Source organism: Peromyscus californicus, unplaced genomic scaffold (assembly GCF_007827085.1).
Source record: "Peromyscus californicus insignis strain IS unplaced genomic scaffold, ASM782708v3 Scaffold_15__1_contigs__length_86483966, whole genome shotgun sequence".
NCBI lineage: Eukaryota > Metazoa > Chordata > Mammalia > Rodentia > Cricetidae > Peromyscus > Peromyscus californicus.
The window spans coordinates 43,977,122-44,121,300 of record NW_026294447.1 but is presented as its reverse complement, the minus strand read 5'-3'; the positions used below and the strand labels follow the sequence as shown (position 1 = coordinate 44,121,300).

Below are 144,179 nucleotides of genomic sequence, written 5' to 3'. Positions count from 1 at the left end.
CAGTTTGAAACCAATATAAGTCTCTGTGTTTATTTGATCGGGTTTAAGCGGCTTGGGACTGGCGGGTGTCAGAGATTTGTCCTGACTGTGGGCCAGGCAGGAAAACTCTAGCTACAGAGGTCATCTGGTGGACTTACTTTACCTTAAAGAAAAATAGACGTTTAGATACTTGCTGAACTTACTGTTTTTGTCTCAGGAAAGATGCTCTGATACACGAGTCTGTTTTCTGTCTGGCTAAACTATTGTGCAATTATAGAGTATAAAGGATGCAGCCTCATTTCAGTCAATAGGCATCCATCCAGATGCACCCTCAGATTGTGTCAGTTTTCTCATTCCCCTCACGACTTCACACCACCTCTTTGGGACTGGAACCCCACTGGATCTGGACTGGAACAAAGGGTTACATGAAAGAAAAGGGAGACAGGCATTGTATAGATTGATGTTCAGCTAGCCAAACCACTCTACTCAAGCAAAATTTGATCTTCTACAGGGATTGTAACAGTTCATGTAGCTTCATATTACTTCTATATTCTTAACTCATATCCAGTACTTCGTCATAATACTAATAATGACATCTCTTAACTGGAATCATCGATAATTCCTTTGAGGAACAAGATATTGTTCTTTGTCTGGGGAAAGCTGTTCACACAGATGATGCTATGAGCAATAGGGACACAGGACAATAGGACGAAGAAGCAGTAGATAGAGAGGTGACCCCATGAATCTTTTAAGCTGAAGTAAAGACTCACAGAAAGAAGAGTACCTGTGGGATAGCAGGAGGGAATCATGTATAAGCATATGATGCTCCATGGGAAACTTGTGTCCAGGGGCACTTGTGACTCTGTGGTCTGTGTCCTTCAGTCTCTCATTTTGTCTATGGCAGAGATGAGCTAATGAGTGGTCAGGAACCAGTGAAGAGGGTGTATTCAAATGATGATACCTGACTGATGACCTAACTTACTGCAAGCTGGGAATGAACACCATGGAAGAGTAAAAAGCCTACAAAGAATTTTCCGGTCAGAACGCATCCCCGGATTTCAAAGCTCAGAAGAAAACTTGCTGTTTTTGCTATCAGATCTTTTCTCTTTCATGTGCAGAAATGGTAGAGGAACCTACCAGGTTGAAAGTAGAGGAACCTCATCAGGTGCTGAGAAAAATGAATATACGCAAATATTTTAAGCTTCAAGTTACCTAAGTTACATTTTTGACAAAGTTAAACATGTACCATATCCCTAGAATGTAAATGAAGAAGACATCATAAAAGAAATCCAAATAAATGAAACAGAAATGCTGAAAATTATTCATTTCACAAATAAAGTGACTGGCTTACAGGTATTTATTTTGGTATAATTTTCATGTTTTAACACTTAAAAATCAGAATTTTTAGGTGATATGCTTTTAATTTGTTTCATAAATATTTTAATTAATTTGTTGTAGTAATGCTTGCTTTTATTTTAAAGAACAATATATGGTAAAAGTCAAAGTTTTAATGTTCCTTTTCGTTGGTCCTAAAATTTGAAAATAATGAGAAAAGTGTCAAGGCATTCATGGTAGATCAACTAGAATAAAAATAGGAAAAATTATGTTAGTAATAATTATATTTAAGTGAAAATTTGGACATTTACCTGCTAATTGTAGCAATCTTGAAATTGGGTATGTTTAATGGCTTATTTACTGCAGATAAAGAAAAAAATAAAGTAGAATACTAGAAAATTTCCATAATAGAGAGTGAGAATGTTAATGAAGGAAAATAGAAGAGTACAAAAATATTGGGGAACCAATAAGTAAGTTCAATGTGTGCAAATGATGACCAGAGCTCAAGGGGAGAGGAAGAGTGGAATAATACCGGGGAGTGATAATAATCAGTGAGAACTAGGAAGGATTAGCTGTCAGACTGAAGGAGGACCATGACTCCCATGTGGCAACATAAAAAGAAAATTACATGAGGTACAGTGCACAAAACTACTAAAAATCAAACCTACACAGAAACACACAAAAAGCACCCTGAGAAAATAAAATGATGTGCTACAAGGATCAGGTAGACTCTCAGCTTAAGTCCACATTGAATTCATACCAACTTGGAAGAAACACCACATTAATAACCTATTCATTTCAATGATAAAATCTGGAAATAAATATGAAAGACTTTGCTCACTGTCAAACCAAATGACAATTAGAAACTAGCAGACCCACCTTAAAGGCATTGCTGTGGAGGTTCTTGACAAGAAAGGGTGATACCTTTAAAAGGATGGTAGAGACAGAAAGATAAAAAAGCAAGAGATTTGCCAACATTCCTGATGTACAATAAAAAGGATACATATTTACAATTTTTGGCCTTTTTTTTTGAGCAAGGGTTTCTCTGTATAGACCTGCTGTCCTGCTGGAACTTGCTCTGAAGATCAGACTGGCCTTGAACTCATAGAGATCTGCCTGCCTCTGTCTCTGCCTCCTGAGTTCAGGGTTCTAAAGGCCTGCACCACTGAAACCTAGCTACACATGGTGAAATTTTAAATAAACATTGCTATATCGCAACACATAGCAAATACAAAAAATAATAAAATATACAGTGTGTGGTATTGTCTTCTAGAATGCTTCCAATGTTCAAAAAATAGTAAGAAATAGTTCTCTTTGTTAAGAATCATAATAGAAATATAAATAATAATAGAAATATAAAACTAAAAGATAATATGTGTGGTGAACTCAGTCGTCACTAAATTCATGATGCTCATATATATTCAGGAATATAAATTTAATGCAAAAAAAGAGAAGAAAGAGAATGAGAATATGAAAAATTTAGAAATAAAAGAAATCAAAACATAGATATAATCAAGTGTATCAGTTGGGTCATTTATTTACTTAAGATGCTTCAAAGCTTGGCATGAGAAAAAAAATCCCAGTTGTTAATAAACAAAAATACCCCCATTGATATACTGTTTATAAGACATGCACTTTACACAGATTACAGGAATATTTAGAGTAAATGGAAAAACACATAGCACACTAAAAATGTTACTATGGTTATGTTAATATCAACAAAGAATGTATATTGTATCATAAAAGCATTAGTAGCTTGTAAAGAACATTTAATGATCCTTTAAAAAGATGATCTTCCAAGAATGCTTATGATTTAAATATACTTAGATATGAAAATGGCCTCAAAATGATTAAAGCAAATATCTGTAAGGCCGACAAAGCAACTTAACAGAAAAGAGATAAGATGGGAATCATTGGTTCCAGCTGTGATTTTCTATGACGGGCTCCATTTGCTGTACTGAGATGCTTCTTGAATGAGGTATGGTAGCCACACTTACACAGAAACACAAAGAAGTGAACACATAGGATGTTTGTCTTTCTGGACCTAAGTAACTTCATTTAAAATATTTTTTCTAATTCCATCCATTTACTTTTCATGTTTTTCATGATTTTATTTTTATTTAAAGTTGACTACTCTTCATATCTATCTATCTATCTATCTATCTATCTATCTCTCACATTTCCATTAGCCATTCATCTGTTGAAACATATTTCAGTTTTAGCTGTTTGCATTTTCTGACTATTGTGAATAGGGCAGCTGTGAACATGAATGAGGAAGTATCTGTGGAATATGAGATCATATTGGGCATATGCCAAGGAGTCATATAGCTAGGTCACAGGACAGATTTATTTTTAATTATTTGAGTATTCTCCATTCTGATGTTCTGAGTGGCTAAACCAGTTTGCCCTCCCACAAATGGTTAATGAAGATTCCTCTTTCTCTATATCCTAGCCAGCATTTTTTTGTCAATTATTTTGCTGGGTAAACCATTGTGGTGAGAATGAGATGAAATTCCAGAGCTGTTTTACTTTGCATTTCCCTAAGGATGATGAACACTTTTTTTTTTTAAGATATTTCAGCCATTTGCATTTCTTCCAACAAGAACTCTCTATTTAGGTTCCTAGCCCATTTTTTAGTTTGGTCCTTTGTTTTCTTTTTTCTTTGTTGAGGACTTTATACATTCTGAATATTGACCCTCTGTCTGATGTATGACTGTCAAATATTCTCTCCCAGTCTCTGAAGTTTTCTTCACTTTCTTCATTGTTTCCTTACCTTTCCAAAAGCTTTTTAATTTTATGAAATCTTGATTGTCAATTGTTGGCCTTAATTCCTTTGTGAATGGAGTTCTGTCCAGAAAGACCTTTCCTAGATCTATATCTTGTAGGTTACTGCTTATGTTTTCTTCTATCACTTTTACTGTTTCCAGCTTTAGTCTCTGATTCACTTGGGTCTAATTTTTATCCAGGCTGGTAGATATGGGTCTACTGTCATTCTTCTGCGTGTGGACCATTTGTCAGTTTGTTAGTGTATTTTTTTGACATTTTGTCAAAAATCAGATGATTGTAGCTATGAGTACTCATGTTTCAGTCATCTATTTTATTTCACTGGTTTCCATGTCTATTTTTCATGGCTGTATCCTATTGGTTTTTATTATTTTAGCTCTATAATGTAGTTTGAAATCTGGAATACTAATCCCTCCAGTGTTTTTTTTTTCTCAAGATTGCTTTGGTTACCCAAGGATACAATGCAGATATCAACTGGCTGTGGGGAGACCAAGCACAATGGATGCATTGACATCACAATTTCTGCATCTATGACTCAGGAAACAGAGTAGGAGAGGGAGGAGCAAAATGATTTCAATTGTCTGATATCAAGAAGTCTGCTGTGAAACATTTTCTCCTAGAAATACGATAGCTGTCAATAGGCATGATAACTTGGAAAAGAAAAGTTGTGTGGCATCCCACCCCTAGCCAAATACAGGTAACTAAAGACTTCTGAGAAAAGTAGAATTAGCTTCTTTTTTTTGAATGAGTGCCCTCTTTTGTAGATGATACCAATAAAATGCACTCAAAAGGCCATATTTTTATAAGATTGTCCATATATTCTGTTACATATGTACATATATAGCAATAATATTCAATGAAAAGTAGACTATCAGCTAGAGAGTGGAGGGCATGAGATAGCCGCAAGGTAGAGTAGCTGGGAAAGGCTGGAGGTAGCACAGAGAGAGGCAAAGTAATATAATTCTACTTTAATTAAAGACCTGCTTCTAAAAAGATGATAATCATTGTGAGAAATCATCCAGCACAGGAAGGAAAAAAAGTCTTTAGGAAGAAGGAAAAGCACAATAAATAATTAGGATATTTGACTTGATGGGCATTTACATACAGCTGTCATATGCAAACTCAACAAAATTAGAATGAATATTCTTTTCAAATACAAATGGAGCATTCATTAGTGTTGATTATCTGTTTGGCTGTGAGGCATGTTGATGTAAGTTTCTCATAGCTGGCTAGTCTATATCAGCTTCAGAGACTGCCTGACCCAACTGGTGTCTTCTTTTCAGTACTGAGAGTTCCTTCTATGCAGTTGTTTTCTCTAAGTTGAAGCAAACCCCTTATAGTGGGAAAATGGGAAACACAAATTTCCCAATAAAGTTACAAGAGTCATGAACATCCCACCCTCATGTTATATAAGCAGGGATCATTTACAGAAATAGAAGAAACTCCTCTGTGCATCTATCTACTCAATGTCCATGGCAGTTCTGTGGTAGGCTCTGTGAGCTGTGATTATTGCTATTTTGTTTTATTTTTATGTATTTATTTTAGATTCTTTTATTTGATGATACAGCTCCTGTAAGGAACCCCAATAAACTCATCATTTCACCAAGGGAGACTTGTGTGCATTTGTTTCTTTGGTCAATGGATGTTCCCTAACAAGAGTAAAAGACATTTGTTCACATCACCCCTGGAAATATAATCTATTTTTTTATTTTGATCATTTGCTGCTCTTAATATTCTTTCTTTATTCTGTACGTTTAGTTGTTTAACTATTATGTGGCGAGGGGACTTTTTTTGGGGGTCTAGTCTTAACTTAGGTATGTTTAAAGTAACATTGACAATACAACATATAAAATTAATTCTAGCTATCCCCAAACAGTAAATAATGTTTGTAACCCATCTTGAACTCTTACTTGCTGTCTTTAGGATTCTTTAATGTAGTGTTGAATGTTCATACCACAGCAAAACCATCTGGAATGTTAGCTGAAAGTAAAGATTTCTGGAGTTACTCAACATTGTTGAGTTTTTCAAAGTTAGGTGAAAAGAACTAACCATCCATAATAAGTATCTAAGGTATTCTTTTATTTTGAAATTTTTTTAAAAAAAATGTAATTAGTAAAATATATTATTTTCAAAATAACAATACCATTATTAAGTATAATAATGTATCACTTTCTCATTTTATGTGCTACTAAGGGTAAACATTGAAGGTCTTTTCATCATCAATTTTGTGCAGTGTATTTACTACTCTCGTTGTTATTGAAGACAGATGATTATTTTGCCTATGTTTTTTTCACTACCCCTGTAAATTAAATTATTCAACAATATTCTCTATGAACACATCTACTATATACTACATTAATATATCATAATACATATCACAAAGGAACCATTACATGTACATGTGTGACTTATGCACAATACCTTATTACCAATAAATCTATCTAATTATTTTTCATGGAAACATAATATTCTATACCATGAACACACATCTTTAGTCATCTCTCTTTTTACATATTGGTTTCCATTGTTTGGTATGTTTTTTAAAAAATACATTAATTAGTTAATTAATTAATTAATTTTGCATTCCTACCACAGTTTCTCCTCTCTCCTCTTCTCCTAGTCCCTCCCTCTATCCCCACTCTGTTCCCACCCTCAATTCATTCCTTCTCAGTTCCTGTTTAGGAAAGGGTAGGTATCAACAAAATATGGCATATCAAGTTGCAGTAAGACTAAACACTTCCCCATGCATTAATGCTGGGCAAGGCAACCCAGTATGAAGAACAGGATTCTAAAGGCCAGTAAAAAAGTCAAAGACAGCCCCTATTCCCACTGTTAGGAATCTCACAAGAGGATTGAGCTACACAACTATAACATATGCAGAGAGCCTAGGTCAGTCCCATGCAGGCTCCCTGGTTATTGGTTCAGTCTCTATGAGCCCAGGTTAGTTGATTCTGTGAGTTTTCTTGTGGTGTCCTTGATGCCTTTGGCTCCTACAATCCTTTCTCCCCCTCTTCTGCAGGATTCCTCAAACTCCACCTAAGAGTTGACTGTGGGTCTGCATCTGTTTCTATCAGTTGCCAGATGAAGTCTCTCTGATGACAATTGGGCTAGGCACCAATCTTCTGTTAAAAACCATGACCCCAGGAAATTTGAAGGAAAATGAATGGAACTAGAAAAATCATCCTGAGATAGGTAACCCAGACCAAGAAAGACAAACATGGTATGTACTCACTCATAAGTGTATATTAGCTGTAAAAATAAATGATAACTATGTACAGGCCACAGACCCAGAGAGACCAGGTAACAAGGAGGGTTTATGGGGGGTATGCCAGATCTCTCTGCATATGGCAAATTATTTTGAGGTCCAACCCCTCAATATCTCTCCTCCCAGGGTCTGGGAAGAATCTACAACCAGCTGATAAGTCTAATCTTAGAGACAGTGAATCAATCTACACACACCGTATTGTCTCGTTCATCAGCTTTATTCTTCTGACACCATAATTCTGCCTCATCCTCTCAGGGAACTGGTCTATATCTCCCCAAATCAGCAACACTCTTATGTTTGCAATACAATACAAGACTTGCAAGGTCCCGACCAGTGCCTTCCTAGTCAACTTCATTTGCAACCCAAAGGGGGAGTGAATCGAGGTGGAGTCAGATAAAGGCTGAAATAAATCAGAAAAAGAGTTTATGTGCTAGAAATATATTCTTATAAGTCGTTAGGTGAAATATTATGAGCCTATTGTAAATGCGCTCAAACTACAATCTTACAGGTGGTTAGGTAAAGAAGTCTATAAGTCACTAAAATAAAACTGCCTTATTTTTCTATGCCACCATTTCTGGCAGGCTGAAGGGAGGAATACTCCATAGCTAGGTAGCTTGTCACACAGCTTGAAGCACCTGGTATGAAGAAAACCTTTTTTTTTTTTCTAAGAAGTTGCTCTAGGGCTGTGAGAGGAGGGTAAATCTGAGCTTGATTTGCACAAGAAGCAAAGTTATGCACCTAGGAGGCAGGCACCTGGCCTAAAAGACAGGCTGTGTCTCCTTAAGGATGTTTTACCTTAATTCAGGGGCCTCAGGGGCCTAGTGGGTGGTCTGTCCGACTATTCTATCATCTCTATTATCACTTGTCCTTGGATATTTTGTTTGGAGCTGGTCCTATCTTTGGATGCTACCTAAAGGGGATATTTGCAGAAGGCAAATATCCAATTCAATGCTTTTTTTTTTTTTTTTTTTTTTTTTTTGGTTTTTCTAGACAGGGTTTCTCTGTGTAGCTTTGTGCCTTTTCCTGGAACTCACTTGGTAGCCCAGGCTGGCCTCGAACTCACAGAGATCTGCCTGCCTCTGCCTCCCGAGTGCTGGGATTAAAGGCATGTGCCACCACCACCCGGCAAATGCTAAAAAAAAGGAAGCAAGGAGCTTGGAGGCAGGAAGCCTTGTCTATGTGACCTTATCTAAGTACTTTAAATGTATAAGCCCAAGGAATGGTCCATACACATTGTTATAAGTTCTTGGGGAAATTATGAGAGCACAAGAAATTCATAGCAGGAAACAGCTGATATATTAAAAGCCGGATAACAACAAATACTCCTTGAATTTTAGCTTCCTCCAGAAGGATTCCTTGATCCTTCTAGGTATAGCTTTATCATATACAGCTGAATCTCTATTTCATATTCTGTGGCCCATAGCACATGGGGAAGGGAAGCAGAAGAGATTTTGTGAGTAGACTGAGGGTCGATGGGGATGGAAACATGAGTGATCAGGTTGGAAGGTGGCAACAGAGGGGGAGAGTACTGCAAGAGACTACTGGAAAGGGGGAACATTTCAGGGCCAGGTAAAAATGTGGAATCTCCCAGGAACCTACAAGGATGACCCCAGCTGAAACTTCTAACAATAGCGGTTACATAGCCTGAACTGGTCATCTCCTGTGACCAGACTAGTGTTTAACCTAATTTGTTAATCCTTATAAAGAAAGCAGCAGATTGGTTATTTATTTGTTTGTTTGTTTGTTTGTTTTTGTCTTCAGGAAATGTAAAAATGGAACTTACCAAAAATGGCTAGATTGTCTGGCCATGGAACCCCAGGAACCCTCCTGTCTCTCTCTTTTTAACTGTGGGAGTACAATACTGGGCAACAATGCCCAGCCTTTTACATGTGGGTTCTGGGGAATGGCTTCAGTGTATCTTGTTTTTGCAATAAGCTCATTACTGACCAACTCATCTTCCTAGCCTCCTTCTTTGGCTTGGCTATATGACTCTATACTACCTGCTAGCTTATTTCTTCATAAACCCCTCTTACATCAGCTTTCTTTAATAATACCTCATAGAAAAATCAATTGAAGAAAATTTCTCCACACCCACATTTTAGCCTTTAGGTTAAAAGGAGGTTTTCTTCATTCTGGGACCAGGTGGTGGCAAACCACAGGAGAGAGAGCCTACTACATATCTATCTGTACATTTCCTAAGTAATTCTGCTGCCCTCCATTTTGTCACAGGTTGCTAATGTCTAAGTGCTAAATGCTGGTCGAAGAAAGGTTGAAAACAAGTTAACTATCTTGATCAAGTTCCACAATTGATGTTTCACTCCATTAGAAAAGGGAATATTGTGCTCATGTTTCAACACAGTGAATATGAATGTAATTTGTTGGCATTAATTTTGGCAAAGAGTTTTGCTACCCACTAATAAGGGAGTTAGGCAATGAGCAGAAAAAATAGGATGAACCAAGGATTGTCATTTTAAGGGACTTTGTGGTATTACAAAGTGAGTTATAAATTACTTCTCAGAGAATGGAGAAACAATTGTGCTATTAATTGAGCCTCAAATCCTCACCTCAGCTATGAGAAATACACAAGCTTACTTTCTGTGCTCAGCAAGGCCATTCCAAATGCTGTGAAATTTTATGAAAATCTTATGAACCCTAGAATCAAAAGACAGTATCTGAGAAGGATCAAACTGTTGGAAAAGGATAAAAATCCCAGGAGCAATGAGAGGGATCCACCCCCATATCGCCTTTCCCTAGAAATCTGCTTCTATCTACTAAGAATGACTAGCTAAATCCTTGATCCAAAATCACCACTGTGGGAAAGTTTTCTCTGGGTAAGTTATCTTCCTTGCATTCCCATCTGTTTCCCTTCCCTTGGGACTCTAAGTCTGCTTTTCGGGGGTTATTCTGTAATGTTTGTTAGAAATATTTCTATCTTGGGAATATTTATGAGTATATCACTTTGAAAGGAAGATCAGATTAATATAAATTGATAGAGAGCTAACACCTGAGAATTTTCAAACATGTTTCACTTATCTCTGATTTATATGTATTAATGCATGTGTTGTTATTATGAATAATAATATTTAAGTATTCACTGTGTTTTATACATACAGTCTTCATTCCTAAGGATAATCATAAAAGATAAATAGAATATATTCATGTCATAATTCTGAAGCTCAGGTTTTATTTTATCTTGCATGACACACATGGCCAGAAGAGTGTCCTATTCAAGCATTGGTGGGGAAGACCATCCCAAGTTAGCTACTTTGTCTCAACTGTGTACATACACATGTCTGTATGGAAGAAGGCTACAGAACCATGAATCCAAATTCTATCATTTGGTTTATCTGGTTTATTTGCATGTGACTTTGGCAGACTGTTGTCAGATTCCTAATATAGTTTATTTACTTGCAAAGCTTATATAATAACAATACCTTCCTCATGGGGTTATTGTGAAGATCAATTTTTGAAATACATATGCTGCCTGGCATTTGGTGAAAGTTAGCATCATCATTCCCCCCCTAGTCTATTTGCATGAGAGAATCTCTCTTACTATTTGCTTGATGTACTCATCATATTGGTACTCTCCTTACTATCTTGATTGGAATAGAAGTAGGTTTTAGTGATTCACACTCTCTGACAAGTAGAAACCATAATATACATGACCAAAACTTATCCTACTGTTGCCCCATGAAGCACATTATTGGCAAAGAAACCCACTATCTCTAGAAGCCATCTCTGAATATATATATATAGCAAGAGCCACATTTTTCTCAAGTTTTTATCTTGATACACCCTATTAATTAAGACTTAATGTCCTTGAAGATTATACAATAGGCCAGACAGTGGCCTCAAAATCAAACAGCAACAAGGGGCAAATATTGGGAATTCAACATAACTTAGTCAGACAACTGGTGTGTCAGAGAGTCCACATCCCATGGACACTTCTGAGAAGTTCTATTTAATTCAAGGGACTAGAGAGTATAGGTTTTTCTCCAGAAATTGCAACATCTTCTTAGATTTATTTAAGAAACACTTATATAATTCTGTGGAATAATCCTTCTATACACTGTGAATATGTATTACTCTCATTGCTTAATAAAGATGCTGACTGGCCAATAGCTGAAGATGATAAGGTTAGGCAGGAGAGTCAAACTAAGAGTGCTGGGAGAAGAAGAAAGGAGTCTAAGGAGTCTTGAGCACAAGCAGGGAGAAGCAAGATAGACATGCCATACTGAGAAAGGGTACCAAGCCATGTGGCAAAGCATAGATATGATATATGGGTTAATCTACATGTAAGAGTTAGCTAGTAACAAGCCAGAGCTATTGGCCAAGCATTTATAATTAATATTAAGCCTCTGCGTGATTATATAAGAGTGACTGCAGAACAGAAAAACTTCACCTACATAATGATTCTTCTTGGGATTGTTCTAAGCCTTTATTAACATCCATTGACTTATTAAATCATCATAACAGTTATCTGTAATAACTCTTACTGTTATTTTCATTAAATAGATGATAATATGGAAAAGCAGAGTGCCAAGTCATTCACCTAAGAAGTTGTGATCTAGGATTCCAACACAAGACACACATATCACTAGCAGCCACAATGAAAACTGCCCTGAATACAATAGTGTACACACATCAGAACCTTAGAGGATCATTTTAAACAGCAAAAAATAAACAAACCAAATAGCCTTCTTTGAGATAATCCCTCAATCTCAGCAGATGACTGCATTGTTTTCATTTCTATATGAAGAAAAACCAAGGTTCATGATTCTGCACAAGAGCTTATAACAACTTAAGGAGAGGGCCTCACCATTCCTTTACTTGTTATAATGCCTTCCTCTGCTTTGTTAAAATTTGTATGTCTTACTTTAGCATCATGAGCATATGAAAAGGTCTTAGTGTGGAAATCAGTAAAGTATTTCATTTTGGTTTTAGAAAAAAAATAATGAATAAAGCTAACCTAATACCAAAACCGATTGCCTTTCCATTTCAACATGAAATTTTTTAAAGCTGTTCTCATTCCCTGAAAGGAACTCATTACCTACAAACTACCACTTTTCACATCCAGTGACCACTTAGGATTAAGAGATGTCTCTAGAGACAGACAATCATGTATTCCCCAGGGGAACTTTGTCTTAGGCTATATAATGCTTCTTGCAGATCCCAGGAAGAATCAAACAAACAGAAACACAAGAAGTATAATATATCTTTAAAAGCTGTGTTTGCAATATCCTATCTGTAGACTTAGAGACCATAGCTCTTTTTCGGTTTTATATTTTCTGCTCCTGACATATGAGGCTGACTCACTATGGCAGTCAGACAACTTAGGGCAATCTGAGGCTCAGCAATATTTCACACATCTCCCATTGGTTTCCCCCAAGAAGCTTTGCCTATTAATATGTCTGGCAGAGATCTGACTTAAGCACTCAGCAAGGCTGTAAAAGACACTCACACAGGGTGACAGGCATGGGAAGTGGCTGCTGGTGAAGGCGACTGACTTGGGTTGCCTGTGGAGAACAGCAGCCCTAGGGGAGTGATAAAAGTATTTTTTTTTAATCTAAGTTGGACATTCTTCAGGAATTTGCAATTTTTATAGCAGTGTTTCCAAAAAGACTTCAATAACTTTAGGTGTCATTTCGTCCCTGAAGTCTCATCTCAGGTCATGAAAAGATTAGGGCCAGTGGTGTGATATCTTGTCCCTATTTTATTCCAGATCGTCTTCTTTGGCACTTTATTAGAAGTAAACAGGTCTTAATTTCTTCTAGCAAAAAGGCAGACAAGCAAAGTGAACAGAAATTAATGAAAAATGAGGCATTTAGAAAAGAGCAAAGAAGGTTATATTGAAGGGTTCGGAGGGAAGAAATGGCAGCAAGAAATAATGTAATTATTTGTCTCCTAGAGAGAGAGAAAGAGGAGGGGGCGGGCCAAGGTTGTTTTCAATGATTATATCGCTGTTTCTACTCAGAGAAGCAAAATTTGAATCCCGATTCTGCTATGTGATTTTGTTCAATTCATATTTGCAACTATCTTTCGCACTTGACAGTTTCAAAACAGAGGTGGTTTTTCTTTGGAAGTAGTCACACACAAAAAGGAACAATGTGTGGAAAATACTTAGGAAGTGACTAGGTACATCAAACCACCGAGTCAATGCTTATTGCTAGTTATTAAATTACTATCATCAAGTTCTTATTCATGCTACTTGAATAGAGAGATTTTTCTCAGGAAAACCCTTCTAGGAATGAGATTATTTTATTCAGTAGGCTCCTGAAACTTGGGACTTTCCTGTCCAAAACGAAGCAATTTAAACTCCTGAAAGAAGAAAGAAAGGCAAAGTCATCTGGAAAGAAGAGAGAGAAGAATGAAAATAAAGTCCAGTGATTGGATGTGAAGAGTTAGAGAGGTCAGGAATGCAGAGAGGGGATTAGCAAGGTGACTGAAGGAGGAACATAAACGACAATTCCCAGGGTGGGAAGTTGAGATTAAATTCTAGCTTTAGCCAGGGGCTCTACAACCCTTTACTGCTGTGTTCATTTGTTTTAGGGAAAGGGACTCTAAGGCATTGTCTTAATTTCTTAAGGCTTAACTTGTTGCGGTTGGTGTAGTGATTAATATTAAGAGAAAAGGTAGAGCATTAAAAATGCCAGAAATAAGGATCTGTGTGAAGACAATAGAGGTTCTAGTCTGGAGGGAATCGGGCAATATTAGAAGAAAATACGTTGAGAAATTGTAGAGGGAAGGGTATCAGGAAACTTGAGTTTTGTCTCACCAGAATGAAAGACCGTGGTGGTGGTGGGCTTGAAGTCAGTGAGTATCAGAACTTTGGGTTGCCTTATCCACTGTTCTTTTTGCCTCTCATTTCAGTCAGAAACACGGGTTGAAAATGTTATGCTAACAGAGAGAGAGGTAAAATTGATGGGCTGTGAAGAGAACTGTGGGCTGGTCACACAACCATAATTTTCTCTTGCTGTCAATTTTTCCCCCATGAATTAAGTGATTTGACCTTGGACAAATTGCTTAAGCTCTTTGAATATAAATGTCTTTAGCCATAAAACCAGGGATGTCACACTTATCCATAAAAGGCATTTGTGGCATATTTAGCACACTTCAACAAGAATCTATGGGCATGCTATAAATTCATTTAACTAATATTTTTCATCCTGAAAACTAAGTTTGCTGCAGCAGAATTGGGCTGATACTGAGGGCTGTTTCTCTTTGTATGTGATCTACCCGTATGTAGATGTATCCAACCTTCCCATCAAACAATAAACACAGAACCAATGCAAAGAAAAAAGCCAAGAGGTCAGAGCCAAGAGCCAAAACCTTACCCTTCCTCCTGCAGTGGTCCTACCTCTCCGAACCAGAGCTACCCCTGTGTTAAAGTCTTTATATAGAGTTCCTGTCCTGCCTTCTCATTGGTTGTAAACCCAACCACATGACCGCCTCCTCACAGCCTGTCTGTATAGGCCTCTATTGGTGAAATTATTAAGGCCACTCCACGTAGATAAAAGGAGATTTATTTAATGGCGTAACTTACAAATTAAGGGATAGGTAGGTCGCGGAGTCTGGGGAAGGTGTATCGCAGTCCAGCGGTGTTCTCTGGAGCTCTGCTTGGTACACCTCTCTAGTCCAGGGTCCCGCCACAGAGAGAGCGAGAGCCCGCCGATCCAGATCTCAGGTCCCCAGGCGCCTCCTTTCGCCCTGCCTTGTAGGCGTGACAGTTGCCGAAGTCTCAATGGGGGTTGGAACTTCCAGATCAAAGCTGGAATGGCTACCCACTACATCTCCCCCTTTTTGTCTAAATAAGAAAGTTCTAACCTAATACAAGACTATATACAAAGGAATGGTTATCAAATATAGTCCAGGAATAATGAGGGATAATGACCTAGATAAGATGGAACTACAACCAATGCAAACAATATCAAGCAAGAAACACATACTAAAGTCCAGAGAAGTATAGAGCATAGGTAAATGGCATGTTACAAAGATCATTCCAAAAGGTGTCCTATCCTAAAGAACCTGAATCTAATACTTAATATGTTCTATCTACTAGGTTGTAACTATAACTGCTAGTCTTCAATCCCATCAAAGACCTGAGAAGGAATATAATGGTACCTGAGAAATGGTAGATGGATGCAAGCAACTTTCGGGAGATATTGGTGAAATTATTAAGGCCACTCCACGTAGATAAAAGGAGATTTATTTAATGGCGTAACTTACAAATTAAGGGATAGGTAGGTCGCGGAGTCTGGGGAAGGTGTATCGCAGTCCAGCGGTGTTCTCTGGAGCTCTGCTTGGTACACCTCTCTAGTCCAGGGTCCCGCCACAGAGAGAGCGAGAGCCCGCCGATCCAGATCTCAGGTCCCCAGGCGCCTCCTTTCGCCCTGCCTTGTAGGCGTGACAGTTGCCGAAGTCTCAATGGGGGTTGGAACTTCCAGATCAAAGCTGGAATGGCTACCCACTACAGGCCTCCAGGTTTTCCATGATTGGTATTAAGATTAAAGGCATGTGTATCCAATAATGGCTGTATCCCTGAACACACAGAGACTTACCCAGCTCTGCCTACTAAGTGCTGGAATTACAAGCGTACGCTACCACTGCCCTGCTTTCCTATGGCTTGCTAATAGCTCTGACCCCCGGGCAACTTTATTTATTAACATACAAATAACATTTTAATACAAATAAAATATCACCATATTTCCCCTTTTCTATTTTAATAAAAAGGAAAAAAAAGAAAAAGCTTATAACTAATATAAGAAAAACTATATACAAAAGGACAATAACTATATACAATATATACAAGTAATAAATACCTAAACAATGTCTAGTCCATTTGTATTTGACAAATTCAGAGAAAATAATTTCATTATCTATCCTATTTTTGTAAGTCCAAAATGTATCCTAATTAATCTTCAACTATAACTAACTAACCTTCAACTATAACTAACTAATCTTCAACTCCCTCAGAGACCCAAGAAGGAAATAATATTAGCTAACAAAAATAAAAACAGGAAGTGCACATAAGCAACCTCCAAAAAATTTGTGAGTTGACAGAAACAGACAGCTGTCTGGACAGTCACCTGAGGTTTCTCCGAAGTGCTGGGGCATCATCTTCAGCCTATAGGCCCAGCATATCCGACAGACTCATTTGTGAAGCAGGATGTACACAAGGTCAACAGTTCAACCTCACATTGAGTGAGAGTAGTCCATGTACCAGAAACACCTGAATTCCACCAGTGTCATGTCATGATTCAGGATTTCAAATTCTGGAAATTGCTGATGGTTTTCCAACTCAGCTGTCCATTCTTCCTGGCTGTGTATATATGGCTTCACCTCAGCATCCCATTCTTCTCCATATCCCTCCATCAAATGCCAGTCTACTATTGAGTGGCGTGAGCTTAGTTACTCTTCAAGAATAACTGTTTCAGCTGCTGTTCCATTGCACATCAAAGGCCTTACCCTTCCTCCTGCAGTGGTCCTACCTCTCCGAACCAGAGCTACCCCTGTGTTAAAGTCTTTATATAGAGTTCCTGTCCTGCCTTCTCATTGGTTGTAAACCCAACCACATGACCGCCTCCTCACAGCCTGTCTGTATAGGCCTCCAGGTTTTCCATGATTGGTATTAAGATTAAAGGCATGTGTATCCAATAATGGCTGTATCCCTGAACACACAGAGACTTACCCAGCTCTGCCTACTTGATATTTCATGTCAGCTTGTTTTTTCAGTTCCCCAATTTCTGAATAGTGCAGACTGGCACAATACTGTGCAATATGGCCAAATTGAAAAGGTCAATTAGATAGTGCATGTGTACTAACCATCACCAAGGAACCTACATTAAATAGGAGTTTTTCCACAAAGATAAAGCAAACAAATGCTTGCATTTGAGTGATGAAAATGCAATGACTAAATGATAAACATACACACACACACACACACAACACATAGATATTTCCTGCATGCACTCTTACACATACACATCTTTCATTATTCTGGAATTTTAAAATTAGATATACACTTTTTTAAAATTCATGTGTTAGTATCACTAAGTCTTTGAGTTTTCCCACTATGGCAAAGATGTCCAGTTCCTGGTTGATAGGAGGGATGAATCTTTCTTAACTGTTTGAATTTTATGAGCATTTTATATTCCCATTCAGTATTAAATTCTGAGTATCATCAATAGCATTCACCAGAAGCATAATGTCCTCAGCTGTCATTTTAAAGAATGAGAAATTTTGGTTTAAGCACATGATTTTATTATAATGAAAAGTCTTAAAATTTCAGAAAATGATTGAAGTAATTTTATTCCATAACAGCTACTGCATGCAAAGGAAGGATGTAGCACCAACAGTTTGAAGTTATCAATACATGTGTTTTAAAATTATATACCTACAGTTAATTAGCTACTGTATATTTAAAACACTGCCCGAGAATACTAGTTGAATCTTGCTTTTGTAATATTAATTATGAGTCATTGTGACTTTCAGTAACACTAAAATCTGAATGAATCAAGGGAAATTTGTCTCCCAGAACACCTTCTTTGGCTTTACCAGTAAACAGAAGATGTAACTATAGTGACTCTTTTTGTACATTAACCTCTTTTCTCCTATACAAATTATAAAATAAAGTTTTTGAGGAATAGTCTAAGGTCAGAATCTTTGGGTCTTAAACACCCCCCCTTCCCCACTGTCCATGTGTTAAAGGGTTAATCTCCAGTGTAACACTGATGAGGGATGGTAAGATTTTAGGAATGGTCCCTCATGGAGGATTCTAGCCTACTGGAGTTATGCCTTTGGATTGAATATTTGGGTGGTAGCCTTCCTTTTTCACTCTCTTTATGGCCTAGTTGCTCTGAAATAAGGAAGCTCCCTTACCCACCCATCATGGCCTACATCAACATAGACCAAATAGAAATGGTGTTGAGCAAGAAAGAAAGAAAGCTCTAAAGCTGTGAGCCAAAAAGAATACTGTTCACTTTGTGTATCATTAGATCAGTTATTTTTCTTTCAGCAACACACATCTAATCAGTGCAGAATTCCTTAGGACATGTTTGAAAGCTGAGATGTTCCAAAGATTCTATAAGAACTGGAAACATCAGGGGAATTTTTATCTGACAGAATACTAGTTTTCAACTGTGTAAGACTGGAGTGATTAAATGGAAATATTATTGGCTTTTGATCTTGGTTGCTATGTAGTTAGCATAGAATCTAATATGATACTCAGGCTCTATATGTGATATCACTAAAATGAAACAGTAATGACTATAAGATTTTTTTTATGGTGGGTCAACATATATAAATCTGTAAAAGAAATATCATGAGTAGATTTCAGACACCTCTTCGTAACTTCCAAATCTGGTCTCTGCTATGATTTTCATCAATGTCTTGTAGCAAATATAATCTTATTTAGGCTGAATCATTCTGTTTCTTGGCTGTATCACATGTAGAATTTTATGGCAATTACCAGTACACATAGTGAGCATGTCAAGACTGTAATATGGGTAACAAGCCCACTAAATACCTCCGTAGGTTTGAAATGACTTACACATGAATATAACCAATAAGGCTTTCCCAACATTTGAGATTTCTTAATATGCAAATGATGCCGAGGCTATCTGGGCGTCCTATACAAATGTTGTGGTTCTTCATATGTGTACGGCTATAATCCCTCAAAAAGGCAAGTGGGTGGGTAAAACATACCTCAGTCATCAGCTGAATTACTGTCTCTAAATATTTTAATTTTAGAACGCCTAACTCACTTTCTGTCACTGTAACAAAATGCCCGAGGTAATCAACTCGTGATGAGATATGATTTAGTTTTTGCTTGTGGTTGTGGAAATTTTGACCCATGACTATGTGGCTCCAGTGCATTGACCTGTGACAAGGCAGAAAAGCGCATCAGAGAACATTTGGAGAGTCAGTCTGCTCACTTCCTGGATGCTTGTCAACAAAAAAGAAAGATAAAGGGTTGATGTCTCCAAAACTCCTTCAATAAGATACTTTGCATGAACTAATTTCTTTACGCTAATCCCATCTTTTAAAGGTTATACCAAAGCACAATAACATCAAAGGATGGGAAACCACCTGTTTAACTCTTTTGGAAGACATTTTAGAGCCAAACCGTAAGAGGGAAGCTTAATGTGATTTTTCTTAAACATCTGAGGTAAACTTAACATGGTGACAAGATTAATCAATGCTATATACCAACTTTGAGCCAGCAGTCAAGTGAAACTAGACCTACAGAAAGTGTGGAAGGGACTCTGAAGAGGTCACACACCAATGAGTTTGTTCACAGAATGCAGTTTCTCACCCTGTTGAAGTTGCCATATGTCCCTGTCACATTTGGCTAAACTCCTCTACTTATTCAGTGTGAGCTACCAGGCTGAGGATCCCGAGCCCTCACACAAAGAACAAGGTACTTAAGCCAAGCTCTACCCTACCCTTCTACGAAACAAAGCAAAACAGGATGAAACAGAGAAAAAAGCCCGTAAACACTTCCTGGGGCTGGGCTGACACACGCAGCTCTAAGCGGAGCAAGCCAGATGAGTTGAGAAGCATATAAGCGCATCCACAAAGGCTCCAGCTACCGCGGAGGAGCTGACTGAGTGCTTGGATGACTCCAGAGCAATGGAGAGGATATGACTGTAAACAGGGCTGGGGAAGGGGCTGAGAGCCTGATTTCCAGGCTCACACCACAGAAGCAAGCTTCCCCCTAGGGCACAGATGGATGGGAATTGTAGATTCATGTTGAAAATCGAGTTCATGAAAACAAAATTAAAAAAAAAGAAAGAAAGAAAGAACGTTTGGAGGGTGTTTTGTCCTCGACTGTTGTAAGTGAACCAATGATAAAGCAACGGAGACTAGCAGATCGCCATTCTTAAGCCTTCACAACTCACTAGGTGACTTTAGTGACACTCCGGCATTAATTTTCACCGTTTTTGCAATTTTCTGCAAGCAGCTGTCAATGATAAAAGTCTTTAAAGTTTTGCATTTTTATTTTCCTCTGTTCTTATTCTTATCTTCTTTACTTATTTATTTTTCTAACAAAGAAGTTGAGAATGCTCCATGCAAAATGACCAAATTAACCCTTATCTCCCCAGTGCCGTGACTTTGCCTCTAAGACTGATTTTAGAGTTCATAATTCTATTCAGTGAATCATCTATGTGCTGCACTGTCTTATGCTGCGTAGTCTTACCTATAACCAGGAAAGATTATATACAGATTATTTCCTGGCCCTTGTATAAACAGCTTCTGCTTCCCTAAGTGAGAAAAATTCAAATGTATCATAATCCAAAAACATACTCTGCTTCTAATGTACATAATCTGTTTTAGATGTAACCAATCCTAAGATACTTGTGTTGGAACATAAGCACCCCCAGTTCTAAGTATCTGTGTCTGTAAGTACTAAAGCAGTGTACTACCTGCTTCCTGTGCCTGACCAGGCATGAAGAACAATGGTTACAAATTGGGAAAAATTTCCACTCTCAGAATATTTACTCATAAAACATAGTGAGCACATGCATTGCATGGTTGGAATAAAAGATAACGTCTTGTTGGAGGCATATCCTCATTCTGTAGATTTATACCTCAGTTTGGCCCATTACTCACTTTGTAGCCCAAGCTGGACTCAGGTTATCAGCTAACAGTCCTACTGCATTAACTTCATGAAATTATAGTTATAGGTGTGAGCAATTGAGTCCATTCAAAAGATTACATCCAAGCCCCAAAAAAGAAGAGGTGACAGAAGTAGATGTGGGCTTTGAAGTTGGAAACAATGCCAATTAGCTTGCAGCAAGACCTATTAGTTTGGTGATTACAGGCATATTTTTTTATATTTTATATCCATTTATTATGTATGTGTATCAGGGAGAGGCAGACACGTGTGCCACAACACTTGTCTGGAGGTCCGAAAATAACTTGCCAGAATAAATTCTCTCCTTCTCCCATTTGGGTCCCTCAGATGGAACTCAGATCTTCAGGCTTGGTGGCAAGGGCTTTAATCCACACAGGCTTCTTGTCAGCCCAGAAGCACATTCTTATATCATATGTAGTCAATTGACTTCTTAGCCTCACTGCCTTCAGTCCTCTGAGGAATGATACCATTGTTCATGTGTGTTCTTTATGGTTGTGAGCAAAGGTTACCGTAGGAAGGATGTGGGTGAAGACACTTGGGAATGCCTCATTGGGCACTCTGACAAGAACTGGGAATAAAGCCAGCTGCTCACCAGAAACTACCTGAAAAATGAGAGCGATAGAATATCACACAAACACACACATATACACACACACACAAATTCACAGAGCAAGATGTTTGGTGCTCTTTTCGAAATGTAAGATGTCAGGGAAGTTCTAGTCAAGATATAAATTCTGAGATCTGCTTTGAAGCATGAAAAAGAAGTGGCATAAGGCAGAAGGAAAAAAAACATACATATGGAGGAATAAAACAGGAGTAAATGGGAGATTTAGAGACATTGGATAAATCATCATTCACGACAGTAAAAAATGAGGAACAAATGGAGAGTTGTGACACAGTAAAACAATCTCAGTAAAGAACAGTTTATAGCCCAAAATGCAATCTGTATTTCTCATGTAGAAAATCAGCAAGCAAGCAAGCAAGCAAAGAAGGAAGGAAGGAAGGAAGGAAGGAAGGAAGGAAGGAAGGAAGGAAGGAAGGAAGGAAGGAAGGAGGGGAAAGGGGTGGGTAAAACAAGAATATGCTTTGTAACCTAATGTATAACTTTCCTATCAGTGTAGAGGATTGATGATGTTATCATCAGTAGGGTCAGATATGTACTGGCAGTATCATAAGGGAAACAATGAATGTTTAGCATAGTGTCTTCTCAGCTGGGGAAGACTCCCTACCCATTCATGCATAGGAAACATGTGTCAATGTCGGGAGACATTTTCTTCAATTAACAAATGGGAAGTATATACAACATCCAGAGGTGGGTAGGAAGCCTTGGATGTGCTTCAGGTTACATATGTGTGCCCTACTTTTAGTTATTTCATTCATCACGCGATGTTCTGTGTTATACCTTAAAAGCTTGAGCCAGGTGGTGCACGCCTTTATTCCCAGCACTCGGGAGGCAGAGGCAGGCTGATCTCTGTGAGTTCGAGGCCAGCCTGGTCTACAAAGTGAGTTCCAGGAAAGGTGAAAAGCTACACAGAGAAACCCTGTCTCGAAAAACCAAAAAAAAAAAAAAGCTAGTGATGACAAGTAACAGAATCCTCAACCAGAAAAACTAATGAGATCTATATTTACTCCATTCAAAATAACCTTGTTTCTAAGATCATCCAAGTAATTATGCTAAAAAAAGTTCAAGACCCTTTTCCGATTTTTAAACATTCTGTATGAAACACAACATTTCCTTGAAATTGTTCCATACATTCATCAGTCTTGATTCTGACTGACACAGTCTTTGCTCATAGTGATGTTTCAAATTTACACTCCCTAAGATTGTACCAGGTCAGATTCCACAGCATGGTGCTCTCTTGTGCTATAATATGTTTTGTAGCATCTCTGACTTCTACTTGTTATGGATACAGTGCCGTATTTTATTTTCTGTATTTTACAAAAAAACAAAACAAAACAAAACAAACCTAGGCACAGAGAAATATGTAAAATAATGCCTCGACTGTACTGAGGTGACAGTCGTCAAAACCTGTATTGTGAGAAATAGAAGACACAAGACAACTATTTCCCCCCTAAAATAGAGGGGAAAGAAGGGATGGGGCAAAGGAAATGGAGAAGGAGAGGGATCAAAAAAGATGAGAGAGAGAGGGGTTTGGAAATTATTGAAACAGAGAGCTGTGTGGAGGGGCTAAGTTTAATGTTCTATATACTTTTGTTTGTGATTACTTTTTATAACTGCACACTTTTAATACTTCTGGAGTAACTATACTTTACCCACTTCATTACTGGCCCAGTGTTAGAATAAAAGTAATAACGTTTAACTTCCCTAGACTAGGACAGGGTGCATGAAGAGGTCGCTATAGCAAGATTTTGCATCTGTAGCTGACAAAGAAAGAAAGGGCTATATGGACTTGTGTGTAATCCCTAGAGACACTGTATGGAGTTCTGAAAAGAAAGACCCACGTGCCTGTTCTTCCTCTCAGTTCTGGGGATAGGGGTGTGTGCTGACTGGCTTTCTATGTGAATTCTGGAGATTTAGAAGCTCATCCACGGAGCCTTCTCCCCATTCTCAGAATTCAGCAACTTTGAAGGGCTTCCAGAACTTTGATCTAATCAGACTGTAAGCCTCTGCTTCCTGTGGTGCTTACTGAAGTTTCCAGAAAGACTTTTTTTAATAATATTATTAAACATGATTATGAAGGTTAACTTGAAGAAAAAAAGAATTAACAGAACAGACTGCCAGGCTACTGCATCAGGGGTGACTGGAGCCAGTGTAGCCAAGGTTTTTAGCACTAAAGTGATGCAAATAAGCCTATCTTCATTTAACATAAGAAGTAATACTTAGTTCTAAGTATTTTCAGCCACTTATTTCCCATCATGCAAAATCACCTCCCACCAGTCCTAGCTATTTCATATCTTTGTTATCTAAAGTCAAATATTGACAGCTACAAATACTTGATTGTTACAAATGTGTCCACATTGCCCTGGAAATACAGTGCAGTTGGTAAGGAGTTTCCCTAGCATGAACAAAGATAAAAACAGATGTAGTGGCACATACTTGCAACCCTGGCTTTAGGAGGTGAAGCAGGAAGATCAGAAGTCTGAGTTCATCTTAAGCTAAACAGTCATTTTAAAGCCAGCCTTGCCTACATGAGATCACACAATTGTTCCCACACACAATATTTTTTTTTCTTGATAGATTGATGTATTCTTGAAATGATGGGAAAGATTAAACAGCTGATCATGTGCAGGTATTTGTACTTAAGAAATTACATTGCAATTTAGGAATGATACCAGGGCAAGATTGTTGTCTGGACAATGACTATGACTCAATACAGAGTCTCCTGTTACGAGCTGGATTATTCTCAGTCTCTCTGCCATATCTATTTTCAAAGGAAGGCATATGGATCAATAAATGTGATGAAAAAGTTTAAGGAAAGAAATCTCAATGTAACCTGTGAGCTGGTGAGAGAACTTGTCACTCTATGCTCACCCTCCCCTCTTAATATATTTAACCTCCAGGATATGTTATAGATTTCATGCTAAGTCTGCAGAAACTCAGTATGATTTCTGACCTTCAGTTTTCAATTATAGGGCATCATTGTCAACCAACCTGGTATGATTATGATACATTTTAAGAATTGTTCAAGATAGCTATGCATTTAGCAATGCAGCTGCAAAACTATAAAATTGACATGAAAGGTTAATGTTAATAATGGATTTGGATTTGTCTTCCTAGTGCAAGTCTTTTGAAAGCCATTGTAAATATAGTAAATATTTGTAGCATTGGGCTACATTTTATGCATTACCTTGAGAATGGGCTGCAGTTTAACATTTCTGAATCATTAAGTATATTCAGTACATCCTAAACAAATGACAACCTGTACTTTGCATATGTTTATGCCTCCCAAGACCCTAGAGCCTATTTAAACACACATTGAATACTAGATGACTCAACAGAGATGTCTTAAATTACCTCAGAATAATTGACCCATTCACAATACTAGACTGCTTCACATGGCATTGAAGCCTATGGTGTAGCAATCACCTTGTGTGATGGGACATCATGTACTCCGGGACAAATGGTTTACAAAACCCTCAAAGGTTAAGGCTTGTCAGTGTCTGAATATGCCTATTGTGTTTCAGTAATTGCCACTTAGTATTGGATTTAATGAGCGCTTAGGAATAAAGAATGTTTCTATATAGACATGGCTGTTATGCTAATTTTTACTATACCCTTCTCCCTCTTTCCAAATTGCATTTATAAACCTCCATTTTCTAATACAGAATGACTCTCACTCCCCTTCTATGCTTTCTGCATACATTCCCCAGTCTCAGTGGCCTCATTGAAAACAACTACAGTAAATTATAGGGTTCCTAGTTAACTAGCTTGTCCTGTTGAGATCTAAAGATGCAAATTCTATTGTAAATGCAGGATAAAATAGATGCCTGTCTTCCCTACATTTTAGGTTGCCCAATTTTCTTTACAAAGTACTGTTTCTGTGGAATTTTGTTAAGGTTTTCTAATTATGCGCCTCTTGGAGGGAACCTTAGTATACACATTGATTAACACCTTGGTCTATTCTCTCAAGGTTTAGCTAGAAAATGTACTCAGGGCTTGTCTAAAATGTTCACTGATGTTAGTAAAGTTGGAGAGTCTGTAGGGGCTACTTTCATGCCAATAAGTCCTTCAAATTCTAGAAACCTCTACAGGGAATACCAGTCAAAATATTCACTACTGACTTCTTATGGAAAAGGAAATGCCAAGCTCTGGACAAATTAGCCATCATTATGTTATTATCTATTTCTTTATTTCTATTGTAAGTTGGTCTTGAACAGTTCCACAAACTGGAAAACCCAGGATCCCAAATGAATTTTTTTTATTAATGTTTACAGTGATCTTTCTGTACAGGCAACATTTAGATATTAACTACTCCTTCTTAATTGTAAAAGAACATTGATTACCTTGCCACACACCATGTGTGTATATGTGTGTGACAGAAATTGAATGAAAGCAAAAAAATAAGCAAATCAAAATGCTAAAAATGAGTTTTTGTCATCCCAATCACCTTTTAAGTTTCTTAATGTCAGGTTAAACCCATTGTTTATTCTTTTTATCTAACTGGGACCAGCAGTCAAAGGCAAACTATGGATAAACTATTGTGAATGCTACAAAAGCTACAAGAGCAGTAGGCTCTGTGTGTAGAATAAACATTGAGGAAACTCTTCTAGACCCTGACCAAGGTCCTAGGTTGAAACTCTTTCCCTGTCTCCTTCACTGCCATTGCCAACTCAGTTGCCCTCTATCACTTGTATCTTGATAGCCAGGGCAAGGCAGTTTCTGAAGATAATATGGCCAAAAAAAAAAAAAAAAAAAAAAAAAAAATTCAGAAGGAAGAAACTACAGACTGACACAATACTCCCTGAATCTATATTAACTTCCAATTTTTCAAAAGCCTTTTTTAAACTCTAAGTATCCCCTCCCCATTTGGAAGAAACACCTTTCCCACAGAATGTCTGTCCTTGGCTGTTTGAAATAAATCACCCTGTTTGTTGAGGTCAGACCGCAGTTTCTTTTGTATCTCCTATCCCGTTAAGCTGCCCGAGAAATCTCACACTATGGACCACAGTTTTGAAGAATATAGAAGCACCAGGGTCATCTCAGGAAAAAGAAAAAAGAGTATTTCTGAATTACCATTTGGGAACCTGATCAAATCAATTCAAAACCTTATAGAGGCAATTTTGAAGAGTGTTCATAATTAACAACATAGTCAGCGGCTTCAATAGGAGCAGTTTATTCATTTTTAATAAACCAACACACAGCTACAGATAGTTCATTAGTTATAGGTTTTGTAAATTGAGAAAAAAATATATCCCTATCCAGGTTTTATTTTTTGTTGCAATTTGAAGTGACTTTCTGAATGACTTAAACAGGTAACCTAATCTGAACATTGTCAAACAAGAACTTAAAAACCAAGAAGCTCCCAAATAGCTCTAGTATGTACTCATAATTCCCCCCAAATTCTAGAATCTGAAGCATGAAAGCACTGTGCAGAACAGTCACCAGAAGTATGATATGACCTACCTTTGAGGTGTAATAACTCACTGAAACCTAAGAAAAATTGAATGTAAGTATAAGAAAAAATATTTAGAATACACAACCAGCCACTAGAGATAGAGAGATTAAGAAGGTATGATTGGCAGGTAACATAAAAAAGAAAAAAACTGATCAAGAGTATTTCAAAGAAGTAAAGAACAGTAAGATATCAATTTCAGATTAGTTTGCATCAGAAAATCATATTGTTGATTGGATTTATAAAATTACAAAGCCCCATAAAACCATTTCAATGGTCCTATAATGTAGTGTTTTCTCAACATGCTTTGCCTACCTACCACTTTTTGCATTCCATGCTGAGGAAGATTTTGTAAGGTAAATGGGACTTAAGGGGGTCAACACAAGACAAGTATTTTTTGCCTTTCAATTTGCAGTTGATTGTTAAAACAGAAAACACACTTCTCTATCCTTGACACAGTGAGACAGCAAAGCTTATAATGCCGCCACTTCATGAAAAGAACAACCAAAAACCCTGCTACTCCCCCTGTACCTGAACAGAGTATCAGACATGTCTCAGGCCTCAGTTTCCCTGACTCTTTGTGGGTGTGACTAGGACAGAATAGCGATACGACAGAGATCAGTGAAGCCAAGACTAGTGAAATAGTGAGTAGCATGGTAATCAATAGGTGGTTCACAAGGATTTCCAAACCAATGAGACCAGAATTCCGTGGACAACAGATCCAGTCAGAGGAGAACTGCCCTCTGTAGAAGCCTGACTCTCAATAAACTCAATAGAGGATTCCTCTGCTTCTAACCTTATAGTGGCCCAATGGTTTAGAACTTCCTCTTCTTTAACATGGCGTTTGTTTCAGACTTTAATGTTTCCAGTCAAAAATCACATTCCCAAATGCACTTTCAGTAACTCTTAGACTTTATTCTCTCATTTCTTTCAGATTTTCATTCCCGTGATGCCCTTTGCTTGGCACAGGGATTCTTCTCCAAACTACACACATTTCCCAGTACTTTCAAGTACAATTTATACTAAGTATCCACTATGGGGTATTTGAAAAAAAAATGAGCAGAATTCACCAGTTGGCCCACAAATACCTCAGTGGATATTTGCTTTTTTCCAACATCACTGGCTATTGAATTAGAACTAACATCACTCAGAAATGACCCCTTCTTAATGTTATTAAATTATTAGATTTCCTATTGGCACATACTCATGTTTACTTACTAGGATGGGTATGCTGCTTTGCTGGTCAGGGTCTGGGCCAGGTTTCCAGGTTCTTGGTCCCTACTGCAAAGCAATAAAAATAAAAACCTCATAAGATTTCCAAAAGAATCGAGATAACTTTTTTCTGAGTGAAGCAATAGTGAATCTTACAGAGCGATGCACTGTCAAGATTGGCAGTGGGCCACATGAAGGAGAATTCTTAAGGAGCCCCATTATTTTTTAAGGTTTCCTTTTATGGGGTTCAAGAAGAGGAGCATGGTTTCTAAGGGACATCGTTTAGGTATCTCTGTACTCCTATTTGTGGGTTAGGTTATGTATTCATTTTTCTTGCGGAGCATGTTCTGAACATGTAACTTTATATAATGTATCTGATTTTAATCATATGCATGATCTACTACATATAGATTTAAGATGGAAAAAGGGGAGATTAACCTAAAAGTTCACTTGAAAGACCTGGTTTTCCTTACTATCCATTCTAAACCAAACCAGTTCAGGCTGGATCAGCTCTCCTATTCTTGGTCACAGATTGGGAATAAACTTGAACAGAAACTGTCTAGATTTGTTACTGGGATGTAGAAACCTATACTATTGTTCAGAGTCGGGAGTTTGAGTGGCCCTATCCAGATAATTTATGGGAGTTCTGAGACTGTTAGGTCTGTACATGGGAAAGATTAGTGTGTGCTAGTGAAGAAACTAGGCTTCTAACTGCATTATTACAAGGCAGGGGGTATGGATAGCCAAAATCAAATGGGGTACCTGGCTCTACCCTCCATTGTACTGCTTCAGTTCTATTCTTATTTCCTTACAACAATCCTGTTCACTTCTGTCTTCCCACTATTGAACTTCCTTTACATCTTTATTGCCTTTTTTTCTTTTATTTTATGTACATTGGAGTGAAGCTGAGCTGCCATGTGGTTGCTGGGAATTGAACCTGGGTCCTCTGGAAGAGCAGCCAGTGCTTTGAACCAATGAGCCATCTCAACAAAGCTTTGAATTTCTTATAAGTAAACACACAAGTTAGAAAACATCCCAAATATTTTGTCTTGGACTCCTCAAATAAATTGAATTGCAAGAGAAGACTGGTATTAAGAATATTAAGAACTTTAAATTTACTTTGGATAGATAAAGGAAAGGGGGGTCTACAGGGAACTCATAGATCTCCTGGGGAAGGAGAAAATAAAATAGATTTTGCCAGTGGAGTGGGGACAGGTGGGGACAGGCAGAATCAGGTGAGGGACAGCTGTATTGAAAAGAGTGAGTGTGGTGAGAGACTACTGGAATTGCGAGGCATTTGGAAACCTAGTACAGTGGAAACTTCATGGACTCTATGAGGGTGATCCTAGTGAGGATTCCTAGTAATGGGTCATACTTAATCGCAACTGGCCATCTCTGCAGCCAGGCAAGGCTGCCAGTGGCAGGACTGGGTTGCATTCTGTTGAGCTGTTGGCCAAGGGAGTCTACAGCTGGTGGCTCTGTGCAAACTGACAGCCAGGCCCCATTATCAAGGACAACATCTCCACGGCTCTTGGAATGTGGAGAGGTTGAGCTGGTAACTGCATGGAGCCTTCATCCTCACATTCTAGTCTCTGGTGTGGAAAGGTATTCTACATGCTACCAAAAGAGAAATGTGGACCCACTCAGCCAAAAAAAACAAAAACAAAAACAAAAACAAAAAACAAAAACAAAAACAAAAAAAACACCTTTGACCAACAATCTGTCCTGCCTGCAAGATATGCTGGGGCAGTGGTGGCACAGAACTTATGGGAGTCTTATTTAACATGAGACACATTTCAAAAGAGGGAGTCCATGCTCTATACTGTTTGGACAGCCAGGAACCTGAGAGTGAATAGATACCCTAGGGACCTAGGGTAGAACCAAACATGACTGGCCTAAATATGTACATACACACACATAATGTATATATTTATGATTCCTAATAATATCCTGCTCTACTCCTAGATCAGTGCCTTGTCCAGTTGTCATTTGAGAGGCTTCCTCCAGCAGCAGGCAAGAGCAGGTGCAGAGACCCACAGCCAGACCCTATGTGGACAGAGGTTTCCATTGGGTCTCTTCCCTGTGAAGTCAGGAATCCCCCAGAAGAGAGGGTCAAAAGATTGTAGAAGTTAGAGGGATTGTTGAGCACCAGGAGAACACAACCTACTGAATCACCTACGCAGGGCACACATGGGCTCAGAGAGACTGAACTGGCTAACACTGGGCATGTGGGGATCTGCATCAGGTCCTTTGAATAGTTAGTTTGGTGTTTTTGTGGTTCTCCTAACTGTGGGAGCAGGCATGTCTCTGTTTTTTTTTGTTTTTTTTTTTTTTTTTTTTTTTTTTTTTTGCCTGCTTTTAGAACTCTTTTCCTCTTGTTGAGTTGCCTTGCCCCCAGCTTTGGTATGAGAGCTTTTGCCTTGTCTTACTGCATTTTGTTGGGTTTGGTTGTTGTTTCTTGGAGGCCTGATTTTTTTCTGATGGGAAACTGATAGGGAGAGGGGAGCTAAGAGAAAGGGGATCTGGGAGGAATGGAAGGAGGGGAAACTGGTCAGGATGTGTTGTTTGAGAGAAGAATCTATTTTCAATTTTAAAAAGTGCAATGGAATTGACAAGTCAATGGAATTATAATATATATATTATATATATGTATATATACACAAAGTAGAGAAAATCCATTAATGTTGTAGGCATGCAAGGCAACGCCTAATGAATGCTTAGAAGCTAGCCAAACCCCACAGCTTTTGATAATTAGGTCCATGAAAGCTAGAGCGTAATTCTCAGTTACATTAATACAATTGAATCAAGTTGTGTGGGGAACAGCTTGACTGTGGACAATGCAGCTAAATCAAGTCACACGGAAATAGATCTATTTTGCAGTAAAATACTTGTAACTGTCACTATAATCCTAATCAACCCAGATGAACACCTCAGTTTCACTTTTAGTCAACTTTTTCTTATGTAGATAACAAGAATCTTGATTTCTGCGGAGAATTCAAAGGAAACTAGATCACATCGCTGTATAGCAAGTTAAATAGCACACATTTTCTCAAAGTGTGCTGACATGGCGAGATGTAAGTATTTAAACTGGGTGTGAGAATAGAATCTGAATCTGTTGAGAGAGTGCTTCTATTCTTACTCATCAGGAAGTTTGGAATGTCTGTTTCTATATGTGAGCTGAGACCATATCTATCGTAATGATAATAGAATCACAAAGTGTGTTGGCCCATTGGAGTCCCTCTGTAATGACTTTAATTCTTTACTTTTTAATCTCTGGAGCTTTAAGAAATGTACATCATATTTTTCTTCATTTTATTATAAAATTTCTTACAACTAGTCAATGGTATTTATAGCATGAGTTAGGTGGAACCAAACAATAATTACTATGCTCTACCACAAAACAAATTTCATAATTATCAATGCAGTAAATAAATAAAAAAAACCACTTTTCTCCTGTATATTTTTCTGATAGAACCATTACAGTATTTTACATGTAAATGCATTCATCATCAATCCATGCATTAAGAAAATAAATTCATGCATTTATAAAGAATATCCAATGTGCAAATGTTAAGACATATGACCCTAGACCATATACAAAGCATATTTATTTCCTCATATGACTTTAAGCCCAAATGAAATGCAAACCAAGAGGTGCAAATGTTTTTAGCATTTATAGGCTATTTAGGGAACTCTTAAGTGCTTCAACACTGTGTGTTAGGTGCGGGGAGGTGACAAGGAAGAGTCATTGGTGACAACTCCCTTTCTTCTGAAGCTTTAGACTTACTTCAATCTCATAAAATCAAAATTTATCTTCTGTGATCAACACTTCAAACAATTGCAGTGTTAGAAGATTTATAATTTCTCATTGCCATCTATTGAAGAAAAATCTTCTTTCATGAAGGTTAAGTGATGCACTGATCTCACTCAGGAAAATGTTTGTAGATCCATCCATTTCACTAAAAAAATCAGAATTTCATTTTTCTTAACAGTTGAATAATATTACATTATGTACATATGGCACATTTTCTTTATTCCTTCATCAGTTGATGAACATCTAGGATGTTTCTAACTTCTGGCTATCATGAATAGAGAAGCAATGAACATGGTTGAGCAAGAAGACAAATGTCTTCCCCTTTTCCATATTCTTGAAAACATGTACTGTCATTTGTTATATTGATCTTGGGTGTTCTGACTGAAATTAGATGAAATCTCAAAGTTTTTTAAGCAATCCACCCTAAATGAGATGTCTTTATCAAGCCCCTTCCCTCAAGGCTCAGTGATCTATGTGAAAGAGGACTTGAGAAGGCAGAAAGATTCTAAGAGCCAGAAGTCAGGTATGACACCAAGGAAATAGTATCTTCCAGACACAACAGGTCTGATGTATGTGAAGTCATAGAGACTGTGATCACACACACAAGACCTACACAAGTTCAAACCAGATAAAATCTCAAGGAAAGTGGACACAAAGTCCCACCTCTAAACAGGAGAGTGTTTGCCATTGGTATCTACTGGGAAGAGAAAAATCAGTTTTCTCAAATCAAGTGTTACTGGCTATATCAACCACACTACAAGGCAGGCCCCATGCCCAGTAATACTTGGACAATACAAAACAGAATCCATGTTTTCTTATGTGCTTTCTGGTTTGTTTGTTTGTTTGGGTTTTTATGTTTGTTTGTTTTGTTTTGCTTTGGTATTTTTGTATTAATTTTTTGTTTATTTTGATTTTCTTTTTTAGAGACAAAGAAAGCAAGAGAGTGAGGTGGGAGATTGACAAAGAACTTGAAGTTTGTTGGTGAGAGGGATGGATGGAGACAATCTGGGAGGAGATGGGGCAGGGCAAAGAGTATGCCAAAAATATATCATACAAAAATAACATTTTTAAAAATTTGAATATATTTATGAGGTGACATTTGGCTTTATCTTTCACTAAATTATAGGTTGGGTATGAATTCAATCATGTGATTGTGATATTGTGCATTGTTATCTTAGAGTAGTGTTTGCTTCAGGAGTATGAGAAGATGGCTGAAAAAAGGATGGTTGGTAAGAAGAGAAGTATCAGCAAACTAGGCAAAAAAGGGACCAGAAGTTCTCTTTAGGATTTTGGGCTTTCTCTTAAATTCACACATTTACATGTTTACTCAGAATTGTTTGGGAATCAATATAATATTTTAAAGTAGTTCTCGCTGTAGCGTGGAATCAATAATTTCTTGAAGCAAAGCTAGAGTAGAGACAGGTTACTGCCATGGCACTATCAAAGGATACTCAGGCAGAGATTTGCAGAGGGGGAACTGAACACATCTCACCAATCTTAAGCAGAATTCTCATGAGGGACAGCTAAATCCAAGGCAAGCATGGCCACCATGCATCCATAACAGCTTCCTCCTTGAAACTTGACTGGAGTGATAAGGGAATGATGAAAGAACAGACACACAGATATATGTAGAGGAAAAACCAGTTTCAGTTGGGCCATGTGTACTCAGATGGAGTGACACTATCCATGCAAGGAACCAGGATATTCAGCAAACTTGTAAGGGAACTTCAGCAGATTTGTTGTGTACCACAGAGAGAGGAAGAGTTGGCTTGATTAGGTAGAATGTCTCTGTAGGGGATTAGTTTTAGGCAATCAGCATGTCAGATGAAGTTATGGTCTATTTCTGTACATTCTGTCAGCCTTATACATGGACCAGAGGGAGACTTTGACAATTTCTTGCCTGACCTAAGGAAGACTTCGACAATTTCCATGGTTTTGAGTCATTGGTCCTTATCGAAAACACACATTCACTCAGAACTTCATCTGCTTCTTACACATTCACTCTGGGATTCCTTCCCACCAAGAGTGGCCTATCACTCACAGGGACTGGATGTGAAGTATGGACTTTAGGGTCATGTTATTTAAGAATCTCAAAAGGCACGTTCAAGTTTCCTTGAATTATCAAATTCCAGCTGTTCTGCATCAGGTGCATCATCAATTAAGATGAGGAGATATGGAAAAAGGACAAGTATTCAAGTCCTTCCCCAAACTCTTTGTTTGTAAGGCATCTTGTCTTTCTGGTCCTCAGTGTTCTCATTTGAAATATGAGGACATCAAGCATTTTATGCTATGGAGGAATAATGATTTAATTCCGCAAGTCAATGCAAAATAATTTGACAATGGACAAAATAAAATAAGATGTAAGTTATTAATATTGTACATAATCTTGAAACTGTCTATCCCCAAACTATAAGAGAAAATACAACTTATTATATTGCTTTTGCACTAAAAAAGAAATACATTATCATCTCCTTTTCCACTATGTGACTTTGGAGGTTTCAATTCTAAGCCTTTTGTATAATGCTTTGAACCCTGTGGATGCTAAATAATTACTTCCAAATGACCTCTTTATTAAATGTTACTTTTAATCACCTTGCAGAATGAATTGAAAGTAGAATACAGTAGGACAAGCTTGATGAAGAATGGGTTTTTAAAATGTCTCCTAGTCAGCTAGATTACACTTGAATTTGTGAGCCATAAAAGCTTCATTTCTTTAGAGAGAAGCTAGTGCTCAATGAGCTTTTCTCTTTACAGTAAAAGTTTTGAAAAAAAAAAATCTTCTCAGAGAACAATAATTTTGTTCATGGGTTGACCTTTCTTTCGAAAACCTCTGGCTGGTAAATCTTCTGAGTTTTAGGGGAAAAATGAAGTCCGTTGAATAGCCCCTGCATTACCCTTTCAACCAAAAGAGAGGACAGAGATAATATGAAAAAGTGTTACATGAAATATCCCATATCCAAGGGCAGATCATTAAGAATCTGTCGGCACATAAGCATTTACTCTCACAATCCAGGAGAAGCATCCTTTCCATTTGCAGGGCTTTTTCTGGGTACTAGAAAATAGATTCTGACTGATGCTGCTGTTCCTAAGACTGTTTGGATGAGCTCAAGTTAGACACATGGCATGGTTTTCTTCCTGGAAAACTCAACTTGATCATCAATGAAGGAACAATGGTCTTCAATCTTTGACAAATAGCATACTTTCTTTTGTTATTCAAGGGAAACATGGAGTAATTAGTTAATTGTTCAGGTGCTTGTGGTGATATTTTATTTGTGCTTTAGTAAATCAAGTTTGCCTGGAGACCAGAGGAAAAAGGCCAGCCAGCCATTATAAGTAAACAAAGAAGTCAGGCAGGTGTAGCACACACCCTTTATCCTATCACTTAGCAGGCTGGATCTCTGTGTGTGCAAGGCCACACTGGAAACAGAGCCAGGTGTGGTGGCACACATCTTAATTCCAACACTAGTTAACCATGGAGGCCCGGAGGTCTGTACAGACAGACAGAAAGTGACAGAGCTGTGTAGGAAAAGGAAGTGATGTAGCTGGACAAAGAGCAAATCAGATGGCAGAATAGCAAGGCATATAGACATGGGAAGACAGGAAGTAACTCGCATTTGGAAGCTGCAGAGTTGGTGAGGTAAGGTTGGCTGGTGGTGTTCCCTATTTTCCTGATCTCTCTAAGGCTTTCATCCCTATATTTTGCTCTGTGTTTTTTATTTAATAAGACCATTTAGAAATTCATCTACAGGTGCTTGCTTTTCTTAGGTGCAAATTCTAGATAACTTTTAAACACCTAGGGGTCATATTTTCTAAGTTCAAATAGCTTTTGGATATCAGGCCTAGGAATCAACAGTTTTAAAATCTTTTGTCATTAACATTATGGCTTTGAAATTAGAAACTGATTACCCACCATCAATTAAACAAATAACAGGTAACAGATAAATTAGAAAAAGGATAAATCACCATCAATTAAACATTAAAGCTCAGTGACTCCATCTCTTCTCTCAGGTGAGGGGTAGATAGATCTATTTGTTGTATCAAAATACTTGTGTCTTGACAGGCTTAAAAAACAAAGTTCATAGAACATAAACTGGGCAAAGACAAAGTCCTCACCTGCCAGTTGTTTTCATCAACTTTAATAAAGGGTTGGAGTTAAAATGAGAAATGTTTTTAGAGTGACTTGCACTGAGACTGACCACAAAATTGCTAGTCCTCTTATGATCCATTATTTTGAGGTAATGACAACTACATAAAGTCTTCCTTAATCCAATAGAGTTGTAAAATTGCTGTATTCTAGTTAATGTAATTATCTCTGTACACTTAAATAATATCCTTTACTGGGTTGGAGAAATGACTCAGCCTTAAATATTTGAGGCTCTCAACTAAATATGATTAATTACCATTAATGTATACACAAATTCTACCAAACATAATCTTTATGTTTTTATAGTAAAAACTGCAGCATTCTGTAATGTCTTAGAGTCTGCATTAAAAATATTATACAAATTCCTGTATTCTCATAAAAATATATAGTATGAAGGCTCAAAGATTGTTCACTAATGTAATGATTCCTGTCTATTGCTAAATAAGAAATTGTCATAGGCTCAGTAGCCTACAACACTACTGTTCAGGTTTCTCATTGTTTCTGTATTCAAGGCTCAACTAGGATTTTTGTTGAAAGTTTATATGAATTTCCTTAGTTAGCTATAACAAAATAACAGACAAAATAGTCAAATATACAGAAAATTATGTTCACAGTTATGAAACTTAGAAATGGGGGACTAATGTGTTATAAATCCCAATTCTGTATAAGCTATTTTCCTCTCTTGTCAATGTATTTCTTTTCTTTGTATCTTTACAAGGTCCTTTCCTGTATAAATTCATCCCAAATGACTTCCCCTATTCTGCTTTTTTCTTTTTATAAACACAGCATTCAGACTTAATTTAATACAATGCTAATAATCTCATTTTAACTTAACAATTTATTTGAAGGACATATCCCCAAATATATTTACAACTTGAGAGTTAAGAAATTAACATGAACTTTGAGGAGACCCAATTCAGGCAATAAGAAACTCTCTTGTAACCAAAATAAAGGAGTAATAGCCCTATCACATGGGGGTTACTCTTCTAAGCTTGTTAGTTGTAGACAATGTCAGTTTGAACTGGGCAGAGATGTTAGGAAAGGAAATAATAAATATAAAGACATTTTATTGGTGAGTCCTCTTAGTTTTTATACTTGTTCAATGACAATCAAGCATTTGCAGATTGCTATTTATGGAATTCCTTGTGTGATACTCTGTTATGTGATTGCAGCATACTTTCAGACACAAATATCCAAGAGCATGATTCAAAATTGCCCTACCTCCCATCCCCACCTTTTCCAACCCCTTGCTATCTGTCTTGGTTCTGCTGCTGCCATGGGTCTCTGTTCCCAGTGGTGTTCTGTCCTGTTTGTTCAGTTAGCCTCATGTGCTGAGGCGGAGAGAAAAAAAAAAAAATCATTTCCTGTTTGCCATTCGAATTGGAAGTAGAACCTCCCTTGTACAAAGCAAACAAAAGACCTCCACCATTATTTTAGGAAGTGCCAATCTTTTCCTTGTTCTTGTGTGCCCTGGGCTCAGTTTCAAGTCAAATTGTCAAAAAGAAAAAAAAAAAAAGTCCTAATGAGAATGGAGGATGTGGTCCAGGAGCAGAGGCAAGGACTTGCCAAGGCAAAGGAAGGAGAGCTGGGGTAGAAGCAGCAGGCTGGTTCTTCTGGCTCAACAAGTTAATATGGGTTAAGAGTACTGAATACTGGGGACAGATGCTGGGTGGCAACCACTTATCATCCTGTTTGACAATTTGCTTAATGGTTCTTCCTACCATTTTCTTTGTCTATAAAATGAGAGTCATATTTATATATATATATATATATATATATATATATATATATGTATACACATATATATGTGTATATTTATATATATGTGTATATACATATATATGTATATATATATATCTCAAATAGACTTAATCTATGGCTTAATAGGTTACATTTGTACCTTTGTGTCACTCTTGCAATAGAGAATAACAAAGAACAAGCAAGTTAAGAAGTAAACAATTTGTGAGAATATTTACTGTTATTTTGGCTGAGTTGGGAAACTATAAGTTTTGGACAGAGGAGGTCTGTGAGATCTGACACACATTTGAAGTGAAAAAGTATTTGATTTCTGTTTCATTCTCAGCTGAATGTCCCTTGGGAAACAACCTTGAGGTTCAAATGCAACTTTTCATCGTTTATTTCGTTTTGTCGTTGCAGGTTTCGACATCTGAATGGCAAAACTCCTGCATTTTAAATATCCACAGGGACTTCAAAGGGCTAATTGATTCTGTACCACCTGTTATCTTGGTAGTAAATCGTGGAGGACCACACCCATTTCCTCTGTAACTACAACAAATGATTATTTCTTCCCACCCTGACCTGAGCTTTCCTCAGCCATATTACAGGATACATGTGTTTTCCCAGCTTATCTCACCGTGTTGTTTCAATGTCAGCTGAGATGAAATACATATGAGCTCACTGAAATTACTCAAAGTATAGAAACAAATGGCTGATAACCTACGAGGCTGGCTGGCCCTTTTTTTTTTTGTTTTGTTTTTTTTGTTTTTCGAGACAGGGTTTCTCTGTGTAGCTTTGCGCCTTTCCTGGGACTCACTTGGTAGCCCAGGCTGGCCTCGAACTCACAGAGATCCGCCTGGCTCTGCCTCCCGAGTGCTGGGATTAAAGGCGTGCGCCACCACCGCCCGGCTTGGCTGGCCCTTTTAAGTTTTAAAGTGTGGCCATCCCACTTTCATGTCACCGTTTGTAGTTAATAAAACTCCTAAGATCTATTATTTCATAGACATGAGGCGTCCATCATCAAAACACAAAGTCTGTTTGTACTAAAGTGCTGAGGAACATGGTTGTTTTCATCATAAGGGTCTCAGAAATGTGTGTCATGCTTCATTCTGTCTCAACCCATTCTGTCTCATTCAGGATGACTGTTTTTTTCCAAAACTAAAGTTTGTTGAAGTATTAATTTGTTCTTACCCACTTATGGCCATTCATTTTCCCCTCAATTTTTTGAGAAAAATTAGGATGATTTCCTGTTTGCTTACAAATGCTTCTTTCCACTACATGTACTTATACAATTGCTGTTACGCCAAGCATTATGACAAGTTATACTTTTGTTTTCTCTCACTTTGCAGGTTAATCTCAGAGTTGGAAGCTTAGATTTTGAGTACTGAAATTGTTGTCTCAGCACTGGGCAAGAAATACCTAGACAACTGCAGAGCTAACTTATCTAAAGCAAAAATAGTCACTTACGGAATACTCTAATAGTTACCAAAGCCTACAGTGGTAGACTAATCCAAACAAAACCATTGGCATTTACATAGGGTGTTTTGCAAATTTGGGAGTGAAGACTTGAGTTCCACCAAAGGCATGTTAATACTTGGCTGTACTGGAATACTATACAGGTAGATCCTGACATCTCCAGATTAAAGATAAGGAATAAGAGCACATGTAAGTCATGGTAATGTTCAGCTTGTGAAGCTAAAAATGTGTTTATATGCCTTTTTTTTTTTTTTTTTGGTTTTTCGAGACAGGGTTTCTCTGTGTAGCTTTGGAACCTGCCTAGAGCCTGTCCTAGAACTTACTCTGTAGTCGAGGCTGGACTCACTGCCTCTTGAGTGCTGCGATTAAAGGCCAACTGAGTGTTTATATGTTTTAACTAAGGAGTCTGTGCTTTTCATTTTCTTTTCGATGCAGTTTTGTTGCTATTGTTGTTGGTTGGTGTTTTCAGCCTGGATCATATGCATCAAGAACTGGACTGAATTTTCCCAAGAAAGTTGGCATATCTGGCATCTCTTTTGTCCACTTTCTGGTTTCTAATATTCTATGCTAATCGCATTTATTTCTTTTATTATAAAATATTTATTTATTTGTTATTTATCTCTCTTCAAGATGCAATGCATTTTTTGTGATAAGGAGCTTGGGGATTCTCAGTTGGGTGCTGCTCTCCTAGGCAATAGCAAGGAGAAGGGACTGATATTGAAGAATGACAGGTCATATCGTTGATTTTTAAATTTTATTTATTTATTTTATATCCCTGCCACAGTTTCCCATCCTTCCTCTCCTCCCAGTTCCTCCCTCCAGCCCGGCTCTGTTCCCACCTCCCAATCCACTCCTCCCTCCATTTCTGTTCAGGAAAGGGCAGGTCTTCCATGAGTATCAACAAAACATGGCATATCAAGTTGAAGTAAGATTGAGCACCTCCCAATATATTAACGCTGGGTAAAGTGACCTAGTATGAGGAGTAGGGTCCCAAACGCTAGTAAAAGAGTCCAAGACAGCCCCTGTTGCCACTGTTAGGAGTCCCGTAAGAGGACCTAAGTACACAATTGTAACATATATACAGAGTGTCTAGGTCAGTCTGAGTTCCTGGTTGTTGGTTCAGTCTCTGTGAGCTCCTATGAGCCCAGGTTCATTGATTCTGTGGGTTTTCTTATGGTGTCCTTGACCCCTCTTGCTCCCATAATCTGTTCTCCTTTTCTGCAGAATTTCCAAGCTCCACCTAATGTTTGGCTGTGGGTCTGCATTTATTTTCATCAGTTGCAGGATGAAGCATCTCTGATGATAATTGGGCTAGGCACCAATCTACGAGTATTGCAGAATACTGTTAGGCATCATTACATTCACATTTTTTTCCTTCAGTCATGCTTGATTCTAACCTAGGTCTGTGAGTCATCCAGCCTGTGGGTCCTGTCTTCCCCTTTGTACTACCCCAACCTTATATCTCATGTTCCCATCCCCACCTACTCTCAGTCCACTCATGAAATTTCTTCTTTCTCCTCTTTCCTTTTGAAACATAGGCATCACACACACACACACACACACACACACACACACACACACACACACACACACACACACACACTTGAACCTTCCTTGTTACCTAGTCTCCTTGGGTCTGTAGATTCTAATATAGTTATCCTTTATTTTACAGCTAATATCCACTTATGAGTGAGTACATACCATGTTTGTCTTTCTGGGTCTGGGTTACCTCACTCAGGATGACTTTTTCTAGTTCCATCCATCTGACTGCAAATTTCATGTCATTGTTTTTAGCAACTGAGTAATACTCCATTGTGTAAACACACCACATTTTCTTTTTCCATTCCTCAGTTGAGGAACATCTAGACTATTTCCAGGTTCTGGCTATTACAAAGAAAGCTTCTATGAACTTAGTTGAGCAAGTGTCCTTGTGGTATGATTGAGCATCCTTTGGGTATATACCTAAGAGTATTATCATTGGATCTTGAGGTAGATTGATTTCCAGTTTTCTGAGAAACCATCATATTGATTTCCAAATTGAGTGCACAAATTTGCATTCCCACCAGCAATGGAAGAGTGTTCTCCTTGCTCTACATCCTCTCCAATATAAGCTGTCATTAGTGTTTTTGATCTTAGCCATTCTGACAGGTGCAAGATGGAATCTCAAAATTGTTTTGATTTTCATTTTCTTGATGGCTATGGATGTTAAACATTTCTTTAAGTGTTTCTCGGCTATTTTGGATTACTCTGTTGAGAATTCTCTATTCAGCTCTGTAGCCCATTATTTTAATTGGATTATTTGGTTTGTTGATATCTACTTCTTGAGTTCTTTATATATTTTGGAAATCAGCCCTCTGTCAGATGTGTGGTTGGTAATTATCTTTTCCTATTCTGTAGGCTGCCATTTTGTCATATTGCAGTGTCCTTTGCCTTATAGAAACTTTTCAGTTTCATGAAGTTTTATTAAGTGTTGATCTTAGTGTCTGGGTTATTGGTATCCTATTCAGGAAGTTGTCTCCTGTGTCAATGTGTTCAAGGCTATTTCTCACTTTCTTTCCTATCAGGTTCAGTTTATCTGGATTTATGTTGAGGTCTTTGATTTACATCTTGGTTTTTTATTTAATTCCATTGATCTGCTTGTCTGTTTTTATGCCAATATCATGCTGTTTTTATTCCTATAGCTCTGTAGTAGATAGAGCTTGAGATCAGGGATAGTGATACTTCCAGAAGTTCTTTTATTTTAAGGATTGTTTTAAGTATTTTTTTTCTCATTTTTCCTTATGAAGTTGAGCATTATTCTTTCAAGGTCTTTAAATAATTGTGTTGGGATTTTAATGGGATTGCATTGAATCTGTAGAATGCTTTTAATAAGATTGCCATCTTTACTACATTAATCCTAATGATCTTTAAGCATGGGAGATCTTACCATCTTCTGATATCTTCTCTAATTTCTTTCTTCAAAGACTTGAAGTGCCTGTCATACAGGTCTTTCACTTGCTTGGTTAGAGTTATATCAGGATATTTTATATTAATTGGGGCTATTGTAAAGGGTGTTCATTCTCTGATTTCTTTCTCAGACTATTTACCATTTTTATATAGGAGGCCTATTTATTTATTTATTTATTTGTTTGTTTATTTATTTATTTATTTATTGTTATTCTTTTATCCAGTCACTTGACTAAAAGTGTTTATCAGCCGTATGAGTTCCCTGGTAGAGTTTTTGGGGTGCTTATATATACTGTCATATCCTCTTCAAAAAAAATAATACTTTAACTTCTTTTCCTATTTGTAACCCCTTGATCTCTTGTTGTTTTATTGTTCTAGCTAGAACTTTGAGAACTATATTGAATGCATATATAGAGAGAAGACAGCCTTGTCTTGTTCCTGATTTTAGTAGACTTTGAGTTTCACTCCATTTAATTTGTTATTGGCTATAGGCTTATTGTATATTGCCTTTGTTATGTTTAGGCATCTTCCTTGTATCTCTGATCTCCCCAATACTTTTATCATGAAGGGATACTGGATTTCATCAAAAACTTTTTCAGCATCTAATGGAATGACCCTGTGTTTTTTTTTTCTTTAAGACTTTTTTTTAGTATGTTGTATTATATTGACAGATTTTTTTTTTATGTTGAACCATTCCTGCATCTCTGGGATGAAGCCTACTTGATCATGGTGAATGATCTTTTTGATGGGTTCTTGGATTCGATTTGCCAGTATTTTCACATCAATGTTCATGAGGGAAATTGGTCTGTAATTCTCTTTCTTTGTAGAGTCTTTACATTGTTTGGGTATCAGGTAACTGTTGCCTCATAAAAACAATTTTTCAATGTTTCTTTTGTTTCTATTTTGTGGAATAATTTGAGGAATACTAGTATTAACTCTTCTTTGGAAGTCTGGTAGAATTCTGCACTGAAACCATTTGGCCCTGATTTTTGTTTTTGTTTGTTTTGGTTGGGGGATTTCAATGACTTCTTCCATTTTTTAGGGGTTATAGGTCTATTTAAATTGTTTATCTGATCTTGATTTAACTTTGGTAAGTGGTATCTCTATCAAGAAATTTGTCCACTTCTTTTAGATTTTTGAATTTTGTGGAAAATAAGTTTTTGAAGTCAGCTCTAATGATTCTCAGGATTCTTTCAGTGTCTGTTGTTATGTCTCCCTTTTCATTTCAGATTTTGTTAACTTGGATATTCTCTCTTTGCCTTTCACTTAATTTGGATAAGGGTTTGTTTATTTTGTTGATTTTTCTCTAAAAACTAACTCTTTGTTTCATTGATTCTTTGTATTGTTCTTTGTTTCTATTTTATTGATTTCAGCACTCAGTTGATTATTTCATGCAGTCTGCTCCTCTTGGGTGCTTGCTTTGTTATTGTTGTTGTTCTAGAGCATTCAGGTGTGTTGTTAAATCAGTAGTATGAGATCTCTCCAAATTCTTGATGAAGGCATTTAGTGCTAAGAAATTTTTTCTTAGCACCACTTTCATTGTGTTCCATATGTTTGGGTATGTTGTGCATTCATTTTCAATGAATTCTAGGAAGTCTTTTGTTCCTGTCTTTATTTCTTCCTTGACTCAGTGATAACTCAGCTGTTCAATTTCTATGAGTTTGTAGGCTTTCTGTTGTTGTTGAAATCCATCTTCAATCCATGGTGGTTTGATAAGATACAGGGGGCTATTTCAATTTTTTTATAGCCATTGAGACTTGCTTTGTGGCCAAGTGTATGGTCAGTTTTGAAGAAGGTTCCATGAGGTATTGAGAAGAAGGTGCATTCTTTTCTGCTTTGGTGAAATGTTCTCTACATATATGTTAAGCCCATTTGTATCTGTTCTGTTATTTCTCTGTTAGTTTCTGTCTGGTTGACCTATCCACTGGTGGGAATAGGGTGTTAAAGTCTCCCACTATTATTATGTGGGGTTCAATTTGTGATTTAAGTTTTAGTAATGTTTCTTTTACTAATGTGGATGCTTTTACATTTGGGGCGTAGATGTTCAGAATTGAGACATCATCTTGGTGGATTTTTTCCTTTGTTGAGTATGAAATGCCCTTTTTCATCTCTCTTGGTTAATTTTTTGTTGGAAGTCTATTTTGTTATATATTAGGATAGCCACAGCAGCTTGCTTCTTAGTTCTGTTTGACTGGAAAATCTTTTTCCAACCTTTTATTCTGAGGTAATGTCTTTTTTTGATATTGAGATGTGGTTCTTGTATTCATCAGTAGAATAGATCCTGTTTTCATATCTATTCTGTTAGTTTGTGTATTTTTGTATTCATTGATATTGAGAGATACTAATGACCAATGATTGTTAATTCCTGTTAATCTTTTGTTGGCAGTGCTGGGGGAAGTAGTGTGTACATTTGTATGTGTGTGTACGTGCGCGTGCATGCATTTTTCTTCTTTGGGTTTTTCTGGTCTGAGGTTACTTATTATCCATGCTTTGTGATTTTGTGGGTGTAGTTAAATTCCTGGGGTTGGAGTTATCCTTTAAGTACCTTCTGTGGGGCTAGATTTATAGATAGACGATGTTTAAGTTTGACTTTGTCATGAAATACCTTGTTTTCTCCATTTATGGTGAATGACAGTTTTGGTGGGTATAATAGTTTGGGCTGGTATCTGTGGTCTTTTAGAGTCTGCAAGACATCAATCCAGGACCTTTTGGATTTTAGGTTCTCCATTGAGAAGTCAGGTATGATTCTAATAGGTCAGCCTTTATATTTTACTTGAATTTTTCCTTTGCTGATTTAATATTCTTCATTTATTCTGTATGTTTAGTGCTTTGATTACTATGTGGTAAGGGGATTTTGTTTTTTGAACTAATCTATTTGGTGTCTGTCAGTTTCTTGGACCTTTATAGGCATGTCCTTCTTTAGGTTGGGAAAATTTTCTTCTACAGTTTTGTTAAATATATTATCTGTGTTTTTGAGCTGAGTTTCTTCTCCTTCTTCTATTCCTATTATTCTTATATTTGCTCTTTTCCTAATGTCCCAGACTTCCTGGATATTTTTCTGTTAGGATTTTTATAGATTTAACAGTTTCTTTGACTGATGAATATGTTTCCTCTATCGTATTTTCAATACCTGATACTCTCTTCCATCTATTGTATTCTGTTGGTGATGCTTGTGTCTGTGGTTCTTGTTTACTTACCCTGATTTTCCATTTTCAGGATTCCCTGCATTTGTATTTTTTTATTGCTTTTATTTCCATTTCCAGGTTTTGAACATATTTGGTTTTTTTCTTCATTCTTTTAGGATCTTATTGATTTCATCTAAAATTTTGTTTGTCTTTTCCTCAATTTCTTTAAGGGATTTTTATCTTTGCCTCTTTAAGGACATCTATCATCTTCATAAAGTCATTTTAAGGTCATTTTCTTGTGCTTCAACTGTGTTGGATTGTTCAGGTTTTGATGTCATAGGATAGCTGGGCTTTAGTGGTGCCATATTGTCCTTTCTGTTTTTGATTGTGTTTTTACTCTATCATTTAGGCATGTGGGGTGTTATAGTCTAGGTGTTGATTCTTGCATTTGTCTTTGTTGGATTGGTGTTTTGTTCCTTGGTTTTTCTTTCCTCTCTGGTCTTCTGCTCAAGGGTTCTGGTGATTCGTGAGTTTTTAGGTCCAGTAGGGTGTCTCCTTTGGCATTTTTTGGCACCTGCTATCCCTAGATCTGGCCTGGCCTCTGGTAGAGTCAAATTTGCTTCAAAAATTGTAGACCAGGATATAGATCCAGGGAGGTGGTGCAGTCTGTGGATGTTGGGTGAGCTTAAAAGGATTTAGTGGGTGATGGGTGGTGTCTTTGCTGGGGTCCCTAGGACCACTCTAGTCTCTGGTAAAGCTGCCAAGGCTGTGATCCATAGTATCGAGCCCAGGGAAGGAGGTGCAGTCTGTGGCTGTTGGGAAGTATTTAAAGAGCATTATTGGGATGTGGGCAGTGTCTGACTTGGGATTCTAATCCTGCCTGGCCTTTGGTAAAACTGAAGAATTCTTCCAAAATTATAGGCCTGGACATAGAGCCCAGGAGATTGAGTACTGTCTGGATTATTGGATGGGCTTAAAGGGGTTTAGTAGGCAGTGGGTGTTGTCTTGCCTGGGGTCCCTAGGATCAGTCTAGCCTTCAGTAAGGCTTCTGTGACTGTCAACAGGTCATATAGTTAATGAAAGAAATCAAAGGGTGAAATATGGTGAAGGATGACAAGAATTACATTTTAGGCAGACAAACAGGCAAACAGACAGACAGATAGGCAGGTAAATGGAATCTTAGATCAGCCAGACTTACTTAAGCTGCTCTATTTCCCTTTAGCCTAGGGTTACTAGGATTCATTTTCCACTGAGTACTCTTCAAGTTAGTCATACTACTCTACAAACATGGAATCCTGAAATTTTATGAGCTGAGGCAGAAAAGGAGTTCCTAGTCCTAGGAATAAAATGGTCTACACAGCCATTGAGAAACAACTCTGTCTATATTAATGTCTACAAAAAGGAAGCACTGGAGGCAGAGCCTAGGGAAGTTTCTGAAACTGGTTACAACCTTCTATTACATGATCTTTCTATATAAATTCATGAAAGAATGCAGAGAACCTATTGGTGCTTGTATGTAGCCATTGTGTTCCTTCAACAATGCAGGAATTACACTTTTAAAAGTTGAATGTTTCCTAACCTCTTAGGGTCTCATATGGTGATATTTTCTTTGTACTGAAATGTGATTTTATTTGTATGTTAATAAATAAAGCCTGGGGGTCAGAGCTAATAGTAAGTCATAGCAGAGCTGGGCATTCGTGGCACACGCCTTTAATCCCAGCACTTGGTAGGCAGAGCTAGGTAGATCTCTGTGTGTTCAAGGATATAGCCAGCATTGGAGACACATGCTCCAATGTGTGTCTGTAGGTCTGTACAGACAGGCATTGATGAGGCAGTCACATGGTTGGGTTTACAACCAATGAGAAGGCAGAACAGAAAGTCTATATAAAGACAAACAGACAGGAAGTAGGTCTCTTTCGGAGAGGTCTCTTGGCTGAAGAGGCTAGCTGCAGCAGGCGGGTAAGACTCTTAGCTCTGATCTCTTGGCTTTCTTCTTTGCATTGGTTCTGTGTTTCTTATTTAATAAGACGGTTGGTTACATCTACAGTCTCACTCTCAATGGATTTAAGATTCTCTTTATTTTCTATCATGTCCATTTATCTGATAGTTTTTCTAAGTGGTCAGTGGTTATATTTTGGCTTCCCTGAGGTAGAAATTAACAATGTTGTCACTTCCTGAATACACCAGAGAAGCCTTGTGATTTATAATGTTAGAACAGGAATGGGAAGATAGACACAATTTAGACAGTGAGTCAGTAATACCTAGGCTCAATTGCATACTTCATGGCTTACAGTATGTAGCAGAATGTAGCTTGTCCATGCTATTTGCCCTTGCTAGGCTTCAATTGTCTCAATTGCAAGACGATATTCATGTAATACCTCAATCAGAGACATGTTAAGACCTGACAAGGTGTGAGTCATTCACACTTAATGAAAGCATAGAGAAATTCTGTGTCATTGCAGATTCTTAAGCTATATCATTCTTGAGCACTACAGCTAAGTACTGTGGGATTTGGTTGGAATTTTTTATTTAATTCATTTCCATTGAATTTAAACCATGAACGTGTAAGAACTAGACTAAACTTCCTCTTCTGATGTTATTTTCAATTCATATTAAAGCATTGCTCAAGACTAATTATCTTCCCAATTTTAACTCCAGTTTTGTTGATGATGACAACAAACATCTTTTCTTGGCAAAGACTATGTAGTTTATAACTAGGTGGAAGGAAGTTATTTACAGTGTCACTAACATGCACATGAGTTTAAGTGAGAAACATTTGATTAGGGAACCTTTTTAAAAAAAAAGATCTATTATATAGAGTAGAAGAATCCAAATTGCCGTCTTTCCAGGTTGTTATCATTTTGTCAAGTGTCTATGTGCACCTTAGGATTCTGCATTAGAAAATGATTGTGCTTGCCATAATTTACAAGGCATGATTAATTTCTGAAACCTATTAAAAGGAGTTGTCACTGAGAGTTTTGTAGCATAAGACAGTTTACATCAGCAGGGAAGTAAAGTAATTTCAAAGCCTTCAACTGTACTACAAAGTAGATGTCAACATTGCATAAAACACATCCATTAACTGAAAACCCTGTTTCCAAATTAGCCTGCTCATGATTGTGTATTCATCTGCATATGTGAATGTATTTGTGTTCACTGCCATGTATGCTTTGAGTCGGTGAACACAGATGCCTTAACGTGGGCTGAAAATATTGCTTTAAAAAAGAAGAGAGAAAGTTACATCCTGAATTGCTGTCTGAACCCTGCTGTGCTTCATTCTCAATTGAAATGTTCACATAAAAGGAAAGATAATTGTGTGATTCATTTATTAGCTTTAGCTAGAGAATGTGTGACTTCACATAGCAGCTGAATATCTTTATTGGGATTTGAGTTTCTCTGAGTGAGTTTACACATTTCAGACAGGAGACACCAGGGTCTTGCAGCAAGTGTTGCCAAAAGAATAGAAAGACAAACAGGGTTGCTCATTTCTCAATTTCCTTCTCTCAGCCCTGATACTGCAAATGGGTCCCAAAAAGACTCTTGAAATTGGGCAAATCTTTGGAAATGAGTGAGCAGACCCTCTACTTGCCCCTAGCCATGAACTCTTTTCCCAAAACAAACCATTTCACATAAGAACAATGGAAAACTTAAAAAAAAAACTAAATAAAAACAATAATCCTCCATAACTCAGGGATTTCCTTGGACAAGATCTTAGGTTTAATTCTCAATTCATGTGGATACCCTTTGTTTCTTGAGAAGGAAACATCACAACAATTCATTTCAAGAGATGAGAATGAGACTTTTGTACCAAATTCATTGTGAGCCACAATAATATGTTTTGAGGGTTGTTTCTGTTGTTTGCCACTAAGTAACAAAGCTATGATCCTTAGCTAAGTGTCTCCAAATACCAGTTGTGTTATTTGGTCATAATTATAGAGGCCAGCAGTGCTCAGAGCCAAATCACCCGAGTTATCTTTTCAACTTCATGTTGTCTGAGGCACAGGGTTTAGTGGAAGTTCTGTTGTGACCTTATTGATATCACCTTAGAGATGTGACTAGTGACTGAATGTATGTGTAATGTAAGTCAGTGTTTTCTCTCACAAATTCCTTTCTATGTGGCTCTGTGTATTTCCTTGTGGTATGGTAACTTGATTTCTGGAAGGAGCATTTCATGAAGGAAGAGAGAAGATACTTCAGTATGCAAGAAAACACGAAATATCTTGGTGCAATGATGCAAAGGTGCTAACTAAGTTCTGGAGCTCAAAGCAATATGGCTTACTTGTCTTAATTTTGTTTGTTTGTTTGTTTTTCAAGACAGGGTTTCTCTGCGTAGTTTTGGTGCCTGTCCTGGATCTCACTCTGTAGACCAGGCTAGCCTCGAACTCACAGAGATCCACCTGGCTCTGCCTCCTGAGTGCTGGGATTAAAAGCATCCACCACCACCACCACCCGGCTCTTGTCTTATTTTTTAAAACTTGTTTTAGTGAAAGTAATATTATTTTTAAAATATCCTTGAAATATGCAAACACCTGCTTTATCTTTCTGAGGCAGAATTTAAGGATAAAATTTCATGTGACCATGGCTTTGTAATCTTGAGATGGTAAAGAGCACAGCTTTAAAAAATGTGGGGTAGGGTGGGAAACTGTCTGGCAATGTTTATGGCATGATGCCTAGAAATGAGAAAAGCAATGTCTTTGATCATGCCTGGTGATTTGGTACTGTTCCCCTGAGACTAGGTGCAATCAGATAAGTATTTTCCTTTAGTACAGGTTTGACAAGTCCAGGATGCTGGTAAAGATTCTCATGCTGATTCTACTATTCAACCATCAAGACTGAATGCAGCAGCATCAGAAGCACACTTAAAGAATCCCCAACCTTCCCTCACCACCAAAAATGCACTTATTCCATCTGTCCTATTTTTAAATACCAAAGGTATCCTCCAGAATGTTATGAAGTCTCTTATTATTTCTGTCTAACCTGTGGGAAAATTCATTGGCATTAAATGATTTGCCTGCATATAACACATAGAGACAGAATGCAATTGAAGTTCTGATTTTCTCTGTCTTTGTGAAGAGTTTTCCCCCACCCACCATTGGCATATACTGCCAGACCTATTATGTTTAATTAAATAAATTCCCAAGTGAACAAAACCTTACTGTTAATTAATTGGTGATGTCAAGTTCAAGACATGTTAATGACCTTAATTACTAACCATAAAGTAACATTTCTTAAGTCAAAGGTAAGGGTTCTTCTTGATAATTAAAATAAGGTTCACCAAGTCAAGAAATAACTGAGTTAAAAACAGAAACAAAACCAGTGTCTCAGTGTCTACTCACCCATTTTGTGTTCTCTCTCTCTCTCTCTCTCTCTCTCTCTCTCTCTCTCTCTCTCTCTCTCTCCACAGCCTGCTGTGAGGAGAGGGATGTTAGGAGACACATGCACATGCTGATAAATTAAGAACTCCAACCTCTTTTAAAGAACTCATCACTGAATTGTCAGGTGGCCGTATGAGTCTAGTGTGGGCAATTCCTTTGATATTTTTAAAAATGCCAGTAATCCAGACTTTTCCATGCACACTCATATTTTTTTTTTTTTTTTTTTTTTTTTTTTTTTTTTTTTTTAAAGGCGTAAGTATGCTGTTTTTATTTTCATTTCTACTTACATATAGTCAGGCAGGGAAAAATTCCTTTGTATGTGTATACTTCAACAGCTTATAAGACAAGAGAACATGAAACTACTTTTACCTTTCAAGATTTGGAGAAATTCACTTATAATAAAAGATTGAATTTCACTATGAGAACATACTAATAAAATTCATTGGCTAATTAGACTCTATAATATCAATGTGGTATAATCAAAGTGAACTAATTAATTTTGATTAAACAGATAAAGTTCCGTATAGTTCAGTCCCATATACACCACAGTTGGAATCATAATTCTGCTTTGACTACCTTGGAAACTTCTAGGACCTTGGATCCTTCTACTTAAGGATCCAAGTTCTCCTTGGATATCATTGGAACATTGGGCTATCATCACATCTTCTTGCTAATGTATGAAAGGATAACTCAGGTACAATATGCATCTTTCCAGTAACCCCATAATTGAAAAAAAAAATGACGTTGGTAGTATTGTCCACACGTTACTTGAGAACTCCATCGAAAGAATGTAGAGCAGACATAGCACAATGTACAAGACAACTGGGGGTTGTTGAAGAGTAAAGCACTCTCTCAAGAGGCAAGAGTAATGGTCAAAGAGACTATTCATTATTTTGATCTACATTCTAAGCAGCATTTATATTGTTTTGTTATTTTGTTTTATTTTGTTTTAATCTCTAGAGAAAGCAACGTTTCTGCAGTATCTGTCTTGTTTGGTGACTGATAAGTCTTTTTGGATTGACTCTCCCTAGAAAGAGCTCAATGTTACATATAGAAAGGTATATCTTTTTTTTTTTTTTTTTTTTTTTTTTTTTTTTATGGATTTTTTTTTTTTTTTCTGTGTATCAATTCCTTGTTTTTATTGATACCTGTTATCATATATAAATATCACCATCAAAAGACATTTTGCATATCACATAATATGATAGGTTATTACGCACTATATGAAAATATTTTTAAATGTTAGTAATAATTCAGATTTAAAACACTGTGTGGGCAAGTTCTCTACAGATAATACAAAAATTTTCCAGCAAATTTTAACTACAGACATGGACTTGCAAGGACACATCAAGTACTATGCTTTAGGCTTAAGTTTGCAATCCCCACACAGGTTTGGTCTTCTATTTAACTCAAGAGAAAATATTAGGAAAAATATAAATGAAAGGTAAATACTAATGCACAACATTAACACATACACATACAAATAATAGTGTGGTTTCTATGACACTCTAGACCCCTTCATGTGGTAGGTTTCCAAAAGTATCACAAAGTCATCTGTCCCTCTTTGCACATCTCTGTTGGTTTGTTTCTGTTTCTATCATAGGATAAAGACTTTTTCAGTTGTTGAATCTAGACTTGGTCATATGACTTACTTAGTTATTGATATGGTAGTTCCTTTGATGGAATTACAGTCCCCCAAAGTGCTTGCATATGATATGTTCCTCTCTGGCTGCTTTACAAAGCTGTCATGATGTCACGTGAAAGAGATGAACTGGATCACTGGAGGAAGATAGACCACATGAAGGGAGTGTCCAGACCTTTCAGATGGCCCAGCCTATCCAGCAGAGGTGGCTGAAATTCAGCTATGTGCCAGTACAGCCTAATGCATCCAGCACAGACACAGTGGATGATACAATAGTGTGAAATACATGATGAATGGAGCCACTTTGATCCACATGAAATATTAATCTTTAGTAGCAAATATTTTGTCATCTCATACACTTTAAGTAGCCTACTTGAGTTTCTGTAAATTCTGATTTCCCCAGTAAATTTTGACAAAATACGTGTGTGCAAAATTATATATAATTGAACATATATATATATATATATATATATATGTATATATATATATATATATTAGCTGTTCTATCAATTCACTCAGCCAATCTAACTACCTATCATCTATCTATATATCATCTGTCTATCTATCTATCTATCTATCTATCTATCATCTATCATCTATCTATGCATCTATTTTCAACAATATCCGACTTATTTACTTATCATTTTGTGTCTGTCTTTTCCATCTACTTGTTATTTAACATAGTTTTGGTGTATGAACCTATTGGGTATTCAAGATAAGATGTGAAAGTGTTCTTTATTTGATAATTTTGAAGTTTTATTTAGATGATGTTATTTTTATAATATTGTTTCATACTCCCATAACATTTCCATAAATGTATTTATTTTGTATACTTCCCTTACTTTTAATATAAAGAGTAATTTAAATAAACAGAGACATTCTGCAACCAATGCTCTCAGATTAGAAGAGCTCACTAAGGAGGCCAAGCTAATGATTTTGGATGCTTCTAAAAAGGAATCTGATTGACTTATAATTTTTCCAGGATCTTAATTTTCCTTTAGCCCTCACAGATTCACAACGTCATAATATTTTTTTGTGAAAATTCATCCAGCATTTTGATCATCAATTAAAGTAGATTTTCTTGAGGCTAGTTATAAATAAAATTTTGATCCTGAAGAGGGACTTTTCCCAGATGATCTTCTGTTACAAGAACTAATGCAGAAGGGGAACATGGAGATCTGAAGAGCTGATTCTAGTCAAGATCACAGCATCTTGTTGGGATGTTTCGGAGCAAAATTTTTTCATCTTTAAGGTATACTTTGATGGAGCTGACTAATAAGACAATGATCATATTTAAGACAGACAGACAGACACAGAGAGAGAGAGACACAGAGAGACACAGAGACACACAGAGAGAGAGAGAATGAGAGAGAGAGAGAGAGAGAGAGAGAGAGAGAGAGCGAGAGCAGAAATCTAATGTGTTTAGAAAATGGATTCTTCACTGCCGGGCAGTGGTGGCACATGCCTTTAATCCCAGCACCCGGGAGGCAGAGGCAGGCAGATCTCTGTGAGTTCGAGGCCAGCCTGGTCTACGGAGAAAGTTCCAAGATAAGCACCAAAACTACACCGAGAAACTCTGTCTTGAAAAACAAAACAAACAAACAAAAAAACTCCACAAAAAAACAGAAAATGGATGCTTCTCTTTTCCATTTAATAGAATCCCTGGTTGCACCAAAGGAGATGCTGCTTGCTTCTTGATCCTATTTGAGTTTTTGAGCGCTTCACCTTCTTCTACATTCAGATCCTATTTTAACTTCCATATGTCAGGGTTGCCTTTTGCAACACCATTGCCTTAAATACAGCCTGTTAATAACTGGGTTTTCCTCTTCCTAGATCCTTTTATAGCACTCTCCAAATATGGATAATAGCTCAGCTTGTCTTAATTGAGTTTCTATTATTTTGCCTTATATGACACAAAATCAACCCAAGGACATACTTATACATAAAGTCTAGGTGGTGGTATAGGTTTTGCCCAAGTTCAACTCTGCCCAATGCCTTAAGTTACAGACAGAATACTCATCAGAACACAAGTGAGTATAATCCTTTATTTGTGATTATAATTCTAGAATTTATAGAATCAAGACTTTGTGCATGATATCCTATTATTGTGGTTTATATGCTTCTTTGTTTTAATCAACGTGCTTTGAACTGTTAAAACACCTCCTTCCTTTTTTTTTTTTTCATTCTCCCTCTTCAGCACATGTGGGGGTGTCTTACTATTGTCAACATCTGGTCTGTGATTCCTAAAATTCAGCCATAAACTTGCTTAAAACAATACATGTGCTCCAAGCACAGCTGTCTTAACATTTCTTTTGATCCCACTGTAAAAGAAGCTACATGTCATTTTGTGATTTGAGGCATTTCAAAGCGAGGGAACTAATAGATCTTGAACTTCTCAGGACTGTCCTTTTCATCTTCCACCCAAGGGCACAGCATGTGCCAGAATTGTGGGCAGAAAGAAATTCTTCCATGCATTAATGATTATGTTACAGTTTGGTGAAAAGATAGCTTGGACAAACTGAGACAATCATTTGCTCTCTTGGTCATTCTTCTGAGGCACCCAACCTTGAGCATGTTTCAAATTTGCTTTTATTTCCGCATTGTGCTTTAGGGAGGAGGAAGACTCATTATGTGAATTTATTATGCGATCAGACTAATTTTTGCCTTAATTTCCTGGCAGATGAAGCTGCCACATTTCTGAACTTATCATTTATGAACTGATATCATAAATATAACTTTTACAAGCCTCTCTCTCTCTCTCTCTCTCTCTCTCTCTCTCTCTCTCTCTCTCTCTCTCTCTCTCTCTCTCTCTCCCTCACTCCCTCTGTCTCCAGAAAATCAGTATCAACTGGCACACTGTCTTCTTTCTTGTTTATATAGAATTGAAGAAAACATAAATTTTGATCCAGTAAGCTTCACGGGGAGGAAATCAAGATTACACAAGCTAATCAGGTCTGTCAAAACTCACTACCCTAGTATAGAGACAAGATGAGGAAAACATCAATACTGTTTACATTTTTTAAAAGATAATTTTGTTTACTTGACATGAAATCTTTGTTGATAGTTTTTTTTTTTTTTTTTGAGGCAGGGTTTCTCAGTGTAGTTTTGGTGCTTATCTTGGAACTTGCTCTGTAGACCAGGCTGGCCTCAAACTCACAGAGATCTGCCTGGTTCTGCCTCCTGAGTGCTGGGATTAAAGGCATGCACCACCACCTCCCTGTGATACAGTATCTTTTTAAAGCAGAAAAACAGAAGTATTTTTTCAAAATTAGACCTAGATAATCATTGTAAGCAAGTACCATGTTTTATCTTTTAAAAAATAAATTATAATAGACCAAATATATTTCAGTCAAGTAGATAAATGAATTAGAAAACAGATATTTTAAATTATGTGGTCTTCAGACAGTTTTTCTTTGTAACACTGGCCTCAGTACGAAGAACCACTGTGGATTAAGCAAATAATTTTTCTGTTTGTTTAGAAGGTTTGGGGAGATTTTGCTTATTTAAGGCTGAATCAACCTTCTATACCCCAATTGATATGAAATAAAGAGTCTTTTCTAGATTTTATTAATAAAATGTAAGTTTTCTTTATCCCAAAGAGTGGTAAAAAATAGAATAAATATGTGAGTATGAATTTAATTTCTTCCCAATATTTTATTTCCAGATATTAATTTTATTTGCAAAACATAGCCAAGAGGTCTTATTTGATAACTTTAAATTTTATAAACTGTATTATGAAAAACTTCAAATAAAAAAAGACACATACTGAAATGAACCACCACACCTGATATCTATACAAGTCAATGAATTTCTATATGGTTGGAATAGGAATTCAAAACAGAAACTGTGAAGGTTCACATTAAAATTTCTTCTTTCTGTACTGAATACATTTTATGAGCTTATCTACCACAAACACACAAAAAAATTATTGCATAATTAGAATTATAAAACAATTAGCTTTATATCATCTTTCAAAATTTATTGGTAAATTTAATGTTAAATTTTAGGGACACACTTATTTAAAAATGATAAATGAAAAGATTAATTGAGTGTTAATAAATTTTAAATTTATTTCATTCCAAATGTAAATACTGAAATTATCAAGTTTCTAAATATGGCATTTTAAAAATATAATTATGTTTCATTTTCTGCTTCATGACAGAAGTTAAACATTATGCCATGTATGATTCCTTTATCATAGCAATAGAGGTTTCCCACACAGAATTCCATATACGAATTTGGAAGGGGGAGGCATGAATGACTGACTAGTCAGTGTCCCGTGAAGAGACAATACACAAAAGGACCTGCTAGTGCTGTGGGATGTTCTGTATGGCAAATGTGTTGCTCTGATTGGTTGGTAAATAAAACACTGATTGGCCATTGGCTAGGCAGGAAGTATAGGCGGGACAAGGAGGAGAATAAAGCTGAGAAGTGAAAGGCTGAGTCAGAGAAACACTGCCAGTCGCCATCAGGAAAAGGAAGATGTAAAGTACCGGTAAGCCACAAGCCACGTGACATAGATTAATAGAAATGGATTAATTTAAGCTGTAAGAACAGTTAGCAAGAAGTCTGCCACAGCCATACAGTTTGTAAGCAATATAAGTCTCTGTGTTTACTTGGTCGGGTCTGAGCGGCTGTGGGACTGGCAGGTGAGAGAGATTTGTCCTGACTGTGGGCCAGGCAGGAAAACTCTAGCTACATGCTAGTGTTTCTGTGGTGACCAGCAAGCACTATGGACTAAGTGTAAATGGAGGTTCACATTAAGGATGATGAGAGCTACAGAAAGGCAGAACTGAAAAAAATATATCATGAAGAATTTAGACTGGCAATACAAATTAGATGGAAACAAATTCTTTCCCTCAACAAATTGATGCTGCTTTCAAATATACACAGAAAAATAGAAATCTTGCTGTGTAATTAGATATCTTTGGAGATTTTCCTAAAGTATATAATGGTAGACAAGAATGTTTTCTGACATGTTCTGTTATTTTGAAATTGATAAAAAGATATGAGCAAAGATATTTGCAGTAGTAAGAATAAGTCACCTGTGTGCTTGGGAGAGAAAAATGCTGCCCATGCCTTGTGGAATATTAGTTTAAGATGTGTGTTACATTTATTTATGCTGTAGGATATTTGTTTGATAATGCCAAGATATGTTGCACTGTTTTTTGTTGTTTAACTCTGTAAAGTTACTTTGCATATCTAAAACATCTGATTGGTGTAATAAAGAGCAGAACAGCCCATAGCTAGGCAGGAGAGATGGACAGGTGAGGATGCCAGGCAAAGAGAATACATAGGAGGAGAAATCTAGGTTCTAGAGAAGAGTGAGGTGTGAAACAAGAAGATGGAGAGGAGGATGCCAGGGGCCAGCCACCCAGTCACAAAAGCAGTCATGGTATAAGAAAGAAAGATAAGTAGAATAAAGAAAGGTTAAAAAGCCTAGAGGCAAAACATGTTTAAAGAGAAACAGGATAATTTAAGTTAGAAAAGCTAGCAAGAAACAAACCAAGCTAAGGCTGAGCATTCATATGTAAGAATAAGTCATGTATTGATCTGGGAGCTGCGTGGCAGGCCCCCAAACAGTAAAAAACAAAATAAAACAAAACAAAGCCCTTCATGTTTCTGACATATCAACAGATAGTCCCTAGAATTCATAATTTACAAATATCAAGTCTAAATCATTGGTGAAAATGCCACATATTTAATAATCTTTCCAAAACTTCACCTGTTTAATAAAGACTCAATAACTACGGCTCAACCAATGAGATTTCTATCACTTATTCAGAAAGATAATGAAACTGTTTGCTATATTTCCTTATATAATATCTTTGACTCATTAAGAAAAAAAAATATCACTTAGACTCCTAGATCTCTATTGGACATTAGATGATGATAGTTCAATGGTGCTCCATTTGATTGAGACCTCTTCCTATAATGGTCATATATTTCTTACTAATTATTTTGTTTATTAATGATTAATAGAAAAGATACACTATATCATGCTTGTGCTGTGAAAAAACACCATGATTAAGGAAACATAAAGTAAAGAGTTTCATTGGACCTACAGTTGTAGAGAGTTGTATTTATGATGGTAGGATGAAGGCATGGGAGTGAGTGACTGGAAGAGCAGCTGACAGCTCACATCTTGGGAGGTAAAGCGCTCATTGAGGACTATGAGATGCTTTTGGAGCCTCAAAACTCATGCCTGTGACACACTTTATCAAACAAGAACACATCTCTTACTCCTTTTCAAAATAGCCCTACCAACTAAAGTCCAAATATTCAAACGTAAGAATCTATGAGGGTCATTCTGATTCAAACTACTACATTTTATAAACCATAAATAATTCACCCAGGAAAAGAATATTTGAGATGGGATAATGACTCAGTGTATAATGTACATACTGTACAAGTGTGAGGATTGTGAGTTGTGATGCTCAGAACCCATGTCAAAGCAGGATTCTGGAAATGTGCCTCTATAATCCCAATGCTTCTACTACAAGATGGGGAAATGAGACAGGAGAATCTCCAGAGACTTTTGAGCCAGCTAGCCCGACATAGAAAGAGTCAAACATCAAAGAATAAATTCTGTTTCAAACAATGTGGAAAGTGAAGACTGACACTCAAACTGTAATCTGACTTTCTCAAATTCATGGTGGCATATGTACACCTGCACCCACACATGCTCATGAACCACAAACGCGCGCACGCACGCGCGACACACACACACCAGAGAGAGAGAGAGAGAGAGAGAGAGAGAGAGAGAGAGAGAGAGAGAGAAATGACAATATGAGTCTACAAAAAACTTAGACATCCAGGCTGAAAATTTGATGTGATAAGTACAATGATAAGGCAATGCTTGGCCCCATAGGAATGCTTTGGAGTATTATTTAATGAAAATTAGTGATGAAAGAAATCAGATAGTATTTACTTTTTGACTCATTGTGATACATTATTATTATTATTATTATTATTCATGGAATTGGAGAATGACCATTTTAAGCTGAGTTACTAAGCTGCTAAAATATTATGCAGAATTCAATGTTCCTGTAGTTTAGTCAATGAGAAGCCCTAATCATGACCTTGGGGTAGTTGAAGTCTCTTATCATGTGAAGAAGCTTAGTGTTTTTGGACTGAGAATGCACTGACATGCTTTCAGAAATACGTTGTTTTCGTTTCACTGTCTGGGGAGACAACGTAGGAGACAGAGCAACAAGTATTTATGACAGAGAGAGACCATTGGGTTATGAAGGAAAGAATAATCAAGCTGATGAAAAAACTTAAGTAAGAAAATTTCAGGAGACTTGATCTGGACACACAATGCATCTTAAGTCATATTTTGTTTCTTTAGAAGAATAGCTGATGCTGGATAACTTACAAAAGAGAGAGGCTTATTGTGGCTCACAGCTTGGAAATTCAAGAACATGGCAGTGACATCCAGTTGCTTTGGCTTACGGTCTCCTGAAGAAGAGAACTAAACTTCCTCAATAGTCCATTCTGGTGAACAAAATGTTAACTATTTACTAGGGTAGATCTCCTTAATCCTCCAAATCTTTAAAGTCCCCATCCCCACCAACCAACATCAATATCTTGAGTTGGGGAAAAGTTTTACTAAAAACTATATCTGTTTTAGAGGACAGAAGCAGAATTCAAACTAGGAAAACGATACCTATGTACAGAGGAGTTTGATAAGCAACCAATCATTGCTTACCTGCAAGGAAGATGATGATAATGTGTTGATGTCAGAGGTCAGGCGCCCATAGCAACTTTACTATGAAAATATTAGGCAAATGTCTGGTTGGTTTTATTGAGTATTTGGTTTTTTTTGTTTTTTTTGTTTTGTTTTTTTTTGGTTTTTCGAGACAGGGTTTCTCTGTGTAGTTTTGCGCCTTTCCTGGATCTCGCGCTTTAGACGAGGCTGGCCTCGAACTCACAGAGATCCGCCTGCCTCTGCCTCCCGAGTGCTGGGATTAAATCTTCTATTTGACATCATCTGACTCTCTAGGAGGAGAGGTAATTTCCTTCATCATACACTGTAAGGCCAGTATCACTCAATGAAATCCAACTTCTTTACAGGTGAGAAAAATGGCAGAAAATATCCAATACAAATATATAAATGAGAACATTTTTCTCATAAGGTCAAATGGCTAGAGTCAGTTTGGAACGAAATAGTGACAAAGATCTGATTATTTCTTGGTCCTAGAAGTGTAGGAGCCATCTTGGTAGACTTTTGTTGCGTGAATCTTATGCGGTGGTTGTTTTTCTCCTGGCAGAGATCTTTCAGTAAGTGATCTTCTGGCTGGCAGTTTTACAGATTAGAAAGTAGGCCAGCTGGAGGTCATACTAAATTAAAGTTTGCTGATCATCAAGGACAGCAGCCCAGACGGCATCAATACAGAAAAACACAGGTGTCTACACAGAAAGAGATTAGTTTATGTCTCCTTCAGCCAATGTGAAAAATGCTTCTTTGTGGTGTTTTCTTCAGGAAGGAAATCACACAATATAGAACGCAGGAGAATGTTAACAGGTTACTATCTCTTTGCTTATCATTTCATTCACATATTTAAATAAAAGAAATGATTAGTGCATAGATGTTTTAAGGTCTATATACACCTTTTCATTATGTTAAGTGGAGTGGGATTTCAATTAACTAAACACCAGCCAAGTCAGTGCATTGTGAGCTTATTATTGATAATTTACATAGTTGGTATGAAGTGGGATAAGACATTTATATTTACTTAGTTAAGTATAAGTTAAAAAATTGTTCTATTAGCCAAAAGTTTGGCATTTTAACACACCTTAAAAAACTCAGAGAACATGATGTCATTTATTCATTCCATCATATAAAGTGCATTATATATCCATATGTACATGGATTCAAGCATATATAAATAAACAGATCTACATACACTTAAATCTATGGATTATCACTGGTTGCACGTATCATTTATATTGGTTCAGGCATAGAATATAGCTTCAAGGGTTGAGAGAATAATGTTTCTCTGTCCTCCGATGTCCTAAGAGAAAATTTCTAGCTATGACAAGAAATTAAAAACCAGAAACTTTTGGCACTTAAGGGAAAAAGCAAAAACTATGTGTGTCCTAAGTTTACCAATATTTATATATTCAAATGACATCAGAAGTATCACAATATACTTATTTCAGAGAAAGAAAATAGATAACATTTTGCCTATAACTGTGTTTTTTATTTTTTTTAAACTTTTATTTCAGTATAATGCTCAGCTGATTGACTGGTGTCACATTTCTTTTCTCATGATATTGGTTTCCTCCAGAAGGGGACTTTTAGAAGTTTTTAAGAAAAAAAATTAATTTCTGTTCATTGACTCATTGTTAACCATTTAATATCAAAACTGATATCCTTACTCATGATCAAATATATTTTCAGTAGTTGCTGTTTGGGTAATTGACTGCAAAACTGGATTAATGCATGGAAGGATGGACAGATGGATGGATGGATGGATGGATGGATGGATGGATGGATGGATGGATGAGAGGGTGGATAGATGGATGAATGGGAGGGTGGATGGATGGGTGGGAGGGTGGATGGATGGGTGGATGGATGGATGAATGGATGGATGGAAGTATGGATGGGAGAGTGGATGGATGGATGGATGAGAGGGTGGGTGGATGGATGGGTGGATGGATGGATGGGAGGGTGGAGGCGTGCATGAGTGGGTGGATATATGGAGAACTAAAACAGTGATCGAGCATGCTCTACAAGGAACAACACATTTTCTTCCCTCTCACCAGCTCTAGTGTGAAATGATTAGTCAGGAAGCTCAGGGATGAGCGTACCTTTATGGAACAAAAGGGCAAAATCAATCACAATAACATTTGGGTTTCTGTGGAAGCAATTTGGTAGAAATCATTTGCCTACCATTCGGCATTTCCTCTGAATTGCTAAGTACTACCCACTCTACTGATTGAGAACAGCTTCCTATACATGAGATCGGCATATGCAAATTAAATATCAGTGACTAAGGTGACATATGGCTTAATCTTTGCTTTAAGTGAAATCTTATCAGGCGTGAAAATGTTTAGTTGGAGATAGAATTCATCCTGACAGCATGAACTTTAGATGTTTTTCTCTCTCTCTTTTCTGAGCAGCAGTTATTGGTTTATCGTTAGTTTAATCAGAGGCAGACAAAAATGTGTTTGTTCTACATCCTCTCTGCAGCCCCACCTGCAAAATCAAGAATATCACACTGGAAACAAAGCAGACAGTGACACTCCAAGATTGATGGCTAATTCTGTCCACCTGTTCCCAGGTATGTGCATGGAGGCAGCTTCTCTAGCACTCTGGGCAACTCTCTGCAACTTGCCAAGCACAGAAAAGATAAAAGGAAACATTTCTCTTTAGTGTACATATGCCAGGAATCTGTTCTCCTAACTGACAGCCTGTCGCTTGATATTTCTCCATCACGAACACTGTAGAGGGGAACCCTCTTCTCTGACTCCTTTTATCTCTATTCTGAAAACCATATTTTCAGGGTGGAAAAGTGACCATCATCTCACTTTCTTCTTTACATTGATTTTCTTATATCTACTCTCTTTTCAATGGAGTTTCATTCATGTCCCCATTACTCCTACTTCTGCAGTTAATATTTCCTCTGACTAGATAGAGAAACGGTACATAACTTCTATGGTCTTTTATTGCTAAAAGCTGACTCTTACACAGAAGGGAAGGGAGTAAACATAATTTCTTAGAAAGTCATTGCACTGTTCCTTATATGGATGAACTGTTCACACATGACCTTCTAAGATGTCATGATTAGGTATTAGGTAATTCCTGTTTCCAGATGAGGCATAAAATAGGAGCTCATTAGGGACGTCACAATTAGTGATGGTCACCATGAATTGTGGCTGATGGCACTTCTCGAAATGTGGTGTCAGTATGCTTTCTGATATATGAAAATTGCTGTATATACGTGACTAATTTTTCATCAGTTATAGTTTATTCTTTTTGGAAGTTCACAAACTTTGTCTTACAAAGAGCCTAAGGGCATGGTTAGGTACATAAACCTTAGTTCTAAAAGTGCTGAGAAAGTGCTGAATGCCCTCACATGTGTGAACATGTAGAGCAGATTATGTAAAATAGATCAATGAGGTTCCAGTTACAGATATATTCTAAAATACATATAATCCAAATCATTTTCTAGTAATGACTGCATAATAAACAGTCTTTATAACATTTTCTATATTCTTTTGTAAAAGATAACTTGAGCTGACTAATTTGGACAAGAATTTCATGTGCTTCTTTGCAAATATCTCTTCCCCCTCTCCTCTCACAAACACACACACATACACACACACACACATACACACACACACACAGAGAGAGAGAGAGAGAGAGAGAGAGAGAGAGAGAGAGAGAGAGAGAGAGAGGGAGAGGGAGAGAGAGAGAGAGAGAGAGAGAGAGAGAGAGAGAGAGAGAGAGAGAGAGAGAGAGAGAGAGATTCTTGTGTGTGAAAGAGATATATGATAAAAGGTAGATGCATAGATAGGTAGGTAGATAGATAGATAGATAGATAGATAGATAGATAGATAGATAGATAAGTAGGTAGGGATGTGATAGACAGATACATATATTAGTTTGCAAAATTCAGCCAAGGCTTGCCTAGAACCAATTATGTGTTCCTGGTTGGCTTTCAATTATCAGTCATCCAGTCTCAACTTCTTGGTTGTTGATAGCATTCATAGATGTAAGTCACCACAGTCAGCTATGGAAATAATTTAAAAAATAAATGCTACTTTTAATACTGTGTATAGATAGTGGGCTATTTTTAAAGAAAAGATAGCAAATAAAACAGTTTTAATAATATATCTTTGTTTTGGGACAAGAAATGAAAATAAGACCATAACATTTGTATTCTGCAATAAAGCAACATAAAAAAGAAAATGTAAACATTCCTATAATTCATAAGTCAAAATAACACATCATTACAAATATGGTTGGCTTTCTTTGAACTTGTTTTCTCAGAAGAATTCCTTCTAGTTCTCTGTTTGACAAACTATTACTGTGTTTTTAAAATAATCTCTATTGTTAATTTTCTGTCATAAGATTATATTACTGATACTTGCCTTCCCAATAAATATTTTAACTCTTTACTCCTATTGCATTCCATAGATTTACAGTGATTAATTAATTTTAATCTTCATGAAAAATTAGGTTGTTGAATGATTTTTATCATCACAATAATGTTCAATAAAACTACTCCATGCTCCTCAGCTTTCTAGTACTATAACAAAATACTAGAGATAACCCACTTATGAAGAGAAATGTGTAAGCTGGCTCACAGATTCTAAGTGTTTGGTCTCTAACCAAGTGGAACTATTTTGATACGAGTTGAAGACCAATGATCTGTTGAAGAGTCTGCCTCCAATAACACTTTGAGCTAGAAACCAGAAAAATTCCTTATAAGGAAAATAATTTGAGGAAAGGTGGAAACTTTCTATTTATGTTATAATCTGACATGTTTCTTTACAGAAGAGTATGCCATGTCATTTGTAATTCAATAGTTTATGTAGATGATTGCTTCAATAACCATATATAACATTAATTCCTACCATTATTTTGTTAGCAGATATGATATTCCCTTTAGGTTAGTCTTTCTATTTATTTGTTTAATAATAATTTGTAGATATTTGCATCTGTTTCATCCAATTTTAATTCTCCTATGAAGTGAAATACTGAATGATTTAAAAAATAATAATTGGTAGTCCAATAAAATAATATAATCCTTGGAGAAATATGATTTCTAAAAATTTAAAACTTGAAAATTCTGTTGAATTACATTCTCAAATTTACCTTATTAAAATATGCATAAAACAGAATGGTGATACTCTCATTAAATAATCTCATTTCTTGACTTTTTCCAGTGACATACATCTGAAAATGAGTTTAAAGATTTATCAAAGGCCTCTGGGTATTTTCAGAATCTGTAATTTCCAAATCTGCAAAGCACAGTGAGAACATTGTGAGCTCAAGGCTAGCTTGGGCTACATAGCAATTCTCTGTCTCAAAAAAAAAAATGATGAAAGAGGTAGAAGAGAAAATAAATTATTCAGAAGTATTTAAAATTCCTTCCATTGTAATCTGTTCTAAGCAAAGTGTGATGATAATGCAATTTCCTGCCACAGATGAGTGGACAGGGAATCATTAGAATTCCTCATACTCAGTAGATTAAAGTCATCTCCAGTCTCGTGCAGGTGAATACCAGAAAGGCTATGTTACCTCAACAGTTCTGTCACAGGATCTCTTGGTTTCAATGTAGTAAAATCTGAGAATTTCCTGGTAAATTATCAATTTGCTATTAACATTTGACATTAATGTATGAATGTTTTCCGTGTTAATGGTCATCATTTATCCTGCAATAGAGCCAATGCATTCAAATGAGAGACTGTTTTTTTTTTTTTTTCTGAGGTTTGGAGTCTCTACCTCTCCATTGACAAGATGAACTGAGGCTAGCTCTGTGCCTAGGACAGGCAGAGTTAATTAGCTTGGTTCATAATAGAATGGCTAGATTATGATCAAACTGACATGAGTAGACTTTACCACAAATGTTTCAGGGAAGACTTTCCTACATCTTCTCTCAAACAGATTTGCTAAGCAGCAGCACCTTTAACTCATTATAAATTGAAATATTCACCTTCCTAAATAGAAAAATATCTATTATCAATACTGAAGTCAATCCTGCTTTTATTTGATTTATAAATCATGTTATTTCTTATTTTTGTCCCAACTATCATTTTTTAAAAGTTTTTTTGATGATTGATAACTTAGTACAATTAATGAGACCACTAATTTTTATGTATAAATTTTAGCAAATTGTTATCTCTGGAATTTTATATATGGAATGTTTCCCGTGTTTAGTGTAGCATGGCTTTTGGTGTTCAAGTCCAACTCCTCAAACACAATAGTGGGAATACAAAAGGCAGCTACATGCTTAGCAATCCTTCTTTCTTTTCTTTTTATTTATTTTTTTAATCTCTCTATCAAATTTGAGTGTTCAGCAGATAGAATGACATTTCAAACAAAGAACAAATTGGATTTTAGGTGTAAAATTGATGTGTCCATGTGACTTAATTCTCAAAATCTAAGATTCTGTTTCTTCACGAATTTGTGTGTCATCCTTGCTCAGTGGCCATGCTAATCTTCCCTGTATCTTTCCAATTTTAGTATATATCCTGCTGAAGCAAGCACTGAAACCTGTTTCTTTACAGCTTTCAAAAGTTAAGTAAATGACCAATAGTCTGTTGAGAAAAAAATTCCGCCACAGTATTCCCTGAAGACTCATGGCAATGAGTCTGATTTATGTAACATCCAATGGGTATTTCTCATGTCTCTTTGCCAACACTGTCATCCTTTAAGGAAAAGAATTTTTGATTGTCAGAATCCTCTTCCTTTCTATTATGAATAAATTTATTTCTTTACTATATATATATGCATGTATGTGCATGTGCCATGTACGTGTAGAAGTCTGAGGAAAACTTGTAGGAATTGGTTCTCTCACTTCAACATCTGGTTGCTAGGCACCTAATTGAAGTTCTCAGGCCTAAGAGCACATGCCTTTACCCACTGAGCCATCTTGCTGTTCCATTCAGTGTCCTTTGTAGTGTGTGTTTCACAGTTGTCCATGAGAGCTTGGAAGGTAGTATTGAGCTGGAAAAATGTATTTTTGTAGGGAAAACATTAAGAGCTTCAGCCATTTGTCTGATTTATTGGGGAATCTGTGTAAACAATGAGGTGGGATATACCCTCAGCAGAGCTTAGGTAGGCCTCCGTGTATGCCCACAGCAAGCTCCTGTTAGATTTGTGTTGCTGTTTAGGTTTGTGACGTAAAACTGGGCATTTTCAAGGGTACCCTGTGCTACACAATGAGTTAAAGATAATTATGGCTACAGAGTGAGGCCCATGTCATAAAACACCACCGAAACTAAAAATGAAAGCTGAAGGTGTGAGTGAGAATGTTGTCTTCTTATGGTAGACATTATGTTCTGAGGAATGAGATTTCCCAGGCCACCAAGAAGGATCAGCAGGCAGTTAACATTAAGTCTGATGGCCTGAGTAGGTTTCACAGGACCCACATAGTCAAAAGAGAGAAATGACTCTTGCAAGTAGTCCTCTAACTACAGGGGAACACTGTGGAACACATGCACACTAGGAACACACACACACACACACACACACACACACACACACACACACTGAAAGAATAAAAATACACAACAAAAATTTTAAAGGAATTTTTCAGAAATAAAAACAAAAATGTATGAAATATATTCACAGTATATTCTTAGAATTAAAAATTATTTTCTGAGAACTCTGTTAATACACATACTACATGTGCTTATATATTTCAGTGATGACATTATGACTAGTTTATTCTTTGTGCCTATTTTTTTCCATTTTTGAGTGATGAATGTATATTTATTGGGTAATTAAAATGTCATTTGCTATGGAAAAATAATCCAATAGATTTGTGTATACTGACAGTAAGTTGTGCTTGCCATATGGAATTTTAAATGATAGCAATATATTAGAATACTAAGCATTACTCTACTTTTTATTATGGAATTTTTTTATTCATTTTACATACCAATCACAGATCCCCCTCTCTTCCCTCCTCCCACTTCCTCACCCCCAGCCTTCCCTCCCAGCCCACCACCATTCTCTCCTCCGAAAAGGTAAGGCCTCCCATGGGGAGTCAGCATGGCCTGATACATTTGGTTGAGGCAGCTCCAACACCCTCCCATTGCATCAAGACTATGCAAGGTGTCACACCATAGGCAATGGTCTCCAAAAAGCCAGCTCATTTACCAGGGGCAGATCCTGATCCTACTACCAGGGAGCCCCTTAAACAGATCAAGTTCCTCAATTGTCTCGTTTATGCAGAGGGTCTAGTCCAGTCCCATGGAGGCTCTACAGCTGTTTGTCTAAAGTTCATGAGTTCCCACTCGCTTGATTTGGTTGTCTCTGTAGGTTTCCCCATCATGATCGTGATGCCCCTTGATCACAGAATCCCTCTTCCCTCTCTTTGACTGGACTCCTGAGTGTTACTCTGTTTTTAGAAAAAAAATGTGCATATTGATGTTATTCTATGACTGCTTTTCCTGCATGTGATTATGTGCACCTCATGTGTTCTTGTTGCAAGTGGAGGCCAGAAAAGGTCATCTGCTACCCTGTTACTACAGATACAGGTATTTATGAGACACCATGCAAGTGCTTAGGACTAAACTCAGGTCCTCTGCAAGAGCCGTAAGTGCTCTTAACCCCTGATTAATCTCTCTATCTCCACATGACATTATTATACAGGCACACATATGTATTTGAGCACACACCCATGTGAACCAATATATTCTTTCTGGAGGATAAAGTTGTATGCAGCTTATTCTTTTGTGTTCCTGCTCTATATTTTAATGAAAACAACATTACACTGGGATAGGGAAAATCCAGGTGCTAGGGAAGTTCCCAGGCATCCACAAGGATGACCCCAGTTTAGACTACTAATGATAGTGGAGAGGGTAAATGAACTGACTTACCCCAGTGATCAGATCAGCGAATACCTGAACTGTCATCATAGAGCCTTTCTCAAGTAACTGATGGAAGCAGATGCAGAGATCCACAGCCAAACACTAGGCCCAGCTCCAGGAGTCCAGTCGAAGAGAGAGAGAAGAGGGATTCTATGAGCAAGGGACATCAAGATCATGATGGGGAAACCTACAAAGACAACCAAACCAAACTAGTGGGAACTCATGAAATTTATATCAATGGCTGTGGAGCCTTCATGGGATAGCTACACCCTCTGCATATCGAGACAGTTGTGTAGCTTGATCTGCTTAAGGGGCTCCCTGGCAGTAGGATCAGAATCCATCCCTGGTACATGAGCTGGCTTTTTGCAGTCCATTTCTATGATGAGACACCTAGCACAGCCTTGAAGCAGGGGGAGGAGCTTGGACCTGCCTCTACTAAATATACCTCCTATGGGAGTCCTTACCTTCCTGTAGGAGGGAATGGGGAGTGGGTTGGGAGTGGGAGGGACAGAAGCAGGGAAGAGGGGGATATTTGGTATGTAAAATGAATAAAAAAATTTTCTTAATTAAAAAAAGAAAATCACTAATTTGATGTTTTAAAAAAATACCATTTTGGTAACTTATAAGAAGTTCAATGAGTAATTTCTTGTGTAATAGTTGGGAATGCCTGTGTATGACTATATACACCAACATTGTAAGAGAGAGACAGGAAGCTGCCAAAACTGTTGCCTAGCCACCCAACCTGAAGTAGAGAGCTTCCATTTCACTAAGATACCATGGCTCAATCAATAAGACAAAGAATCATAGAGAAAGTCTGGCTTCCTATTCTGCCCTTTCTACATACGCATATAATATTGCATACTCACATACTTACATAATGCAACACACACACACACACACACAAGAACAAACCATTAATTTATGACCTCAGATGTAGTGATAAAAAAATAACTAACATAGTACACTAGATGGTATGAAATGTCAAGAAAAATTAAGATGAGGAAAAAAGAGGATCCTAAGCAGATTGTTAATAAGCGCTTCCTTGAGAAAGTGCCTTCATTTCATTTTAACTGCATACAACTATGTTAGAGGTGCTGAAGTAATGATACTCAAAGAATACAATGGTAAAGCATAATACAAGACAGAATTACAGAACAGGAAAAAAGTTTTAGTAATTCACATTAAAGGACCAAGGTTATTATCATCATGTAGGAAGCATTTATAACTTGGCAGAATAAGAGTTCATTTAAGTAGGGGATCCTGGAATAGTCAGTGTGGAGTCAATCAGCTGTGGTGATTTATTCTAGCTTCCTGATCCAGCACACTCCCACTCATGAAATGCATCTCACTCTGCCTTAAATTGCATTGTACATGCTCTTAAGTATTTTCAGAAAATGAATTAATAAGGGATATGTGACAATATTGCATTATTCTGGCACCAAAAGGAGGTCATAGTGCTACTCTTCAACAATATGAATGCACCTGGAAGGCATTATGTTAAGTGAATTAAACCAAGAAAGGGGACAATGATCTCACTTATATGTGGAATAAACAACAAAAACAAAAACAAATGAAAAACAAAAAACTTTGTCCAGAGTAGAGAATAGAATTTTTGGTGTCAAGGGTTGGAGTCATTTGGGGAGGGGCCAGATGTTCATTTTGAGTTGGTCAAAGAACATAAAATATCTGTTACTTAAAAGGAGTAAATCTTTAAAATGCTGATGGATTGGATATTATATTTTCACCAGATAATTATTAACTGTATGAATAATGCATATAGTAATTATCTAGATTTAGTTATTCCCCAGTGTATAATAAGACATGATGGTGTACGTAATAAATGGATAAAAGTTTATGTCTATTTAAATAATAATAATAAAGATAAAATATTTATAATCAGAGGGATGGACAAGAGACACGATGTGATTGTGCTTTGTCAGTGGGATCTGATACTGAAAAATTAGCTTTAATGGTTACTGAGGGAATGGTGGAATGTGAGATGGCTGGGCTGGAGACTTTGGTGATCCTAAGTAGGGGATGGTGAGATTGGAATAGCAGAACTTGCCACAGGGTTAGATATCATGGAGTGGTAGAAGATGAAAAGTCATACTCAGGCCAAGGGAAACGCATAGACATACATACAAATGCAGACGTGGCCACAAAGAGGGAAGACAGACACTGAGAACACATCTGTGATATGTTTATGAGAGTCGTATAAGTGTGAGACAGCTGTTTGCCACTGGCTGCATTGACAAGCGGCGAGTCTCGGTGGTAGGTCCCACAGGTAAGCTTTACTAACTCTAATTTTCACTAAAGACACTTTTGAGGAAAAAAAAAAAAAAAACTTCTCAAGAGAAGCTTGTTTCATTTACATTCTGTGAGATAGCATGAGAAATAAAAAATGGGGATTTCATACCCATGGTGCAGGAAACTGACTTTCTAAATCTTGTTGATTAGTATACATTGCAGTCATCCCAACTGACACCTGTAAGGATCAGCATTATTCCATCAGGGCCAAGCTTCTACCTTGGTCACATTTTACTAGTTAAAATAAATCTAGCAAGGCTTCTCCTCCTTGACTTCCTCCTCCTGCTCTTCTTGTGCATTGAGTCTTTCTCCTATTTCTCATCCTCTTCCCCTTCTTCTTCTGTACTCTAGAAAAGATGCCCTTACAGATTTCCAAGTTATCCTTGCTTTGGTGATACAAGAAGATGAGAATTTTGACTAGATAGAATGAAGCTTGTCTCTGACTGGCCACTCAGAAATTTTGTATGAAATGGGAATTTCTTGGCAAAAGACATAGCAATGTGCTCTCAGGATCAGTACTTGTTTGCTGACTGCCTGGGAGTCCCAGCCAGGGCCAGGGCTCTTGGGTCCCTGTTCTGTCAGAAACACTGTGTAACCTTGTCTTGTTGTTCCACTACCTCTTAGCATTTAATTTGTGAAATGAGTGTAATCAGGACCTGACAGGAATCATGTAAGGGTTAATTAATCGCTGTTAGTTAAGTGTGCTGAGATTGTCAGATTAAAGTATTAGGGAAGTGTCAAGTTTGTGTTATTACGGTATTATTTTTCTTTGTTTGGTAGGAAATGCCATTTCTGTGTAATTTGCTTTAACAGTAAAATAAACCATTTTAATCAGTGCACAATCAAGCCCTTATTCACTGAGGACAAGGGTGCATACAGTTAGCAAGAAGACTAGTGTCAGCTGACGCAAGGACAGGCATCTTAAAAGTAGGCCCTGGATACAAAGAAAGCCTAGAAAATGAGGCTTGAGGCAGTCATTTTCTGGGTGCCCAGGGGTCTCATGTTACAGACCCAATATGAACAGAGGGAATAGAAAATATGTAATCTTAGCCACCAGTACTCCCTCTCTAAAAGTTACCCACGTCACCAAGAAATTTTTGAAGTATGAAGTATTTGTTCATATGACTTAGTAACTGTGTCAAATGTTTTATTAAAATCCAAAGGGGGCTTTGACATGCAGAATTATTAAACACTTAACAACCTCAAACCATTATGTTTGGATGTAATTTTATTTGTATAAATACACATTACTGTACTTAGGATTTACTATTTTCCTAATAGAAGTTAAATTTGAATTTTCCAAGAAAATATTGTCTTTTTGATATTTAAACATTATTTTACATCTTATATAAGTTATAATCATTTTAAGATATTGTTTTTCTATTGCATATATTACTGCCTATAATAAATAGGCCAATGGCTTATTCACTAAAAAATTATTCCAAAAATAATTAAAATGAGAAAATTAATTTAATATATGTGACACTTAATTGAGTACAGATAGTTATTTTCTAAACAATATGTAACACAAAATGATTTTCATGTGTTGTATCAAAAGCTATTTGATATTTTTGTGAGCTTTAAGAAACATATTATATTTACATAAAAACTCTACAAGTTTTGCAATCTTTTTGGCAACAGAAATATAAACTGACTGTTTAGTCTAAAGGTGCCTACAATCTTCATTTTGAAATGATGTAAGAATAAACTTTACATTTAACCCTTGTGTCAAGACAAAATGACGAGAGAGCAATCTTCATAGCTCCCTTGGATAGTTTTACAATCTAGTTGCAAAAGATCCACATGTTCACCTCTTTAAAGTTGAAGGCCAGATGCTGTCACAGCACTATTTTAAATGCATTGGTCACTAGCCACTTTCCTCTGTACTCTGTAAAATCCATCCAGGTCCTGCCTGTAACATCCACAGTGTGTTCTGGACTCTGTTGTGAGTTTCCTTGTCACACACACTGCTCTGGACTTGCTGTTTCTCTTGGAAAATCTCAGAAACACGGCATGAGTTTTTCCCTATGGCATTAGTTCTTTCTGTTCCTTTTGTGGGTCTTCTGCTTCAGTGCATTTGAATTTTTGCTCAGTCATTACCTGGAAGTGCTTTCCTAACCATCTGCTGTGTATAAAAGCAGCACTTACAACATTCTGTCAATACCTTATTCTGCTTCTAACTTCTTGATAATACTTTTTTTTTTGTCTGCTGTAATGTGCATTCAACTCTATTAGTGAAGAGGGGCTTTGTTTTACTCACTTCTTTGGTGTATAATGTAAATTTGTAGAATAATTAAATGTAAAATATAAATACTTCCCTCCAAATAAAAAGGTTCTATCAACAATGTCTATAGCAACAACCCTTTGCATAGTAAAACCCAGTCATTAGAATAAATAGCTTTCTGAAGACATACACATATTAATATGTGACAAAATTATATCAAATTCATTTAACTTTCAGCAAAGTTTATTATACCATGAAATAATATTCAATTATTAAGTTTAATTGTTGCTTATAAGAAAAACATCATTTAATTATATTCTACTATATATATTGTTTATTATATAAATTCAAATATTATTCATTCAATATTTTACTTTTTAATAGTATATACAATATAGTTTTCTAATAAAGAATCCAACTAAGAAGTATAGATGTAACTGAAATTTGGTGGGTTTTTTTTGCTTCTGTAAGAGAATAATCAAATGTAACATAAATATTATTTTAGTACATCCGTAAAATTTTATATAAGGCCTGATATTGATTTGTTTCTAATGGTTCAGAAACTATTCTAATCCCAAGTAAGTGAAGTCAACTATTATATCTTTAAGACTGATATCTCAAATGATTGCTTCTTTTTATATATAATAGAAAACTTTTTTAATATGTATGTATGTATGTTCTTTCCAAAGGGACACACTTTGAATTCAATACATTAAGAATAACTTGGGGCAATCAAATGGCCCAGTAGATAAAGATACCTGCTTCTAGATTAATTAATTGAATTAAATTCCTGGAACCCACATGGAGGAAAATAACCAACTCTCATAAGTTCTCTTGTGACCTCACATGTACACACTGGCATGTGTTCCTGCTCACATATAGATACACACATAAATATATAGCATTCTTTAAAACAAGGATGTGTTTGAAGTGAATTCAAAAGGTGAATAAGACTTTTAAAAGACAAAAATTGACTTGTATTTTTTGGGTGATGCTGTGGGATATCTTTCTGTATGCTGTGAATATATTTTGCTGTGATTGGTTGATAAGTAAAACTGCATTGGCCTATGGCAAGGCAGCTTAGAGACAGGCAGAAATCCAAGCAGATAGACACTAAAAGAAAGAAGAGAAAGGAGAAGGCAGGATGTCATCCCACGGTCCAGGGAGCAGCATGTAACGGCACACAGGTAAAGTCACGGAACATGTGGTAACATATAGATTAATAGAAATGGGCTGTTTAGTTATAAGAGAAAGGTAGCAAGAAGCTTGAGCTATAGGCCATGGCAATAAGTTTATAAATAATAATAAGCCTCTACGTGATTACTTTATAAACGGCTGAGGGACCATGAGGCCAGGCAGAACTGGCAGAAAGCAGACCATGGGGCCGGGCAGGACCTGAGAAAACCTCCGGCTACTGAGTGAAGCACTGAGGCAATTTTAGATTAAAAAAATGATATAAAGCTAGCATGCCAAAAAAAAAAGAGAGATGCAAGGAAAATAGAAGTGTCACATGGCAGGGGGAGAGAAAGAACCTTAGACAATGAGACAATAGAAAATAGATGTTATATGGGGATAATGGGAAATAGGGGGAGTGACTATAACCGGGGAGAAATGAGGAAGAACAATAGAGGGAGAGAAAGGAAAGAAAGGCAAAGAACAAAGGTATGCTTAGTGTGAGTATTTACATCTATGTTTCTTCATATAAGAAACATGAAGTACCATAGGTTAAGATCCATAAGTGTGGTTGCATGAGTCTGGGGTCTAGAGATCTCAAGAAGTGGTTCCATAGAATTTAAAGCTTTGAATGATGATAAAGGGGGATGCCCAGGTCCTAAGGATAACTCACAAACATTTTCAAGTTGCAGAGAAGCTGGATTTTCACAGAAGTTTCTTCCCCACCATCAGGCATCCTCACATTTTCTGCTGTCTCTATGAATAACACATTACAAAATTTCAGCTTTGGAGGCCATGGAATTGTCCCTGACTTTGTAGATAGATGTTATTATTGACATTTTAGGCTATTATTCCAGTAATGTGCCATAATCCATGACCTTCTTTGAGGTCAGGAAGAAAAGAGAAGCCCTATTTTATAATAAGGAACTTCTAGGATTGTCAACTATGACGAGCCCTGTCTGTCACTGAGATTCTTTTGGTGACATGTAACCAATGCTTGAGGCAGGGATTTATGGTACTTAGGATTTGCATGAATTTCTCTTGTGAAACACAGGTTTTATTTACCTTAACAAACGCAATCATTTTCTGGCATGTCCAAAATCAGATTACCATGAATTTAATATTCTCAAATTAAAATAACTCATTTTGATGTGGCTTAACAATTCTTGAAAACAACTCAACATTTTATTAACAGGCAGCTGTTTGAAAACTCTCAGGAGCTGAGGTGTATGTTTTATTTGGCAGCACGCTGGAGGTGTGAGGGCCTTATACCATCCCTACTACACACTAGCAGAGAAGACACCCACACACTGAGCTTCAGAGCTTGAGATACTAACAGAGAAAGCGAGCCCTTACCTTGTTGTGGCATGTGCTACGTCCAGCTTCGGTCTTTTTATTTTTACTTACATAAAGGAAGTTCAGGCATGGAAGGAAAAATAACGCTCCTTAATTGAGTTACCTAGAGGCTTATTTTGTCATGCTGTTTGAATTTTATTAACTTGATACCATTTTATGGTTCCTGAATAAAAGGAAAGGAAACTTCTTACCGCTTGTCTAAAATTTACAAATTGCAATTATCCTTTAAAAATCAGTTTGAAATGCCGCTATGCTCTTTATTGATCTTTTCCAATGTCAACTTATTTTCCTTCTATGCACAGGAGAAGAAACGATGCAGTACATGACAAATATATTTCTGTATCACTAATAACACTGAGTAAATTCAGGCCAGATTCCATGCCACACTTACCATTTATCTGCAATATCTAACTTAACTTGTAGCCACACTTACCATTTATCTGCAATATCTAACTTAACTTGTAGCCCGGAGTAGCTATTTAATAAGTGTTCATTGAAGTTCTACATAAACAGGCATTCTAATTGGTTGGTTACTTACTCATCTATCTTCAGCGTACATCCGCTCCAACTCCTTTCTGCACCAGCTAGCAATTAAAGACACTCTTTAGAACCTCCAGGAACGTGATGTAATGTAATATGGCCTCATCATTGTTGTCGTCAACAATATACATAGTAATGAAACACATACTATAACTCTCGGTGGCAGATGTTTTGCTTTGTGTCACCCAAAACAGTTGCCAGAGCTAGCACATACCATTAGAGGATTATTTTGTTCATATATTAGAGGATGATTCAAACAAATTTACCAAAGTCTAACGAAGTATTTTCATCATAGGAACAAGAGAATTAGAGTGTGGAGATTATAGTTAATATTTTACATTTGCTTAAGTTCAAATTATTTCACATATCTTTATTATTAGATAGAAAGAGCTTTTAAATGAGTGACATCTATGAGAATAAGTCCAAAGATGTCCACATCCTAACCTATGGACCTGGTAAATGTGCTGCATCACTTGGAAATAAGGAGATTAAAGACAGAGTTTTTGTTAAATACCATCAGCTGGAAATTGTATCCAGATGAATCAAAGTGAGCTCATGACTCTTCCACAGCCAAGAACCTTTCACGGTAATGGTAGGAAAGGGAGGTGTGGCCATGGAAGCATGGTTAAAGAGATGCCAGTTTGACGGTAGAGGAACTAAGCTCCAGCCAAGGAACATCTACCTCTAGGAGTGGAGAAATACAAGATAACGGATCCTGAGATGATCTTCCTGAAGGAATGTGTCCTTGGCAATCATTTATTTTCAAGTGTGACCTGAACTGACTTTGCATGTCCAGAATTATAAAGAGGTAAACTGGCAAAATGGTAATTCTCGGTGTTCCCAGTAATTTCTTATTGGAGCAATAGAAAATTACCATACTATCTTACTGCTTTTGAGCTTGAATATTCCCTGGTTTCACCTTTAAATATGCTTTATATTTTATTCCTGTTTATCATATCTTGGATCTGTTTAAAAATGAGATACATTCATACCTGAGGCTTCTGTTACCCAAATTTATGTATTATTTGATACACTTCAGTAAAACCTCTCAATTCAGCGCTTGAGCAAAGGATTTTGTAGCAAACCCCCATCCTTTCGCACAATGGAAATCAAAGCCTGCAAAGCTCATGCCATTTACTTCAGTTGAAATCTGAGTGACGCATAGCATGAGTAACAACTTAATAGGGCCCTCACATTGTAATCTGGGTAGATGTCTGCTATGCTTTGGAAATCAAATATTGTTCCCCCTGACATTTTGACAAGTAATTTCTACAACAATATACATTTGGCTAACTCATGAATGTAGTACGTCTCGTCCTCTGGATTGTGCGAGGTTTGCACTATGCTAAGAATGACAACAATTATAGAACTGACTTGCATCTGCCAAGTGAACAGATGGCCTTGGAGTTTAGAGGAACAATGGTGAGGAAAGAAAAAGCAAAGGGGTGTGGTGAAGGAGATGGGAGGGTGGGATACAAAAAAAATCCCTCAATACTAAACAACACTGATGAAATGTACTACTGTTTGCTATGGAAAGTGAAGAAAAACTAGGAGAAATCTTGTTTACTCACCTCCCCATATGTGATTAGTGAATCTTGTTGACCATCTACTTGGGATTCACATGCAATAAAAATATAACATTAGCATTCTTACTTGCAGAAACAGCTAGTTTAAAGTGTAATCAATGGGAAGTTGAGGGGATGTGGCAATTTTGCCTTAAATAGTCTCTGTGTGTTTCTATCTTTCAATAATGTCTTTAGTGGAAACATCAAAAATAACAAGAATTAAAACTCTACCCCCAAGAATCTCAAGTCATTTGATGTAGCATGAATCTTAGAGAGTCTTATTAATAAAATCAAACCTGAGGCAAGTTATTGGGGTGAAATGCTAGATGGTCAGAGAGACAGAACAAGCCACAGTTATCTCACCTCGCCAGATCCTCAGCTAATCTTGTTTCCTCAGACTGGAAGCTTCTGTGTCCTCATCCCAATGCCTCTCAGCTGAACTGCTGCTCCAAGCCTGAATGCTTAACCAGCCAAACGCTTAACCAGGCAAATGCCTCTAGTTTCTGGTCCTCACGCCTTATAAACCTTTCTGCTTTCTACCACCACTCCCTGGGATTAAAGGCTGCTTTCTGGGATTAAAGGCGTGAGTCACCATGCCTGGCTGTTTCCAATGCGGCCTTGAACTCACAGAGATCCAGAGGAATTTCTGTCTCTGGAATGCTAGGATTAAAGGCGTGAGTGCCACAATTTTCTAGACTCTGTATCTAGTGGCTGTCTGTTCTCTGACCCCAAATAAGTTTATTAAGGTACACAATATTTTGGGGAACACAATACCACCACATTTCCTCTCTTTTTGTCTAACATTAAAAAAAGCTTGTAACTAATACAAGAAAAACTGTCTAATAAGTATATACAATATATACAGTCAAAAATTACATTAATGATGTCTAGTCCATTAACATTTGACAGATTCAGATAAAAAATTCCATTATATATAACAATGTCCAGTCCAGTAACATTTGACAAATTCAGACAAAAAATTTTCATTGCTTATCTTATTTAAAACAAGTAGTTCCTTTTTAAAAGTAGATTCCATAATCTTCCTTTTTATCTTATCATATCCATATTCTCTTTTTTCTTTTCATAATAGATTCAGTAGTCTACCTTTTGTCATTTTATATCTTCCCCTTTTTCTTCAATGTAGATTCAGTGATCTACCTATTTATCTTATTATTTCTTTATCTTTTTTTCTCAGAGTAGATTCGATGATCTATCTCATACCTATATTCTCCTTTTCTTTTTGCTTTCTAGGGGTGAAGATATCTTTAGGGAATCTTGAAAAGAAAATTTTTGAGTTAATTGTCAAGTCCTATATCATTTGTCCAGTCTCTGCATAGAAGGAAAGTTCAGGGCTTGTCACAAGTCCTTGCTCGAGTAAGCTGTCAGGCTGGATCATCTCAGCTAGTCATCTCGAAATTGTCCTGACCAGTTTGTAGTCCAAAGTCAATTTTTTCATGGTGTTAATCAGCCTAATGGCTTTACCATACTCCATGTGGAATCATCATTGTGGAGTCCTGTTAGGCATGGTAATGGTTCTCTGCACATTTTTTTTTTTTTATGCCTCCTCTGTGGTTTGGAGTAATCACAGTCTGATAAATGTCTATCTCTTGGAACCATGAACATTCTTCCCTAGAACAGAAAATCTTCACAGCAATTTCTCCCCACCATTTGTCTTGCCAAACTTTTCCAAACTGACCTTTGCCGATGCTTTCTTGTAACACGATGGTCCTGGCAATTCTTCTCTGAACAAGCAGCAGTAATCCTTTCTTCCCAGGTAGCAACATCACTATAGTCACTAACACGATGAGAAGGAGCTGGCAATGTGGAGCAGTAGCCACCGCTTCCATGGTCCCACCACTGTTTGTGGCTCAGTCCGGGCCGAAGCTTCTCCAAAGCCTCCTAGGCCGGCCTCAAACTCGGGATCCTCCTGCCTCTGCCTCCTTCAGTAAATCCTACTGGCATGCGCCACCACAACCGGCGTTGAGCTGGGGGCCGTAAGGCCCTAGCCAAGTGGCTTTTTCAAGAATTCGTAACACAAACGTTGGGCGCCAGTTTAATATTGTGGCTTTTCTGTTCTCTGACCCCAGATAAGTCTATTAGGCTACACAATATTTTGGGGAACACAATACCACCACAATTTATACAGATTCTCTTGTTAAGAACAAGGAGGTAATTGTCCTTTTATCTGTTTTGAGAAATTTTATCTTGATTGAGGGCAAAGCATTCCAGGTGCTGAAACGTGGGTGCCTCCTTGCAAATATCTCAACCACAGAGGTTGTTTGTGTATGTCTGGATGTGCATGTGTGTTCCCATCAGTATAAAGAATGGCCTACTTTCTGTCTGTGAGGAGTGTAGATGACATTAAATTTTATATATTAGAGTATAAAACTTAAAAACATCCCAAACCTTGAGAATTTCCACATTGCTGCTATTTGTATGCAAATGAAATTGACTTGCCTTTTGGGTTATATTGAGGGGACAGTCTGTATTTATGGACACTGCCTTTTCAAAATAGTACTTAAAGCTGGGCAGATGTTCCATTTTTCTAATTTGAAGAATAAACAAATACATATATGTGTATTAATATGTGCATTCATATGCACATGTATATGTGTTCACATGTTTGTAATGTATGTGGGCATGCATATGGAGGCTCAAAGCTGGTGTTCGGTGCCTTTTTCAATTGTTCTCTCTCTATCAAGTAAAGATCACTTTAGGAATGCAGCTCTCAAATTTAACTAGTCTAGTTAGACAAACTTGTCTGTGGATATCCTGTCTCTGTCTCTGTACATTGGGAATATAGGCATGCTGCGAGGCCTACCAAGTATTTTCATGGCTGTTGGCAATCTGAATTTAGTTTCCCAGGATTTGGTGACAAGCACTTTACCTTACTAAATGATCTTCTATCTCTATGCACCCAAATATCAATATTGGCAACAGAGTGTCAAACTAAAGGTAGTGGTTGTTATTTCTTAGGCAAAGCATATACTATTAAGAATATTGCCGGGTGGTGGTGGCGCATGCCTTTAATCCCAGCACTTGGGAGGCAGAGCCAGGTGGATCTCTGTGAGTTCAAGACCAGCCTGGGCTACCGAGTGAGTTCCAGGAAAGGCGCAAAGCTACACAGAGAAACCCTGTCTCGAAAAACCAAAAAAAAAAAAGAATATTTTCTTAGGCCTGGAGAGATGGCTCAGAGGTTAAGAGCACTGACTGCTCTTCCAGAGGTCCTGAGTTCAATTCCCAGCAACCACATGGTGGCTCACAATCATCTGTAATGTGATCTGGTGCCCTCTTCTGGCCTACAGATATATATGCAGGCAGAACATTGTATACATAATAAAATAAATCTTTAAACAACAACAACAAAAAGAATATTTTCTTGTAAATAACCTTATGTAATACTCAATTAAAAACTTTCATATGGATATTGCATACTACTCTTGCAATTTGTAAAAGTGACAACATTGAGGCTTCAAAGACCAGAAGATCTGCTCAAAGTCACAGATTTAGTAAGTGGGAAGTGAAGATTCAAAGACAAATTTATACAACTCTAAATTCTCTTTAATAGAAATGGCAATTCAAAGGAGTGACATTACAAAAATAATAAAACGTCAGTGACTGAGAACAGTCTACTGGTGTGAGAGGGATAAGCTAGTGTCGAAGTCTGAATAGCCACTCTGCCTCAGAAGGTCACACACAGAACCAAATGCCTTTGCTGTTAAACCTATGTGGCTCTTTATTTTGGATCTTTTTAAGGTTTCTGTTTCCAGGAGTAGGAAGAATACAAGAAGGAACACCCGTTGGAATGATTTATAGAACACACACACACACACACACACACACACAGAGAGAGAGAGAGAGAGAGAGAGAGAGAGAGAGAGAGAGAGAGAGAGAGAGAGAGAGAGAGAAATGTTCAGCCTAAATCTCCAGGAATTTGTTCACAGGCCTTAGATTTCTGTCTCAGCCTCACTTGGAATACTGTAAGCACTTGTAATAATCTTTTGTCCTATTCTACTTTGCCTCAAAGGACAGCTCGATTTGCTCATATGAATTAAAGGCTCCCGAAGACTCATGCTTTTGACTTTATATATTTATTTTTCAGAATTTTGTTTTTAATATTATTCTAATATAGATTTATTTAAAAACTTACCATTTTATTTAAAGATTTTTTATGTGTGTGTGTGTGTGTGTGTGTGTGTGTGTGTGTGTGTGTGTGTGCTCACATTTTGTGCAAACATGTAGAGGTCAAAATCAACTTGCAGTAGTCAATGCTATACTTCCACCATATGGGTCGCAGAAACCAAACTAAATTAATCCTGTTTGGTGGCAAACACTTTTGTCTTCCGAGCCATCTTGCAAGTCCAGTTTTTCACTCTTCTCTTCCCAAGAGAAACTTAATTGCCTTTTGTTTCTTATTTTCATTTTTATAGTGAGGGGTGTGGAAAACTAACAAATTCATGACATGTTATTTTATAACTGTAGAGTCCATGGTACCCAAATGACCACAGTAAATTGGAAAAGCTATTTTCATTTTTCTTTCACTTTATTCACATATCTCTGTATTTTAAATTAAAACTGAGTTCTGGCTCTTTAGGTGTGGGACAATCTATTCTTTTCTATAGTCTTGCTGTTGTTTGAATGAGGAAGCACCCCTGCCCCTAGTTTTGGGCATTTGAACACTTAATTCCCAGTTGATACTGTTAATTGGGATGGTTTAGGGAATGCGACCTTGCTGAAAGATGTACATCACTGGGGATGGACTTTAAGACTTTAAAACATTGAGCAACTGCCAGTTCTTTGGTTTCAACGCTTGTGTTTAAAGACGTAAGCTCTCCTTGTTTACATACCTGCTGCTTTCTACTATGATGAACTTTCATCACTCTGGATCCATAAGCCCAAGTAAATTACTCTTCCTTGGTCATGTTTTTGTTTGTTTGTTTGTTTCTCAGCAATAGAACTAAATAATAAAACCATATTAATAGATTAATGAACTTTCACAAACTGTCAGACACTTTGTTTCACATCTCCATTGAAATGATCTCTTTTATTGTTTGGGTATGGGATGTCTCCCATAACCTCATAGATAGATGTTTTGCTGCCAGCTAGCAGGCTTCTTTTAGCTCAATGAATTAATCCTTTGTGGACTTATAATATGATGACATTATAAATTGCCATCATTATCCATAGGTTGTCAAATGTAGAAGGGGGACCTAGTTGAAGAAAAGTCACTGGGGAGATGTCTCTGAGGCTCTGATCTATAATCCTCTTTGTTTGCTTTCTGGCTTATACGATATGAGCTTCTTTGCTCCACCGTGCCCCCAGTCCACCATTGTGTACTACACTTGAAACTGTGAGCAAACATAAAACCTTCTTCGTTTGGTTGTTCCCATTAGATGTTCCGTCACGGTAAAAAAAAAAAAAAAAAAAAAAAAAAAAAAAAGAAAATTAAAAAAAATTCTTCTTCTATCATCTCCATCTACTAGGAGTTAATCTTCAATCATTTTGTTAATATATGTATATGTTTTGGCTAATTCCTTTGGAGTCATAAATAAATGTTCTATTATTTTTTTCTATATATTCCCCCACAGAAAACACAAGTTCTTTTAACACTGGCTGCTTAGGTGTGAGACAATCTATATTTTCTGTACAGTTATGGTTTCAATGAGATAATCCCCCCACATAGTCTTGGTTAAATAAGTCCATTTTTTTATAAAGAACATTTCACTATTTCACTAATATGTGAAAAGCAAACGGTATTATAATTTCTGTGACAAATTTAGATTCAGGCAAGGGCCATCGATATTTCAGAGGTGAGGACATGGCAAGTGGCCATCCCAAATGAAGCTGAGAGCTCATGTCTTCACACATCAGCATGAAGCAGAAAGAACAAACGAGAAGTGGCTTAAAGCTTTAAACTCTTTTTTTTTTTTTTTTTTTTTTTGGTTTTTCGAGACAGGGTTTCTCTGTGCAGCTTTGCGCCTTTCCTGGGACTCACTTGGTAGCCCAGGCTGGCCTCGAACTCACAGAGATCCGCCTGGCTCTGCCTCCCGCGTGCTGGGATTAAAGGCGTGCGCCACCACCGCCCGGCAAGCTTTAAACTCTTAAAACCCATACCAGTGACGTACTTCCTTCAGCATGACCCCACCTCCCAAACCTCATCAAACAGCACTGCTGACTGGGAACCAGGTGTTAAAATGCCTGGGATCTAGATCTCTCCCCTCTGTGTCACCCCACTTTACCTTAGCAAATCCATCGACCTACTTACCTACATAAACTCTCAGTGAGACCTTGATTTCAAGGATATATTCCTTAAATTTTGACTACGTATTATTATTTATTTTCTACACACAAAGGATGCTGCTATAATTCACTGATTTTCATCTTTGTAACAATTTTCAAGGTAAGAATCCTGTTACTATAGCCCCAATCTTACAGATGAGAAAAACGTGTCTCAGAAATACATGTGTACATTCCAAATACATAATTGGTAAGTTAGTCTTTAGAGAAGGTAGCCTCAATCTTTACTATACTTACTAGACCACCTTCAGTGACATTGAACCATCCTTCCACATTACATTAGGAATTAGTTGCAAGGGTCTTAACTGACTTAATTTCTCTTGTAGATGTAACCAACCATCTTATTAAATAAGAAACACAGAACCAATGCAAAGAAGAAAGCCAAGAGGTCAGAGCTAAGAGCTAAAAACCTTACCCTTCCTCTCACAATGGTCCTGCCTCTCTGAAAGAGACCTACTTCCTGTGTGTCTGTCTTTATAAAGACTTTCTGTTCTGCCTTCTCATTAGTTGTAAACCCAACCACATGACCGCCTCATCATTGCCTGTCTGTACAGACCTCCAGGTCTTCTATGGTTGGTATTGAGATTAAAGGCGTGTGCCTCCAATGCTGGATGTATCCTTGAATACACAGAGATCTACCTAGCTCTGCCTACCAAGTACTGGGATTAAAGGCATGCACCACCACCTCCCAGCTTTCCTATGGCTTGGTAATAGCTCTGATCCCCAGGCATCTTTATTTATTAACATACAAATAAAATCACATTTCAGTACAAATAAAATATCACCATATTCTCCAATGATTTTTGCAAGGTTTTATACTATTTTGCAGTCTTATAAGTATCATGAGACATATGGGAAGGTATTTGCATCCCATAGTTCTTGGTATTTATTTATATGTTATTTCTTGTAAAAGTGCATCTAAACTGACTTAGGAATATTTCTATTAAATTTAAAGTCAACTGCTTCTAAACATAGAAAATCAAGGGTATGTAGTTAACTTACCTTTTCTTACTCCACTTATGTATTAATTTATCAATTCATAATTTTCCCTTATTCCATAAACATGTATGTCCTTTGTAGCTAGAGTTGTCCTGCCTGGCCCACAGTCAGGATAAATCTCTGACACCCGCCAGTCCCACAGCCATTCAGACCCAACCAAATAAACACAGAGACTTATATTGGTTACAAACTGTATGGGCATGGCAGGCTTCTTGCTAACTGTTCTTACAGCTTAAATTAATCCATTTCTATTAATCTATACCTTGCCACGTGGCTTGTGGCTTACCGATACTTTACATCTTCCTTGTCCTGATGGCGGCTGGCAGTGTCTCCCTCACCCAGCTTCCTGTTCTCTCAATTCTCTTCTCTGTTAGTCCCGCCTATACTTCCTGCCCGGCCACTGACCAATCAGTGATTTATTTATTGACCAATCAGCAACACATTTGACATACAGACCATCCAACAACAGTCCTTAAGTATTATGGCTGTTCCAGTGTGAAAAGAAGAGACACATTTATTACCCTGAGGAATCCCACAGTATTTGAAAAACTAGACATACAAATAGCTTGTTAAAATTCAGTGTGATAGTGTCACAATAGATATATGTAAAGATTGTTGTGGAAAAATGAAATTGGGATTTGTTTCAGAAGCTATTGTTGTAGGAAGCCTAAAATTATTTTACAAAGGAAAACTAAATTTTATAGTATTTGTACAATTGCACCACATAATAATTGGGAATAAGTCATATATTTTATGATCTGAAGTAAGAAAGTGCCACTTATCTTTGGATACTATTGAAGATAGTTGTATTAGTTACTTTTCTATTGCTGTGATAAAATACCATGGCCAAGGCAAATTATAGAACATAGGCTAAAAGTCACTGTGAAGACACGAGAGCTCATATATTAAAACTTAATTAGAAAAGTCAGACACACACACACACACACACACACACACACACACACACACACAGAGACAGAGAGAGAGACAGAGAGACAGAGAGAGACAGAGAGAGACAGACAGACAGACAGAGACAAACAGAGAGAGACAGAAAGAAAAAAAGACAGAGAGAAACAGAGCGATATGGTTTGGTACTAGACTTTGAATCTTCAAAGCTGAAGCATACTTCCTCCAGAAAGTTCATACCTCCTAAATCTACCCAAACAATTCCTCCAACTCCAACTGAGGATCAAGTATTCAAATGTCTGAAACATTTATCATTCGAACCAGCACAGAAGTACAAGGCTCTAAATGTAAATTTTAGTTACTGTTAAATATCTGATCAAAAGAAAAATCGGGAGCTTCTGTGTTGTTGCTGTCCCCATATTATGAAACCCAGAACAATTATTGCATAGCAAGCCACAAGTTAAAATGACTAAAGACTTTGTGGATAAAAAAAATAAAATTAAGGAGCCAGGAATCACTAAATAGTGGTAGAATTTCAGGGTAGGGGCTAAATCTTAGAACTTTGAATATTTATGGCTAGAAAAAAAATGCATTAAATGAACAGATAGATACAAAGCATGAAGCAGTAATGGAAGCCCAAAGGGATGCTGATAAAGGGAGAATGAAATGTGGGGATGAGAGAAGTTTGAATGGAATTGATATGTGCTCCATTTTTAATGGATCCAACTTGAGTCAGTTGGAGATTAGGCTTCTTAGAAAAATATATTGAGTCTGAGTATGGAATGCAAAGGCAGATGTGGCTTTTGAAAAATACGAAGAGTTGAAATTGAATTGGGCATCATGGAAGACAATAGAAGATGTCAAACTAAAAGAATAAATATGGAAAGGCAACAGAAAACTGAACAAAGGACTTCATTGGAGCTGAAGTAATAAATTTAATTCATCTCACAAGTGCAAAGTGAAAGAAAGCAGGAAACAATGCATGGCAAATTTACAAAAGAGATTTTTAAAAATACATACATTTTGAATTGTCTTTATAGTATTGCTATTAAATGTAAAATTACATATACAGTCTCTTGAACATTTATTACTCTTTGTATAATTAACAGCTACTGAATATTTTTCTTTGTAGTAGAGCTTCTGTGGATTCAGTTTGAGTATGTTTAAAAACTCAGCTCTCTTAATATATTCAGGAGAGCTCTTATAAATATTTTAGACACAGAAGGAGGTACTTACATTTAGTACAAGAACAGACACTGTAAAATAAGTATTTGATGTCGAGCAGAATCCAGAACTAGAAATGAAAGACTTAGGAATTCATTCTCCCACAGTATGTAATTCACAACTGTAAGTTGTTAAGTTCTGGAGGCTTTTTAAATATGAGCTATGAAGTGCAGTGAACAAGTTGATGACCATTCATTCACATGCCTTCTGCTGATATTTGTCTATGAAATGTTTCGAAAATTTCTCCTGTAGTCTCAGTTTTTCTATTCTTCTAAACTTTGTTTTCATGAACCTATGGAAACATGGTAACCCTGAAATGTGATCACTTCTATTTGTCTCCAGCAGTGAAGTTTTCAGACTTTGATTGGTCCAAGCTCTAGATTTTCTACTGAGTCAAGTCATATTGAATTAACGTGAAATTTTTAACTGGTTCCAAATATGCAAGAATTCATATTATTGAGGGTAATTTCTATATAAGCTCTCTTGATGGTTCATTAATAACAAAAGAGAACATACACTCTTCTTTGAAAATGATAGTGATACATAGACATACTTCTATTTGTTTTTCATACACACACATTTTACATGCTTTTAAATATTTTTATGATTTGAAAATAAATAGATTATTTTTGTTGGTCAAGACATGGTCCCATTCTGTACCCCACACTGACCCCATACTCCCAAGGTTCTCTTACATTAGCTTTTCAAGTGCTAGATCATGGTGCTGTAGCAGTATACTTGGTATGAACACAGATTCTTTAAAACAAAATTGCTGTGTTTTGATGTAAGAAGAAAAACAGTCCATAAGCACTTATATTACACTGTGTATTTTATCTGAAATATATGAAGAAAATTGACATTTTTATTAGTAACAGCATTCACCTTGTGTTCTTGAGACTGAATCTTATGAATCAATCTTTGAATACTTTATTGGCTTGGTCATGATTTTAACTTACAAATCTCAGAGGATATGACAGAAAAATTTCTAAAGAGGAACATCAAAACAAAAGATTAGTGGAGGAAAAATTCAGTCAAGACTGTTTCTTCAAGCATTAACAATGATTGTCTTACTTTTCTTTTGCTTTTAGACATTTGCTTGTTTTTACTTCATACGTATGGATGTTGTGCCCTCATGTATGTCTTTGTAGCATGGGCATGCAATGTCTACAAAAGTCAGAAGTGGACATCCAATTAAATAGAACAAAAGTGACTTGCCCCTAAACTGCATGTGGGTTCTGAGAATTATATTTGGGCCTTATGGAAGAGCAGAAGTTCACTTAACCACTGGGCGATCTGTTCAGCTCATAGTTACCATTTCTTAGTAAATTAGATATAGTGACTACACAGTATATTTTGTTTTGGTGTGATATAATGTATTGTATTGTATGGGGTATGTGTATGTATATTAGATTTTCCAAGATGTGTTTGTTTTTGTGGAAGCTGAGATATTTCATGTAGTAGGAAGTTTTCTTGTGTCCCAGCCAGCCGGCAGTTGAGACAAATCTTTCCCACTCATGTCCTCCAAGTAAACACACAGAGGCTTATATTAATTACAAACTGTATGGCCATTACCTCAGGCTTATTACTGACTAGCTCTTACATTTAAATTAACCCATAATTCTTATCTGTGTTTAGCCACGTGGCTTGGTACCTCATCTCAGTTCTGCCTTGTCATCTTTCTTCCTCTGTCTCTGGCTGGTGACTCCTGATTCAGCCTTCCTCTTCCCAGAATTCTTCTCATCTGCTTGCCCCACTTATACTTCCTGTCTGGCTACTGGCCAATCAGTGTTTTATTTATCAACCAATCAGAGCAACACATATTCACAGCATACATAACGACATCCCACAGCAGTTTTATCAAACATCTAAACTAATTTTCATCATCTATAGTTCTGAATATCAAGTCAATAAGTACCTCTCCTTGTAATCATTGATTCATGTTGTAGTACTAGTAATTTAACTTTCCTGTAAAAGGAAGAAATTTGGTATTAAATGCTATTTATACAGTTAAATTATAAAATTTGAAACATGTTGTAGTACTTCACTTAAATTACCTCTCCATTTCTACAGATGCGGGATAGACACTTTAGACAAAAGGAATATGTAATATAGTCAGCAAAAACTTTGAAAAGTCAGTGTGGTGATATTGTGTTCCCCAAAATATTGTGCACCCTAATAAACTTATCTGGGGTCAGAGACAGAACAGCCACTAGATACAAAGGCTAGAAAATGGTGGTACTCACACCTTTAATCCTAGCACTCCAGAGGTAGAAATCCCTCTAGATCTCTGTGAGTTCAAGGCCACATTGGAAACGGCCAGGCATAGTGACTCACACCTTTAATCCCAGAAAGCGAGCCTTTAATCCCAGGGAGTGGTGGTAGAAAGCAGAAAGGCGTGAGGACCAGAAACTAGAAGCATTTGCCTGGTTAAGCTTTCAGGCTTTTGAGAAGCACAGTTCAGCTGAGAGCCATTCGGATATGAGGACACAGAGGCTTCCAGTCTGAGGAAACAAGACCAGCTGAGAAGTTGGCCAGGTGAGGTTAGCTGTGGCTTGTTCTACCTCTCTGACCTTCCAGTATTCACCCCAATAACTGGCCTCAGGTTTGATTTTATTAGTAACAACTTTTAAGACTCCTGCTACAAGTCAGTACTAGAAATGTCACATACCATATTTTATTCTTTCAAAGAAGATTTAATAGAGGAACAATCTTTGACTTGTGAGGTTTCTGTAATTCATATGTAGAATGATTCTTGGGAATGGATATAGCTATTTGGGAGAAAGACTCAATTCTTTCCATTCCTCTGACATTTTGGTTTCATCATCTGGTGATCCCAAGTTAATAACCTGTGCTCCAAGAATAAACTTAAAGTATCACAAGTTTCTAGTACCCAACAATAAGCAGGCTACCATTGAATGTGTTGAATAGTAAGATATTTTATTAAGTGATAATGGATATAGACAGCAGAGGTGTACAGAGAGAAATTGAAGTCACTTCCCTTCATTAGACATTTAATACAAGCTCCGAGTAAATTTCTTTAGTTTGCTTAGCTTGGATTTTGACATTTAAGTTTTTATTATATACATACTGCAGCATTAACTATGTCTTGAAAGGAAATCAACATTTAAATTTCAATATTCTAGGCATGTCTTACAAAATCCAGGCTTTAAATTAAATTAGTATAATATATGATATTTCTGCATCTTTACTTAAAATATTATTTTATAATTAGTTAATACATATATTTAAAGTGAAATGATGTTTAAACAGCAATTATACTTAAACAGTTCACTTGAAAGCCTTACTCTCACACATTTAAATATATCTGTTATTTTACAAACTATACTAATTAGTATATACAATTTCATATAACTATGCTTTTAGATATAAATTATAATACAAATAAACTGAAACCATGAAAAATCAAAAAAAAAAAAAAAAAAAGAAGAAAAATCAGAGGAAAATGTCCCACCACGTTAACATTGGTGGCCTTCCTAGGACATGATGCTGTGTGGAATTTAGAAAGCATCATAGCTATCAAGACAGTGGGAGAGGCTGCAGGTTTGGACATTTTCTGGGTTGGGAATATAAAATACGTGGGATCAGTCATCTCGAAATGAGGGGCCTGTAGAATGGTTAGTAAATTCTATACAGACTAGGTAAATATGTACTTACTTAGTGTCTTCTGTGATTGAATCTGGGGAGTATTTTTGAAATAAAGAAATGTGGATTTTTAAAAATACACAGCATATATTGGTGTCGTAAAGATGGCTCAGTGGTTAAAAGCACTGGTTGCTCTGCTAGAGGAGCTGCATTTGATTTACAGCACCGACATGGTAGCTCAAAACTATCTTCGGAGATCTGATACCAAGTTTTGGCCTTTTCTGATACCAGGCTCACACATGGTGAATGGACATATATATTCAGACAAAAGACCTATGCACATAAAATAAAATTTAAAAACAAAAAGTTAAAAAAAAAAGAATTCAGAAGAGGGGGTGTAAATAAAACCACAAGGCCAGTCACAGTGGAGATAGCCTTTGGAAGCTATCTCCACCAATAGCATGGTGGAGGTCATCACTTTGGAAGCAGAGGACAGATATTTGTGTTTGAGCTCACACTGGCCTACAGAGCAAGTTCCAGGACAGACTGGGCTAGACAGAGAAACTCTTGTCTCAAAATAGAAAAAAGAAAGAAAGAAAGACAGAGAGAGAAAGGAAGGAAGGAAGGAAGAAAGAAAGGAAAGAAAAAATTCAGAAGAGAAAGACTATTCTTTTCACAAATAATTTTGGAAAAATTAAATATCCACATACAAACAAAATCAAAATCTTTGATTCATATTGGACACTCTATTAAACAATAAAACTTAGAATGGAAGTATATAATTAAATAACTAAATAAAAAATAATTATAACAAAATAGAAATACAAAACTTCTAATGATAAAAGAAAGGAAAAAGCTTAGGGAGAGATTTCTTGTTTATTACATGTCCAATTATACAATTTATGATTGAATTTGAATTGTCCTTCACAAGCATGTGTTTAGAATGCGTCTTCTCAGATTGGTGGCACTTTCTAAGAAGCTGTGGAACTTAGACTGTGGGGTCTATTGAAGGAGGTAGGTCACTAAAAGGAGGCCTTTAAAAAACACCCAGCCCAGATTCATTCATGATCTACTGTGATGGGAACAGCCTCTACCAATTATTACCTTTTTGCATTATCTGAGGTGTTCCCTAGCACCTTCACCAGGATAAGGTAACTATGAGGCAAACTAAATCTTTGTTTCTTTAAGCTTTTCTGTGGGGAATTGGGGTCCCAGAGACACAGAAGGAACAAATATGCTATAAAAGTCAGAAAACTGCACATCAGCACAATTACAAACTTCTCTCCAAAATCATTTAAAAGCAAACAAAAATACAAACTACAACAGCTCATGTATCATCCACTGTGAGATTTGTGTACACAACAAAAGTTCTAAAACTTAATCAGGAAACAAACAACTTGATTTCAAAAATGGGTTTTCAAAATTTAAGCAGATATTCTACCCAAGAATACATGTGGATACCAGATAGGCAGATATCCTATCTGGAATTTGACATATTTGTTCCAGTGGAAATGCAAATTAGTAAGAGCATGAACTGTCACTTTGAAGGTATCAGACACAAAAGGATTAAGATTAAACACAGTAGCCATGCCAAGATGATAGGGATGTGAAGGAAGTGTTATTGCCTTATATAGTGGACAAGAGTTTGAACTGATGTGCTTTTGAAAATTGCTAGTAGTTTTTTCAGAACTTACACAGAAGTTTTGTTGTTGAAGATCATGCTGTCTGTAAAAAAGCTCTACCACATCTGAGAATACAAGAGCTTCTATATCCTGCAAAAGAAATAGTTACTCATAGATGCTCATTGTTGCACAATTAACAGAAGCTAGGGAACAGAGTCGGCCTAGATAATTCATCAACAGAAAATAAAGAAAATCTGGTACCTAGATATAATAGAAATTATTTAGCCATAAACAAAGTCATGATTTTTACAGGTGTAATCACTGGTTTTGTGTATCAACTTGACACAAGCTATAGAGTCATCAGAGGAAGGAGCCTCAGCTTAGATAATGCCTCATGTTCCAGCTGTAAGGCATTTCTCATTTATTGATCAATGTGGAAGGGCCCAGGCTGTGGTGAGCAGTGCCATCCCTGGGCTGCTGGTCCTTGGTTCTATAAGAAAGAAGGCTAAGCAGCCATGGGAAGCAAGCCAGTGAGCAGTACCCCTCCATGGCCACGACCTCTGTATCAGCTCCTCCTTCTGGGATACTGCCTTGGTTTGAGTTCCTGTCCTGACTTCCTTCGGTTATGAGCAGCAATGCTGAAGTATAAACCTATTAAACCCTTTCTCCCCAACTTGCTGTTTGGTCATGGTATTTTGTCACAGCAATAGAAATCCTAACTAACACAGCAGGAAAATAGATAAAGATAGGAATTATCTATTAAGCTAAGTAACAGACTCAGGAAGATAAATGTGCATGTTTTCTCTCATTTATAGATTATAACCTAGATGGGGTGTGTTTTGTGTGTGTGTGTGTGTGTGTGTGTGTGTGTGTGTGTGTGTGTGTGTGTGTGAGAGAGAGAGAGAGAGAGAGAGAGAGAGAGAGAGAGAGAGAGAGAGAGAGAGAGAGAGAGAGAGAGAGAATGGGATGAATGGGATATAGGTATGAGAGAAGAAAGTTAAACAAGGGAACAAGGGAGTTTTTTTTTTTTAAAAAAGAAGTCTTAAGAGTTCTGGGAGTCAGTTGAAGTCATATGACATGGACTTAGAAAAACAGTTATTTGGACGAACAAGGCCAGCAGGCAGGAAGAAGAGTGTGGAGGTTTGGTGGTAGAAGTGAGTGAGGAAGGAGAATCAACAGAAACTAAATAGTTATGGGAATGCCTTAGTGAAATCCATTACTGTGTGTACTGTAGCTAATTGAAAAGTAATGAAAAAGAATGGCAAAATGGGTCAAGCCTCCTTGACTAACATACTAGGCAATCCATTATACACTAAGATATTGGTTTAAGTGAAAATATTCAGAGTGGCTTTCTTTATAATAGCCCCAAACTGGAAACAACTCAAATGCAGCTATTTTATGAATGGATGAAAAAACTGGTATGTCTATGCACATAATATTTCAAAGCAATAAATGCACAGGAGTCTGTTTAAGAAGTATTAGGGAAATTTATTAAGGTAAATGGAGGAAATATACTCACAAGCATAGAACAGAGTAGACAGCTGAATTCATCCTCTGATCTACCCAGGAGCAAGTCCACCTGGCAAGCAGGAACAGGAAGACCTTTTAAGAGGTCACATACAAAAGCAGGAAGCATTGCCTCCTTAGGGCCCTATAGCCCAAGGTCATGGGCAGAGCAAATAACACTACATTTCCTCTTTTTGTCTAAATAAGAAGGTTCTAAACTTAATGCAAACTATATAAAATAAGAATGATTATCAAGTATTGTAAAAAAAATAAAGAGTAAATAACATAAACAAAAATGGAACTACAACCGAGAATAACATCAGACAAGAAAGACATGCCAAACATCCAGAAATGTTCAGAACATAGATAAATGGCAAATTACCTAGATTACTCCAATAGCTGTCCTGTCTTGAAGATTCTAGATCTAGTACTAATATGTTCTAGCTAAGATACGATAAGACTGTAACTGTAACTATCTAGTCTCCAACTCAATCAAATACCTGAAAAGGAAAATAATAATACTTGAGAAAATGAAATTCTTGTGAGAACAGGCAGAGAGAGTTGGCAGCCTGGAGAATCACCTAAAGTTTCTTAGCATTGTTGGGGCATTCAATTTGGCTACCAGCTTGAATATCTGACAGACCATTTCAGAAGCAGGAATTTTGAAAGACCATCTTATCCTGTCTTGGTGGAGTTCAGTAGTTGCTTTTACTTGTGTCCTGCTCTTCCAGAAAAGAAGGCATTCATACTGTCAGCAGTCGAGTCAAGGGCAATTCTTTGCCCATCAGACCATTTTGCCAAGAAAATAAACTCCTTATGGAGTGTCTTTGATGCCCATCTTCCTCTTTGAAGTAAATTGCTGCTGCCAGGAGCAGACGTGTCTCACTGTCCAGAAAAGTCTTAAGTTTTAAAAACATTTCAAGTACCATATTTTGTAAGTCTTTGAAGTGTTTGAAGATTAACTACCCAGTTGAAATATACGTTATATATACCTAGAAAAGTTAACTAACATAACTTTAAATTTGATTATCATAAATGATTAACTATTCTGTATTTTTAATTATATATTACAATTTTAAATGAGTTGCATGAACATAATACCTTAAACAAGAGTATATATATATATATATATATAGTATAACAAAATTAATTTTAATTTTGTATCAATAAACTAAAATCCATAACAACATAAAACATTTCAAACAAGTTATTGCTCTTTAAAAGTAGATTCAATAATCTACCCTTTTATTCTATCATATCTATATCATCTTTTCTTCTTTAGAAAGAGATTGAATTTATAATCAACCCCCTTCAAATAAAAATAAACATTTATAAACAATATTTTGGGAATTTGGGCATAGTTGCTCATCATACTTCCTACTGGTTGGGGGTACTTGCAATCTTATGAGGATCCTGAGAAAATTAAGAATTATAGTTAAATCTTGGCTGTAGGAGTATGTGAGGAGGCTGTATCAACATTTCAGGAGGTCTTGGTTGATCAAACCATATTTGCCTGGAAGCAATCCATAGGTTCTCATTGTATTTGGAAACAAAAGTAGAACCTCTTTTCCAAACCAACTTATCCTTAGACACAAATTTTGACGTCAAGATACCTTTAAAATATACATATTGGTTTAACTCAGCAGCCTTTACAATCAAATGTCTCTCTTGAGTTAAAAATCCTGCAATATTTAATTTAAATTAATGGTTCTCAACCACCCTCATATTTTGATCTTTTAGCACATTAGTTCTTTAGTTCTTCATATTGTGGTGGCTCCCAACCACAAAATTATTATCATTGCTACTTCATAACTGTAACTTTGCTACTTTTATGAATCATAATGTAAATATCTGTATTTTCTGATGGTCTTAGGCAACCCCTGTGAAAGGTTCATTGGGCACCCACAAGGGTGGTAACCCACATGTTGAAACCACTGATTTAAAGGAATGAACAATTTATTCATCCTACAATGTAGATGAGTTTTAAAGTAATTATACCAAAAAAAACCAAGGAAATATACTACATATTGTACTCATCACACATATATAAACACACACATGCACATGTAAAAACACACACATTCACACATACACGTACACATACACACACATATACACACACACACAATTTCAGAAGTAGAAACAAATATTAACAAAAGGAAATCAAATCAGCAGTTAGCTGAGAGCATCAGGAAAGAGAAAAAAATGAGAGTTCTAAATGAACTCAATATTTTATGTGGTGATTTTAAGTATATAACATTGTGGAACCTAAATACATAAAGTTTTGCCATTTTTTTCTTTAGAAGAATCATTGAAAATTTTCTTGCTAATGATCTCACAATCTGGAAATTATCTTCTAGGTTTCTGAACTTCTAGACTTGTGAAAATGACTATATTTTGAGTGATGATTTCTCTAACCTATGCTATATATTCACTCATGCAAAGAATTATTACATCTATGTGCTTCTGTATGAATGATTTATTGGATGTGCTATGTAAATAAAGAGATCGTTTAGACTAGCTACTAATTGTTGATCCAAATTTATAAAATCTATGGTAAGTTATTTGCTTTTATTTTTGACTTTATTTATTTTAAAACTTATGGTAACTGACTCTACTAATTAAATGTGTACTCCAAGTGTTTTTTAGAAGAAAATTATCAACACAAATGCAATAGCCATGAAGCCTATATCTACTCTATGTGTCATTATAGTGGAAGATTATTAAGCTATTGGTGCTGAAGGGTTGTAGTGCAATAGTGTACTGGAATCCAGAGCTTTGCATCCCTTCAAGATATAAGAGCTAGTGCCACTCTCTCCCTTCCTTTCCAATTCTGAAATGCTATATTTTTTGTCTCTGGTTACACAGAGTCAAAAGTAAAATGATAAGATGCAAAAATTGAAAATTTTGGCCATGTAGTCAACCTAAGTTTACTATGAACAAAACAATTCAATCATACCTGGGGTTAGCTTTGAAAGAAATCATTCACAAGAAATGAATCAATTTGATTTTAATCCTGGGTAGACATCACCGTTACATCTGTGACTTTGTCAAAGTATACGTACCTGGACCTAATTTCAAACCCACTGATTGAGATGAAAGATGGAAAATTCTGGGAAAATTGTCACAAATACGACTTTGATATAAATGTTCAATAAACAAATGGTGATTTAGAAAAGGGAAATTAGACTGAAATATGTCTCTGAAGTGTGGTAAAGAAAGGGACACAATCAGCATGTCAGCTTTCCTTTTATTCAAAAGAAATACTAGGCCTTATTTGTTGAGAAAAGCAGTGCCATGGTAGACCAGGTATCTGGTGCTTTGACAGGGAGCATCTCAGCCAGGCAAGGTGGAGAACACAAATTCTAGCAATGTCTTTGAAACTAGACACTCATACTACAATTTCCTTTTGCACAGTCCCAAATTTCTGACATACTTGAATGTTGCCTGTTAAGGTCAAGGAACTTTTTAATCCTTCATATATGCCTGGAACCACTGACTGGGTCATGGGATTTTTTTTTTTTATTTCTACATTTCTGTCTTCTTTGCAGTCTTCAGGAGCTCTGGAACTCAGAACTAAAGGACTATGTGGTCTGACACAGAAAAATAATTTTACGTTTTATTTTCTCTTAAGAAGATTTTATACATACATATACATGTATGGAGATTTTATATATATGTGTGTGTATATATGTATATATAAACATATATGTATATTGTTGAAGCTTTGATGCTTTATGACTTAACAGTCTAAATTCAATCCCTCTCACCAACATGTTATTATATAAATATTTTTCTCCTGATTATCATGAAAGCCCATGGAGCAGGTATTATAATCTTATTCCATGTTTGACCTACAGAGAAAACCAGACACAAAAATGTCTTCAAAGAGGCAAGACAAAGATTCTGATCTACATTTATTCAACATCAAATTTCAACTGGCTTTCTATGAAATTTGAGAGCTGCTTTAGTGGTAGTTTGAGCTTACACCTCAAGTCCATAGATATTGAAACTTGGGATCTGAAGGAGCTATAGGCTTTCTGTCTCTCATATAAGCTCTAGCCTGCTGTGATCAGCATCTGATGTCCCAGGGCCCTTTGGAACCCATGCATTTACAGAGCAAAGGAACTGGCAGGATTTCCAATATTCTGTGACTCTAAATCTTTCTTTGGGGAATTGCTGGAGTATAACGGGGCTATAAAGGGAACTCAAGATGAAACCGAGGTGATGTTATAAAGGAGAAAAGAATGACTTTATCCTAACATTTGAAGAGGCTTCAGGGAAGAGCAAAAGTAATAGGACAAACCTTACTAGTATTGCTTCCATACTACCTACAATGCCAAATGTTTAGCTAAGGTGGAATAATAATAAATAAAACAGGTCCCTGTCCCTAAATTTTAACACTTGATTATGCAGCATCTTATGCATTAATAGTCTCAACTATTTCACTCTGGTTTCAAAAGCATTATATGACTTCCTTGGGAAAAAAATGTACCTAGCAGTCTAATGTTAAATGTATAATGACGTAAGGTCATTAGCAATAGTCATCTCATTCCTGATAGAAGAAATGTGGAGATATATTAGTGTCTAGACTACATGACACAATCTAAACATGGTATGACTATCTCACTATTCTGATTAATCACTTATTGAAATAGCAGATTACTGCAGCATTAAGTCAGTAGACAGTTAAATGCTTTTTCTCTGATTTGACTTAAGTCAAATGTCTTGGACTGGTCAAGAATGAGAAAAAATATGTCAAACATCCAAACACTTATGATCATTGCTGGCAATAATATACAGTGTATTTTTGCAGTATCTCCTCAAAAGAAGTTTCCAGGGCTTGTATAAATAATGTTATTTAATTTAGTAATTTCTATGTAGTGTGGGGTAATTGAACATTTTGTACCTTGTAAGAAAGCTATATTTCCTGCAGGGTAGATTGCGATTGTCAGGATTTATACCAGAACAAAGACAATATGGATGGCATAAGTCTATAATGATTTCTTTTTGTCTTCAATAAAAGCAAAATTCCTTTAGGTACACCATGGTTTGCTTCCTAGTTAAGTTATAAATTGCTGCATATATTTTTCTCACACAACTTTGTGTTGGATAGATGGTTCTCTTAGTTGTCTGCCCTGAAGTTTTATTTATGTCTCATTGCATTTTGGTTCTACTGGGAGCTGTGCTCAGTGAGTTAAAATGACTAGACATCTTTCTCAAAATGGTCCCAATGTCTTTTTTTCCATCCAGTGAGTAGCTTTGATCATCTATTAACATGGTTGCAAATTTATAGAAAAGAGTGATTGATTTGGATGTTCATCTTACAGTGTGCAGTGTGATGCCTCCTTGGTCATATCAAGTTATATGGCTAAGACAGGAGTCATGCAGCTAAAGATGAGAGTCACAATGGGAGAAAATTATGTAGATCAAGGATATCAGATACCATGATTTACAACAAGGCATTATAAAACAGCTCAAGATATTCCACAAGTGGCAATTGAGATTCTTACTGCATTAGTGGTAGGAGAAATAAAAATCAGATACAAAGGAAGAAAAATATTTGGAACAGACAAGAAAATGGCAAAAGGATTTAAAAATAAAAAAAAAAATAGATACCATTGTTTGTAAAAACTGTGGTCTCAACCGCAAAAGCAATGCCATTAAAGTAATTTTGCTGATCCACACAATATTGCATATAGACGACAGGTGTATATAGTAAACTTTTATTTAATTCATCATATTTTTTAGGTCTTGTCCTCACCTCTGTTACTTCATAGCTTTAGATTTTGAACAGTCACTACGGTTTTCTAATATCAAGTGCCTGTTGTGCAATCACAGTCCTTATTACATGGAGATGTGGTGAGGATTCATTTGGGTCCTGAATATAAAGTACTTGTAAAGCGTGCAAAGCTCCTGGCCCATGCTAAGACCAATGTAGTTAGTTATTTCCGCCATTACCATCATCGTGATTATCACTGCACAATTTGCTACTTATTTTTGCATACTAGTTTTACACTCTGTGAGATTATATCATATAGCATAAGTTCTCTACACTGCCTAGGGACTGGAGAGATAGCCCCTCGGTTATAAGAACTTGCAGCTCTTGAAGAGGACACAGGTTTGGGAACTGTTTTCTCACTGCAGGTCACTCATGCTAAACTCAATATAATGAGTGCTTTTGACAAAGTAGAGTGGGTGATTAGAGGATACACAACAAATAAAAAAGGTTTAATGTTCCTCTGATATCAAGAATGGAACATGACTACCAGAGCTGTGATTTCAGCCTGAATGTCAGAAATAAAAAACCCTGTATCCCTGGAGCCACTACCTGTTGCAGAGCTGAAGACTGGATGAGGCCAGGATGAGTGGACAATAAAGAATAAACTACATTTGCATGTTGCCCCCCTGCCTTGATCAATGGTTCTGAGTTGCACAAGTTCTTGGGTTTCTCACTGTTACCAGTGGTAGTAAAAAGAGGAGAAAAATTCCGCAGCATTACTATTGGGAAGTCATATATTCCAGGTAAAATTCAACATTACCAGAAAACTTTTTAAATTTAAAAAAAAAAAATCCTACATTGCCCCCAAAAAGTGAAACAACAGACTCTTTCATACATCGTGATGCAGGGTTGAAAAGCATATAAGATAGGCAGATTTCTTTTCCTTCCAAATCTTTTATTTTTCTTTTTATAGAAAACCGATTTTTTTCTCACATAATATATCATAATTATAGTTTTCCCCTCCCTCTACTCCTCTCACCCGCTCCACAACTGTCCTCCCATCCAGATCCTCCAATTTTCTAATAATGATGGTGTTAGACAACAACCTGGCTTCTATGGGCTAACCAATAAATAAAATATAACACAATAAGATAAAACAAAAACCAACACATTGGAATGGGACAAAATAAATGAAAAGAAAGAAAGAGACCATGAGAAGGCACAAGAAGCAAAGACCCTTTTGTTTGCACACTCAGGAATCCCTCAAAAACACTAAACTGGAAGCCATAATACATGCCCCAAATACCTGTAGGGTAAATAGAGAGAAGAAAAAATACATGAATAAAGTAAAATTGAGATAAAAATTAAGATAAAATTAAAAAAAAAACTGTTGAGCTCTTGCATGACATTATGAGACAAGGAACCTTCAAAGATGTCACTGAGTTCATTTTCTGCTGCCCATCTACTTCTAGCATGCAGTAGACAACTTAGGTAGTTTGTTCTCTCAATCAGATTTTCTGGCTTCCTTGGAGGAAAATAAATTTACAATTAAATTATCAGTTAAAGATTGCTTCTGGATTAAGAATGGGGGCATGTGTACTCTTATACTTTCAACCTTAACTGCTACAGACCCATGTAGATCCTGTGCATACTGCCTCATTCACTATGAGTTCATGTGTGGTTTTCTTGGTGTCATCCACCCCTTCTGGCTCTTACACTCTACCTCCATTTCATAAAGAGACCTAATTGTGCCCCCAGTAGACCTTTACTCTGTGTCTAATCTCTCTGGTTCTACAGACTGTAGCTTGGATGTGATTGACTTAAGAGCCAATATTCACATATTTCTTTCCCTGAGTCTGGGTTATCTCACTTAGAATGATTATTTTTCTAGTTCCATCCATTTACCTGTGAATTTCACATTTTTTTAAACAGCTGAGTAATATTCTATTGTATAAATGTACCACATTTTCTTCATCAATTCTTCTGTTGAGGGATATCTAAGTTGTTTTGTTTTCCAAATTCTGGCTACTATGAATGGAGCACCAATGAACATGGCTGAATAAAGTTTTTGTGGTATGTTGAAGTGACCTTTGGGTATATGTCAAGAGCAGTATAGTTGAATCTGGAGGAAGATCAATTCTCACCTTTCCAAGGAACCTCCACACTCACAACAATATATGAGTGTTACCCTTACTCCACATCTTTTGCATCAGGAGTAGTCTCTTGTGTAATTGACCTTAATCATTCTGACAGGTGTAAAATGAAATCTCAAAGTAGTTTTGATTTTCATTTCCCTGTTGAGGAAGAAGGTTGAGTTTCCTCTTATGAGTATTCCCTCTTAGATCTGTACTCCCCTTTTAAATTGGGTTGTTTATTTTCTTGATATCTAATTTTATGTTTTACATATATTTTAGATATTAGCACTCTATTAGATATGCTATTATTTAGTTGTTAAAAATATTTTCCTATTCTGTAGGCTGCCACAGTATCTGAATGATGGTATCTTTTGCTATACAAAACTTTTCAGCTTTATGATGTCTCATTTTAATTATTAGTGCCTGTGCTAAAGGTATGCTGTTTAGAAAGTCTTTTCTTATGCTGATGAGTTTCCTACCTTCTCTTCTATCAGGTTCAGGTATTTGCTTTCATGTGGAGATCTTTGATCCACTGGAGTTGATTTTGTCCAGGGTGATAATTATGGATCTATTTGGGTTCTTCTACATGCAACCATCTACTTTGGCTAGCACCATGTGTTGAAAATTTTCTTTTATTTCTATTGTGTATTCCATCTTATCAAAAATCAAGTGTCCATTGGTGTGTTGTGTACCTTCAATATGTTTTCATTGATCATTGTGTATGTTTTTGTGCCAATATCATGCTGACTTTGTTACCATTGCTCTGTAGTGCAATTTGAAATCAGGGATGGTGATACTTCTAGCAGTTATTTTATTATTCAGGGTTGTTTAAGCTATCTTGTTTTTTGTTATTTGTTTGTTTGTTTTTGTGTGTGTGTATGTGTTTCCAATTAAAGCTGAAGATTTTTCTTTCAAAATCTGTGTTTTTTTTGGGGGGGGAATGTCCATTTTTACTATACCAATCCTACTAATCCATGAGCATGAAAGCTCTATCTTCTTCAATTTCTTTCTTCAATGTCTTGAAGTTTTTATTATACAAGTCTTTCCCTTGCTTGGTTAGAGTTTCTCCAAGATACTTTATGTTACTTGAGCCTATTGAGAAAGGGGTTGTTTTATTTCTTTTTCTGTTTATATGCCATTTGTATATGGAATGTTTCTGATTTTTCTGAGTTAATTTTGTATCCAAATACTTTGATGAAAATTTTTTATCAGCTATAGTAGATTCCCAATGGAATTTTTATGGTCACTTATGTACACTATCATACCATGTGCAAATAGAGACATTTGACTTTCAGTTTGTAAAGTTAAGCACAGAGTCACCATGTAACCTGTCATATTTTACTAAAGATTTCAAAATATGTGTCAAGAAATAATTTCTACATACAGACCCACAGCATGTTTTTTCAGAATTGCGGCAAGACTCAGATAATCTATGTGTTCATCAGCAGATGTGTAGAGAGCAAGTATTTCATTCACATGATGTATATTGCTATTCAGCAACAGAGAGTGATAGGAGCAGCAAAGCAGCTGTGTCTCAAAAGCATTCTGTTGAGTAGAAAATCAGACAAGAAATTCATCTCGGATGAGTCTGTATAAAAATTCAGAATAGAGAAAGCTGATGTTTAGAGACAGAAAATAGATGAGAGGTTATCTGCAGTAAGAGCTTGATCTTGTGATAGCAAAGAGACAAATAACCCTCTATGAGATCTACACTTAGTCTGGCATGGAGAAGTTGAGATTTTGGTGGTGGTTGTGGAGTATGCTCAGATTTTTATTCAAGTACATTTTATCATGTGTAAATTATATGAGAACTGCTATTTTTTTTTTTAATGCTGGGAACCAAATTCATGTTCTTGCTTTTGTTAGTCAAGCACTTTACCACTAAGATAGGTCTTCAACCCATAGAACAAGGTAAGTTGACTGAAAAGAAAGTAATCCTGTTTTGCAGCTCACTGGAATTCATTTAATTGAAATCAAAGTCGCTAAATTCTATGTCTGTTTGTTTCCATGTCAGCCAGGGTAAATCTCCCCACTTACATGCTGTGGTTTGCAGTGTCTCTAGGAAAATATATCAACTATATGTTTCCTTCCACCATTCAGGCCTACTTAGTTTTTTTGGCATTAGGCCACTTTACTGAGATATTTTCTGAAATGAGTTATATTAAACTATTTGATAGAGTTTAGGATAAAAGTGATCAGAGATCCTCATTGGTCAGCTCAATTTTATATATGTAGTAGCAAATATGACAGTTCCTCTGTCACCAAATTCTCATTAGTAGCAATACTGCACTTTCCAGAGTTCATTCAGTTGCCAGGTTCTTCCTGTTCATTTTGCCAGACCCTAACATGCAAAAATAAAATATTAGATCAGAAAACTTTTGACCTTATAACAACAGACATTCAATATGGCTTGTATTCAACTTACAATTTTTTAATAAATAATTTTAAATTCTTCTAAATTTTTCTCTCACTGGAATATCTTTATGCCAAATCAATGTGTTTTTATATGATATTCATTTTCTAGATAGTCTTTCAAAATTGAATTACCAGCCCAGAAAATATGCATAATATTTAGAATAGCATACTAAGTATATCTAAAATGTTGATTAAATAAACACTAAGAAAACCAACCTTGAATTATTATGAAATGTATAGAATAATTTTAGGGAAGATTATAGTATAAAATATTATAAGATTGAGTTTTTAGACTAACACTTGATATTTACAGACAGAATCAAGGCAACTGTTACATGAGTTCCATATAGGACAGTACTATTCTTGTCTTTTGACACAATAACATCAAAAGGAATGAAATAGTTTTCAACCCCAATAGTTTTTCAAGATTTGTGCTATTTCCTCCATCTCGGTACCGAGAACAACTTGTTTCTCACTGTGGACTGGAGCACAGCCAGTTATCAGATAAAAAATGTGGATGTCAGTGAAAACCAGCATTGACTGCTCCTCAAGGAGAGGCAGGTTTATAACTGGGTTAGCTGCCACCTCTCAGCAAGGCAGGGAGGGCCACCTTAGGCTATGCTAATGAGCTAGGTGGAATAGGCATCTCTTTAAGGACAACTGTACTTTCCTTCCCCAGAAATCCTGTCCCTAGCATGGTTCTAGGAATAGCTATGTGAGAGGGATGGATCTGTTTATCCTTCTGAATTCTAACTAAGAAAGGTACAACTTTTTCATCCCCCACCCCACCTCTCAGTTGCTGGTCAGGACCTAAATATACCTTTTCTGACACTTTAGACTTCCTCATTCTTTGTATAATTCTCCCACATTTCAGCCACCATGCTGCTTGCCACCATGTGGCTAATCTCCAGTCTGTTTAACTCAAAAGACATACCCACCTTTCCCTTTTCTTTTCCATTCGTCTCTTCTGGGTGACTGCTACTGAATAACACTGGTGATAAGATATCTGTCCACAGTAAAAAGAATTCCAGGAAATTTAAGTGATTGACATTGCAGTCAGGAATCACATTTCTGAATAGTACCATTTGATAAACAGTCAGAGTTTAGAAATCTGAATAGAACTTATTTTATATGTTGAGGAGATGAAATGGAGAAGGAAATGGAAAAGCTTGGTCAATTCTAACCAGGAAAGTTCATGATGACTGTTGACTTTTTGATTCTTCTTATGACTTTAATCAAGTTAGTGAGGAGAAGAAATTATGTGAATGAATGTTTATTGCACTGTTGAAAAGTTGCTCTCCCAAAGAAACATTTCTTTTAGTCCTATGTTGTCCCACTTATCTAATGCAACTGTCTTTGATGATGCAACCAAAGCATTTTGAGAGGACAATGTTAGAGACTTATAGCGTGTCTCAAAGCCAAGTGTACTTATAAAAAACAGAATGGAAGATACACAAATACATAAAGAGAGACAGGGAGGCAGGATATGTATCATTGGAAGCACAGAGCTAATTGATGTTATTATAAGTCAAGGGACTCTGGACATTTCTGAGAGGCAGGAAAAAAACAGAGATGTCTGAAACAGACTTTCCCTTGAACTGGTCTGAAGGAAGTGAGTGCTCTGATACCTTGATTGACTTTATGGCTTCAGAAATGTGGCAGAAGAAATATCTGTTTTCAAATAAGCTTGATATGATTTGTTTCACTAGGCCTGGTTTTCTGGTATTCCTTATCATCTCTATATGATGTACCCAAGATGTGGGAAAAATCATTTGCCTAGTTCCTAATAGTTAATTTTGAGCGGGCATTAATTATTCCTTGGGAAAGCTAGACCATTTAGGTATTTGAAAGGATTCCATTGTATGTTAGATTCATTAATCTCACCATCTAGATTCAGGTTAAAAAGAAAATGTTCATTTTAATTAAGGATCTATTCAGAAAATTGAAAACAATAAATGAAACAAAAATCGTGCAGCTAGTCATTAAAAGCAATAGTTTAATGTCTGTTTTGCATGACAATGGGATAGCAGGACAGGTAAACAAAATCAAAGCACTCCTTAGCTGAAGAACCTGAAGAAAAACATGTGTTCTTTTTAATCTGTAAAATATGAATGATAATAGCAACATCCCCACAGGTTATAAAAAGGACAGCAGATGCATGTGGTTAATTCAAGTGAAGCTTTTAGCTCTAAAATAGACTGCAAATAACATGATGGGTGTATATTGGTTTTGGTATTGGAAGAATTCGTGTTTGTTTTGTTAAAATTGATATTACATTGCCAGGTTACTATCTTCTAAACACTCACATCAATTTGCATAAGAGGACAATAAAAATATGAGGTTTACACAGACCATCTGACCTCTGTATACAATATCACTGTTTATCAATTTTTTCTCCATTTACAAAATGTTTATAATTAGAAACCAAACAGAGCTGAGCTGTGAGCTTTAGTCAAAACAGATAGGAATCTTGAAGTAAATGCCTAAATAAATAGACTTAATTATCATCACCTTGGCTTCATTACCACAATGAAAATGTTTAAGGCTTATTTCTTTTTCAAGTAAAAGGTTTTATCAAATGATTCTCTTTAAGAAAACCTTTGAGAACATTGTTTACAGTTTTGTACACTTTCTCAGTTTAAAAAAAAATGCAATTTCTTACTGATGATTGTTCTTCCTATGTTCAAGGATTCTTTTTGATTACCAACTCAGTATTTTTCTTTAGTTTCAACTCCTAGATACAACATTTTTACAGATAATTGATAAAAATTATAAAACTTTTCCTTGCAAGCACAGAGAATAATGTGCTACCAACAATCTAGTTAGATATATAACACATTATAATTTAAAAAGCAACACCATAATAAAAAATTCATTTGCTATAATAGTAAAATAAATTTCAAAGTAAAACAAATACTCATTAAAATATTTCCACAGGGCCTTGCTCTTCTAATGGAAATGCTAAGTACAATAACGAGAAAGGTTTGAGAAATAAAAGCCATTTTTTAAGGTTTCAAAACCATTTCTCACTATCTAAATGAATAGAAAGATGAAAGCAAACAATGATTAGTTTTCAAAAGATCTTAAATCAAATGCCACACTCATAGAATGCCCTTGTTGACCTGATGTTCAATTATTTATTTTAGTTTTATTTTTCAAGGAAAGCTGAATAACCATACGCATAATATAAAAGGAAAAATATAAATATTACTTGGTTGGTTTTGTGTTTGCTTAAAACATGTATAGTGCATATTAAAATATGTTGATCAGACATTCAAGCAAGACATAGTATGAGTTGAGAAAGAACCTAAGTTTGCATATTAAGAGAACTTTAAGTCTATGGACTGCTAATATCAGCTTTTACTAGTATTATCATTAAAGCTTAGAATTCTGCTTTTCCTCAAGAAACAGCATGTAGCCTAATGAATAGGACACAGAAATGATGCGGGTGATTCTTAGCTATCCTAACTACTCTGAGTTTGCTATTAGCTTACCTTATGTCTTTCCTTCCAAAAATTACCAGGATTCAAATAAAATATTTGTAATGTATATGTAGGACTCCATCCACTTCACACAGTTGTCTTCAATCAACAGGAAAAATATATGTGGCTATATTTTTTAAGCTTATATGTAAAAACAATGAGCCAATGACAATGCTCAATCCTTTCAAATGAGTAAATGTATTAATAAGTTGGAATTCAAGAAGGAAAACATGAAATAACCTCAGGCACTTTAAGAAATGCTGTCAAACAATATTATAGACCTGAGGCTTGTTGACATATAAAGGAGCAAAGGTCATGGAAGTCACCAACATCTCCATGTGCTCAAGCTTTGTACAGGGGCCAGAGGCAGCTCTACACCCAAGTAATTAGAGCAGCAAAACTAGTTGGGAGACAGGAAGACACCTAGGATGCTCTGCCCAACCTATTTTCTGCTGTAAGTTCATTTGCTTCTACTAATAGGAGAGAAAGGAAGAATTCAGCTTCTCATCTTCCTTGATTTCATTAACAGAGGAACCCTCAGATGGCTATTCTTTGTTGTCAACTTGACTACATCTAGAATTAACCAAAACCTCAAAATGGAGGGCACATCTATAAAGGAGTTTTGCTTAATTAGAAGCGGGAAGATCTACTTCAAATACGGATCTTTGAGGCAAAGAGACACACCCTTATTCTAGATCTGAGCTGGGAAAATCCACTCTAATCAGACACTCCTGTAGGAAGTGTAAGTGTAGAAAAAAGAAACTTTTGCTCTTTGCCTGCTTGCTCTTGCTTTGCTAATGAGTCCATTCCTTCACTGGCATTAGAGCCTACTTCTTCAGGATTCCAGCATCTACTGAAGACCATCTGAGATATCCAGCCTTGTGCACTGAACAACTTCGGGATTCTTGGAACTTCTTTTCACATGGTAGTCATTATTGCATTGGATTGAACCACAGAATATAAGTCATTCAAATAAATCTAATATCTATATCTATATAGGTAGATAGATAGATAGATAGATAGATAGATAGATAGATAGATAGATAAATAGATATAGAGAAATTCCTTCTATAAATTCTGTTGCTCTAGACAACCCTAAGTAATTCAAATCCAGTTGTCAAATATTCTGGGGATTGTAATTCTCAGCTCATAAGTAACATATTAGAGAGAGAATAGATTGAGCAAAATGGTAATATATCAGCATGGGACAAGAGGGTATTAAATATTATACTTAATTATTGTTTTATTGATATAGTATTTATAGTGTATATCAACAGATAAAGAATATGTGGGGAATTTGCTTTTGCAAAATTACATTGCTTGGAGAGACAAGAGATTATGATTTTTGTTCAAGAAAGAATCTCTTTCATGGTACCTGCCTCTAAAATATTATGCTGTCCTTTATATCTAAGTGTGATTGATGTCATAGAAAATAATGACTTGAAACATCATGTTCTAGCTGAAAGTTGCAGGAAACTGTGAGTGAGGGCTGACAAGCTTCTGAAAGGGCTAATGCATGTTTGCAGACCTAAGGAAATCAGATGTGTCCTTCAGAACGAAGTCATAGTCATCAGTAAGTCATGTGCAACCTAATCACAAAGCTTCTAAATGGCACCAGTTACAGAAGTTATGACGATGTCTCTGAGAGTATGGGGAGTTTCACACACACACACACACACACACACACACACACACACACACACACACTTGCAAAACGACATCTTCAGGTAGTATGGTATAGTTAAAAAAAGTGTGGCCTCTGGAGGCAGAATATCAGATGTTGAAGACTAATTATACAACCACAGAGTGGAGTTCTTTCAGTTTTGAAATTTCAGTGCCCAGCATTCATATTAGTTAACTGGAAGGTAAACTTTAACTAATTAGTAAGACTGGTGTGGGAATTAAAAAGTTTAATATTCTCATTATTTGAAGGAGATAGTCCTATATTTCAGGTCTCCGGTATATCTATGTGGTCCCTAGCCGGTGTCCTTCTTTGGACAGGCTTAGGAACTATACTGTTGTTTAAAGAAGTGCTGCTGGAGACCTGCTTCAGAAGCCAGCCAGGTATATTCAGGACCCAAAGAGGATGTGTGGAGTTGTTGTGGGGAGGGTAGGTGAGAAGGAGACAACAAGCAACTGAGAGTGAATCAGGATGACTGCCTGAAGCTTTTAATTGAAGAAAAGACTACACCTTTTATACTCTATAGTTGCACATAGGATTAGATGGGAGACAAGGGGCATGTGAGCTGGGGTGTGGTTTCATATCAGGGGTTGAGGAATCTAGCATTGACCTTGACAATAGGCACCAGTCATATGTTAATGGAAGGGCCACAAGTTTCTCTTGCTAGATATAAGAATGACTGCTTTATCAAGCAGAAACTTTACTCAAGCCTCCAAGGGAATCCAGACCCTGATCCAAATGCCTGACCTTGGGAAAAGGACTTCTTCTGGGGAGCAGACATTATACTACAGTCTCTTAGTCTTCCTGTATGGGCTTGTTCCCCTCATAATGCTCCCAAAGCGGGAGGTCTTTTCCCATTACACTGTACCATTCTGATTTCTCTGCAGTTGCTAACTGAACTCTTGCCCTTATTGGCCTCAGGCTCTAGACTTGAATTGTAGGCATTTCATCCTTGGGATCAGGTGTCTAGTAAATGTCAAACTTTCCTGTTCTTGGTATAATTAGGAGGGTACATTGAATTCCCAGTTCCCTTGGTGGTGGGGATTTTTTTTCCAAAGAATTATTTTGTTTAGAGAGAATACCATTTTTCACATTTTTATCCTTTACCAAAGCCCATGCGAAATTTCCCAAAGGCAAAAGCATTGAGAACCATTAAAAAAGAAAGTAAAAAGGTGCTGGAGAAGTGTGCTCTCAATGTTGAAATGCTAGAACTCTGTCAAGTAGGAATAGCCCAATGCAGTCCATGCCGAAGTGTGGCACTGGGGTGTAGCTAGAGTTTTCCTGCCTGGCCCACACTCAGGACAAATCTCTCTCACCTGCCAGTCCCACAGCCACTCAGACCCGACCAAGTAAACACAGAGACTTATATTGGTTACAAACTGTATGGCCGTGGCAGGCTTCTTGCTAACTGTTCTTATAGCTTAAATTAATTCATTTCCATTAATCTATACCTTGCCACATGGCTCGTGGCTTACCGGCATCTTCACATGCTGTTTCTCATCATGGCGGCTGGCAGTGTCTCTCTCCCAGCCTTCCACTTCCCAGCTTTATTCTCCTCCTTGTCCTGCCTATACTTCCTGCCTAGCCAATGGCCAATCAGTGTTTTATTTATTAACCAATCAGCAATACATTTGCCATACAGAACATCCCACAGCACTGGGGGGTGGGCTTTAAGATTTCAACAGGCAAGTGCCATTTCCAGTATATTCTCTGCTTCCTACTTCTGGTTTAAGATGTGATCTCTCATCATAATGTTACAGTTACCATGACTTCTTGTTGCCATGTTTCTTCACCATGATGGTCATAGACTCTTTCTCCCTGGACACAAAGCCCAGATAAACCCTTCCCCCTGAGTTGGTCACTGTGTTTTAGCTCAGCAATTGAAAAGTAAGCAATACACACCAATATAGACGTTGGTACCAGGGAGTGAGTTATTGCTGTTAAGGATCTCATCATGAGCCTTTTCTGGAGGAATGTGGAAGACTGTAGAACTGTGGGCTAGAAAAGTTGTTGAATGCCATGTAGAGCTTAATGTGTAACCTATGTAAAGCTGTGGAAGTGAAGCCTGGGTTCTGTTGGCAATCCCAAGATGTGGAGGATGCCAGAGCCATGGGATACCTGCCAAGGAGAGATGCACACAGAGTGTGGAACCCGCCTGAGAGAGATCTAACTTGCAGGCAGCAAATCTGGCTGAGCAGAACTATCTAAGCCATTTGACAACAATTATTGAGCTACAGGATTTGGTGTTAGGCCTTTGGACTTTTGGTCTTGCCTTGATACAGTATTTCCTCATGTCTTGTGGGGATTTTATTACTTAGGTATTGTGTAACCCTATAGATGTATCTGTTATGCCCAAGTTGAAGTCTCCGAGTCCCCCAAAGACCACCAAGGAGTCTGAATTCTTATAATCCTTATTCAAAAGCAAAGAGTGTTTATTCAAGCTCAAACTGGAACCCTCCATGTGTCCTATGGCAGTGGTATGATTGGAGAGCACTGAGCCTAAGTGAGGTAGGGTGTTTATCATAGTAGAGGTTGGGGGTAAGGTGATTTCTAGGGTTCAGGAACCTGATTGGCTGCCATTTGTCTAGAGATGTCTTGGCAAAAGGGGAATGGGTGCATGCCTGGCTCAGGGACATCTGGTGATCTTATCAAAACTTATTTAGGAGTTGGAATGTTTGGAATGTCAAGTACTTTCCCCTAGATGCTGGCCCACCCCTGGGTGGTGTCAGCTTATGGCTTTTTCCCGGAACTACCTGGTGCATCCTGCTAGTAAACCAAAACTCAGGCCTACTTTTTAGCTAGTTCATATTAAGCCTGTCATATGTGGCTAAGCTGCTTTAGGCCCCATAGTTTCTAGCCTTCTGTATTTCTCAGTGTCACTTTGTATGCAGTGAAAATAATATCGGCCTCAGTTACTTTGCACTGAAAGTGAAAATATATTTAAGGGAGGAATTGAACTCAATTGTTATTGAAAAAAATTATATTGTCTTATAGTTGTTGTCCTCAGCATGGTGCACATGATCTCCAGACCTAGAGTGTGCTTTTAATTCTCAACAGTCAAAACAATGTTGATCAAATCTAATAAAATTCCCTGTTTAATATATTTATATTTTAGAACAATCCTCTTTTGGAAATATTCATTGTGAAAAGTCTGTGAAACACCAATAAAAATGAATTTACAAACACAGTTAAAAAGATACTTTTTTTTCCTTATATTTGGTGCAAATAATATAAATATATTCTAAAATGTGTTTTCATAGTCTATGGAGATTTATAATTCACATTTATAGTGTTTATAAATTTGATGCTACATCTGACAAATGTACCTGAAAATATGATGTCTTATTTTTGCTTTCCTTTGCTTAAATCTTATCTATATGAATGTATTACACATATATATATATACATGGACACACACAGAGACAAACACACATACACACATATACACACACAATGCAATGAAGCTGTTTGTTAAACATTTCTTCATATCATGTTTTTTTTTTAGTTGCTATGCAATTTTAACAACACTAGAGTGTTCTACAAGTACTTTTTCTGTATCTCTTCTTATACATGAATATCAATAATCATCTTTCTTAAGCACTAAATTTTATTTTAGGTTTATTTGTTTGTTTGTTTATTTATTTATGTCTAGGAAACCTTTAATTCAAGTGTTTTTTTAATATATTGGAAAAAACAAACAAACAAACAAACAAAAAACACTGAAACAGAACCCAAAACAATAAAAGTAGCAATGATAGCAACATCAGTAATAATTCAAATAACAGTAGTGACAAGTGTTTCTAATAATTCATTATGCTTTTGTTTGAAGGATTCTAAGTCTTGGAATGATGCTATTAATTTAAAATGTTTCTTCACAAAATATATTGTGTACAGATTCTGTAGGATCACTACAAAGTCTGAATTTGATTTGTCAAAAAGGTTTTAAAGAACGAATATGGAAAAATATCCTCTTTATTCATAGAATGCTTTTATGTTGGTGGTGTTGAATACTTCTGAACCACTTACATCACTATATCCTCAAGGATTTTTATACCCAGTAACACAATCTTTCATCAGATAAACATGGTAGTATTTTCTAGGTAAAAGTGTCCAAGATGTGAGATAATATTAATATACAGTGTATTTGTTTAGAAAATCAATTGTTATCCTCATTACATTATAATTTTTCATATATCAGTGGTCAACAAATGTTCCTGAACATGCTCTCAGGTCCAAAACCAGCACACCTAACTCCCTTTGTTATGCATATATTCACTTGTAGGATCCTTTTGTTTTATTTCTTGCTTGCACGTGTGCATGTGTGTCTGTGTGTGTAAGCACATTCACCATGATGACTGTAGAAGCCAGTACAGTATGTTAGATTCTGTGAATGCAGAGGTCCAGGCAGTTGTTACTTGCCAGGAATGGGTTCTGGGAACCCCAATCTGGTCCTCTGGGAAAGCATCAAATGTTACTAAACAACAACCCACCTCTACAGTCTATAGCACACAGGCAGGCTCTTAATGGAGGAGCTTAAAGAATGCCAGCTCATCCAGTCATGTGCTTGTGTTGTATTTGGAAGACAAACTTACAGTGCACCTTTCTTACTTACCTCTGTTTCCTGGTTAAGATATGATGCTTCCTACAATTATGTTTTCCCTATAGAATATCTACATGTTTTGTGACCATATAATATAGATCATCATGTGTATGCCTGCGACTCTATACTACTCTCCTTCTGTAATTTAGTGTGATAAATAAATAAATAAATAAATAATATAAGTTGTATGTTTATGGGATGTACATCTTCATGGCTTAGGTGTTAACTCCGTGATGACCTCATTACAAGAACTAGATTTGTCATCAACTTTGGCAACCAGTGCCGAGCATTCAACTCCTGTTGTAGGTACAAGTTTCTCCTGTCCCACCAGGCCCCAAGGTCCTGTGTTTTCCTGTCCTGCCTGGCCCTGCAGTACTGCAGCTGCTTATAAAATAATTACACAGAGGCTTAATATTAATTGCAAATTATATGGCCTATTGGCTCAGGCTTCTTGCTAGCTAGCTCTTACAACTTAACTCAATCCATAACTATTAGTCTAAGTATCACCATGTGTTCTATGGCTTTACCTCTGTCCCATTACATGTTGGTCTTTGGATGGCAGTGGTTTGACATCTCCTCTTGTTCTCCTTTCTCCTTTCACTATCTCACTTAGATTTTTCCACCTGACTCCATCCTGCCCTGCCAGAGGCCAATGCAACTTTATTTATTAGCCAATGGGAGTAACACTTGTTCACAGTGTACAGAAAGCATCCTGTAGTCAAGACTATTGCACAGCAGTATCGCTAATTAGAGAAGGATACAAGTGATTAAAAGAGATTCAATCCCAATGCTTAGGAAATTGGTGATATGAGTACTAGTTATGTGATGTAACCATAGATTTCAGCTTAGAACTGCATTTAAATATTGTCTTCACTATTCTAGACCTCTAGAGAAAACTCCAAAGAAAACAATCGTAAAATCTCAAGGTAACGAGGCATAAAAAGGGGGAAATAGAAAGCACACTGAAGAAAGGAGCTAGTACGTGCCTCAGGTCTCTAGAGGAAATATGAGATATTTTGGAGGTCAAAGAAGAGGCTATATGAGAAGAAGGAAGTGGGGAGTTGAAATATATCTAAACGATTATGCATGATAAAGACCACAAAGAATCCATTTGGTAAGACGAAGTCAACAGTGACCTTAACATGCCCCGGTTTCATGCTGTCAGTGAGGTACACTTCACCCTGGAGTAGATCCTGAGGACACCACAGTATGGAAGGGCAGGCATTTAGATTCTGACGGAAGAATCTCAGTTCAAACAAAATAGGATGTTGAGAAACAAAAGTGTGTTTTCTTTAGCAGTAAGTAGAGTTAAAGGAGTGATATTTCCAGGTAAGCAATAGAAGTTCAAAGTTGTGTTTTAAAGAAACTGACCTGGGGTAAAGAAAAAAAAAAAAAGATTATACAGGAAAAAGGTGGTTTTGCAAAAACAAGTGTCTTGTGAATGTTGCCCAAGGCATGTGTGAACAGCCTAGGTGAGAAAACAGTCTATGAGCTTTACCAGAAAGAAAACAGATACTGATAGAATTTGAGTCCTTGATTTGCTATTGGAGTGTTAAGGGGACTCATTCATGGAGTTTCTGTTTCCTCTAGACAAATTCTTCAACTCCAGTGCCACAAGGAGGAGGAATGAAGATTTGCAGAAAACAATGAGAAAGAATTATGATTGTAGAGCTGAATCAAATTGACATATACCACAACGGTTCAAATCAAGCAAATTTCACCAATCATCTAGAATACATCTTCAGTAGCATTCAGATGATTTAGTCTAAAAGAAAATACATGAAGTGTGTCCTTGAGATGCTGGGGAATTGACTAAAAGTGAAGTTAGGACACAATAGAGTCACAGTTTTAAAAATTCCCTTAATTTCATAGCCATACTAAATGGATAAAGAATAAGTCAGAAGGAATACATGAACCAATGAACATGGTAAATCAACAGGTTGAAGACTTTAACAGATTCTTGCCTTAACAATTAATCTCTAACTTCCCTTGCTGTCTTGAATAAAATATTTGATTTCCTCATGAAATAGCTGTAGAAACAGTTGTAAAGTCTCTATTTTGGACATAGAGATGAACTACCCCAAAACCCTCAAGAAAGACTTGCTCTCCAGCTGAAGAGTAATCACCTAGTCATCATATATTTCAGTTCTCACAGACTTCAAGGACTTTTCAGATATGAGGAGCTGTTTTATTTAAGATCATGTTCATTCTAGCATCCAAAGAGGTGGGATGTACAGCTTTGGCCATTGTAGCTCAGTGAGGACACTGCATTAGACACTCACTCCTTGCTCCTGGAACATCACCAAGTCTGTATAGCACCTCAGTCTTTACAGTCCATTTGTATTACTTAGCTGCTGTGGGATATTCTGTATGGTAAATGTGTTGCTAATTAGTCAATAAATAAAACACTGATTGGCCATTGGTTATGCAGGAAGTGTAGGCGGGACAAGGAGGAGAATAAAGCTGGGAAGTGGAAGGCTGAGTCAGAGAGACACTGCTAGCCGCCATGATGAGAAATAGCATGTGAAGATGCTGGTAAGCCATGAGCCATGTGGCAAGGTATAGATTAATGGAAATGGATTAATTTAAGCTGTAAGAACAGTTAGCAAGAAGCCTGCCATGGCCATACAGTTTGTAACCAATATAAGTCTCTGTGTTTACTTGGTCGAGTCAAAAACACTGTTAAGAACTATGTGAGCACTGGGAATATTTAGCACAGTAGTCTCCTTTTCCAACAGAGATTAAAATAGATTGATTTATATTAAAATATGCCTTATGCCTTATGCATAAATGTCCAAAGAAGACAGCACACTAACATGCAGAGTCACAGCAGCCAGCATTTCTCAAATGATCAGAGTGACCTGTTGGCATGCCATGTCCTTGGATTACATTGTCCTCAGATTTGAAGCTATAAATGCAGATTTCACAGGTGACTATCTCTGCCATATTCTACTCAATGATGTCCACATAGAGTCTAGTTTTCATGATTAAAGTGTCTTGAGTTTTGAATACCTAGTATTTTGTCATATCTCATAGCCTATGACTATACCCAGAAACTTAAAGTAAGGAATTCTTTCTTCCAAAGAGAACAATGTAGCATGCTGTCCTGATGGTGAGGAAACAGTCAATCTGGGAGACCCAGGAATGTTGTTTTTGTTTGTTTGTTGTAGTTTCTTTGTTTACTTTGTACTTTACACTTAGAAAACAATAACCTGGTGCTTAGGTTTAGAAAAGAGCCAAATTTATAAAACTGAAATTTTTACACTCGTGTGTTATATCTAAACTTGGCAAGACATCGTTATCAAACATGAACAGAGCTCCCAAGAAGAGGTCAGGTTGGCAGATAATATCTGAGAGGAGAAGTACCTTGACAGTATTTTCCTGATGTGTTTCTTGTAAGTGTGAGGAATAGAACACCTTGTGCCGTCTGTCTGTTTCGGCATATTCCTAGAAAGCTGTAAGAGTGCATTGTGCTGACATTTAGAGATAATGCTTAGAGAACGCTTACATAGCTGTAATCCCTCCTCTGGCCACAGGGCCATAAAATGGGATTAACTTTTTCCGTAATTAACTTTTATGATTTTTGCCCAGCCACTGACAAAATGGGCTTTACATCATCATTGACAACATTCAGGACAAGTTCTAAGGGTTTTTTTTGTTATTGTTGCTGTTGTTTCTTTTATACAATGTGATGCATGGTATTTACCTTGAGGTATTAAAAGAAAACTTGAGAAAATGCTGACATTTATTTCTTGTTATTATTTTTTTTAACCTGGCATTTTCATTTAAAAAGTAAACACAATTAACACACATTTACTCTCATATAACTCTACATCACGTAACTTTTTGTGCCAAGGACCCCTGCATCAAATACCTATAGCCTATTGCTGTTCATTGATTAGGCAATTTCCTTTCTCTTCAAGTGAGATAGGACAAATTACCAAATTACCAAAGCAAGGACAGTGCCAATGACTAACTGCTGGAAGGGACCTTCAAACTGACTTTTCAGTCATTCCAAAGTTCTGCTAAGATATCTAACAATCCTTACATATCTGTATCTGAAGTGGTAATGCAGTATGCTGCCTTTAGGTTTATTTTTTTTTCTTTTTAGAAAAGAGGGAAAATATAAGATAACTCATAAAACACAACCACTGAAAATTTTCTCCTCCATGATTTGCTTTTTTTGCTGTTCAATCTCATTCCTTCTTGTACTTAAGCCATTATTGATGTTGTGAGGGAACAAGTGAGCTGGACAAATAGGAAAAGAGAAAGAGCAAGACTAAGTGGGATGGGGCAGTAAAAGTAATAAAGCGAGCATGTGAAAATAAACCGAATCTTCACCCAATTAACGTCTGACCAGAACTTCTTCTCCTCAAATTAGACTTATCTATCTGATAAAATACTTACAGATTTTCCTTCCAGTAAACTGAGTAGAATATCATCAAAATAAAAATCAATAAAGTAAACAGTAATATTTTGCAGGGCCCTTTAGACCATGTAAAAGCACAGTTTCCACATTTGCTTTGCATAATTTTACTTTAGAGCCTGCTGAGGTAGGGTGCTAAAAGGTTCCCCTAATGAATGATCAAAACTAACCTCCGTGAGCCTCAGTGTTTAATGAATCTAAACAGGTCTTGATCATCAGGCTTTATTTACAGCCGTAACTTCAGTGTTTTTAAGGAGTAATTTATTATTTTCTTTATGTGAATGTGTATGCATGTGTATGAGTTGATGTGTACCACTTGGGTGTAGGTGCCCACAGAGGCCAAAGGACATCAGATCCTCTGGAATTGGAGTACATGTAGTTTTGAGCCATCTAGGTTCTGGCAACTGAACCTGGGGTCTTCTGCATGAACAGTAATCACGCCTAACTGGTGAGCCCTTTCTTCGGCCTCCATAGTCATAGTTTTGCAAACAATATGTACTGTATAAGAAAGGCATGACTTTTATCAAGCCAAACACTGTACTTGCCACCACTGAAGGGATTTTATCACTGCACTGGATAATGAAGTCCAGGTGGGATTTCAGGTGGGAGTTATCAGTGGTCTAGAGGCAGGAATGCAGCTGCAGGCAAGGAACAAGGCAACAGTGATTTATAATGGAGAAATATTAGGCCTGCTGAGAACAAAATAGTTTCTACTGTATTTTGGCACTACAGGGCTTCTGGGCTGGTTGAAGACTTGGTCATCAACAGTCAAGTTTACCACTAATTAGACAAGTCACCAGAAGAATTAGGTTTTCTCATAATGTTTTTAAATTCTGAAGAAAATCAAAACAAGCAAATACCCAGCCGCTATTGTTGATGCTTCCACTATAATACTTCATGGAGATTGATGCTGGAAATTTAAAATTTTTAAATCAAATTTATATTTTAATAGTTTCAGATTTACTTTTACATCATCTTGGTCATCCATATTTAAATTCTGCCAACTTAAATATAATGTCTTCATTCATCCATAGAGAATTTTACCCATTGTATACTTCAAATATGTTTCTGAGACACCAGGGGAATGATAACATTTCCAGATTTAAAGGTGCATAAAGTCTGTCAATGAAGTCTATTATGTTATGTCATAGGAAGATAAGCTCAAACCAAATCCTATAGTATTACTATTACTACTAACACTATGGTTAATTTATAAATAGTAATTACTTTTCATACAGATGTTAGTCTTATGAAATCATTTATCTATTAGTAATGCCCATCCTAACTGTTCATAAGTGTTTGAAAAACGAAGTTGCTTTTTGTATGATTTGTTTTGAAGTTTCTAAATCCAGATGTTTGATTTAGAATGGAATGAGAGATCCCAACTAATTGAGAGCAAAATAAAATTTAAGTCATAAAATATAAAAAAAAAACTAATGTTTGATAGCTGGGTCTGGATCCCCACAGGTAACTAAGATGTAAGGCATGAAGAACTGTTAATTTCATCAAGCAGATTGAGCAGGATGGCCTGTGTAAAAATTTGGCCAAATATTAGTCTAGATTTCTTTGTGGAAATAATTTTCAAATGAAATTAGCATTTTAATCCCAAACACATTTTTAGGATTTAATGGTTCACATTAAAAGCTTTTATATTCTACAAAACACTATACATTAGAAATATTTTTATCCAAAATGTGTCTTGTCCACCTCTTGTAATAAATATCACAGCTCAGGAACACTCTGTGTAATATCCATTACTAGCATTGCCACTTTGAGATTCCTCTTAAAGACCACTTCAGTTGCTCAGAGTCACAAGAGCATTTTGGACCATGCATCATGTATAGGGAAATGATAAAACTTCAAAATTGAAGGCACTATTTCTCTGCAGGCATGTCAAATCATGGTTCACTCCTAACATTTGAGAGGCCAAGACAGGAGAGTAGCTGTCAGTTTGACACTAGACTGGGATAGAGAGAAATCTTATCATAAAACTAAAACAAAACTAAATATTCTTTCCAAAAAGAATATTAATTTCTTTTTGGTTCTCTACCCGTAGCCTACATTGCAGGAATCATTTCTCGCCTTGAGCATTTTTTGGTAGAGCATCTTAAAGGAGGATTACATCTGCAAATAGAGGTACTTTGATTTCTTCATCTCCGTTGACTCTTGGCATTACTTTATTTCTCCCTCTTCTCTTACTCCGATAGCTAAGACTTTGAGCACTGTACTGAACAAATAAAGACAAGGTAGACCCTTTGTCTCTATTCTTGACCTTAGTGGGAGCTGTAACACAAATCTTAAAAGGTCCTATAATAAAAAACCCAGAGCCAGATATTGGGATGAAAGCTGAAAAATAAGAAAAGCAGAACAGCCAGCCACTAGCTTACCTCTACAAAATCCTCAGCCTCAAGAGAGCAAGTTCCTGTTTCTTCATGCTTTATATAACTTTCTGTGTCCTTCCATATTACTTGCTGGTATTAAAGGCTTGTTTCACCACTGCCTGGTTCTGTTTCCGTCATGAAGCCCAGTGTAGCCTTGAACTCACAGAGATCCAAACTGATCTCTGCCTCCCGAGTGATAGGATTAAAGTTGTATGCCACCACTGCCTGACCTCTATGTCTTAATTTAGTGACTGGCTCTCTCCTCTGATCCCCAGGTAAGCTTTACTGGGGTACATAATATATCAACACATGGAGCAGTTTGAGATTTTTCTCCATTCTTCATGATGGTTTGCCATTGAAAGTATTATGCTGAGGTAAGTTCCCTCCATCCCTCATCTTACTCACATGGAGTATCAGTAAGTAAAGAGATTTGTGTACTCAAGTGTCACTATAAGAACATCACAGAAGCCCTGACCATTGCCATGGTGAGTAAGGTAACCATCCAGGGTGATAGCAGTATATCCCTTCTCTAGGGTTTTTCAGTCTTATCATCAAAGGAATTATTTTTGAGAAAATTTAATGAGGGGCACCAGGGACTATCTCACTCAGAGAGCATAGTCTTCTGATAGACGTGTCCAAATTTCTTATGGAATATATCAGTAAAGAGGACAGCAGAGTAAAATAAAAAGACATTTCCTTTCTTAAAAATAATAAAATATAACCTAAATATTCATTAACAAGAAATAACTCCAACAGTATGCGAAGCACAGCACATATTATGGGACATGTCGCTAATTCCAAAGAGCAATAAGCTCTTGTTGGGAAGTTAGGCATGAACAGAATTAAACATAGATTTGTGATGTAACCATCAGTGAAGTTTTCATAAAGGGAGAGATGGTGTTAAAAATGGAAGAACCAAAAATTGCAATCACATTGTGCTGATGAAGAAGTCATATTCAGCTGGATATTACTAATATTCTACTTCACAGAATTAGGAAAACTACATTCCTGTAAGAAAAGATTACTGCATACTGCAAGGGAACATCCAGATCATGGATTGTGTTTCTTAAGTCTGTTTTGCAAAGTGGGTAAAAAGCCTTCTTAACAGAAAAGCAACTAATTTTCCCTCACCTCTGCTCTCAGATTCTTAAAGGCTGAGAGAAATCATATGTCATGCTGGATCATCTGACAGGATAAAAGGACATTGTCTTACCATGACAAGTTGACATTGCATCATTGGAGACACGATTATTTTATAAATTGGTAATATCACAGACTGTCAGGCTTTCACTCCAAAGTCCTTGTCCTAAGTCAGAACTGTCTGTATTTGGGTCAATTTCATGGAAATGACTTGTTTCTTTTCTCCTTAAAAAAAAAACAAAAAAAACCCCTAGTTTTGTTTTTGCTTATTTTTTTTGTTTACTTCTGAGGGTGTTTAACATTTATCTAATGAGATTTTTGTTTGGTTCTGGATTCTGACTCTAGAATTCAGTAAAAATAAACTGATGATTCAACAAACATAAATTCTTTCATTAATGCAAACAAAGGATAGGACATTCACTTTCTTACATTTTGATTGGTTTGTTGTGTAACCTAGAGTTAGTCACCTCTCCTTAAATAAAGAAGTTTAGACAGTAGACAGGTAACTGTCCTCTAAAATTCACAGATGAGTCTTGGAGCATCTTTGGAGTTTACTGGTTGTGTTACTCATGGAGTATCTTCAACTCTATATTCACAAAACTATGGCAATCAATATTGCTGTCATGAAGCAATTTATTTCTGCAAAAAGTTTGTTCATTTTGATTGTAACTCAGCAAAGTTGTTTCAGTGTTACTTACCAGTATCCAGTGACCAACAAAGATAAACAGTGAATAGGGCTTTTCATAATATCAGTATCCATCAGATGCAATTTTTTTGTGGAAACAACATCAGCTTTCCAGAATGAATGCTTTTGTTTTTAAATGAGCATATTATATTTCATTGTAGGCCTTAGTTTTAAGATATGAGTGTCTAAGAATCATAATTCCATTATAGGTATTCAAAAACAGTGTCAATTGGTACAAAACCAAAACCAAAAATAAGTACATAGAAACTGCTTATACTGTCAATAAATTTAAATAGGAGAGAGTTGAGTTAACTTGAGTGAGAAAATACAATAGCATAATGGATAACAGAAATGACGTTTTTCTCCTTCTGATCTTTCTCTATTTATTAAACTGAAATTATTTTGCCATTTCACTTTTTATGATACTTCAGTGTAGTAGAATATTATTTTAAGGTGCTGTTACTTTATTTTATATTGCATTTGTTTAACTCTGTGAAGCTGTACTACTGTGACTGTGTAAAATACCTAATGTTTTAATAAAGACCTGACCAATAGCAAGGCAGGAGAAAGGTTAGGTGGGGCTGGCAAGCAGAAAGTATATATAGAAGGAGGAAACTGGGAGGAGAGAGAGCTAAGATCTAGGAGCCAGAGAAAGAGGAGGACTCCAGGGGCCAGTCACCCAGCTACACAGCAAGCCACAGAGAAAGTGAGATTTACAGATGTAAGAGAACAGGAAAAGCACAGAGGCAAAAAGACAGATGACACAATTTAAGTTAAGCTGGCAAGAAACTAAGCCAAACTAAGGCCTGCCATTCACAACTAAGAATAAGCCTCTGTGTGTATGATTTATTTGGGAGCTGGGTGGCAGACCCCCCCCAAAAAAGAGTAAAAACAACCAACAACACCTCAGAGTAAAAATTAAATTCCATGGTCCAGTAAGTACATATGTGTGTATACTGGCCTTTGAGTCACAAGCCTAGAGAGCTGAGCTTGGGGTCATAAATCTGTGTAAAGCGAGACCCAATTCCATAAAGTTGACCTCTGACCCCTGCATGTGTACCATAACAAAGTTAACTTCCACCATACACCACACACATACACATGCATACACACACACACACAAGCGCGCGCGCACGCGCACACACGCACACACACACACACACACACACACACACACACACACACACACACACTCATTCACTTGCACACAAAAATTAAGTTACTTTTCATTTTCCTGGAATTTCCAGATGTAAACCCATTTGTTATTTGCTGTGAACTGGGTATGTTTGCCCTTCCATATGGAGATGGTAAAGTTCTAATCTCCAGTGGAATATTATTTGTAGATAGAGCTCTGAAGAGTTTAATTTGGTCTAGATAAGATCATGAGTATGGAGGTCTCATGATGGGTTATAACCCCTTCCTGAGATCATGTCAGCATTCTCTCTCTACCATGTGAAGATACAGGGAGATGCTAGATATCCAGGAACCAGGAGAAGGATCCTTGAAAAGAAACTGATAATGTTGACACTTTTATCATGGTTTTCTAGCCTCCATATCTGGGGAAAAAAAAAGTTAAGACATCTGGTCTCTGATTTTCTGTCATTGCAACCTCAATTAAGATACTCATTTAATACAAAAAAGCAAAAAGAAAAGAAAAAAATGATGATACAGCAAACAAATATTTAAATAGGTACATTCCAGACTTGACTAGACCATTTAAAATCCCAAATCATACTGAAAAAACCTTAAGGAACATAGATCAAACTTTAATTAATGTAAGTTAAACAGGGGCCATCTTTATTAAAAAAAACTACCAAATATTCTTGTAAAAGGTCAACTACTTAGCATTATGGAATATTCAATGACACAAAGTTGGCAAACAATACTTCACCTCATTAAAGTGTGCTGGCTGATTATCAAATTAGGGGTATCATTTTTTAATTAGTGAAATGAGAAAGTTATATGCACTATTCAGTTAACTATTATTGTAAAATTTTCATTGGTTCCTTCCAATGACTCCATCTGAGAAGCTTAAGGATTAGGATCTGACTCAATCTTAGGATATTCACTAATCTGATTAAGAGGGTAAGCCAGCTCAGGCACCCTCTCCACCATTGCCAGTACCCTAAGATGGGGTCATCCTTGTTGGAGAAATCTCATATTAGTGACTTAACAGCACACCTGAAAGCTCTAGAACAAAAAGAAGCAAAGTCACCCAGGAGGAATAGATTTCAGGAAATAATCAAATTAAGGGCTGAAATCAATAAAATAGAAACAAAGAGAACAACACAAAGAACTAATGAAACAAAGAGTTGGTTCTTCAAGAAAATCAACAAGATAGACAAACTAACAAAAGGCAGAGAGAGAACATTCAAATTAACAAAATCAGAAATGAAAAGGGAGACATAATAATAGACAATGAGGAAATCCAGGGAATCATCAGGTCATACTTCAAAAACCTGTATTTCACAAAATTGGAAAGTCTGAAAGAAATGGACAATTTTCTGGACAGGTACTATATACCAAAATTAATTCAAGACCACATAAACAATTTAAACTGACCCCTAAGGAAATAGAAACAGTCATTAAAAGTCTCCCAACTGCTGGGCGGTGGTGGCGCACGCCTTTAATCCCAGCACTCGGGAGGCAGAGCCAGGCGGATCTCTGTGAGTTCGAGGCCAGCCTGGACTACCAAGTGAGTTCCAGGAAAGGCGCAAAGCTACACAGAGAAACACTGTCTCGAAAAACAAAACAAAACAAAACAAAGTCTCCCAACCAAAAAAAGTCCAGGACCAGATAGATGGTTTCAGCACAGAATTCTGACAGAATTTCAAAGAAGAGCTTATATCAATACTCTTCAAATTGTTCCACACAATAGAAACAGAAGGAACATTGTCAAACTCTTTTTATGATGATACAATTACCCTGATACCCAAACCATGAACCCTCATGAACATTGATGCAAAAATACTCAATAAAATACTGCAAACCAAATCTAAGAACACATCAAAAAATTATCCATAATGATCAAGTAGGCTTCATCTTAGAGATGCAAGGATGGTTCAACATATGAAAGTCTGTCAATGTAATATACCACCATATAAATAACTGAAAGAAAAAAAAAACACATGATCATCTCATTAGATTCTGAAAAAGCCTTTGACAAAATCTGAATCAATCTTAAATAGCTAAGTGTTAAAATTTTCATGATTTCAATGAAATTAGTTCAGATTTCCACCAAGTAGGAACCAAAAATCTCTCTCTCATAGTGATAAAATTAAATAGCATCCTGATGGACTTCCTTTTCACTATTTTTTTCAAAGCACCAGCATTCTAGGGATGGGGATATAGCTCAACAAAAGAATGTTTAGATGCATGGTATGGACCTAGGTTCAGTCTCCAATGCTGAAAAACAAAACAAAATATCAGCTTTGAATTTTTTTTTTTACAAGTGATTGAACTCCTCTGTGCATTAGCAATTTGTATCAAATATGAGAACAAGCTGTGGAAGACTTCTCTTTTCTGTAGATCACAGACAGAATGGAATTGATCATTTCCTTCTTGACTTAGTGCGGGCTGGTCTTAAGAACAGAGCAGTGCTCAAAGAAGGGAATGTCTCATCACCTGCTGGAACACAGTGATGGATGCTGCTCAGGAAAAGAACAATCTGTAGGGTGAGAGCCTAGAAGAAATGAATGGGAGCTGATAGCCTTATGAAATGCCTTGAAGCAGGCCAAAAGGAAAGGTTCTCATTATTCTACCAATAGGGATGTGTTCCACAAAGGCCAGAGTCCTGAGGAAGATGTGATTTTTAATGTTTTCAAGCACTAGTGCCTGCTTCTTAAACTTTCTGTCTTCCACTTTTTCTTAGAGTTATTTCAGAATACCTCCAGGAAGTCATTTGCGTGTATCACAAAAAGAATAGAGCGAACAGAGGCAGAATGAAGATAAAGCCATCTTCAATATGTGTACGTGAAGAAGAACAAGGAGGCCAGAAAGGTGGAACAGAAAATACAATAACCAAGTTGAAAAAGAAAGTTGAAAATTTTCAACACATAGTGAAAAATATAGGCATGCATAATGATCAATCTCAATAAAGCCTACAAAACCCAGAAATATCAAATTCTTGACAATAATCCTATAGTATTGAATAAAAAAATGTAGATAAAAATATCAGCAGATTCTTTCTTGTTTATCACATGGGATAGAAAGAGTGAAATGGAAGCAGTCAAGTGCTGACAAAAAAAAGAGAAAACAAATACAGTGTCACCCTGAATTCCACACATGCGAACGACGTCTCCAAGTAAAGATGAAATGTCATCACGGCTTTTGAATGCACTTGCCTTGATCATGACTCCCACTTTTGGATAAAGACACATCTGAATGTTGCTGTGAAGTAATTCTTGCATGTGATGGTGATTTAAATCAACACATTCAGTAAAACAGAGAGCCCTTCACAGTGTGAGGACATTTTGTCCAATCCACTGAAGCTATTAAAACAAAACACTGAGGCTCCTCAAGGAGAAAGAGTATGCTTCTAAGTAGAAATTGGAGTCAAAAATGAAACATCCACCTGTCCTGTCCCTTGCTATCCAGTCTCCTGTCTGCTCTGCAAGGTTTTGTATTTCCCAGGTCCCATACTTAAATTCCTTATAACCTCCATAAGCTGATAAACACAAACACATTTGTGTGTGTTTGTGTGTATGTGTAAAATTATATATATATATATATATATATATATATATATATATATACAAACATATTATTGATTTTACTTTTCCTGAGAATAGTGATCAATACACAAAATTAAGATATATTTAGAATGAAAACGACAATTCATTGCACCACAAGAATTGTAAGGAAATTATTTTCAGATTATCCATACCACTACATTTTCATACTTAATATAAGCTTAAAATCTGTCTTTTATATATTTTTATTTTTTCTGGATGCTTTAAATTTCATAAATATTATTCACTGTGTGACTTGTAAACATTTCTTTAGAGTATTTTTCATTTATTTAACTTTCTGTTTTTCAGCTTTAATCATATTAAGGACCAAAGAACTCATATTAGTATGATTGCTGCATTGTATTCCATTTGTAATTATATCAAATGCACTCATTTCCAATGAACAGATATTAATGTTGTCACTGTCCAGTGTTAGGACAATAACTTTTTAATGTTTTTCTCTTGTGCCTTTCTTAAATGTTGCAAGGTATGTTCCATGAGTAATACTGCTTGTTTGTAGATTATTCTAATACTGTAGATATTCTGATAAATAAATGTACTATATATTGTGAAGTGACTACTACCTTTGCAATTACCTTACATCAATTCACAATTCTCTACTCCTCACTTAAACTGTCATGTTCAGACTTCAAAATGTTTGACAGTCTATTAGTATGAAATTGCATCGCATATGAATTTTCTTTCTTACCAGTGCCAGTATTCTTCATTTTAAACTTTACTATAAAATTGCAAATAAAACATTTCACACAACTTCATTAATGAGACCCAAATAGTATATGTGTACATATATATATATACACATACATCTCAATGAACTTTGATACAATTAAAATAGCCATTTGGAACAGAAGCTTTGTACCTTCACATTGGATTTTATACTTTAATTATCTATCTATCTATCTATCTATCTATCTATCTATCTATCTATTTTAATGTATTTTTCTATCATCCCCATTCCCCCAAAATAATGGCAGAATTAAAAATACAGTTAGATTTTACATTTTCTTTCACAGTTCACTAATATTTAGCTTCTTTTGTTTTCTTTTCTGCATGTTATTCTGTAACCATATTTACATTTGCTCACATATGTATACGGGGTAAATTCTATCCATCAGAGACAAATGCAGTTATTTTATTGCTGAAACTTTATGAGCTTGCTTAATATTGTATATTCTAAGTAAATCTATTTTTCTGCAAATGTTTTAATTGTATTTTTAAAAAGCTGAATAATATTACTACACGTGCATATATAAATATTCCGTATTTTCTTGAACGTATTAATCTCTTCCTTTGTGACTTGTACCTGTACATTGTTTTCTAATACTTTACTGGATTAGTTTTACTGTTTTATTATTTTCTCATAATTTGTCATGTTAAGTCAAAAAGAATTTCTCTCCTAAACTTGTAATTTGTTTTTGACATTGAAACTGGTATTTAAAATAAAAATGTATTTTGATGGCATTACCATTTTAATAGCACTTACTGAATAAATACATCAATCCTTACACATTTTAAATGCTTGGGAGATTTAGTCTACTACCTACTAATGTATAGATGCTGTGAAGCTGTGTTCACCTTTGTTCAGATTGATAGTCAATTTACTTCATGGTGTTGCTTCAACGGCTCATATCCCTTTTTTGTTCTCATGCACATGAATAGTTGGTTTCTGAGATGTCTTCCATGCACCCACTCTATCCATATCTTAAGTAATCAAGCCTTTAAAGTTTTGTGATTTACATAGGAAAGCCACTAATATTTTTGTTTCAAAATGGATTTTTCCATTTAGTGTCTCTGTTGTCTTTACTACAATATAATCTACTTATCAAATTATATTAACACTCTTTGGGGTTTATATGGCCATTTTCTAGAATTGTAAGAAAAAATATGGTTTCAAATAAATATTTGCACTATTAAGTCTTTCTGTGACTCAATCTGGCAAACTTATCCATGTTTCTTATTTTCAAATAATCTACTTTCTCTGTCAAAATATGTCAGTAATATGTCTTTAGGTTTATTCTAATTATTTTATAACATTTGGTTTTAATAATTTTAAAGATTGTATTCTCTTATTTATGTAGCTACTTTATTAAAGTGCATCATTACCTTTAATTTTTATCTAGATATCATGTTGAATGCTCAGATTCATAACCCTTTATTCATAATTCTCAACTTTAAATCTTAGTTTGTGTGTTTTTTTTTAAATAAGGTAGGCCAAATCTAATCAGAACAGATGTGAGGATATTTGCAATCTTTATCTTAATTTCTGTGAATATTCATTAGGTGCACTGAAAACATTAATGTATTTGATTACTAGAGCTTCTCACAGTCTGCTGAGAAGGTTACACAATGTACTGTTTCTGTACCTTGTTGTCTTTCCTAAACCCAAATTATTGAATTCTGGATACCTGTGTGCCTGTTCAGTTGACAACTACGAGGGCACTTTCTGTTCTTTTTGTGTGTGTGCTTGAATTTGTATTGATTTATCTTTGGTAAGTCTTATGATGTTTTAAAATGGTCTCTATTTTTTCTTTAGACTGGTGCTTAAAATATGTACTACATTGTAACAGATAATCTGCCATTTATTGGGAGGGTTATAGGATTTCTCTCCTTCATTCTTTTAATATGCTTCTCTAAATTAACAAACTTCATAATGTGTAGTAGCCCTTAAGTGCTAAGTGCTCAGTCTAACATTTCCATGATTAATATGTTTTGTATACAATTCTAGATTTGGTTTCCTAATGTTGTTCTTGATGTTGCTATTAATTATGATATGAGTCTAGATATGCAATGAATATTTTAAGATTTTAAAAAAGTGATAGCAATGTCCCTTTTCACTCCCAAGACATTGTATAAAAGATCAGTACTGGGAGAATCCATTTCCAATACAGATGTGGAGCAAGGATGGCATTTTTCCTCCTTTCTTTTAGTGGACATATGTTTAGCTATCAACTCAAATATTTAGTACATGTCTCATTGGGATTAAGTGATTTTTAGGATTTGGAACTTGAATCTTTCTGAAAAACTAGACATTTTATCTATATTTTAAAAAATCATAGACATCATGTTCTTCATAATGTTCTCATATATTTTAGTTTTCAATTAATCATTATTAATACTTTTCACTTTTTAAAATTCTTATACATATTTTCACTATTTTGTTGTTGATATTCTTGTTATTAGAGTGCCTAGTAAGTTATTATTTCCAAATAATTGGGCGCAGTGTTCTTTGTTAGTATTTCTCATTCACATAATCTTTTGTATTGCAGAGTTTAGCACTCTTCCATTCTTCCTCTGAGCTGATCCTCTCTCCTTCTATTCTTGTATACATTCATTAATTTCCCTTCTGATCTGCATTCCACTCAGTAGCCTCTTAAAAATTGTGTCCTTTGAATTTGAGAGATCAAGGTAATTTGCAATGTTGAACAAATTTTAATTTTGATGATGGATTTATCAAAATTTCATTTTATTTTGTCACCATTTATCATGCACTTAACTGATGTTATTACATGCATTTGAGTGTAGAACTTATTTTTTACAAATATACTCTATATAAATATATATGTACATATATGTAAGCCTATATACATATAGTTATTAATATATTTGTATATAGTTTTATTTTGTTTGAATTATTTTATGTCCTAAATTATGCTTTGTAAGATAATGATGCAGCCACCACAAAGTTTTTATTTGTATTTGTATCATTTTGCTTTTTGCATTATAGAATGAAGAGCAATTTTTGCCCCTCCAAGTCCATATGTTTTAAGTAATCTATAGTTGGACTTTAGATGTTGTCCAGTACTTACCAGATTTTCATTGCTTTTGGGGACCATGGAAATTTTCAGAGATTTGCTAAGACTCTCTTTTTAATATCTCCTAAGTTGTATTTTTTTAATTTGTGGTGTGTCTTGGGTTTTTAATTTGGGGAAGGAAAATCAGAAAGGTAAATTCACTGTTGTGTATCAACAAGTGCATGCCCACATATCTATTAATATTTCTCTGCAAAAATATCATGTCTTTATGAATGTGAGTTTATCTAAGCCTGAGGTCTCTAAATCTAATTCTACACCAAAGGATGATATGAATTATTCTGGTCCCCTCTTGCTGATTTGCAAAACTTTATTGAAAAAAAAAGCAGGCTCACTGTCAAATTCGACCATTTGATTGTGCTTTAGTATGTAAGTATGGTCAATTCAAATCCTCACGAATAACATCTTTGCTAATTAGGACACACTTCACCCTTTGCTTTCAGTCCTGCGTACTTGACTCATGTCCAAAGTTACTGACATCAATGGCTTAGTCTCAACTGTAGCTAGAAGTTTTCTCTGGTCCCACCAGGGCCCCCCAGTCCTGTGGCCTGCTTGTAGAATAATCACTCAGAAGCTTATATTAATTATGACTGCTTGGGCATTAGCTCAGGCTTATTACTAAGTAGCTCTTACACTTAAATTAACCCATAATTTTTATTTATGTTTAATCACGTGGCTTGGTACCTTTTCTCAGTTCTGCCTTGTCATTTTGCTTCCTCTGTGTCTGGTTGGCAACTCCTGACTCAGCCCTCCTCTTCCCAGAATTCGCCCTGTCTGCTTGCCCCACCCATACTTCCTGTCTGGCTACTGGCCAGTCAGTGTTCCATTTATTGACCAATCAGAGCAACACACATTCACAGCACACTGAACGACATCCCATAGCACTCAACCACCTCATTTAGGTTATTTCAAGCATTCATAATAGAGTGACATTGTTATATCACATTCTACAGTGCATTTGGGAATATTATGATCTTCTATATATGCATTTTCATTATTTACGTGCAATATAAAAATCATTCTCCACATTTTGAAGTTAAGTGAGCTTTGAAAGTCCTAACTATTATATAGATCATTGTAATGGCACATAGCATAGTTTCCTAGATCTCTCATACTTAAGTTCGCTTCTTGTCTCTTCCCTCTTGAAATTTATTAGTATTGTATAACAGGCTGCACAATCTTGATATTCACAGAAAGTCTTATGACTCTAAAAGGTTCCTTTTAGACTGACTTCTTTTACTCAGTGATATACATAGGATTTATTAGGTGGCTTGTCAGCTTACTGTTTTGTGATGCTAAACAATAGTGTAATGCACACTGTGGGTTATGACACAGGGTCTTATTTCATTCATATGTAGAAGAATATCTTGGTTGTTTGTAGTCTTAGCAATTAAGAATGGTATCACTTACATATCCAAAAATCTGCTATATGCAGGCGTTTATATAGAAGTCAGTTGCCTTAAAACCAAGAATAAGCTCTAAAAAAATAATGTATTTTGCTTTGTGAGAAACTGCTAACCTGTCTCTCACAGTGACTTTGTCATGGGTATTCCTAAATACCAAGAATGAAAGTTCTCATTACTCTGCATTTTTGCCATCAATGAAAGCTATCAATGTTTGGGTTTCAACCATTATGATGTATTCATTGTATTTCATTCTTGGTTTAATGAGCTATTCTGCAATGCAAATGATCATTGATCTGTGTTTCATTTTGGTCAGATGTCTATTGAGATCATTGTGTGTTTTTATGTAGTTTCCTATTGTTGGGTTTTTAATATCTTTTTTACATTTGACATAAGTTTTTCACTAGTTTGGTACATCGTATTATTTTCTCTTCCTTTTTAATTTGTCTTTTCATTTTCTTAATAGTATTGTATATTTTTAAATTATAATAAAATTCACAGCCGGGCGGTGGTGACGCACGCCTTTAATCCTAGCACTCGGGAGGCAGAGCCAGGTGAATTTCTGTGAGTTCGAGGCTGGCCTGGGCTACCAAGTGAGTTCCAGGAAAGGTGCAAAGCTACACAGAGAAACCCTGTCTCGGAAAAAAAAATCACCTTAGCAATTTTTTCTTTGATTAATGATGCTATTTACATTCTACCCATCATAATAAAAAAAAAAACAAAGAAAATATACACAGATTTTCTACTACATTTTCTTCATGCTTTCATAGTCTTATGTTTTACATTTAGGTCTATTATAGAATTTTAGCTACATAAAGAAGACTCTTATAAAGAGGACTGGATCTATTTGTGTATCTGTGTATTTTGGTGGTCTTTTTGCTTATGAATATCCAATTGTTCCAATATTATTTGTTTCAATAACTTATTTTTAATTTTGATTGAATTTGCTACATTTTATCTTTCATTTCATTTTATTTTATTTTTCAAGACAGCATTTTTCTGAGTAGCCCTGGCTGTCCTGGATCTCACTCTATAGACTAGGCTGCCTTTGAACTCGGAAATACGCCTGCCTTTACCTCCCAAGTGCTGGGATTAAAGGTGTGCAGCACCACCACCCAGCGTATCTTTCATTTTTTGAGACAGAGTTTTATACATTTCAGCCTAGTCTTGAAATTGCTAAGAAGCCAAGAATGACCATGTACTTCTGAACTTCCTACATCTACATCCCAGGGCCTGGGATTACAGACTTGTGCCACCATGTCTGGTATGCTAAAATCGTTTAAATTAAAATGAGTCTTTCTATCTTTTTCATCTTTCTGATGATTTCAAGCCTGTTGTTATTCAGTTCACAGAGCAAATGACATTTGTTGGTTTTACTATAATCTAACATCAGTTTTGACTCAATTTTTAATAACATTTAGAGCACTGAGTGATCTGTTTGAAGTCAAAGTTAGCAGGCAGGGAATATTTAATGTAATTCCATTCATTTCAGGTTTCTTTGTCCACATGATACCACATACTACCTGAGAGATATATAGCTTGTGAGTAAATATTGTGACATAATCTTTAAATATCAACATTGTTGTGAAAAGAATGCAGATAAATTCGGGGTGAATCATATCACTAAGTCCTAAATAGTCTCTTTATTTTGCAAATGTGATGTTTTTACAAATTGAACTTTGTTCTGGTCGAGATATGAGATTGTCTCCATGATTTGTAGAAGAATTAATTCTAACCATATTATTATAGCTAATATTCAAAGTACATTATCATATTTGATCTCACAGAATTTTTAAATTTATTTCATATTGATAAATAATTTGATCTGTTGATTTCTTGCTAAAATAGTGTTCCTTATTTTTCATGGTAGTTTGTTAAAATTATTTTGTTTCAGGTATTTTGCACACTTCCAGGTTCTTTCTCTTTTCTTACCTTTTTTATTTGTCTGATATTTTGCCAGCATGTATTTCTGTGCATCATGTGAATAACTGGCACCCGGGGAAACCACAAGAGGGTTTTGGATCTCCTGGAACTAGAGCTGCAGATAGTGTGGATAATGGGAAGGAAACTGGGTTCTTTGGAAATAAAGCTAATGCTCTCACCCACTGAACTATGAATCTTTTTAAAAAATTAAATGTTCATTTTGAAAAAAAAAATGCTCACAAGAGCACAATGTGGTCTTCATAAAGACCTAGATTATACAAACTCGTCAACTATTTTCAATCTGAGTCTTCATGTCAGCACTGGAAATATCCTTTTCCCTGTTCCATTTTAAGCTCTACAAAAGCACAAGTTATCCTGTGTATTATTTTTGCCTGCCCCTATTTGTACAAAAAGAACACTTGAACAGGCACCATTTAAAAGTCTACAATTACTTGTACTTTGGGTAATAAGCTTGATGAGACTCACACTGGATAACTGTTCACCTTGTAGCTGTTTACTTGTCGGAAGAAATAGAATACTGAATACAATTTAATTTCATAAAGCACTCAGGAGTTTTCATGGGTAAAAACTCTAGTATTGTAGAAGCTATTTCTTGGTGATAAGTCTTGGGTCTGGGTTTGATATACCCCAGGAGAGGGAACCTCAACTGAATAATCGCCTCCATCCAATTAGCCTGTGGGTAAGTCAGTGGAGCATTGTTTTGACAGATCTAGTCCTCTCTGCATGACACCACACATAGAGAGGTAGAAATAGGTAATATAGGAAGGATAGTTGAACAGGGGCCAGGGGACAAGCCAGTAAGTAGAATTCCTTGTGGTCTTTCCTTCAGTTCCTGCCTCCAGGTTCCTGCCTTGATTTTCCTTGATGAGGACTGTAACCTGTAATCTAAACAAACACTTTTCTTGGTGAAATTTGCTTTTGGTGAGTGCTTAATTATAGTAACAGGAAGTAAAACAGAACATAACTTGACAACCTCTATCTGATATTTTGATCCCCTTTTACAGTTGAATAATCATAAAGAGGTATAGGAAAGTAAATTTAAAAAGGCTCAGGTGACAAGATTCAAAACAAAACAAAGAAAAAAAACCCAAATCCAAATTATTGAGAATCTTGTATGCTTCACCTTCTATTTCCGTTGTTTCATTTAATGTAGACAAGTATATACTAACATGTGCTTACTCTGTTATAGCATAAATCCTATGTCTAACTTAGCACCTTTGCTACCCACCCTTGGAAATTTACTTTAGTAAGTACTAAAGTGAAACCTGAACTCTGCTCATTTCCATTGAAGTAATGACTGAGTAATAGAAGATGTATTTCCAAATGCTCGTGTCTCGCGTGCATGCATTTGATAAAATTGACACAGAAGTACTAACAATTACCACAGATTCCTCCTTGGGCTCATAGTTGCCAAGGCACTTTTCATTTATTTGGTTTTTTCTTTTCTTTTTTTTTTTGGGGAATTGCATTTAGAATAAAAAAGTCAGTCTTTCTAAATAGAGATGTAAGTGAAACCAAATTATTTGATGGACTCTTGACTGAAAGAGCTCTGTGACAGAAACCTCCTATTAGAATCCAATTATGTTAAACTGTGAAATGTTAAAAGCACTTCATCATAAAGTGCAATGCTTTCTGCTTATGCCTAAGTGCAATCTAATATTTACTTCACCTTGAGTCTTTTGTAATGGATGCCCAGAGGAACTACATTATAGAAGAGGCAAGACACAAATGTTTTATTCTATGTTTTTTTTTTTTTTTTTCAATTCTTTAAAACTCAAGTCCCAGTCTCCTTAATAGGCATTCTGACAAAGTACAGTATATGTTCCCTGGGTAATCAATCAGTTCTTCATAGAACATATAAAGAAGCTAGCAGAACTGGGGAAGTGATTGTGTCTCCTGCACAGTCCCATTGTTCTCACAAGTAAGGCCAAAGAGCCCCTGAAAGGAGAGGTTCTTATTTTATTCTGTGCAAGGAAGGAGCCTTAGGAACGTAAGCTAGAGTTGCCATTTTTAATACTAAGAAGCCCTCTTTGCGATCCCAAAGATGCTAATGCTTGATAAAAGCAAAGCAAAGGTACATTCAAAGCTGCTGCTTCTGCACCGTGCCTTTTCAAAATGTTTCCTTTTGCAAGACTTTAAATCCATGCACTTTACCTTGTTAACGGCAGCTAAGCAGCCCATCTCAAACATAAGCATCTGTATTTTTTTTTCTGGATAGATAGAATTAGAAGTAGGGTTTAAAAAACACTTTTTTCATTTTATGATAGGTGGAACTTACAATTTTTACCAATGTTCAAGGAAATATATGCTTAATATTTAAAATCTTATTCCACTAAGGCAATGTAATTTTCACTTTTTTCTCCTCAAGATGAAAAGATAGGTACATAGATACAAAGAGTTTAACACTGAATTTAATCATTTGTATATATAATTATAAGATAAACATCTTGATAATACATGAAGATAGAAAATGAGAAAAGGGGAGTTTGTGCAAATATTAAAATGTTGTGAAGTTTCTACATTAAGCTTTTCTGAAACCCTGATATATTGGTTTTAAAAAAGCAAGTGTTGCTGAGCAATGTGGTTCATTCTTGTAATCCTAGCACCTGAAGACAGAGTCAGAAGAATAATTCTAATTTCAAAGCTAGTTTGACATAATAAATAGTGAGTTCCAGGTTAGCCAGACCTATATATTAAATTTTGTCTCAAACCAGCCACAATCACAATCCCAAATATAAGCTAAAATAGTATAATGTTCCTAAAATTTCTCCCCAGTTAATTACATAATAGAGAAAATAGTCAAAAGAAGTACAGTATGAATTGTTGTTATCTAAAGAGCATCTGTGTAAAAATTCTTGATACTTAGCATATATAGAAATTTTGATGTTTTCCCCTAGGAAGTCATTGAATTATTTATTTGGGTACTTGCAAAGTTATAAGTCAATCAGTGGGAATCAATATAAATAAGCACAGTGTTTCCAGTAAACAGAAGTAGACCTTCTGAAATTGTTTTGAGACTCCATTCTATCTGAGCTCATGTTGTGATGGGAGAAAATTTATAAAATCAGGGGAAGAATGACATTATGAGTAATCCTATATGTATTAGAAGATATAACTAGAGAGGCAAGAAAAAACAAAGACAGGAGCTAATGAGATTAGAGATTACATAATCATAGAGGGATTGGGTGATTCATTTATTTACTTTTCAAAATGAGTTTACCAAGTTTCTAACTGTGCCCAACATTTTGTTACATTCTGATCAGCAAGACATTGGTATTGTTCTGTTCTGGAAGCTTCTAGAGTATGCTGTGAGACATGCATGTTTTAGAAATACATTGTGATAATTATGAATGTTCACCAGCACCTAGGAGCATCAGTCAAATGTGTTCATAACAGCCTGCCACTTGAGTTTCACCTGACATAAAGGGAGATTTGCAGGCTGATCTTCCTCCCTGAACAGTCATTTCTCTGGCTTAGGCGAGGCCTGAGCATCCCAAGGCCCCCAATATATAAAAGGGTTAATCCAGTGAGCAGGTCAATCAGCCATCTAAAGAGTCACCTCTCTAGAGAGTAAAATCATCCCTAGGAAGGCAATTCATCTTTCAGTCATGACAAACACACAGCAGGAATAATTATTGATTTTATGAGATTATTTCCTTCCTAGAATTCCTACTCTTTCATGTGGTGGCTTACAGAGTCTCAGACATACAGCTTTGTAAGTTAACCCACCTTTTGGAATTATTCACAAAAATGCAAATTTTCCTTTTCTTTTATATCTAAGGATGATTTTCCTAACACTTTGGACTTTATTCTCTCTGTAGCCTCCCTCCCTCCCATACTGCTGCTAGTCTGAAGCTGACCTCCATGCCTGTCTAATCCAAACATCATGACTTTCTTTCTTCCTCCCTATCTATAGCCCTCCTCCAGGCAGCTGCTGAGATTTAGTTTATCTGTTTTGGAATTTTTCATATCAACTCTGGTACAATTATCTTTGAACTATTTTTTTTTTGGAAGTTCATGTCACTTTTTTTTTATTTTACAATACAATTAGGTTCTACATATAATGAAACTAAAAACCCAAAAGAGGGGCACCTGTTTAACTTAGTAACAATATTTTATGAAATTATTCTTAGGTAAAGCAATGAAAATTTGTATGTGGACTTATACGAAAATTATTTTTAACAGCTTATAGAATTTAGAATTTTTTCTCATTAGTGATCAACTGGGTGTAAGAAACAGGAACTAGTGAAAAATACGTATGAGTTTATAACTAAAGTCAAATAACTGCATTCATCCTTCCACTTTTCTATTAAAAGTAATTATCATCTGTTATTTATAAATCAAGTTCAGAAATTCAAATCAATGCACGTCAAAAGTTAATGTATAGAATGAGTTTAAATGCAGCATATTCTGAGATCTTATGTAACTAAAAGCAACCATCCAGGCATTAAATCACTAAATAAAATAGCTTATTTCAATTGGGAATACATAATTTTATATCAGTACATCCTAGCTTTTTAAATGTATTTGGTACCAGTGTAGAGTGAAGTTCAAAGACTAAGTGAGAAACGATGTGAGGTAGATGTGTAAGTTATTGATTGCATTTTAAGTAGATAAGAGTCCAGTTGTAGGAAAATATAAAACTGATTTATATTTTTCCTAATTAATCCATCAAGCCACTAGATAGCTCTTCTGATCTTGTCTGAGGTTAATAGTGAGATCCCATGGTACTGGAAGATGATAAGGGCATAAGAAATATCTACCACTACATGCTTTGTTTCTCTTTCTTAATGTCTTTTCACAAGGGCAGTTGAGCTTCCTTTCAACATGGAAATCTCAAAGGGTTGTTCTGAGATGACTTGAATGCATTCAAACACACACACACACACACACACACACACACACACACACACACACACACATACACACACACACACACACACAAAAGAAAAAACAAAAACAAAAAACCATAAGAGTGTGTAATGACAAGAACTGTAAGCCCCAAGTTTTACCTTTGCTTCATTCTAGTGGCAAAACCTCCTCAAAAGTATAGAACAAAGCAAAAAACAAGCACAAAGACATCACTTTTGACTATGAGTGGTACTGCATACTTTGTGAGATGTCCATAGCATGGGGAATACTGTCACAGAATTCTTCTGATGGACAGAAAATGTTGCAAAATATTGTAAATCTGGATGCTATTTAAATTAATTTAAACCCTTCATGCACTTATAGATTTCTGGTTGCTCCTTTATATACTCTTGTTTCAAATTAAGACTCTATCACACTTTGTCTTACAAAATACTATTTGCTCTAATTGCAGTTACTCCTGATTTACTATTAGAATTTGTGAATATGAAAATAATACAGTCATACAAAATTCTATGCATTCATTATTATAAGTATCTAAGGGAAAATTATGTGTATTCTCTGGGAAGAGTCTACTCAATGACATTTCAAACTTTTGTGTGAAGACTAATTAGAGTAAAAAGAATCACTAGAAAGTATGATTTGTCTAGTTCTCATCTCTATTCTATGCCTGGGTCCCTATGAATAATTTAATGAAGGCATTAGATGTTAAAATACAGGTTGTTTATACAGTAGAGTTAAATAGGACAGCAAAGAGCTGTGGTAGTGCTGGCCTACACCCACCAAAGCGTCTAACAATTCTGCAAAGTTTTCTGTAGCAGCTGGAGCAGGCCATGAGAGAATGAGATTATAGAGAGGGATGTGGTCATATGTATTATCCCATTATCTCATAATTAAAGTTGCATGGATGGGCTGCAGAGCCCAACAGAAAATTTGCTTAGATAAACTCATGGTTTTGAAGCATGGTTTTGACTCATTTCAATGTTTTTCTGTTGGAAATGATATTATTCCACATTGTCTGTTTGCAAGATGAGTTAAATTAAGCTCAAAATTGTGAGAGAACTGTGCCTCAGAAGTATTTTATAAATATTATGACAGTAAGTGTGTAGAAAAATCATTGCAGCCATGTTTACAAAAGGCAATATGCAAATGCCAAAAAACTCTAGGTGACTGGAGTAGTGAAGCTGTTGACACTGCGTTTAGTACATGTTTTCACATGTAATTTGGGGCAATTAATTTATCAGGACACGGAGACATATATTGTTTAATTTATATATTTTTTATAAATTTATTACACATATACACGTGTGTGTATGGCTTATGGTTTCAGCTTCTTGCTAGCTAGCTCTTTTATCTTAAATTAACCCATTCCTATTAATCTATATGTTGCCACATGGCCATGAAGCTACCAGTCTGCTGGCATCTTGTTGTTCCTTTGGTGGCAGCTGGTGTCTCTACCACTTCTGCCCTTTTACCCTCTGGATCTCTGTATCTGCTTGGATTTCCCACCTGGCTATAAGCTGTCTTGCTATAGGCGAAAACAGCGTTATTGCGTTATTTATTATCCAATGGGAGGCACACATATTCACAGCATACAGAAAGACATCCCACAGCATAGGGAACCTCAATGAAGAAAAGGACTCCATGTCATTGGACTACAGGCATGTTTGTAGTACAGGTTTTTTTTTTTTTTTTAGCTTCATGATTCTTTTTTCTTTTTTAATTAAATCTTTTACTTTATTTCACATACCAACCACAATTCCCCTCCCTCCTCTCTTCCTGTTCCCTCACCTCACCTTCCATCTCCCCTCTCCCATCCACTCCTCCCCCTAAAGGAGTCAACAAAGCATGGCATATCAAATTGAGGCCAGACCAAGCTCCTCCCCCTGCATCAGGGCTGGGTGAGGTTCCCAGCATGGGGAATAGGTTCCAACATGTGAGAGGGCCTAACCCATTAAGGATGGTGCTACACATAGGCTTGTGTTCTTGGTTGCTAAAAGAAAGACTGAGCACCCTAGAGTGAGCAATCCAAATAGTAGCACTTTTCTATGACCTCTGCAGCAGCCCCACCTTCCAGGTTCCTGCCCTGGTTGAGTTCCTGTCCTGACTTCCTTCAGTGATGAACAATGATATAGAGGCATAAACCAATGACCCTTTTCTTCCCCAAGTTATTTTGTTCATGTTGTTCCATCACAGCAACAGTAATCCAAATTAAAGCATGACAGTACCACACTATCCATTGCAAATACCAATATATATGATGGAGTGTGGCTAAACAGTACAGTGTGTATCTATTATGCACCAATCCTGCATCCAATTGCTAGGACTAAAACTATACACAAGTAAATATGAGCTTATACAAGCCTGGTGACATACAGAGCTACTGAGTGTAATAATTTCATCATCTGATTTTCAGTTACACCTGAAGAAAAATATGTATGACAGTGCTGCGGACACAGGGTTCTATTTTTTTTTAATAAAATTATAAGATCCTTTGTCAACCATGACTCAATAAACCTGTAGGCTATAAGAGTGAGCAGGGGCTTCAAAAAGTCATAAAAATATAAGTTTAATGCAAACAGTATTAATCAACTTTAATTTTTTAATTTTAATTTCTTTTAGATTTATTTATTTTTTGTGTATGACTCTTTTGCTTGCATGTGCTGTTGTGAACCATTTATGTGACTTTTGTCCATACAAGTTGGAAAAGGCCACTAGATTCCATGGTTCTAGAGTTATAGATGGCTATGAGTCAGGAACTGACCCCTAATCCTTTGCAACAGCACCAAGTGCTCTTAACAGCTGAGTTATCTCTCCAGTCCCATGTGTCATCAACATTAATACAGCTTTTAGACTAAGAACGCCAGAATATTCTAGGCTGTTAATTTGTTCTTCTCTTCACGTGATTTTAATGCTCCTGTCCTTTATAGATATATAAAGCTCCTGCAATAACAACAATTTACTTATTGTGTGGATGTCTGAAAGCTAACGTGGAAACAATGGGAATCTTTTCCTTTTAATCCATCTCATTTTTACTGTTTCCAGGTTGTTTCTCATTTTTACTGTTTTCTAGGCATGTGGCCACAGAGGTTTAAAGTTGAATTTGGTACAACTGTTATTTTAAAAGCTGACTTTCTTTGAGTTTTATGTAGAAAGTTCAATGAACAATGCAGTAGAGACTAACATACCTATGGCTTTTTCTCCTGCTGCCTCTGGGACAGGTTCTTATTCTCTCCCGCCTCATGGGATCTCTTGCCCTTGGCCACGGCTACCCTTACTCTTGAAAGATGTTTTGCTGTCAGCACAGGGAAAAACTCAAGTTTCTTTGCCTTTACCTTAGGCCCTGGACAGTATCTTACACATGGGTGGAGGGCACCAAAAGAAGACAATGGTCTAGCACATTCCACATTCTACTTTTGGCCACAGCAGACGTCATCTCTCTTTTTCTGGGCTGGCAGCAAAGAAGAAAGAGCAGAAGATTGTAAATCTTTCAGGTACCAGAACTGTTCAGTGTCCCCAGTGAGTGCCAGAAGCCCTGGGATTTCTACTTTCTGGTGAGAAGAACAGTGGACTCAGTGCAAGGGATATTCACTTCTCTCCTTAACCACCACACCTACTTTCAAACTGGGTTGATATTTTCACGGAGCTCTACAAATTATGTATCTGGTCTATTAATTACTTTATTCCTACCTTCTCAATGCATGACACGTTTTGTGTTTCTCGAATATATTCCCTTTGTGCATTTCTGGTATTGTTTCTCCAAGAAAAATCTTAATCAAATACTTTGAATTTTTTAAATTGAGGATTTATAAGGCTTTGATTTAACATTACTAAAATACCTTGAAAATTCTTATTAATACTTAACAGGAGGCAATTATAATTTTTCTCTTATAAATTTGCATAGTCTTATCTCCAATACATCAGAGTGGTTTAAATAATTCTAAATTTAGTTGGTCAGTGTGCAACACCATTCTAGCCTAAAACACACTTACATGTAAATGTATGATGCTCCTTTGTCATTTCTGGAAAGGTCTGGTTTGCCATCCCAGAATCCAACACAGGCTACTGAGAAATAAATACTTGTTTTAAACCAATCTTTATTCTGAAATCATGCTTGCCAGTTTTTGTCAATCTGACACTAACCTAGATATAACTAAAAAGAATACTCTCAATTGAGGCATTGACTCCATCAGGTAGGCATGTGAGCAAGTCTGTGGTGCATTTCTTCATAGATCATTGATACAGCAAGGCTCAGCTCACTATGGACTGTGCCAGGCAGGAAAACTCTAGCTACAAATGGCGTCCAACGTGGTGGC

The 144,179-nt window shown here is 36.4% G+C and overlaps 1 long non-coding RNA gene and 1 other non-coding gene across 4 annotated transcripts; one reads left to right on the top strand and one right to left on the bottom strand.

The window, feature by feature from the left end:
* The first annotated feature begins 56,975 nt into the window (after positions 1-56,975).
* LOC128110498 (uncharacterized) lies at positions 56,976-129,663 on the top strand. Of its 3 annotated transcripts, none has more exons than XR_008218226.1 (3): positions 56,976-57,039; positions 121,538-121,636; positions 126,959-129,663. It is a non-coding gene; the product is annotated as an uncharacterized LOC128110498 (long non-coding RNA). The 3 variants fall into 3 exon arrangements; XR_008218227.1 differs by lacking the exon at positions 56,976-57,039 and adding an exon at positions 62,742-62,833; XR_008218228.1 differs by lacking the exon at positions 56,976-57,039 and adding an exon at positions 120,932-121,017.
* LOC128111287 (U6 spliceosomal RNA) lies at positions 66,662-66,768 on the bottom strand. The gene has a single exon (XR_008218553.1). It is a non-coding gene; the product is annotated as a U6 spliceosomal RNA (small nuclear RNA).
* Positions 129,664-144,179: the final 14,516 nt, after the last annotated feature.